Here is a 144,179-nt window from a genome sequence, read left to right on the forward strand (position 1 = left end):
TCATGACAGCACTTATGCGCAGGCTTGCCTTAAGATACACATGCACTGGCAGAAAATGGGGCCCACTGGCTTTCATGAGGAGTTATGAAAATATTTTATAATGACTAAAAATTGTAGGAGCAAAATTGGTTTGGCCTAGCCTGACTTCTTGCTACATTTTTAGCCCACCTCTATGACCTTAAACTGTATAGAACTTCCTGGAGAAGTAATGCTTAACTGAGGAGAAATTGGCTGAATACCTCAGTATTTGGTATGTTTATAGCATACCTGAATATAATGCCCAGCTGTTTGTTAGGTGGATAATGAATAGCTTGGAGAATGGGTAATTTATGATTTTACATTGGGTTTTGTTCCCCAGTTCACCTAGACAGCATCTCCCAGTTGGGGCTATGAGGAAACAGGATTAGAGGGGAAGGAGGCTCTGGGCTTTACCCCACATCTTTCTGATGTTGTCGCTACCCAATAGCATTTTGATTTTTTGAACTACCTGAGGGTACCTGATGTGTTATGGATCATTGGGAATCAATTGAGTGAGATCAATAGAAGAGGGAGTCCTGCTGGCAATGCATAGGAGCATGTGGTGGCTGCTGGGGGCTCAGAGGCTGGATTGTGCTGTAGGGCGTTGCAAGCATCTGCAGTGCCGTCCATCATGCAGCATGGTGGCTGTTAACAATCATAATGTTGTTTACACGGTGCCCAAAGGGTGCCAGGTGCAACAAATGTAACTTCCCAGAGACCTCAAGGCGAATCTATTGGAGTGAAGTGTTGGGGGAGTGGAGGAAGAGAGAGAAAGAAGGAGAAGGAAAGAGAAACAAGCCAGAAGCCACAAAAATGACATAGAAAAAAAAAATTGCTTTTATTTCTCATGTGCGCAAAAAGAGAAAAGAAAAGAGTCAAACAAAACTGAAGTGATGAGGAAAAGCCAAGAGGGGCTGCACAAACCCAGAATGGATGTGACCCTGCACTGGAGCCCTCCCTCCCTGGTTTCATGTCTAGCTTAGCCTGGAGATCATCAGCAGAGCTGCTCTACGGTTACATTTGTTATCAGTTCTGTAATTGTTGGTTTGGTCCCTCCTTCCTGCTTTGCAAGTTTGCCACCATCCTGGGCTCAGCCAAGGAGCACTCTGTGGTATTTGTGGGTCCCTCAGAAGCCCTCACTCTGTCAGTGCCAAAGGGGGCAGCTCAGCTATGATTCTTATTTCTTTTTTCCAGAGGGGTGCTTTTCCTTGGGGACAAAAGGGTAGAGTTTTTCCAACAAAAACAAAATTTCCTTTAGGAAAATGTTAATAAGCATATATAAATTTATAGTCAAGAGAAGAAAGAGGTGCAGGGCTTTTTGCTTTCCTTTTCTTGTTTAACATCCTCACAATTATGTTGTGATTAATTCCAAAGTCTTACTCTGAGTTTGATTCATCACTACTGATGGGTCAGACAGCATGCAAACTTCTCCCTGTTTCCACAGAGGGCTCATTGCCACCAACTCTCCCCAACAGATTTACAGGCCACAAGTGTCACCTTTACTGCATCCACCTCATACAATCCTCCCCACACCCCTTTGGACCAAAAGGATGAGAGCTTCAGGGAGCAGGACTCAAAGGTACTGCCTGGTTTTGAATGCCATGGTCCCTGTTGTTTCCAGCCAAGCACAGCAGTTGAGATTTTGTGAGATTCTTCCCTCATGATTGAGTGGAGACAGAGGAGACTCAGTCTCACAACATTTCTGCTTGGTCCATTAGATAAAGCAAACATAGCAACAGAACTAAGAATGACCTGGGAAAAAAGAAGGGAGAGCTAAGGAAGAAGAATAAAAAAAACAAAGAATGATTTGTGTGAAAAAGGAAAACAGAGAAATGTCATGGAAACATTAATTATTATTCACAATAATGCTTAAAATTTTGATAGAATTTTCTATCCAGAATCTCAAAGCACTGAGCTGGTGCTAATTAATTCAGCTGTGCAATCCCCCTGTGAACAAGAAACTGTTGTTATTCCCATTTTACAGTGTTGGAATTGAGGTGTTTGGGGAAGCTGGAATTGACAAAGGTTTTCTAGAGCCACAAGGAGAACTAGGGTGTTTGAGATCCCAGAAACCTGTTCTCATATCAGTAATGCTCTTCTCTCCCTGGATAGAAAAGCGTATTGGGAATGAGAAATAGTAAAAGAGAGGGATAGAAATTGAATGGAAAGAGAGTATGAGAAAGAAATGTGAGAAAGGTAAGAGACAGCAGAAGGGAGGAGAGGTTTGTGTTATAGACTTCACTGGATTTTGCATAATGATTGCTTCCTCCAATCCTTGTTCTTTTTCCTGTAACACTTTTAAAAGGAAAATAATTAAAACCCCCCACCTATAGCAAAGCAGCTGTTGGCCTGTTGGGAAAAGGGTCCTTACAAGGTTTGGCTGTTCCCTCAAGTTCTGGATTTGTGCTGTGCTTTATTGAACACATTGTTTTGTTTTCAGTGAGCACAACGAGACTTGCACAGTACACACAGCGTGTTCCTTATCTACAGGATGAGACGAGGCTGTTTTAATAACTACCATGATGAAGATGGAGATGAACTTATATACAAGAGGAATTGCCTTCACATTACACACATTATCTTCCTACAAAGCAGCAATTGTTTTTTGCAAATAACATAATATTAAATAATTGGTAGAATTTTTGCGTTTCCTGCATAGTCCAGTCTAATGGAATCTAGATGAATATTGATGGTTTTCTTCTGCATAATATCACCACATAAATCCCCATGTCAGCTACTAGACTTGGGCTATAATACTGCTTTACAATGCATCCACTGACTGTAAATCAAAACAACCAACACAAGAAACTCTTTGGCAAATGTAATTCAGTACATTCGCATGAGGGTCTACAGATGGTGGTGGAAGAGGATTAGACTGCCCAGTCCTTTGCATAATTCTGATTTCCTTTGTATTTTCCTGGTCAGACTACATGCTGTACTTATGATCTTTCCAGACCAATCCAATGCCTGGTGGAAATCCTCTTTTACCAGTGGAGTTAAACCAACAATAGATTTGGCCTTCCAAGGGTCAAATCAAGCCAGCCGTGAGTGAGACAACTAAGTCCTGTGTTCAGACTCTAGCTCATGTCCTCAAGTTTAGTGAAACACCATTAGAAAAACAAGCATTTCTGAGCTTCTGGCTTCTCTCAACCTGGGCCCTGGGCTGCAGGTGGCCAAGTGTGAGTTGTGACACTCTCCTTTTCTCTAGCTTCCTCAGGAGCTTCTCTTTGCTGGTCCTGGGATTTCTTGCCTGTGCGCTACCTGCTGAGTGAATCTGTGTGGTGTGCAAGTAGAGCAGAGGTTGTACTGAGAGACTAAAAGAGAGACCATTCTAACAGGGTTCAGCATCTCTCTGGTGTCTGTGAAGGAAAACAGGAGTGGTGAAAGCATTTGTTTAGAAATTGAACAGAATTTTCTTCTCTCACAAAGTAAAATCAGACAACAGGCCAAATTCTGGTTGTGGTGATAGTGTAACCACTCCGCTATTTGAAGCAGGTTACTCAGAGGTAAGATGTGCAGAATGACACTTTTAATAGATCAGAAGTAACCTCTTGGATTTTATTCTGTACAGGAACAGATTTTAGCTCTATATCTTCTATGTAAATGTCCCCCCAAACACCCTTATCATTTGGGCACCCCATTAAAGAAGACACAGACCTATAATCAGCTAAAGCCATGCAAAGGCTGAAAAAGTTAAGTGAAAGGGGCCTTTGGGATCAACACAGCTGTTTACTGATGGTGGATTTCATACATACAAGTTAAACTTGGAGACAGAGTACCAAGTCCACTACCACATCTCCTCAGAGGCTTGGAACTTTGGATTTTATACATGATGTTGGCTGTAGAGATTGCTTCACTGTTCACTTTTATGCCCTTCAGGGGTTTTATTCTCAATTCTGTCTTTTGTCCATGGACAATAGCCCACGAGTTTTATCTGAAACCTCTCTAAAACAACAAGGATCTACTTTGGCAGACTTGGTGCCCTGGGGACAGGCTATAGCTGCCTTCATGTTTTCTTTGAGTAATTTTGAGGAAGTGTCAGTGCAAGGAACAGTTTATGAGTTTGCTGACAATACAGGATAATAAGCATTTCTATTGACATTTAGCCTTTTGCAGAACAGTGTTTGTTTGTCACTTGGGAACCAAAATGAGCAGAGAATCCCTTGAGAATCATCAGGTGAGCATTTGGGATAAGGGGTAAATATTAGGGTGCACAATACAGGATTGAAGATGAAAAGATGGGACTGTATATTGGGTCTGGCTGGTAGGATGCAAGCATATGGATTTGAATGGAGGCCTATAAATTAGTAGGTGTATGAGCAGATGGGTGGGGAATCAAAGGGGGGGCCCATATAGCAGGGCTATAAATGGTTAGGAAATTAGGTGTTGGGCACAGATAATGAGGTGGCTGTCACCAGCAGTGGAGATCTGGAGAATGGGTGTTGGGCATATCTAAAATTGCAAAAGTTGGGATGCAGGTGAATTGAAGTCATCACAGGTACAGAGTTTAAGGTAAAAGGACTGAAGGCTAAGGACTAGGGAACCAAGCAATTATCCCAGCCAATCCTGAATTTGTCCATCTCAGTCTCAGCTGTCCAGAGGGCAATCAGATGGGCCCACATGAAGCCCCACACTTTCCACCACACAGCGCAGTGAGAGCGCAGCTGGGCTTGTTTTCTTTGTTTGCCAACCAGTGACATGGAAAACGTTTGTTGCCTCAGAGTGCTTTTTTTTTTTTTGTCGACTGATGTATTTGGTAACTTTGTCAGATGTGACTTGTCCATACTGCTCCCCAGAGACAGGATTTGGGAAAGGAGGGGGAGGAGGAGGCGACCGGGTGGAGCTGGCATCCAATCCTCTCCAATACCATCGTCCCATTGTAGTGCAAAACAGAAAGGAAACAAAACCCTAGAGTGAAAGAGGAGCATCAAACGTCAGAGGAACTCTGTCTGCCATTCAGGTGGTGGGGAGAGATGGGACTTGGAGTTTTATTTTTGTAGGGTTTTTTAATTATTATTTTGGTTTTTTTGTTGGTTTTGTTTGCTTGGGTTTTTTAGAAAATTGGGGATTTTTTTGTTCCTTTTTACAGACCTTCATGACAAAGCATAAAAACACAGTTATATTTATATATCTATTTATATATTTCTTCATTTCGTCGGTTTGTTTGTAAATGTTGCTCCATCCTCCTGTCTGAGCTGATTGTGTGTCACAGAAATTGTGGGTGTATGTGTGAGGTTCCTCCCAACTCTGGCCTGCAAAGTCACCACCCGTGAGGTGCAGCCAACTCTGGGGGAATCCATGCTGGAAAGCGGGGATGAGGTGCACAGAGAACCCCTCATGGGGTGCAGATCTTTACTTGGTCCTTTCTTCATTTGCCAGATGGGCCAGGTGCTGCCATCTCTGCTCTAGCCAGACAGTTCCCTCTGTCCAGGGAAACAGGGTGAGCATCACAGGTCACACACACTCAAGAGTCCACCACAGAAGAGTAAATCTTTGGGGAACAGTGTTTCACAAACAGCGTTCTCCCCTGCTTCCCTGGCCCTTACTGCTCCCAGAAAGGGGTCCTGTAGGCAATGGTTTCCAGCTGCATTGCTTCCCAGTCCCCCTGGAGTCCTGGAAGCCGAGGGGACTTTGCATGGCTGAGCTGTACCCAGGGGTGTTGGAGGGCTCCTGCAGGGGAAGCCACTTGGCCGCAGGCTGTTTCTGGTGGGGGCGGAGGGCAGGGGGAACGAGGGGGTCTCAGTCTCATGTGGTGAGCGCTTGGTCCGGCGCCTTCGTGGCGAAGAGGAAGGAACTGGACTGTGGGGAGGAACGGAGAAGGTCTCTTCACCCTTCCCAGGGATGGAGGGAGGTGATCAGACAGGTACAATGTGGAGGCCTAAGCTGTCGCCCTGCAGTTTCATGTGGTTTCCATGGTAACTAGTGGCGGTCATAGGCAGCGGCAGCAGTGGGAGGTGCGGAGCCCCGGGATGTGGCACTATAATAATAAGGGGAACCTGAAAGTTAACACAGGAGAAGAATGGACTGGTTGAAAGGACAAACAGTAAACAAAAAAAAAAAAAAAACCAAAACAAAAAAACAGAAACAATCAAACTCAGAAAAGAAATTAAGGACAACTGAAAACAAAAAGAAAGGTAGAAAGAAAGAAAGAAAGAAAAGCAAAAGAACCAAAAGAAGAACTTGGAGACTGAGCTCCTAATTGGATTAGTGAAAGGCAATCAGTGGAAGCCAACTGAGGGCCATACTTCAGTCGACAGATGCTATGGTGGCCTCTGGACAGGACTCCCCTCTACAGGAAGGAGATCTTTTCGCACCCTCTGGCAATCAATAAGTACGCCCGTGAGCATTTGTGCAGGTTTTGGCTGGGGTAGAGTTAGTTTTCTTCACAGTGGCTGGTAAGGGGCTGTGTTTTGGATTTGTGCTGAGCACAGGATTGATAATACAGATATGTTTTTGTTATTGCTGAGCAGGGCTTACACAGAGCCAAGGCTTTTTTGCTTCTCATGCTGCCACACCAGTGAGGAGTTTGGGGGTGCATGACAGGCTGGAAGGAGACACAGCTGGGGCAGATGACCTGAACTGGCCAAAGGGATATTCCAGACCAGAAAATATCCTGGTCACTTTGTGAAAGCAGGGAAGGAAGGAGGAAGGAGAGATGTTTGGAGTGACACTGTTTTTCTTCCCAAGTAACTACTGCGCATATTGGGGCTCTGCTCTCCTGGGGATGGCAGAACGCCTGCCTGCCCATGGGAAGGAGTGAATTAATTCCTTGTTTCGCTTTGCGCGTGTGTCTGTACCTTTTTATTTTAAACTGTCTTTATCTCAGCCCAGGAGTACTCCAGTTTTTAGCCTTCCAATTCTCTCCCTGATGCTCCTGGTGGGAGAATGAACAAGTGGCTGCATGGGGCTTGGCTAATGCCTGGAGCTAAACCACAACAAACATTGCAGCATGATATGCCACACCTGATCTGTAGCCACAAAGAAAGTGTCAGGGCCAGATGTTCTGAGTGCACCTGATAAAGTGATTTTAAAACCAGTTGGGGAGAAATGAAACAAAATTACGGTGTTGTATTAATTGGGATTTGGGTCACAATTGGCATGAAAGCTCTTTAGATGGTTATCGAATGTGTGTTAAATAGTGATTGATTATTAAAATCACATTTACTGAAGTTTAACAGCTCTGGAATAAAATGTGCATCTATTATCCAGTTGTTAAACCTCAGTAAATACATAGGTAATAATCACAACTGATTTATTTTACATATAGTAAATCTCTTCCTGTTCCACTGCAAAGAAATGTTGTATTAGAAGCTAAAGTCTCATAGGATTTTTTCCCCCTCTGAAAAAAAACCCTGAGTATTTCTGAGCATATCAGTGACTGGAGATGGATATATATCCCTGCAAGAGAACTCTACTGGCTATTATAAATCTTGTGATGCAGCCTGTCTCCCACTCTAGACATTAGTCCAAGTGGTCCAGTAGGAAGAAATTCTATGGGATTTAAAGATTTCCCAGGAATTGACTCTGGATTTAGCCTGGGAGAGGAGTGAAACCTTATCTGAATTTTTAACCAGGCCTTAAAAGTATGCTGGTTGTGGCCTAAGAGTAGCACAAGCTAAATTTAACTTTTGATATAATTTGTTGATATAATTGTGGATGCAGCCCATGGAGAAGCCAGAGCCAGAACTTGAGTTCTGAACTGTCTCATGAAAGAGGAATCTGCTTCAGAACTGGTACAAAATATATCTGAGGTATATACCCATGTCAAACTGGACTGGAGAGTGAGGAAAAGGGCCTCTCACCTGCCCAAACACTTGAAACCCCTTTTCAGAAACAAAAGAAAACAAAGAAAAAACCCAAAGAGAACAAAGAAAAGAAAACAAAGAGACAAACAGAAGGAGCGCGAGGCTGGGGGTGTGCTGTGGGAAAGAGGTACTCACTTAGTAATGCAGGGTTGCTGAACCGCCAGGCCTCGTTGTAGGTCGTGTACTGAGGGTGGCTGTAGGGATTCCCTGAGAACTCGCTCCCTGGAAGAAACCAAGGAAGGTGTGAAATACAGTAAGGAATAAAGATTAATGTCTGCTGTTCTATCAGACCCGTGTTCATGCTGAATCCATTTGCCAGCAGGAAAACTGGAATATGTAGCTTCCTTCAAGTCACTGCTGTGCCTGTTCAGTGCAGTTACTTACCCATACTATTAAGCATCACAAGATTGACATCTTCACAATCAAGAAATCAGTTCAAATTCAATAATACAAATAAAATATTTAAGTGGGGTGGGTTTTTTCCTTTTTTTTTTTCATTGCCTTCTGTCTTCCAATTCTCAAGCTGCAGTAGGACTGCATATGCAAGTTTGTATGCACTTAATTATCAACTTTCTTATTAATAGCATCAGAGGTTCTCCAGTAGTGTCAAGACAGCAGGCAAGGAAGGTTAATGGGACAAGCTCACAAGAAACTCTTTGGACCTAGCAGTGCTGTTGATAGCAATATATATTGCTATTTTTTTTTTATTAGGGTACTGAGGGTGATGGCATATTTGTGGAGAAGAGTATCATTCATTTTTGGAAATGTTCTGAGTTGGCTGTGCTTAAATACAAAACAAAATGGAAAACACATGAATCACTTTATTTCTTACTCTGGATGATGGTATTAGTCAGAAAAGTGATTCATACATGATAACCTCTCTTTTATGCTTAGTTACTGAATTATAGAGAAAGCTTCCTGCATTCTATCTCTGGAAAATGTTTTTCTAATGATTAGTACTTTGGATACTGAATCTGAAAGACAAGTTGTGCTACAGCTCCCCTTTCCCCCCCAGCTCCCCATTTAGAAAATGGGCCCAAACCAAAATACTTCCAAATTTTGTGACCTAGTAAGACTCTGAACCAAGATCTGAATGGTGCAGAGTCTTCTAAAACATTCAGTTTTATTGTGCAGAAGAAGTTGAGTCTCCTTGTTTCTTAGAAGGCTGTGCCGGTTATTTGGTAACTGAAGGGGTTCAAAATAAACAAATCTCCCCAAACTTAAACATGTATGCTTCTATTATGGAAAATCATTACATGATCTGATCATAAGCTCAATTTAATGTAGTATCAAGAAACTGTGAACAGTTAAGGCCACCTGAAAGGCCTTATGTGCTTAAAAGGCAGTGGAAGAATAGTGTAGGTATTAGCTTCTGGTCTGCCCAAAGACAGAGGAGGAATTGTTAGAACAGAAGTGTTTGAGAAGCACCTGACAGTTCCTGCTAGATACCGTGGAACTGGAAAAGAAGGTAATGCAAGATGGGATGGATGCCTGTGATACAATTACCAAAGAATGTCAATTAATTATGGCATAATCTCTGCGAATCTCCTCTCACTGGAGTATTAAAGCCAAAACCACAGATTCTCAGAGGGTGGAAATGAAGTCTGTTCAAGTTAGGGGATTTGTACTGCTTTAAACTTGAGGAGAATCTTTCCAGCAAGGCTTTTAGAGGTACTCAGGGTGATAACCAAAGTAGTCAGTGCAAAAATGAGTATGAATCAAACCATATAATCATCCAAAGGTATTTTAGTCACAGTAGCTTTTAGCTTCAGTATAAAACCTCATTTTATGTAAGAGATCTTGCTAACTACTGTTTTAATTATGATAACACCGCATAATTCCATAGCTAGAAATATCCTGCATGGAAAATCTGACAACTAGCTGTGAAAGAATAGGTGAAAGCTGTGAAGATGACCATGCAATGCACAGTCCAGATTTTTCTCTACTGAATTAACTTATCTGTGGAATATACTGGAATTGGTTTGCTTCCCAAAGAAGGAGAAAAAAACCTATTCCTATGAGAATTTCTGCTTTTGAAGTGCTTCATACGACATAACTTTACTGTATGGAGAGAAATTGTTCTGGTATTTCAACACTTTTCTCTCACTCCCTGCTGAGTTGACACCCTAAACTGTTTATAGTGTTGCTAAAGCATGGGTTAAGCACAGGAGAAAGAGCCACAGCTATGGAGCGCGGGGAGGAGGGAGGGCAGCCACTGGAAACAGTGTTTATTGACGAGGAGTGAAAGCATGCATGCAGCAGGATAATGAGCTTTTGAGCTCAACTGTGACCAAGAGGAACTGAGCTATCGCCTTCCCCGATCACTAATGAAACAAGTGTAATTTCCTCATCAACATTGGATTCTGTTTAACGACTCCCTGCCGCTGCCGTCCCCAGCCCTCTGCAGGCTCTGCGCTGCTCTGTGTAAACTCAGTTCCTTCCGTGGATGCTGACTTCACTAAAACAGCTTGCAGAAACTTGACGTCCTTTCTGGGAAAGAGGAAGAATTGAGACAGGGATCAAAGGTATTCTGTTACCTTTGTGGGTAACTTCTCTCAGATATGTAGGTTAAGTGTAGCCCAATACCTGATTCATTTGTCTGTGAGTGACTAACCCCTGCTTTTCCAAGTGTGTGCTCAGGACCAATGCCCTTCATCCACGTTTACAGCCTGGGACCTGAAGTTACAGGAAGGGCAAATGCAGGAATATGTATCTTGTCACGTCATCTGCATAAACCTCAGAGATATTTGCATTTGCTGGCCATGTTGCACGAATGTAGTGCTACAGGAGACAAGCTTTTCTCTAGACTATGTGAGTAGAAGTCTAGTGAAAGGTTGTCATGGGTAGAAAATAGTAGCTTTGATTAGCAATGGTTAAGCAATCTTCTCAGAAACGGTTTTCCACTGGAAAATGCTGTCTCATTGAAATGGAAATGTTTTGCTCAAGCTTGTCAGCTTCAATAGAGTTTTGGAAAGAAAAGTTCTGAAGTTATTGCAAATTGAAACAAAGTATTATGGTTCAACTTTCTTGTTTTGTTTCATTTTGCCTTTCTCATTTCATTTAATTTCCTTTCAGTTCTTTCATTATTTTAATATGTCTTGACATCTAGAACATGTTGATGTTATTGAAATGTTTCATCCCAATGTTTGCAAACTGAACTGTTGCAAGGTTCTGACTCCACATACCAATGCAAGATGAAAGCAAATATCAAGGAATCAGAATTCTGAATGGGTTAGAAATCTGATTTCTGAGCAGTTTTGTGTGTTTAGCTCTGCACCTTTGTTAAAAGAAGACAGAGCCCTTTCCCATGTTTTCTCACATCTGAACAATAGGTTTGTTTGCATGTTGGTATGTTTCTTAAAGATACTTCCTGAGTAGTCATCTTGCTGGCTTCTTGTTTCCAGTGTAGTTAAAGCACTGGCCCCTGAACTTTCTTGGCCTGAGAGCACATAACAAACCATTGGCACCATTGTACTTGATTGTTCAAACTGGACTCCTAACAGAGGTTGTAAGTCAGCACAGAGGATTGATCTGAGGAGGCCTATATTCTGTGCAATCTGTGCTCAGGGAATCTTTACTAACACTATTTCTTGGCATCTGTATTTACATCTTATTGGTTTAGTCTTCTAATACAGAAATGATGAGGCATGAAGTGAGCCTAGCAGGTGTCAGGTTCAGAAAAAATAAGGGATATAGTTTTCACAAAATATGTAGTTTAGCTATAGAACTTTTTGCAAAAGGTTTCTGCACATGTTAAAGGCTTATATGGGCTCAGGAGACATTTTGTACATTTGTAGAGGGAAAGCCTATCAAGGCTTTAATATTAAATAGAAAGAAGTCTGGCTTAAAAAATTTCATAGCTGCAACATGGAGGCTGGGAGATCTTTCAAGAAAGTACCAATACATGCTTGCTCTACTCTTACACCCTTCCTCATATTTCCCCTGTTGGCCCTTGACACAAAGTAGTGGCTGCAGAGATCTGCAGAGTGACCCATTAAAACAAAATCTTCTATTTCTTCCCAGGAAGCCTCTTTATCTCCATCTTGTTGGCTTCAGTCAGACTAGAAAACAGGAAGAAAAGGGCTTCCTGGCTGGGTCTGACCAGTGGGGTATGACTGAAACAGCCAGAACCTGATGCTCTGTTGAAAGATGCAGTAACTACTGCAGGATGCCCAAGTAGGCCACTGGAAAAACTCCCTCTGATTAAATGTTGACATCAGATTTAATGTGAAGATATCCATTTGACCAGAATAATTTTTTTTGACTTTGAAGTATAACCTAAATTTTTTTTCTGTATAATTCTGTTCCTTTTCTTTTGGGGAATATTTCTGTGTTGGTTTTTTTTTGGGACACTACTATCTTATATGCAGCCTCCCCATCAAGGAGCTGAAATACCTTATTCTTGGATAAATGACCCCTTATATTAGTGGTCTTCAAATTTTTGTCCCCGTTTAGAAGTCAGAATCATCTTGTCATGAGGACAATAAACTTACATAGCAATCACTGAACAGCTTCTACTCAAAGAGCCAGCTATTTTGACATTATTAATAATTTCCATATGCTGTGACCTCCTATAAGTTTTGACTATAAATGATCTAAATATTTTCATCTGAATTAACCTACTGTTACTGGGGGGAGTTGTATGGGGGTGTTAATTGATTTTATATTGTCTTAGTGCATGTCTAATTCTGGAGCCAAAACACCTTCCTGAATAATTTAGTGTAGGACATGCCCAAAAATTTGTTACTGGGATAGGTTGCCCAGAGTAGTTGTGGGTACCCAATCCCTGAAAGTGTTCAAGGTCAGGCTGGATGGGGCTTTGCGCATCCCATAAAGATGTCCACCCATGACAGGGTGGTTGGAACTTTAGGGTGACCTTTTAGGTCCCTTTTCAACTCAGACAGTTCTATGATTTGTCACTTTAAGATGTTAAGATTTTGACATGGAAACATTTCCTAAGAGTTATATTTTCACAGTCCTCATTGATGTTAATGTTCATTTAGCTGTCTGTTCTGAGATCTGGGTGAGGGTTAAGTTAGGCTTTCCACTCATAAGCCCTGGCAAATGATATGATAGTAATTTAAGAGCTTTCTGTCCACAACTTGTTGCTACCTCAGTTCTGTACTCATCTCTTCAGAAGCAGAGGCTGCAGAATGGGCTGTGTACCTGCCCCTTAATCATCGCAACTCACAACCAAGGGCCATAAAAAGCAGAAATCAGTGGCAGATGAGTTCTGAGTTCTGAGCTACCAAGGCTGAGAAAAGAAAATCCTGCCTCTCTTCATTTATCTACTGGGGACAGCTGTCATCAGAGGAGGGTCGGTAATAGAGCCTGAGGTAATAAACTCTTCAATTGTCCAAGAGTAAATGGTTCTCTCTTCTTCTGAAAGAGTGGGAGAATCCATGTGCTGAGATAAGGTGTTTCTCCAAAGCATTGGGTATCAAAGAGTTTGTCTTTGAATGTAGGATTAGGTTGGTAATTTCTTGGATTGGAGGCACTATTTTAGAAATAGGAGGTGGTTAAGTAGTTGGTTGCTAAGAGTGAATAGTTAGTTTCTTGTAAAATGCTGTTAATAATTTCTGAGTTCTTAGTAAGTTTAGGCTATATAGACAGTAGGTCTTCAAATACTGTAGGTATTAAATTGCCTTTGATAATTTTCAGCTTGATGGCCATAGATTTAGACAGAAGGTGAGTTGTCACCCTTAGTTAGTGGGTAGGTGAGTATCTTGAGCCATGAGCAGTACATAATAATCTGCATGGGTCATTGGAAAATAATTACATTAGTTAATGAATACTAGGGTTAATTAATTACCAATTAATTGCCACAGGTTATAGCTAGCTAGCTGCCCATAGCAGCAGTGAATCAGTTACTAGGGGGAAAGAGATACATTACAAAAAGGGTTGTTAGCTACATTGGTTATAGGCTCCTGATGCTTTCTTTATGGAAAGAATAGCTCTTCATGTCAGCAAAGCAATAGCCAAGCCAGCTGTGAAAGCTCTCACAATGCTGGTAAGCGTTCAGACATGTGTGCACCATTACTGAGGGTTGGCAGCTGACTTACCAGGAACCATTCCTGCAAGAGTTGATGTTGGGTAGCTGCCTTGTCCAGTTGGGGGAACATGGGGCGGGTAGCCAGGCAAGGTGGTGCTTGCCATATCACGACCTGGAAAGGGAGAGAATCAGGACAGGTGATCAATACAGATAAGATCATTCAATATTGATTTGGTATCACCTCTTGTCCCACTGTCACACGACTTGATAGGCAACTACTGCACAAGCCTTCTCTTACATGAGTTCTGTCTACCCACCGAAAATTTTGGGTGAAGATTGGGGCACTTTTGATCTCACACTATAAGGGTGGATGTTAAAACTTAGCTTTGATGAGGCTCAAAAGAATTTGGTTTGATTTTGGATCTATTTTAACTAAATCAAAATGGCCCTGATCTGCACAGAGAATGGCAGCATATTCATTGCCAGAGTAGCTGAGGTCCTGTCTGTATGCCGTGGATGTGGTTCCAAAATTGTGGTGATGTTGCTTTAGGGCATGATCAATGTGCAAGGCACTGGGAAGTGATCCAAGGGTTTTCTATGCCTGTCGCTCTTCCCACCTTTGCCATTCACTTGCATATGGTTTTAGGCAAATCACTTAACCTCTCTGTGCTTCTTTTTGTGCTGCAAACTCTTTGGTGCAAGAGCACACTTTTAGTACATTTGCACAGTGCTTAACATGAGACCAATAATGGTTGGACTCCTTCCAGGTGCTGGTGTGTACTATATGTAATAATAGGATCATGCAAATTAGTTTGAGTCTCACTTCATTTTTATCACAGGTACAAGTTTTTGTTTATAATACTTTAAGTTGTGATAACTTTTCATCACCAAAGAAGTAGAGAGGGGTGGGGATTGGGTGTATGATTGTAGTTTATTTTTCCTCTCTTAGGAAGTGCAGCTGGGGGTTTCTTGGTTGATGCCAGAGGCATTTCCTCATTTGGACTGGTTAGCCTGAAAATGGGCCAGCCAGAAGGGCATTTGCTGTTAGTGCTTATTGCATTTAAATGGACTAAAATAATCTCAGAAGCTGCTGGGAGTTTCAAGCCAAAACAAAACAAAACAAACAAAGAAAAACAAAACAAAACAAAAAACTAAATAAATTAAGATAATCTTTCCCCCACAGCTGCTGAGAGATTTACAGCTCAACCTCCAACACTGCCTACTGAGATGTCAGCCTGTTCCAGGCATCAAAAGCTTTTCACATTCCCTATAGCTCACCAAGAAGTTTGTGCTATTTGCTGTTCTTAGGTTAAATTTTGTCTCTCCTGGCAAGAGTCTGATTCACCTTTAGGAGTGACAGGCTAAGTAAAGCCCATTAACACCACTGGAGTCACAGGAACCATGCTGGGATATGCCAATGAAAGAAGAAGCGTTGGGTTAGCTCTGCTACCAGCAGAATGATAACTGATAAAAGCAGGCCCTGGAACAAGCATGAACCTTGGCTGGGGAATCACAAATAATTAACAGTTACAAGGCAAAGCAAAAACTAATAAGCATGGAACATTAACCTGAAGGGAGGAAGCTTCTCTGGGTTGAGGTAGGCTAAACCAGTGTCATTGCTTTCACAGGTTTTGAGTAAGGATTACTGAAGTGATTTACTCAAGAAAACAGAAATGCAAGTTCATTCTTTCTTCCAGAAGAGGTTTCCTATCAGTGACTGAGGTTCCTTGCTTATGTCCTCTTAGACAACAGCTGAGCCATTTTCCAGCCACTCCCCAATACTGATAAAAATAAATACATAATGTATCAGGGATTAATATTCTACACTCTTTTAACCTCTTATTGCTATAATTCCTTTAGTGACTTGTAGCTGTATGTTAAACCATATGAATAACATCTAGTAGATGTAGTAATTTTTTTTTCACTTTGGTTTAAGGCAAGAAACTTTTATGCTTAAAATTCTTGTTCTTTTAGTTTCATTTATTGACTAACCTGAGAAATAACAAGTGATGAGTGTGAAAACAATGTCACTGAAAAGTTAGAGATAACATTATCTATCTGCAGGCAAAATTAATTCATTTTGACACTTTCATTCAGGTGGGATCACATATACACTGACTCTGCTACTGGATGTGTGCACATATGCCTCTGTGTTTTTATTCAGACATGAGCACACAGAGGTTGATGTTCAAAACTGAGCATGGAAAATGTGTTGGAAAGTGATAATTTGTCAGAATCCCAGTCTTGAAAAAGAAGATAACAAGCAAGTACTGTATCAGTAACATCAGTAAGAGTCTCACAGAGAAACTCTTAAAATGCTGTTACATACAAACAGGCCCCTTCCATAACATTCTCTCATTACAAACATGTAGACAGGATTATTAAATTCTTGTACTGCGGGGCTATGGCAAAGCTAGCTCATAACCTGCTTCCAACTGCAGCCATTCTTCTTCCTGCAAGAACTTTCTGACTGAGGAACAGCACCTGAATCACTGTGACATCGTTTGCGCTTTTGAACACTTTGTCCCGTGTCTAATTCCCTATAAGAGTCTTAAGGCATGTGCCTCTCAAGAAATACAGGGCCTTCTTGGCTAGAAGATGGTCGTATATAACAGTATCCCCAGATATCTGTACTTTGGAGTCACTTCTTGACTTAGGAAGTGCCCAGAACTCAGAGGCTCTTACTAGGACCAAGATGGTCTTAAGACACAGCCTTCTTACTTGCTGTTTTCATACACGGTGGTTTAGAAATGGAAATCTCACATGACAAGACAAAGGAAGGATATTAAGTCAAAAGAGAAAAATAATATAGGAACATGAAGAAGGCAGAAGTAAGATACGTTTCTTGAGTGTTAGGAAGAAGATATGTTTCTTGAGTATTAGTGTGGTCTGCACTGACTTGTCTGTTCTGAAAAAGCCCAGATTACATCCTTTGAAGAATAGTCAGTGGTCACCCAAGATGATACCCACTATTTCACCCAAGTCACCCCTGAGATTCTGCAGCAATATTGCTTCTGTCACCTTACTCAGGAGTTTCCATGAGTACCTACATGAAACTTGACCTTCCTCCTCATCTTTCCCCCCTGCCTGCTGCTTATTAATGCTGCCATCTTCTGCAATCTATTTCTTCACTTCTGCTCTTCCCTTAAGACCTACCTCAACTCTGTATTCCTTTGGCTGTAAAACATAGTCTTTCACACATCCTTCCTGCTCTTGACATTCAGACATGATGCTGGGTCTCTTAACTGCGTGGTCTGCTGTGTGAAGGCACCAGCTCACACTGACACTCCCAAATCAGGTGACTCAAATACTGCTCACAGCACAGCTATGACAGTGCTCACCAACTGCCCATGTCTATCTGACTTAGTAGCTGCAACCCATACTGAGCAACCCAGGCAGGCCTAGAGCTGGCTGGGGTCTTCACGCTGCTGTCATCTACCTTAGGCTAGCACGCTGTGTTCTGTGCCTGCAGGGACATTATGGCTATTGAGTCAACACAGGATTTTGCTGTATGCATGTTTCTATACTAAGTCCCAAACCCAATCCAACTGGGACACCCAGTCACTTCTAGGTAGTTACAGCTTCTTTTCCCCTTTTATTCTAAAAATGAAGGACAGGCATGAAAACTTTTTGATTCTTCATGGAGCTGAGAACATACACTGCAGATGCAGACCTGGAACATGGTTGCTCTGGTTCCCACTTGCACTCAAAGAGCTTGCAGCATTTACTTGCCTCCCCATCAGACGAAACTGAACCCCTTGCCTGCAGCATCCCCGCTCAGTTTGTGGCCAAGGCCGGTTACCTGCTATCAGAGGCTGGCTGCTGGACTGCCCAAAGTGGGCACCATGATGAAGGAAGGCACTGTAGCAAGGCGTGGACGCATCGTCTGAAAGGGCCATGTGGAAGGGCTGAAGATCAGCCTGCCCAGAGCCGACCGGCGTGGTGGGGGTGAAAGGGGTGAGAGAGGCTCCATGAGGCTCTTGCTTTATACTGAGGGGAGAGGAGAGGTTTTCTGTGGTAGGGTAAGGGATGGACACAGACAGACAAAGGGAACAGGGGAAGGAAGAGGAGGGTGGGGAAGGGAGGAGAGGAAGAACAAAATGGGTAAATGAAAATGGAGTGGTTAAAATCTACAGGGAAATTAATTTTAAAACAAAAATAAAAATAAAAAGGCTAGGAGTAGATCAGAGGAGCCAGTGCTGAGACAGCAGCAGTAAATGTGCCTGGGGGCTAGGCTCAGACTCCAGGAATGCCTCTGCAGAGCAGCAGGAGATGAGGGGAATGGAGTGCAGTGGCAGAGGGGAGGAATGGGAGGCAATAAGAGAAGGAAGTGAGGGAGGGAACATGCAGGAGAGGGAGGACAGGAACAAGCATAGGATTGGGAAGAGGAATGCTCTGAAGCTTTTGTGCTCCCTTTTCTGCTGCTTTTTCTTGCTGGCCAAGGGCATATGAAGATGCTACACTTACACAGTTTGGCCCAAGGAATTGCACCACTTTTTCTCTTCAAACCCAAGGTAACCTTCCTCAGGAGAGTAGCCTTGTTATAAACATCTATTAAACAGATTGCTGGGTGTAATGGCCAAAGCTTCTCCACCCAAATTTCATAAAAGCTTGACAAAAATGGTATAGCTGGAGTTTGAGGTTAAAATACAAATGGGACTGTGCAATTAATAGGTGGATAGACAGATGGGTCAATCAATTGATCTTGTTCACAGTGGCACATTTTGGAGATTTAATCATAAAACAGTCAGGGCTGATTCTGATTGTTCCCAGATTGTAGTTTTGCCAGATAGATACCTTGACAGAGAGACATAATGGAAGAGAGGAAATATGGGGGACTTGTAAAAGGTCTAATTTTCATTGTTGTTTGCATTGGGCCTCCATTTCTAATGTGCAGATTTTCACAGGCACAATAGATTGAGCTTTTCCACTGTTCCTAACTTGGCTGCCAAGTAGGATGTTTGGGAATTGGAGAACGCTATGACCTAAAGCATGGGTACTCCAGAACACCCACTGCTGTTGGGTCAGCAGTAATAGAGTCTTGTATTTGAACACCTGAAAGCAAAGCATGGATGATGTGATCAGATCCAATCCAAATTATCTAGCAAACCGTCCATCCTTACGTAAACAAATTCAAGCCAATACATGAAAGCCATCTCTCTGCTGTGATGGCAACTATTGCCAATGGCCTATGAAATAAGTTAGTTCTGGTGGTTTTGATTTATACAGAGAAATAGAAATGTGACATATAATTAGGTCATAAATCTGAGTTCATTAATGTAGAACTGGCTTAATTAACTTTAGGCACCTTGTTGTGAGGCTGTAGTGGTCACCTAGACAATAAAGGGCTGGGCAATTTCTCTCTGTGAATGCTGTTTACCCTGAGATATTTGTTCCCTAAAGATTTGCTACCTGGCAAAAATGATAGTTTGCCATCTGTGTTCTACTCCAAGTACTTCTAACATGGGTGGACAGCAAAGGTCTCTCATCACCAAGACTTCTTTGCAGCAAAGACATACACTCATGTTTCAATTAGTTGGGAAGGATCAGTCCTGGTCAAGAGGGATACACTTCCTCTTCATTTACTGAGTGAAGTCACTGGTATGCTAAGTGAGGATCGTAATTTCTTTTCCCTTTTTGCTACGAAGCTCTGTTTGGCAAGATCTTTTGTGGGGAATGGAACTTGGAGTATCTGGATTATGTTTTACAGTTAATTAAAGTCCCCAGAATAGGCAGCCCATCAGCACCCAGCTTCTGCCTTTTACAACCATACACTGTCCCACTATCCTACTAGCAAGCCTTCATGTGCCAGAGCCAGTCTCTGTAGATCAAGAACCACCCTAATCTATTTTTCTCCTGCATCCTCTGTCCTCTGCAAGGCAAGGAATGCACAGATTTACTTTCGGACCAAACAGGCAGAGTCACCACCAGCATTCTGGGAGTGCTTGAAGCCTTTATCCAAATAATATTGATACAAGATAATTTGGACGAATAGACCAATCTGCAGGCAGAGGCCCAAAAGCTCCCTGGGCTTTCACAGGCTACAAGTGAAGGGATATTTTTCAAGGAAGTAATTTGACAGTGATACATAAATAAACTGGGGACACTTTGGTCCTGGGCATTTTCTATACTCCTATTTCAACTCTCTTTATTATAAAAGAGACAGCATGTGTGGAGAGCTGCTGAGGAGGAAAGGGCAGAGAATAAGGTGGATATGGAAGTGTGGGTGGGCAGAAGCAAGAGGTGCTATGGGCAGGGGTTAATCCTGTTTGCACAGCCCCCAGGCACGTTGGGTTTCCTAGTCCCTCCCCTGCTTTATTTCTCTTTTAAAGCATGGAATTTTCAGCTATAATCCTTCCTAAACCACAGCATTTTTCAGGCGCTCTGTGTAAGTGAAACCATAATCTCTGGTAAAACAGACCGCTTAAGCTGCTGTAGCATTAGGCCAATCTGATCCAGCCCCTGGATTTCCGCTCTGCCCAGCCACCACAGAGAGGATTTCAGCCTGAAAGACTGTGTAAAGCCCTTGCAATGGGAACAACAGTGCTAGGCCTTGCCTTGCAAAGCTGGGAAGGGTTAAGGGACCAGGAGCTATTTGTCCCAATGTTGTGAGGCTGTTAAAACCCCTGTCAGACTCACAGCGGAGATGAGCCCAGCCCTCTCTTGAACACATCAAGGCTTATGAAGAAAAATTCCTTGCACCTTCCAGAGCCATCACCACTTACTCAGTGTGTGGGGGGATAAAGAAGTCAACAGTAACATGGCAAAGAGACTTGAACACAATAATGCTAAACGCTCTTCTCTCTAATAGTGGAAAGGAGGCGAGGATAAGTTCAGACAGTAAATGATTGCACAACCAAAACTCAGACTTATATGTGTCTATTTATCTGTCTATCTTTCCCTCTACACTCTGCAACTGCACAGACATAATTTATATCCCATGTATCTTTACTGATGGATGGCATTTACCATTTTTTACTCCTTTGTTGTCCAACTCTCCACTGACTAAAAGCACCTGAATTCTGTCTCTGGTATAACTCCTGCCACTGCTATGCTGGAATAATTGCCCCAGCAGTGAATTATAGCTCCAAAGCATGTCACTGTATATGAAATCAATTGATTGATCTATCTATCCACCTGTGAATGGCACAGTCTCATTTTTCATTTTAACCACCTCAAACTTCAGCTGCATCTTTTATGTTTTCAATTTTGATTTTCTCCATTCTCTAATTCTTTCATATTTGTGATGGAGAACTTGCCTCTGCCTCTCCCAAGTCCCACTACTGCCAGCAAGCTGTGAAGCAGTGCAATTTTAGCTTGTCTATGTTTTGTTGGGAGTGTTTCTTAGTAAGGCTCCTTCAGAGAATCCCAAGATATATCCTTCTCCTAAGGCTGGAATAACAACCTGAAATCAAATGGGAGGGGAGTGGAGTGGAATGAGTTTGCAGCCCCTTTCCAAAGCAGCAGAAATCTACTCCTGCCTCAGTCTCCTTTATTCTTCTAAAAGGCGAACAGTATCATTGTTTGTAGATGGCAAAAAAAATATCACCCACTGTCATGGTGGGGGAAACTTGAAAGTCAGCAGGGTGGGGATATAGCTGGAAACATAGCAGAGGACAACATTTTGTGAATCACCTACTCCTGTCTTTCTGGCTGTATTTTCTGAGTTATGGCTGTTTTTCTTCCATTCTAACCCTCTCCTCTGTTATTTTGGCGGAGAGCAAGAACTGGTGATCTCTAGCCTAAATTCCTACTGTGAATGAAGGGATTTTGGCCAGACGGAGTGAGAGGAAGATTCACAGCTTTGGGTTCCTATGGAGACTCATCTCAGCTTTTATCATGCTCTCTCCTGCTGAAGGGAAGGGAAGTGGGGTGGGGGTTGGTTGCAGGACTACATAAGCTGCTTGTTTTTCATTGCTGGTTTCCTGGAGGATAAGCTATCTGCATCCAGTGCTCCTTTTCTTTATAGTACACAAAGAATACCAAGATGGCACATCCATGCATGAGGGATGGCTCTCACACATCCACTCAACCTGCTTACCATCTTGACAAGGTTTCCTGGTCTTTGTCTTTTCCTGAGGTCTCTATCAAATATTTGCACAACTCCAGTGTCCCACCCTTTACAACACATATCCTTACAGCATTGCTTAGGGATCACTCTTTTATCTGTGAGGAACTGAGCCCAGAGAAGTATACTCAAATTCGTGTGCCAAAGCTGAATCATATCTCAGGTGTTTTGAATTCTATCCTTGCACCCACCTCTGAAACATCTTTTTTCTGTATTTGTGTTCTCTATTTCTTAGAAAAGTTTAATTGTGGTAAACAAAATGGGACTGGGTCTTCAGAACTCATGGACTGGTGAGTTTACACTATAGGCAGTGGAGTTACATCACTTTCTCCCTTGTGGTGATCTTGCCTCCAATTCCAAAAGCGATATAAAAGACCAGACAGGACTCACACAGCATATTGTTGGCTTTTGCTTACTGTCATATCAGAATAACCCCTCTTTCTATTCTTAGTTTCCTGGGTTTTCTGTTGCGAGAACATTTTTCAAGTTGCACATAAAATAGATGCTGTCCTGTGTTTTTTCTCTTCTCTGATCATAACAGACCTTTGCTAGAAGAACTTACAGGTGTGCTAACATTAACCTGCTTCTCATTATACCTTTCTTTTCTTCCTACTGACTGGAGAACATGCCTTGTGTGTTCAGGTTTTTTTCTGTTTGTGCACACATTCACCCATGTTCCTAACTTTGGGCTGCTTTCCCCTAAGAGTCAATGCTGTTGTGACATCACATCCCATGTCAAATTTTGTAATGTATTTTCTGTATTTTTTTCATTAAACTAAATGTTATAAATCTAGATTTTATGTCTGGTCTGATCTGATCAACTGCTGCTTTCCAAGTAAACTGACCTGCTAACTCTGTATATTACTTCGAAGAGAAAATTTTATTCCCTTCATATAGGATAAAACATGGAGCTTCCAGTAGACCTGTGATCTGGACTTACTCTTTGAAGCTACTTGAATACTAATTATTCACTTGGGAACTCTACTGGGGCCTATTTCATGTGGCTCTCAGTACATTTGTTTAAAGATGGAGTTGAAGAGGGAACATATGCTTTGAAGTCCTGGGTGGAGGGGAGAAAGACATGCATGCAACTTGTGCACTTGACAAACAGAGAAGTTCAGTGGAGTTTATATTGTCCCCTTTCTTCAGTCCCAGCCCATTGGATTTGGCAAGTTCTGCCTGTCTGGAAATGAGGCATGTGCTTATTCCTTGTTGTTTTGTGACTTGAGTGTTGCCTCTTAAACAAAATGCTTTTGAAATATATACTGGGCAATGCAAAAACCTGTTAGTTTTTCATGCAGTCATCATTACAGGTAACTCCAAGCTTTCATCATAATGGTATTTTGCTCATCATGAGATAGGATAGATCTTCCTTGGTAGCCCACAGCAGTGGTAAATTTGGAAAGATGGGACAAAGATTACTCTAAGCTCTCAATTTCTCTGAAGGACAGCAGTGGACAATTGTGGTTGTAGAAAAAGTGGGCCTGATTAAATCCCGTACAGTTGACGGACACCAAAAATTATTAATGTCTGCTTAACTCAGGTATAAAGCACAGTCTTTGCTACACTGGGCAAATGTATACATTGTAAGAATTTTTATCAAAATTGTACTCATTGGATCCTTAATTTAACCTCAGAAGAAAAGGCAAAACTTGAATTGCTGAAAAGACAATATAATACAATTATTTTCTCTAAAAAAGTCTCCCTTTGTCCAGCAGCATAGAGTGTGGCAGCCTGCAATGCTGCCTCTTGCTGAAGAAAATTGAACTGGGAATGCCAATTCACTGCTATTGTCATTATATGACATTATTTTCACTCACTGCTATTGTCCACTTAAATGCTAATTTAAGGAAAGCAAAGATATTATTTCTTTTAGGCCCATCCATTTCTGTGTTTAAAGTTGAATATGCCTTTAAAGCCCATCAGCTGCTTTCTTCAGCATCATAAAGTTAGTGTCAGTGAAAATTCCACTGAATGCATATAAATAGTTTATGTGATTCCTTTCCCTTCACCCCCATTCCTGTCTGTTTCAGGGATCATTCATCTGACCATCTATCACTCTCAGCCATTTGGTCCCAGAGGAGAATAGTAACACCTTTTGCTTTTACAAATTCTTTGACTAGATAAGAAGATGCTATCTCTTCTTAAAGAGGGGAAACGGTTGATTAAACTTGGAGGTCCTGTGGACTTCTGCTTTTGCCAGTTCCTCATCTTCAATATGAGAGGCCTCCTCACAGAAAATACTACCTTCATTTTAGTGAGGCAGGGTAGTAACAACCTTGTAGCAGATGCATGAATGACTATCATATTCCATTTTCAGGGCATTGGAGCACCCAGAGCTGTGCCCAAGAGGCTGAGTGCTGCTGACTGCAGCCCGGCTGCTCGCGGGGTCAGCATCGGGGATCTGCCATCACCAGAGCCAACTTGGGCCCCCCAGCAGTTTGCTACACAGGCTTTTTTAAGTCAGATGAATCAAGCCCTGACCAGGGCCATTGCTTGCTGGTATCAGAGGCTAAAGTAGACTGGAGTAAGACAGGAATTTTTCACCAGTACAAACAAGGAAAAGGGGAAGGAAATACTTCCCCTCTCACTGTAACGTCATAAGTACAATTGAATGTAATGGTCAGTTTTAGTCATGACTTAAAACAGCAAGCTGGATCAACTTGTTTTAGATTTCCACTGAGTGACTGTTTTCTACAGGCTTGAATTTTATGGGAGGTAACAAATATTTTGACAAATACAAAATTCACCCTAAACATAGTTATTTCAGTTTTGCTAAGTAGATGAACTGCATCATGTGCACATTTATTTATGCAATTATGTTGTTTAATATAATTTGTCTTCACGTATTATTACATGGCAAAATAGTGAATGATGAGTCCATATTATTATTTTATTAGATTATTAACTTTTTACTTGTTATCTGTGTCAAGTTATATTTGGATGGAAATTAGAATTACATTAAAAACAGTATTTGTAATTATTCATGCTAATTAAATAAAATGGCCATAAGTTCCCTGACTTCCTAAATATATTAGAACAGAAAAATCAAGCTTTTCTAAGCAGGTTTTGCATTAAAAAATTATTTATTAACTGGAGGAATGGATAGCTATAAGGAGGAATTTGGATGGGTTTAAGAATCCTATTTTAAAATGAATAGATTTCATCCTTTCATACCAACTCTAATTCACTTAATTTGAGGAAAACAAATGTTCCTGCTTTTTCAAATCTGAGTTTGTTTCTTCATTTTAAATGATCAGGTTATTGAACTGAACAAAATTCTCTTCGGTTTACTTGCTAATCTGAAAGGAAGGAAGTTGCATCTTTTCACCTTTCAGGAGGCTAAAGTTCTCAAAGAATTGTTTGGCATTTCAGAAAATCTTTCCAAGCGTCCAGCCAGTGATTTCCTCATGATTAGCATGGCTGCTTTCCTGAAAATCAGATTCTGTTTGAATACTACTTTATGTCGTTCAGGTATAGCAAGTATTCTTTTTCGTCAGTAATTCCACCTTTTTTTTGCATATATTCATGTATGAATTAAAAAAGATAAACTGAAAAAAAACCTGATTGTATGCCAGAGAGGGGAGGTCTGGAGGAAAGTAAAATCCATGAACTTTTTTCTCTCTCTCTGAATCTTCACAAGGCAGTTGAAAATTTCTGCATTTTCTGTTTCAAATGAAGGGCAGCAGGGTAGGTTTCCTAGCCTAGTGTTCAGCAAGTCACTAAGTGACAACTCATTCATGGACTTCCTTGAACATACTTAATAGGGAGAGATAAGGATGACCTGTTTGCTCCATAGTAAAAAAATGGTTTTGTTTGCTTGCTTTCAGAGATTTGAGTAATAAATGAGCCATCTAAGATGTGTTAGTAGAATATTGTCTGAAAGGGAGTGTTTAATATTGGCAGTACTAGGCAACGCTGGGCTGTACACAGCTGTGGTGCTAAGCTGTGCCTTTGAATAGACGCCCAGGACTTTGGGGAAGGCTTTCTGGCCCATTGAAGAAGTGGCTATCTGTTTTGTAACATGTCCAGCTCTTCAGTTTCAAGAAGCTCCCAGACAGATAAAGGGACTTCAGCAACATCATTCCTTAACTATCTCACTACATTTCATGATCTTAGTTAGCTACAGATTGTTGAGGGTTTGATGGCTTATGGAGGGGTGAGGTCTCAGAATGGTGTGAGCTGAAAGAGCTTGCTGAGGACAATTAGTCATGAGCCAGAGAGAAGGACTTTCTCTGATGTCTTCAGACAGGAAGACTTTCTGAAGACTGTATGATCTGGTATCATACAGCTATGGTTTGGAAAGACCTGGAGATACGTTTTTCTGTCTAGGAAGACTAAGCTGGGGAGACTTGCCTGTAGACTGAAACTCTAAATCTCACAGTGTGAAGTAACTCCACACAGAATTTGTACCCTGAATGGGTAGGTTTGTTTCACATTTGTGTCAGGTATCACCTGAGTTCACAGACTGCCCTGGGCATTTTGTGAGTTATTTCAAGGACGATACCATAGCAGCGAAAGAGGCAGCCAGGAATTCAATACTCACTATTACTCCCATATCCCTTCCTGGGATCAGGAGCTGGGTGATACCAAAGAAATCGGCATGCCTCTTCCTTAATTTCCTAGCTGGGGTAGATCAGGAGGCAGGACAGAGTTCCTCACATCTCTGGTCCTTCCTGAAAGCATTGCCCAGCCCCATAGCAAACATATAATGAATCATTCATCTTTAATAGATTATGCAAATTGAGAACATCAGATCAATGAAGATCAATACTTGCAACCATTTAATTGCCAGCAAAAACATTTTAAGAATGAGCATTATCTGAAGTCCTTTCTTGGGTAATGGCACCATTAATCCAAACATTGGATCCTGGCCTAAGTGTACAGGAAAAATTCTCCGCCCCTCTTCCCCTGACGCCTTTCACGTTTTTGAGGGGCTTTTTCTTCCCCTTTTCATTTCCAGTTTCTGAGTTTCTCCATCATTACTACCAGTGAACAGCTCCCAGTGCTAATAGTTCTGCTTTTGTTACTCTGCACTGATTGAAATGTCGCATACAGATTGAGATGTTAGTGCTAAATTGCCACCTGGGAATGTCAAGCTGGGTCTGAAATGAACTTTTCTCACTCTTGGATCCAGATGGATCAGATGGGGATGTTCTCAAGCTGAGCTGGGAGTGTGGCAGGGAAGAGAGTAGGGGTAGCAGAGGGTGGGAGGGACATGAAGAAAATTTTTTTCCTCAGCCTATAGTCTCTTCTGTGAGACCAAATCTGCCTCATGCTGTGCCCTTGTGAGAGTCATGTCCAAGGCTTGTTTAGTGTCCTAGCCTTCACATTGATAAGCTAGAATGCACCATCTTCACTTAGGCAAAAGGCTAAAAAGAACTATTTTCATGGCCTCTTTGAATCTTAAACTCTGATTGTAGACACATCACCTTTACATTTAGCTGTGGGGATTTGCCTTGCTCTCCTACTGGCTTTGCCCCTCAAAGACAAGAAGATATTTCCTGTGAGAGATGTGGATCTGCTAAACAGTAGATGAACAACAGCTGAGTTTTGCAAATACAAAGAAAGGTAGAACATTTTTGCCACAGCTAAGCCATTTTTTTTTCTGGTTGGCTAAGAAACTGCATGTCTACAAGGATTCTGAATCAAGCCTGATAGCTGTAAAAGCCATGAAAAAGATCTGGGATGTCATACTTTCTAGACATTTCCTGAATAATATAGTTCATCTCCCATGTTCTCCATGAGATTTTGCAGACACACTGGATGTCCTCTGCGTTTGAGTTAACTGTTACTAATCCTGCCTGGTCCCAAAGTTCTTGGTAGCCAAAAGCTGCATACAACAATATGCCTTGCTCAACGTTTGCTGAACAAGCAATGACTGCCTGCCTCAGCCATGAGCTGCCCTGACATCAGGAGCTATTAGCTGGGGCTTCTGCAAGAAAAAAATGAGAAACATACTCCAGTGGTCTTGATTCTGTGCCATCACAGGACAACTTTTTGGTCAAGGGAGAAGAAGCTTCTTCCCTTACTAACAGGACTTAGACCTTCGTCATGAATTGTTTCTCAACTTCTGCCACGAGGTTTCTAGAGGGGCTACAAAAGTTGTCGAGAAAGGGGAATATTCCAAACAGGGGCAGGTCACTTGAGCCTTGCAGCCACTTTAGCTACTCAGGAGATGTAGTAGCTGTGTGAGCAGCTACCGATGGCAACCAAGGCCTCAAGAAGAAGGGCTGTGACACCAGAATGTTTCCTTCCAGCTCTAGACACACGCAGGACAGGCAGCCTACACCAGTATCAGTGTGTGAGTGACCCGTGGCCTCAGGCCAAACTGTGCTGCTCAGGTTCTGCACATGCCACCAGGAAAAAAGAAGTTTCAGTGAAGCATCTGCTACAGGGGTTGCCTCCTATTACTCTGCATGCCAATTTTTCTGCTTTCATGTGCTTTCTCACAGTTTCTACTCTCCCAGACACACCTGAGTTTAATGTGTCCACACAGGTGGAAAGGCTGTGAACAAATTTTTTTGCCAGCTTTCCTAAGAGACTCATGGACTTAAGGAGGAGAGAGTTTAGCAATTGCAGTTCAGCAGATCTCAGTTTTTAATTTGCAAATGCGCCTTCCAAGTGCCAGGGCTGAATAAAACTTAAACTATTATTTCTCCAAAAGAAAACCAAGTGGAGATCATGGGTAAGCCATGACCCTGTTTTTCTCAGATACAAAGGAAAAAAAAATATCACAGTGCATATTTGGACATATTTGTTCTCCACCAGCATCCCAGCCTTAAGCCCCATCTGGGCACACAATTTTGTGATTCACATCTGGGTTTCCCTATCTTTGAGTCACACCTGGACACATCTAAGTGTACCCCAAACTGCCAACACTCTGAATTTCAAACTTCTATTGAACCCTTATGTTCTCCAGAGTCTTTATGTCTGTTTCCTTGTTTGCCACAGAGGGGTATCTTGCATTAGCAGAAAAAGCAGAAGCTAATGGTGATGAGGGAAATAAATAAAAAGCTTGGTTCTGCTGTTTGGTCAAGCAGCTTACCGGTCACAACAGGGTACGTCTGGGGTCCTGACACATTTGTCCCCAGGTCTGGGTTAGCAGAGGTGGATAGACTTGATTTGACTTCATCGAGACCAGGGGTCAGAGCTGGGAGGGAGTACTCATTACCCTGGGGAAGAGAGGAGAAAGACAGCTCGCTATTGATGTGATGGGAGAAAGGGAAGGGTGTACAGATGGGGGGGAGGAAGAGGAGAGATGCAAACCCTTGCACAGATGGAAGAGGAGGAGGAGGAGGAAATGAAGAAGATAAAGTGACAAGAAGGTTGAGGGGGATGAGGAGGGGGTATCCTAGGACGAACTATCCCACCTGCCTGCTTGATGCTGTGAAGGGGAAGAGAGGTGAGGGATCTGGCCTGTTATCTGTGGTATGGCTGTGGGGATGAGAATGGCTGTCTGTGCCAGCCCATGGGAAAAGAAAGGGGAAACCCCCATCCCCTCCTCTTGGCTGAGTAGAGATGGGAAGTGTTTGCCCTGGTGACAAGGACAGCTGGGGCATAGGACTACAATGACATGACTAGGACAGGCAGGCTGTAGGAAGCAGCCAGTGTTGGCGCACTGTCGCCAGGGTCTCTGCCTGGGTCGCCTGTCTCCCCTCCACTGTTACCTCTGTCCTAGCTTTTTAAAAACAAAGAAGCTTCATCCCCTGCCTCTGTCACTCTGTGCATTGGGGTATGAAATTGGGGAGGGGGGAGCCACATGGCTAACAGAAGGGTGGGAGGGGGAGAGCCATTGAATCTGAAAGGGTGTCCTGTCCGAAAGGCTCTGGTAATTGCCTTTTTATTGTGGCAGCCTCCAGACCAGACGCGGGAGCTGGAGAAACCAGGAAGGCTACAAAACAGCAGGAAAAGTTGCTCTGATTAATATTACGTTAAATTAAAACTGATTTTCTGCTCTTTCTCCTCTGTTTTTTTCCATGCACTTCCCCAGCCCCCTCCCCACATCTTCCCCTCCTCCAGCAGGTTCCACGCATGCTGCCCCCTCCCCGCCCCTGTCCCTGCTTGGCTAGGACTGCCTAGTCATTTCCAATTCCTTCTTGTATTGATCTTCCTGTAGAAATCAGTTTTGTAATTAGCTGCAAATTAGGCCTTCTACTGGGGGTGAGCCTGCCCCCTGATTTATCACCAGAGTAATTCGCTGTGATCGGAGAGAAATTAAAATGAACTCAATTAGGCTTTGGATTTGCTTTATGGGCCCTGCTCAGAGTTTCAGGGGGAAAAATGACTGTGCTGGTGCTTAATAGTCTAATGAAAGTAAATAAAGGTTATTCATTGTAATAAACCCAGGGACTCTGGGATGAAGGGAGTCCACAGCCAACCTCTCCTTCTCTTCCTTTGTTGGTTTATGGCTTGGGGCGGTTTAAAAAGACTTTTGATTTTCATTTTATTAAGACAAACAGCTTTTGGGATAAAAGGCTAGGAGAGCGGGGGAGTAAAGAAAAGGTGGGCAGAGCTGCAGAAGTGTGGAAAACTATGTTGGAGATAGGATTCGAGTTTCAGCTTTGGGCCATGAAGGAAAATGATCCATTTAAACCCATCCCTGTGGCTCGCTGGTCAGCAGTGTGATCTCAGGGTGCAGGAGTTTCTATGCAGTGCTGTCTGCCAGTGAACATGGATGGCGGGTAGGCATGTTCATGGCAAGGTACAGACAGGTCTGTGTGCAGAGGGAAAAGTGGTCATGGGGACGTAGGGGAAAGCACAGCGTGCAGGTATATGGCAAGTTTATCAGAGGAAGTAAAGCTTGTGCATAAGCACAGTGATACAGTTACAAGTAACACTGTAAAAGGTATGTGCAATAACAGGTCAGCATCAGAACAAGGGACAGAGAGGGGAAGAGGGATTTTGGTGAGGGAATCTCCCTGCCATTATCCTCGCAGTGCCTGTGGGTTCCCATTACCAGGCCAGGCCCTCACCTGCTCAGATTTGATGTGCTCTGATGTTTGAAAGACGTCAGGGTAAGAAGGACGCTCAAACACTCGATCTAAAGCTTCCAGCTGCTGCTGGGTGAAAGTGTCGCCACGAAGGTGCTTCCGCAAACTGTCCACGCTGCTCTGGGAATCTCCATTGGGAACTGAGCCCTCGGATACATCTGCAGGGCACAGACAGAGAAAACAGGGAGTTAGCACCACCCTGGCTTGGATTGGTAATGGGTGCAGGACAAGGACAGAGGGGGAAAGAGGGAGGCTCTGTGCCTCCACCCAGTTGGCTGTGCCACTCCTGAGGGAAGAGGAGGCTTCAGGGGTCCAACAAGAGCCCCCTCCTCTCTGATGGAGTGGCCAGGCTGCTCCAGTGGGTTCTGTGGGATTCTCCTGCCCAGGATGAGTGAGGCTGTGGAGAATGGCACTTAGCTCAGAGATGAGTTTCGGTTCCACTGATTTTCAGTGTTAAAAATTGTCAAATCTCCACTGCCGAGCATAAAATGGGAGCAAAGCACAGCGATTAGCATCGCTAGAAGACCACTGGAGAGGCAGTTCACAGAGAAACAAGAGTGCTGAAGATGGGCTGTAGTGGAGAGGACTGAGGGAGCCTGCAATGGGAAAAAGGCTCTCTTACAGTTTGGAGGGGAGGCAGTCTCTCTTGTAGCTCCCCAGTCCTATGAGCAGCTATCACTGTTCTAATTTCATCTGATCATATCCTAGATGAGCCTTTCATTCCCCTTAGATAACAGGGAAATCTGGTTTCTGACTCCATGTTTCACCAGAGACAAATCTCTCCCTGTGGGGCAGCTGTCCCATCCAACATATGTTGGTTTCTGTCCCATTCACCTATGTGTAGCTTGTGATTTATCATGACCCATATCTCTGTTATAAAACTTCCTCCAAAATGAGATGAATCTTTGTCTCTGCCAGTCTCCTTTCTTATCCAAAATAAATTATTGTATTACAAAACCTAGGTGGGAATTACAAAATTCCCACTTGCTCAGTGGGATTCAGCCTTCCTTGTATTACTTTGTTCTTATTAGGAATATAACTGCCTTCTGGTAGAAGCTTCCCTGGAAGTGCATCTCTGTCCCTACAACAGCCCTCTGGCACAGTCCAGTCTCACAGCAGTGCCTCCTGCCATGCTCCAGGGTGTCTCTCTTTCTGTTGTGCCATCCCACATCTCTTACAGCCCACTCATCCCCTCTGCTGTGAGTCCATTATAAATGCCCTGCCCCATCCAAAGTGATTTTTTTCCTGTGATAAACCATCTGATCACCTATCTGGGTTTGAGTTTGGTTTGGTTTTTTTCCTCTGTTATCCCCCAACTCAAATGAGGTGCATTTTTCTCTGTTATAACCCCTTTTTATCTAGAGTAAGTCTCCTACTATTAACATCTGTCATATCCAAGGTGAGTCTGTCTGTTATAACCTCCTGTCCCAGCTGAAGTGAATCTTCCTCTGTCATAATCCCTCATCTCATCTGAGGCAAGTCTTCTCATTATAATCTCCTCCAACTGTGCTGGTATCTTTCTGCTGTCACATCTCAGCCTAACTTTGGTGTGCCTAATAATAATCCCCTTCTTCATCCATGCCGATATGCCTCCATACTCTCCATGCTGAATCCTTACCTACTGTGCTTCATCAGACTCAAGTCTGACTGCCTTATCACCCTGACTAACCTAAGATCAGGTTCTCCCTCTTGTGCTGTAATTATCATCCTGGTTTTTTACTAATATACCTCATACTTAAGCCTTTCTTGGTGGCCTCCAGTCTGTGAATCTCAGAAATCTGCTGTCTGTCAGGAAATCGGTCCAGGGTTCTGTATAGACCTTTTCCTTCCTCCATGCAATCATGAGGTGCTCATGGACACATGATGCTCCCAGGAGCCTGGAGTGGCATTCACTGTGCAGCATCCAGAACAATACCACTCTGTTGCTTCCTCTTTTAGCTCATGGATAGTGCCAAGATGGTATTTTCCTGGCACAGTTAATGCCCAACTGGTGGCCCAGAGTTATGACTGAGCCTGCTGCCTTCTGGCTATGAGATATATCCGTTTATAGGTGATTATACGATATGATATAATCAATAGTACATTATATACAGTAGCGTAGTACAGTACCACTCACAAGACCATAGAAAATATTACATATTGATTTGTCCCTGCCAGCAGCCTTCCCTCAAGCAGCCTCTTCTCTCTTTCTTTTCCACCCCAAGCCAGAGCAAGGCTGTTTACTGGCACTGATCCCTGGAGTTTTCTCCTCTTCCCAGGCTTATTTGCCCAAGAGAAAGTTATCAATTTCCTGAAATCTGGAGTTCATGCAGATTTGACTAAGAAAGCAAAACAAGGATCAAGCTTGGTGGACTGCACACTGTGTGGGTCAGTACAATTTTCATGTTTTATATGACACTGGGCTGTTTCTGCAGGTGGTGAATTTCAGGAGAATAGAACTCTGGTCTTCCCTGCAGAAAGCTGTCACAGAACTCCTGGGTCCAGACTCAGAAAAAAAAAAATGTTTCCGTATCAGCCTCAACCTGTCTGCAGCCTGTGAAGCTGTTTGTCGTTGAGGATTTTTCCACGTGTCAGAGAGTGTGTATGATTGTACACATCATGACACTTATACACATGGGTATTTTTGCAGTAGATAATTATTCTGTTATTCTTTAGATTCTGCATCACAGTATATACTTGACCTGGCATTCATCTGTGGCTGCTGGTTTTGGCTATACCTGATTTTCAAGGATGGCAGCCTTAAATTCTGCATTGTGTCTGGTGTGAGTGGACTGATGTACAGTAAAACTTTCGCTGATTGTCATTAAACTAGATTTTACCCTTAGTGAGTTGTCCTGAGTGGTTACACAGATTTGTGCACACATGCGCAGGTATTTGCAATTCTGTTTGCCTTCAGAGCCCTGTGCACATGTGTCTCCTGCGTGTGCACGGGCCATGCCTTTGTGTGAAGAAGCTGAAATCACAGCTTTCCTGAGTCGCTGTAAGAGTCTCTTTTCCTTCATTTATTCAGGGGCCCTTCAGATCTTGACAAATCTGTCACTCTAAATTTGCGGGAGATTATGGTGCTCTCTGCCTAGCACGGAGAGAGGTGATATATGATATCTGCTGCCCCTATTGATTGCCTGATCTGGTGGCAGAGGGCTGGCGAAATGAACTTGAAATGAACATCATGCCTCAACTCATTGTGCGTATAATACACTACTTAATCCCACATTTTTGAGCCGCTATGGAATTCAATTGATCAATCATGTCCCTCTGATAGTACTGTTTTAGGGGTTATTGCTGCTCTGCTCACTGACCTTTCTATTTATTTATTTATTTATGTCAGAGTGTGTGTGTGTGCATGTGCACACATAAGCGTGTATGTGTACTTGGGAAACCCAGGACCAGCTGATGAGAGAGCATCTGTACAGTCTATGGGAAATGAAAGAGAAGGATGAAGGAAAGAGAAGGGTAAAGAATGGGGTTGACTAAGAAATAAGAATGATCGAAGTAAGCAAATGGATAGAGAAGGGTACAAAAGTTTAAGAGAAAGACAATGCCTTAGTTTAGGTTGAAATTCCTGGAGGGGAGAGGGAGGAAGGAGGGGGATGGGCCACTCTGCCCTAGCCTATGCTTTAAAAATCAGCAAAAGCAAGAAAACTTTGACAGAGGCCTGTAGAGTACCTCAAGGCTGATCTTGTCTAAACACCTTGCAGTAGGATTTGGCTTAGTAATGGTAGAATGCATGAATCCCAAACTTCAAAGAGCAATTATATGAATTGTGCATATATATTTTACTTTCGAAGCAGAGAAGGTTTCACAGAGGTGATCCTGAAAGACAGATTTGCATGTCTTGTGTTGCTAAAGCTGAGACATTCACAGTCACAGATTGTTTTATTTTCTTCAAAACCAAATGACTCTAAGTCCCCTGTGTTTGTCTTCTGATGTCAAAACCTACAGAGGATGTGTTTTCATTTTTTCCCTGAAACTGCAAGGGCCAGACACTCATATCTGGTTTTAGATCAAAGTTGCAATTCTCATCTAAGGATACGATTCTGTAAGCTGGACTATCAGGAGAAGCTTCAAATAGTGTAATACACAAAGTATGAGCGCTGACAGCCACGTCGATATGAGCGAAGGTGGCAGAAAAGACAAGAGAGGACTTTGGAGAAGAGACAGAGTCCATCAGAGGGCTGTGGGTGCTAGTGAAGAATGGGGTTAAGGGGAAAATGTGATTTGGGAAAGACTAGCAGATCCCAGGAGGAATGGCACTGTGGTGGGCAATAGTCTCTTCAGCTGATGAAGAACAATGCTAGAAGCTTATGGAACAGGTATTTGCCAAGAAAGCAGATATTGGAAGGGGTCCTGTTGAAATGAGTAAAGGAAGACTTCAGCTGCAGGATGAGTCTGAGGATGCCACATTTGGGTAACTGTGGTAACTGAACCCAATAGGAAGCAGCATCATCACCTTTCCCAGTTCCCTTTAAGTGGAAGGGAAACCTCTCTTTTAAATCATAAGAATCTTAACAAACAGTTTGAGAGGCAAACCATGGCCTCAGGCACTGTGTCCCCTCACAAAGGCACACATTGCTGTCAGTGTGATCAGGCCTTGCACATGTGACAGGAAATAACTCTCCTCTGAGGGACAGCCAACAGAGTACACACAGTGAATGTTCAGAGTAAACCCTCAACACAAGACACAGAAATGCTCCATGGGTGTCACAGAACTATTCTGACAGATAACAAGGAAATGCTGTGCCAAAGAACAACAGAACAACCTTGACTACATCTGACACAGGGAATATGCCCATTAAGTAATTCCAAAACAAAGAGATATTCTCAGGTCTGGAAGCCACAAAGACACCAAAAAGTTCAAGTAGCACAAAGTAGCATAATTCATTACTTCCCTGGCTACAAGTGACAGAGAACTCTCACTCAGGGTGGGACAGGACCATCTCAACAAATAACTCAGAAGTATTGCTGACATAGGGAGATCTTTGTGGCACAGAAACATCTAGGAAGGTCATGAGAAGCTGTGCAGCTACCACACAAACATGGAGATACCGCTGTCTTTTAGGGAAGGGGCTGTTACCATCCCTATGACACGTCTGCCTGCAGTGTCGTGGGGCCCTGATCTCAGCTGGGCCCTTGCAGCTTTACCAATAAAAATCACAGTCATAACAAAAGCGAATGTGACTGGCATGAGAACTGCCAGCCAGGTGACACAGCAGAACCCATCTAATTGTCAAAGCTCCAAGGGAAGCGCGACTGTTTGATGCAGTGGTGCTGAGCTGGCTGCTGCAATGCTGTCCCTCTGCACCAGCAAGGCGACCCTGTCCTCTCTTGCAGCCTGCCTGCACCATCCCTGCCAGGGTGCTCAACTCAGAGCATCCCTCTCCCACTCCCTGAGCATTTGTGGACACATGTGCTGCCCCTTCCCAAATCACGCTTTTGTGTTAAGACTGCTCTTTCCTTTTTTCCGATTTCTCTTCTCTTTTTCCCCCTCTGATGTGCTCCCTTGTCCCCATGCAGCCTGGGCCTGTCAGGCAGCTTTCCTGTCCATCCCGGGGGGCCTTTCCCCACACTGCCAGTAGTTGCAGTTTCAAACTCAATTGTTCTCCTCGGTACTGAGGCAAATGGAGTCATTAATTACCTTCTATCGGCTGGGCCGAGTTCAGAACGCGATCGATAGCCTGTGCTTGTCATTCACGGCAGCCAGCCCTGCGCAGGCCCTCGCGCTGCCTTCAGTGCAACACGAAGGAGCCCAGCACTAGCAGAGCTGGCCTTCAAACCCTGGTCTCAAGCTCCCGCTGGGAATAGCAGACCTCCTGCATCTGTGTCTGAACTGACCCCCAACCAAGAGAGAGACCAAGGACAAGGACCTTGTCCTGAGGTAGTGGGTCACACATTTTCAGATGGCCAGGATTGTCTGGTACTGATGTCCTGATCCACACAAGCTCGTCCAGTCTAGCTGTCACAATGTTTCTAGAGACACTGTTTGCATCCTCACTAACTATTAAACTAATACTGTACTCCCCCCAGTAAGGATAAGGGCGAGAACTGGCAGTCCTAATCTGGTGATCTTTTTGCCTTTCTTGCCCCACTACTTAGAGGTTTGGAAAAGGTAGGCTGTAAATTTTGGGTTACATTTCCTTCCAGGAGAATTTTTATGGTCTTTCAGACAGTGCGAAAGATGTCATCTCTAGATGGGTCAGCTCTGTGTTTTAGCATGTAGTAGTGTTGCAAGAATTCTGAATGCTTTGATTGTGATAACTGGTGAGGAGAAAGATGAACCTCAAATTCAGATGGGAAGGATCCTAAGTGAGTGCAGAATAGAGTTGATGGAGCATGGAAGGGGCTGGCAAGGTTCAGGAATGCATAGAGAGAAATGTTATGAGGGATATACACTTCGATGGTGAAAGAAGATACAGTACAAATTCAGATTATGTACAGTATCCTGCAGAAATAGGGAGAGTGGGACATAAATACTGGAGGATTATCACCTCAAGGAACACCATCAGCCCTCAAGAACTCCACAGTTGTTCAGATTCCTGTGTCCATTTGCCTCAAGGGAATCCACAAACCTGAATTTCAGCATGCTAATTGATAGTATTATGCTGGCCTATGTGTCTCTGTAGTTTAAGTGTGTCGACAAGACAGAGACTGTGTGTATTTCTTTCTTACATGCTCAGGCTTAAAGCAGAAAGGCTCAGAAACAACGGATTTTACGTTTTGAAATGAAGGTATGGCTCACATGAGGAACTGGTGAGTAAGGAAGGCTGCCCATGCAGGGAAGTGAGTGTGCTTGACTGAGGAAGAGTGAGATGTGTGCTGGTGCCTGACAGCAGTGCTTTTTACACATGGGTTGTGTATGACTGAGTACCCTAGATGGAGCAGAGACGGGCAGTGCAGCTTGAATACAGGGCTTACGTGAGCAAAAAATGGCAGTGCTCAATGAGAATGTAAATGTAATGAATTGTGTGTGCAAATGTGTAATGAAGTGTGTGCTCAGATCTGTCTTGGATTATCATGGGAGCATGTAAAATGCATTTAAGGAAGTGAGTGTGTATATGCATATGAAAATCATATGTATTTACTACTGTACCTAAATGTATGATTGCAAATTTGGACAAGAGCATCTGGGAAATTAAGTCTATGTTGGATAGTAAAAATCAGCACATCCAGCCTTACTGAAAATGCCAGCAAAAGTCTTTCCAGGTGTTAGGATGCAAGCAGCTGTCTCAGATGTGTATACAACATGTACTACAACATGTGTGGGTGTGTAAGGGGTTTTAGCGTAGGTAATAGTTTTCTAGGTCCAGCATCTCTTACTAGTGCTATTAGGTTTGACTGTTAGACAAACAGAAATGCAGCTGCCTCTAGAATCCAGACACTGGCATTGTTTACATTGACAGAGTAGCAACTGGCTTCTCATACAGTGAGCTAGATCCTCTGGTCAGTGTAAGTCTGTAAGTCTCTTGCATTCAGTGGTTATACTGATTTACACATCCTAAAAGTTATCGGAAGGGTTATCCTGATTTATGCTCTTGTGGTGTCCACAACATTGCCTTTAGTGCAGTGTCCTCTGGTACAGCTGCTGCTGCAGGGAAGCAGGGCTCCAGAAGCTGTGCTTTCCCTCTGCCAGAGAAAGTGATGCTCTCAGCATCATTGGCATGGCTTAACTCTCTTCTCTCATCTTCCTAAACATGTTTGTTGGGGGGCTACTTCTCGGCAGGATCCCCCTTGGTGAGCATATAGAAAAGGGTGGCTTTTGCTAGCTCCAAAGGAGAGAAGCAACACAAAAAATTACATTGCATGCAGCCCTAACTATGCTTGTTTAGAGAAACTGCTTGCATTTATGAAGTCTTTGGTGCGGAAAGCAGGGTTGCAAATGACTGCATCAGAGCGACAGTAAAGGCCATTAATTTCCTGTTATGTTTTCCTGTGTTGGGGGCTTTATTAATTTAATTTTACACTGTCGAACAACAGCGAGCACTGACACCGCCACACTTGGAGGGTTTTTTTTTTTTTTCCTCAAGCAGTGCTTTGCCTGACATGGAAATCAACACTGCTATCAGGACTGCTAGACACAAAGCAGGGAGCCCAGAGCTGGACTGTCACCATCCAGTTCCACCTCCCAGTTTGTGGGAATCCCTGAGATTCCAGTGGAGAGCACTGAGACGACACCAGCATATAGACTCAGCAGATCTGGGTTAGACCATGGACAGTCTAGAAAATATTAATTCTCCTTTAGACTGCTTGATCTCCTACTAATATGCTTCTTTTCCTTCTGTTTCCCTCTAGACTTCCCCTTCCTTTCATTCCACCTATTTTCCCCTCATGTACACTTTTACCTTAACCTCATCAGTCAAAGGAGTGTGTACCTGCCCCTGAGCCAGATACTTGTGAATCATGTTATTGGAAGCTCTTCTGAGTCAGCACTAAACCAGTATTCAAGCAGAGTGTTTTTAGAGCTGCCATTTTTGACGTGCCATAAAACAAAGGCTCCAATCACTCAGAGTCATTAAAATTCCCATGGCATTTTTTGCAAGAGTGCAGACATTAACCTGGCTGTCCTGAACAAAATCCAGCCTGAGTGATTACCCACAGCATATCTTAATTCTCCTGTGGTTTCATTTGGACATGGCACAGCAAAATTTCACAGTTGATGCTCTGTATTGTTCAACATCTGCCATGGTCCACCTGAGAGTCAGCCACATTTCAGTAGAAAATGAGATCTTAAGAATGGGAAGGTTAATAAACAACATATGATACAGGATGGATAATTGTGAAATGCCATGCAATAAAAGACAGGCTTGCAATAGGCAGCAATCTGCTTGAAATATCACTATGCAATTTTTTTTTTGAATCCTCATTCCTGTAATAACTGTAAACCATTAGTAGAATAATTTGCCATCTTTCTGCATGAGGTCATATGAAGGCCCTTACAGGTTCATGAAGGAACCTATACTGGATGTGACCTCTCTAAAATGTATATTGCAGATATGTTCCAAATTGTAAGAGGTAGTCTCCAAACAAGAGAGGGCCCAGCCATGGGGAACAATCAATTTCACAAACAAGTGAGGTTTCTGCAGAGAAGAGCCACAAGTATCTTTGAGGATTAGCTAGTGGAGTGTTGTTTCTCATTTGCTGGGATTTAATAAAGTTGTCCCAAACTCTAGAACAGTTCTGATCTTCTTGGAAAGTCAACCCTTCTGTTCAAGGCCTACCTCTTCTCAGACTAGATGCCGAAAGCCAAAGCAAAAGAGCACCAAGTCCTTTGGGAAACCAGGCATGGAAGTATACCTGAGCTTTTTCTAAAGCATTTAATAGAGGAGTAGAAGGCACTCAAGGTTTGATGGACATTTCATAACAACAATCACCTCATTAAGGTTTAATCAGATGGCTACAAATCTGTTCCAATGCAGATCCCCTAGCTTAAAAACAGAATAGCTCCTCTGACCAAAAAAAAAAGGCAGGGCCAAAGAGAGAAAGAAATCCTGACCTGATGCATATCCGAAAGGAAACCGCGATACCCGTGACCTGGCTCCTGTGCTGGCACTGTATTCATATGTGTTTTCTGTAGCTGTTGACCTCTGTGGGAAGAGGCCTTTGTACCTTGAACCTGTTGGGATGTAAGCAGCAGGATGCTTGGATGAATGAAGGAAAAGTAAAAGGAAAATGTGGATCTAGGCATTATTTTTAGACCCCTTAACAAAACTCTGACAATTTAAAGGGCCTTAAGATAGGCAGGAATTGCATTTGACACCTATTTAAAGCATCCTTTATTTTATCTGATTGATTCTTGGAAAAATCATCTTCAAAGAGCTATGGATGGAGACAGAAGACAGAACATGTCTGGTGTGTGTCAATAGATAGACACAAATATGTATCTGTAACTGCTTCTTTCTAGCCATCTATACTAACAGAGTTATCCCGCATATGCAATATCCTAGAGCTTAGAATAGCCTCTGCAGGCCAACACAAAATGCTGTTTTATCAGCAGAGATTGCTGGAGACCAGAAAGTCCTGAAAGCATCATAAAATGTTCACAGACTGCATTTTTTTAAAGCAAAGTCTGGTGACAAAATTAAACACACTGGTTTTTCTTTCTTTCTCCCCTCCAATCAAATTGCCTCCTTGCCCCTCATCTATCCAGTCAAGATTCTCACGGGCTAATCGCTTGGTGAGATCTTGTTGTTCCCCCGGGATCCAGTGAAACAAGGCTAGAGGATCTGATACTATCACTTAGGAAAGTAAAGAGCTTCTGCTTTCCTTCCAAACAGCAGGAGCAGCAGCTCCCATTTTGGGAGGAGGGGTTTCGTGGCCCTGACTGAGAACAAGGTGCTTAGTGTTTTCCTTTAGCACAAGAAGACACTCCTCTATAGGAATGATTTACATCTATGAACAGCAAGCGATGCTTAACGTTGCACTGATGTAGACTTGGGAGTGCAGAGATAGCCAAATTAGGAGCTAATTGGTGCACTGGGGACTGACTGTTGGGCCCCCATGGCTGCTGGATGTGATCACTAAGAGAAAGGAAGAAAGAAAGAAAGGGAGAGAGCAGGAGCCATCCTCCAGCCAATGCCTCTCTAAAGGTTGGGATTCCTGAGGCCGCTTCTGTCTAGTGCTGTCAAGGTCAGCAGGTTCAGGTTCACTGAACGGTCAGGATGGTTTGAATTACTGGCACTGCCTGCCGATTCCTCCGCTGATCGTGATCCGTCTTCCAGCACCAGCTGCGGGATGATGCTCCCCAGCCATGTGCTGTGCACGGTGTGGGGCACAGGGAATGTCAGAGAGGCAGATGCTCTTGTTAAAAGGATAAGTTTTTAGGAAGATTTAAGGACCAAGGCAATGCTGAAGAAGGACACATGCTCCAACCACTGAGCATGTGGAAACTAGGTTTCTAGAAACAGCCATTCTGGTCCATTTTTCTTTTACCTGCACATTAGTATGTGCAAGTCTTTATTTAAACAACACTGCTTGGACATTTTCTCCCCAAACACACATTATAGCTGTATGATCAGGCTAAAAGGCAGGGCAGCCAGCAGGTTCCTACAAGGCAGTCTGCAGAGAATGCCAGAAGGTGCTCAGAAAGCTGACTGCCAGTGTGCCCACAGCAGGTAGTCTTGGAGCCACTGAAGAGACCTCACCAGAGCAGGTGGGGAGAAGCTGTGTCTGCAGAGGTATGAGTTTGCATAGCCAGGCTGGCAGTGTGACACATGTGTGCCTGTGGCGGCACCAGTGTGTGGCTGAGTGCCTATGTGTGTGTGTGCCATCCAAGCAGCCACAGCAGCAGTGATGGCAGAAGTATGTGAGAAAGACAGTGGCAGGAAAGAGCAACAAGAGGGATTTAGTAAGACAACAGGGTTATGTAGAAGTAGTGTCTAGTGTTTGTCTTGGATGAGAACATCTCTATAGGCATCCTTTACTTGCTTTCAATAGAGTTGCACTACAGAGAAATCTGGCCCTCTCAGTCTGTAAACTGAAGTGCTTACTCTTGCCTCTTATTCTGAGCTCTGTTGTGTTCCTCTGTGAGTCAGTCACTCGTGTGCAATAGCTATGGACGCACAGCTTTTGTACTCTGTGTCTGCTTGCCACACACATTTCTACACCTGTTGAAAACTCTTTGTAGAGCTCATAATGCAAGGGTCTGCCCATACCTGGTGCCCATGCACAAGGCCTCTTGCATAGCACCCTGGCTGCTCACCAAGACGTGGAAGGGATCAGGGTTAATGTCATGCAATCTGCTCCACAGAAGGGAAGCCCCCATCTCCTCTAAGCTTAGCACAGGTATTCTAATGAGCTCTGTGTGTAGCCTGCTCTAGGAAGTATGTTGTGCCTACTGTCACCTCTCTTCAACTCCTCTCCCAGCTCCCACTTCCACTGCAGAGCAAGGGGCTATGGCAAGAAGGGTCAGAAACAGTGCCCAGTATCATGCTGGTTTACATTAATGAGATACACACAGTGTAATCCAGCAATGGAATCAGCTCTACAAAAGGAGGTAATAGCAGGCTGCCATGAGCAGAGCAGCTCAGGTAATTGGTTTATCTATCTAGAAGCAGTAGTAGCAATCTCTGCACAGACAGAGTAGCAGTAAAGTCTCTTCCTTAAGGCTATTTCCTTTGTCTTTTCAATTGCTTGCACATCCATGTGAGATAGAGAGAGAGAGAGAGAGAGAGAAAGAGCTAGAGAGAGAGAGAGAGAGGGAGAAATGTTAATTTGTGAATTAATGGCTTTTCTCTGCGGAATTGTAAATTCAAATGTCACCTCACAGGGTGACACTACGCTGGGCTGCTGAGGAAGCAATGATAAGATCCCCCCATCCCCATGCCGACATATACCCATGCCCCTCCCCTCCCTGAAAGATAGCTACGAAGTGGAACATGCTACTTTTAATTTGCAGTAACACCACAGCAGAGGGATGCAAGAATGACTGCTTTCCAACCCTCCCTTCCACAACAAGCTGGGCCACATCTTTCCCTCTCTACCTCCTTCCACCCCCTCTTCAACCCCTCCCATTTTAAACTGTGTCCAAGACAACACATTATCTCAACTCCCCCCACCCTGAACTAATCAAAGGATGAGCTAAGGGAGGGCTCTTTAGAATGGATGCCTCTGCAACCCTCTCCTCTCCTGCAATAATCAGGTGAATTAATGACCCTGAAGTTAAAGTGAGCGCTGATACTCAGGCGTTGTGCAGCGTAGGGGAGAAAGCCTTCATTGTTTTCGAGCAGGAGGCGGGCAGCAGCAAGGGAGATTCATGGATGGAGATTGAATATGCAATTTTCTTTCACCTTGCCAAGAGCTGCCCCTGGGCTGTGCCTGGCCTAAATTTTTTTTTTCCTCTTGCCATCTCTGCCTTATCCAGCCCTCCCACCTCCCTTCCATTCTTTCCAGAAAATTACCTTCAAAATTGATTTCCACTTTTACAAACAAATATAATGGGAACATGAGGGGGGAAAAAATCTTGGGCTGTGATGAATTAGGGCTGTCAGGTGCTTCCAAGTCTCCTTTGTTTTTGTTTTACTGCCTGTTAGGTTCTTTGTTTTTCCAGCAACTGGGAATAATGCCCCTGCCCACACAGTCCCCATGGTCCATGGCTACCTTCACAGGATATGGCCACCACCTGATGTCATCACTGTGTTATCCCTGCTCTCCATCACTGTGAGCAAACAGCCACTGCTAACAGGCTGCCCTGGCCCTTCACACCACGACACAACTGTTCCTCTGGAGACACTGCATGTCCCAAACTGCTGGCAATCTGGGTCCTACAGTCCAGGTACAGGTCTGTTGATTTGCCTCTGATCTTCTTCACCCTCCTCCTCCTGTTTTTCCTTGCCTTATTCAGCTGATGGACAGATTCCAGCTCTCCCTGTTCTGACAGATCAGCCTGGGTCGTTGGCATGTCACTGTGACCCATGTTTTGTCTCAGGGCCATGTCACCTTTATTCCACAGTAGTATTGCCCTTATGTCTCATTGCCATGTCACTTGACCCCAAGCCAGTGTCTCTCACTGGTCATGGCATCCTCATCTGCTGTTATACCAACAGCCCTCTAAAACACCATTTGCCTGCACATTGCCAGTTATTTCTGATTCCTTTGCAGTTGATTCTATCATCCACTGCACATTAACCTGAGACCCTCATGGATTCAGACACCATGCTCCCTCAGACTCCCATACTCTTTACATCCATGACAACATATCACAGCCTCCTCCATGATTGCAGGCAGACCCAATGTAAAACTCATCTAAGAAGATCCAGAGAACCAGGCATCTAACAAAACTGGGGAGCAGCCTTTGCACATTGAGAGTCATTGAGGAGGCAGAGACACTAGGAGGAGTTGTAGCTGCCTGATTCCTGTTGACACATTAGCTGCAACAACCACTCCCAAGAATGAGTCAAAAAGTGGAAAAATATCTAACCACAAACTAAATACCCATAACAAGCAGTCAGAAAAGCACACACTTATGGTACTCACACAAATAAATGTAAAGAAAAGTTCTATGCATAAGTAGCTCCCACAAAACATAGCAAATTAACATTAAAGACACAAGAATGCAAACTGAGACACACAGAGGTACTAATGTAGATGCATGTCAATTAAATGTAATTTCTGATTAAACAAATAACTTACAAAAGTATATGTATACTAACTAAATGAAAACCTGTAACTCAAAGTAATTTCCTTAAATTAACATGTACAGAATCAAATAATGTAAACAAATACAAAATATTTACATAAATAAACAGCCTTTATACAGGCAAGAACAACCAATATTTGTATATATAAATATATATATAACAAACACACAAATACATAACCTCAATGCAAATACACATCTGTACAAACTATATACAGAAGTGCACAGCACTAGCAGGCTACATATTCACATCCAGCAACCACAAAGATACATTGATATGCCAAGTATGTAACAACACATACACTCAGAATATACATACAAATATACAACATTCTCATATATGCTCAAAATGTGAATACAAATACCTCGCATTCATAAAAATACATAGCACTAATACTGAGCCATACATGCCCAGACATCCATATGTCTGTGTCATCCATATGTCCACAGTATCCATTCTCCTACTAGGCAATATTATACACAGCTTAACATACACATTTTCTAGGTCTCCACAGGCATGCACAAAAATACGGGTCCAACCTGCCACTCACCCCAGTACATAAGCACAGATAAGTAGAGACCAGTGATCCTAACACAGAAATGCAAAAAACAACCAAGCGTGCATTCCTAGAGACACAAATACACAATCAGAGATGCACACAAATACAACTGAAGCCAGACCAGCTTGTCTTCAGAGAATACCAGCCCCTGCCAAACTAAGCAGCACTATAAGCTTTGGAAGCAGGGCATTCTGTCCAAACTGCTTTTTGTGATGTAAGCTGTTAACTCTCCCTTACCTGACTTCTTCCTGAGCAATGTGTACTCCCCAAACTCCCAGCGTGTGTGCAGACACCTCACACAAATACATGTATCCTGTTTCTCCTGCTTACAGACTGACCTCCAGATTCCTGGTGCAGCAGCCCACATTTCTGTCAGTGCTGTGCTGCTTATTCATTGTCTTCTGCTTCATCCACTTTCCCCCTCCTCTGTTTTCCTATACATACTCTCCCTTTTCTGACATCCTCCTGCAGTTTATTTATAGAGGTGCAGGATGAGTAGCAGGTGCTTTTCTTATGTCCTTCCAGGGGTCTCGCTAGCCAAAGACCTTCAGGAGGGAGAAGTGGGTGATCACTTAGAATAAACTCCCTCTTCAATTTGTATTTTCATCTAGAATGGCGGGAATACCTAGACTTGTGTGTATAAACACAGTGAGCCTGGTCCCCTGTGACTGCTTCTGTTTGCAGAGATACACCATTGCTGCAAGCTGCCAGCCACTGGAAACTCAGCTGTGCTGCATAAAACAACAGTCCCAGGGAAAGTAGGAGAAAAACATTGTGAGAATTTGAAAGACTCCAGAATCTGCTCAGCCCATCTGCACATCCATAAACTGCTGTGTGTACACCCCACAACTCTGTGTGATGGTTGGAACATGGGGTTAGCACCTGAGGCAATATAACTGCATGTGTCTCCAGTGTCATTAAGACTATTTCTGACCTGCAATAAAGCAGTCATATAGAATAACACAAACAAGTCAGCTGTGGTGACAAAAAATCACACTGTGAAACAATGCAGGTTCACCACAGACAGTAGTGCTGTTCCATCACCTGCAGGGGTCCAAACACACCCTGTTGTCTTCAACAATTATTAGGGTTTGAGGAGAACAGAAATATACCTAATATGCCCAGAGATGAACATACATCAGGCCATGACACAGTCAAATGGAATGACTCATTCATATTCTTAGCAAACATATGCAGGCAGCATAGAAAAATGAATGAATGCATTTCCCCACAGGACAGTTCTGGGCAAGACCTCTGCTCTGGTACAACTCCAGCCTAAGCAAAGCATCACTATACTGCAGATGACAGCATAAGCACACTGTATGTTCTGAAATGACCCCAGCATGCTGTGGAACACTAATATCACATTTCATGAAAACACACCATTCTGAACATGGTGCTGCAGTGACATAGCTGTATTGACTTCATTGTCATGGCCAGTCTGTTTTCAACCAACACATTATATCAGCTGCAGTAACAACTCTATGAATTGCAGTGACAGCACAGTAGAAACTGCACCAGTGAACCAACAATTACCATGTTGAAACACCCTTCCATGCCTGATGCAAACATACCACAAGAAACAATTCACAGCTGCTCCTGTGAGGAGTGTAATGGGGCAGCAGAGTAAGTAGTGATACAGTTAGTCTCATCATTAGCATCACAAACCCACAACCTATAGTGATAGTTACAGCAACAGGATAACCACAACCAAACTGCCTGCAAACACATACTGTGTGCCACTGACATGGACACAGTAATCTGAAATGTCACAGCCACGTCTCTCAAACTGTATTATCCCTGCCACTCTGAACAACACAAATGGGGTCATATTTGCAGTGGCAAACTCAACTGCCATATATCTGCTCAAAAACTTAGACACATTACACACCTCTCTGCTCTGTGTTACTTTCCACTTGAAGAAAATTTTGAACTCAAGTCTTTAAAACAGTCTATGTCCTGGGGCAGTTTTTAAAAAACTTTCAGTACTGGGACTGTCACAGATATCCCTACCTCACACTCCACCAGAAGGAGTAATTTTTAATTTCCCAATATGAAAATCAGATCACAGCAAGGTAGGAAAAGTCCCAAGCTAAACACTGTCAAGACCCTGCTCTGCACTCGGAGTCCTCCCATTTGGAGTGAGGAAAGAGAAAACCACCTGTAACAAAAGCACTGATTTTCAGTAGAGGATGTTGTGGCAATAACAGTCAGAAAATTATATGAACAGTACCAAAGAGAAGAGCAGTGATGGAGCCTATCCTATAGCTCCAGGATTAACAGTGCAGATGCTCCTACAAATAGTGGACAGCACCCTGTTTAGCACAGCCCAATCCCATTTGAGGAGTATGGTGAAACATCTGCACTGATACAGCTAACACTTCTTGGAAAACACCACCAGATCTGTAGAAATCTTGGTGACTCTTCATTGTCCCCCTGCACTGACACAGCCCTGCATTACTAGGCATCAGTGTCACTCACTCTAATCATCAAAATGACAAGTGAAGAATGGGAAGGAGAGACTTCTGCCTTTTCAGGCTTGTACCCCATCTCTGCTGGGGATTCCTTCACTGCAAACACCATGAGTATTATTGCCATTTACAGTAGCAATCACTCCATCCCCTCCTCTCCCACAAACCTAGTGCTGATATTAGCACTGATCACACTAAGAAGCCTTTGGGTTTTATTACTACTGATACTAATAATACTGGACACATTACGTCTGCTCCCACCAATAACAGACTGCAGATATGATCCCTGCTAATGTCGATAATACTGGGGGATATTATCTCTGCCATTGTCAGCGCTGCAGATATTATTGCCAGTAATGCTGTCAAATACTACAGATACTGTCACGGACTAAGATTAATAATGCTGAGAATGTTACAGCACCAACCTCACTGGAAGCTGAATCCCAAATGAGAATTTAGGTTTAGACAGGAAATCTGTTTGCAGCCTATTATGGAAAGAAAGGGCCATGTCTCATAAGAATAGTTTTGTAAAAATTGCTGAAGTTTCACCCAGCTGAAGATGCTGTGGTATGCTGGCTTGATATACTCTTTTCCTGGTATCTAATTATTCATCTATATCTATCTATCTACCTATCTTTCTATCTATTTATCTGTCTTTCACTTTCTCTGCATTTCTCCTTTTTTTCTCCTTGTACAGTGCTCAAGCCTACAATATGAGTGATACTAAGTTTTTGTTAGTGCTTCTGGGTCACCCCTGTTCTCATTCTTTTAGCTGTCAATTAAGGGGTTTTGAAAAAGCAGAAGTAGTTGCATATTTTCCCCCTTTGTCCTTCTGGATATTGGATTGCTGCTTCTTAGTCTGGCAATGACCCTGCTGAACATGGTAGGCCTGCCATGTGACAGAGTACTACAACACTCAAATCAAAAAGAGACAGGAATTCATCTTTTCTGATGCAACTTGATAGTGTAAGACCCTCACTGGTCTTGAGAAAATCATCACAAGCTGCAGGGTGGCTTCTGCCTTTGGAAGATGGCAAGAGAATACCAGAAAGGTATACCTGCAGGTCTTTCCATCTGCAGGTGGGTGTAAGTGATGGTGGGTATAAGGTCAGAGGGAAGTTACAGCTCCACTGGCAATACCCACAGACCACAAGAAATGGCACACAATGTGCTACACAAATGGTGGTGAACTTTTTTAGTCAAATGATTTTCAAAATCACAGGATACCAACTCTGTCACAGGAGTCAGAAGTTTTGCAATTACTGGTTATAAACTGAAGCAAAAGTGTAATTTGATCTTAACAAGGCAAATCCTGACCATCCGTTGGCATTCACCTGAGGAAGACATACTGAGTGTTGGGGAAAGACTCATGGCCAACAGTTCGTTGTTGTGACTAGTGGACACTCAGAGCTGCTTCCCAGCTAGCTCTCTCTCAATGTCATACATCACTCAGGCAACCCTTGCACTTGCAACCAGTGTATTTGGTAGGTTGGGATTCCCACTCTTCCCTCTAACTCCCTGTGGGGAGCACACCTGGCTGTCAGCGTCCATCTCTGAGCCCACCTCATGCATCTGTCTGGCTCCTTCTCTCCAGCTCGGGAGTTCTGCTACATCATCTTGACACATAATTATCTCTCCTCTTCTTAATCATCTGTGCTACTGTCTAATGTAGACACCAGCTGCAGCAAGGAGGACCTGGGGGAGGGGGTGTGCTCAAATAGAAGCTTTTCTGTCTTTCTCCTGCCCTGTTCCCCCCAGCCATCACAGAGGTTGCTAACAAGGTTTTCAGAACTAGTGGTTCAGGAACAGCTTGGTACTTCCCCTTTCTGCTGAACTGCATTCCTCACAGAGGAATCCTTGCAGCAGAGCTGGTCCAACAGAGCGGAAAGAGAGAGCAGTGCTGCTTCTTCTGCCTCCTTTAGGGAAGAACCACTCCCTGAATGCTTGGAAAGTAGATGTGCAAAGCTCACAAGGGCTTTTCAATGTGAGAATAAAACCTGAAGTTAAGAAAGAAACTGCAAAAAAGTGTTCAGAAGCTCTGGGAAATACTGAGGTGTATGCATCCAGCATGAATATGAAAGAAATACTCACGTTATATCTCTTGACAAACTTTTCCTACTCCCCGTCTCAACTGGAAATAATCAGAATGCTCAGAGCTACAGAGGAGACTGCCCAGGAATCAGTGCAGATCACTGGCTTTGCAAAACTTCCCCTTGCACCCTTCTAACCTTAGGACTCAGCCCCGCAAAGGGACAATATTTTTCAGCATTTCTGGAGGCCAGTGTGAGCCCAGATAACGCAACTCATTGTTAGAGATGTTGAGCAGCGAGCTGGGGGTCCCATGTGAGCTTTCTCTGGAGACGAGGAGCACAACGTGTCCCTGCAGCAGATATCTGGGATGGCAGGATTAAGGCTGTCATCTAAGGCAGTTACAACCATGTCATGTAACTGCCACCTAAAACTCTGAGACCTAAAGACAAGCAACATCTGCAGGATTGTCTGGTTGGTACCCTTTTGATTCCTAGTGGGATATGTGGGCGCTTGGCCAACAGCAAGGAGCTGCATATTGTCACTTGCCTAAATCAAATCTGGAATGAATCAAGGACAGACACAAAGAATAGTTCTTACTATCAATATATCATTGTCAAGCGTCACAGTCTTAGATGGCTGCTGTGTTGTTTCTATATTTAATTGTACTGCTCCAAAGAAAGCTCAGGTTCTGAGGCTGGAAGTGACTGTGTGGCTGCATCTAAAGTGGGATGATCTTTCCAGGTATAGCCTGAATAGTAGCTGAAGCCAGATTGAAGCGCTTAATTTCTAATGAGATGTGGAGGCACCATGTTGAGAGATGGTGATCACCACATTGGATTGTATGAGAACAGGGATTCACAAAACCCTCAAATAACTGCAAGGAGATCTGCACAACTGTTAGAGAAACGTGTCATTCAGTTTGAAATGTCACTATTTTCTTTATATGTAATGATGGCAAATGATGGAAAGGTTTGCAATACTTGTCTCTTGCTCCTGACATTTTTTGACTTTGAGGCATTGACTCAGCCCTTCCATCACTACATTTTTTTTCTAAGCTGGGCCCTACTGCCATCTAGCTGGGAAATGGATCTTCCTCTGGGGCCCTGATCCAATTTCCAATGACATCAGCAAAAATCTTCCCATTTAACAGAAGCTGGATTGGGTCCTTGCATCTAGTTTTACTTTGTATAAGGGAGAAAGGGAACGTGATGATTGCCTTTTGTTCTTAGGATTACTGTGTTTATTTGGATCAAAAACTTACAGATGTGAACCTCACCAGAACCAATACTAAGAAAATTACTAGCAAAACCTCAAAATGCAGCATCTGTCTCAGGAGAGTTTTCTCTTCTCGCCACATATCACAGAGAAATCTCATGTTCTCTTGAACTGCACAGCATTGGGATTACAGCACACACAGCACACTGAGCCACCTGTCCTAAGAGGTCTTTCCATGCAACAAGCAACACAACATACTGAAGTCAGAGCTGAACCCAACAAACTGGTCAGTCAATATTCTTTAAAAAGTTCACTTCCTGGCCCTCAGTTTTAGAACAAATCAAATTTTCAAAGACAGATTTAAAGAAAAGTGTTTGAAAGCCACCATAAGAGCACCAAGACCTTACCCACCCCTCCTGACTCAGTCTATTTAGACCTGAGGCTCCAGCTTTTTTTTAATTTCAGGATCTTTGCCCTGAATATTTCACAGCAGGTAGGATGCAAATGGAGAGAGCTTAATACTATTTCATTACAGCCTAAGTGAAAGGCTGAGAGACAACCTTGGGATCACAGAACTCAGAAGACCTCCTGTTCTGCTTTCAGACTGTTGCAAGCATGACAGTTCTGCTGTGGTAGATGCTACTCATTGAAAACTGGGCCCTTGTGATCACCAGCTAATGTAGCTTGTGGCACATCACAGGGCAGGAACTTGTTTGCAAGGGGAATGAAAGACAACTCCCACATTGCTGGTGCTTCTCCAAGATGGCATTTAGTTTGAAATCAAGTGAGTCAGGGAAACCATGTTTACCCACAGTTCAAAGTCCGGGCACCTGCTGGCTCCTGGGGAGCTCAGTTCCAGCCGTTTCCAGCAGTGAATGGACTTGGGATCAGCTCCAGCAATGGAGACGGCTCTCTGCCTGCTGAGCAGATGTCTGGAGATGCAGCCTGTCATGAAAGGCCTCAGAAGAAGAGCATTCCAAGCCAGCAGGGCAGTGGCGGGGAACTGGTCTCTTGCTAAAACTGATCTAGCCCCTGGAGCAGCTGCAAACCTTGGCCTGAAATTGGAGCCTGTACATGGGGACAAAGAATATAAAAGGGAGGATGAGCTTCTCCCCTCCCCCTACCTTCATCACGTTTCCTCTTCTCGCCATTCGACCGAGGAATCCCCAGGATCCCGTTAATGGAGTAAGAGCCCACTGGATCATTGGAGGCACTGGAGACAGGAGGGGATGCTGTGCTGGGCACTGGATGAAAGGAAAAGGGAGAAAGGGCCATCAGGAGAGCAGCACAGCACTCAGGGATCCCCAGCTGAAAGCTATGCATGCCACCAGTCTAATAGGAAAGCCTGGGCACTAAGCTGATTCCTGGTCCCTCATGCTGAAAGACTTACTCTACTGTATCCCAGCAAAGCTGCATCCCAGCTTTGCTTGTCCACTGCTATACTCTAGCTTTACAGCCTTCCAATACAGGGCCATTGAAAACAAGTAAGTGTATTTCATCAAGAAGCTAAATGCTGTTACATCCCAGTTCAGAGCAGGCTTTCAAGGTAATCAAGTGAAATGCTGCATAGGCCACATTCTCTAGTGACTTCATAGTCCATCCATACTTTACCAGATTATTTCCTCTCAGTATTTTTTCTCCAGGAGTGCACATGCTCTGTCTTAGGCAGACTAGCCTCTTACATGCCCACTTGAAACACTCAGTGAAAAAATTACCGTCTTAGCATAGGTTAGAAGCACTTCAGTGCTGGCCTATTAAAATCAGTTCCCTACTGGAATGACTGGGTGATGCATACTACCACCCAGATTGATGAAAATCTAGTGCCTTCCTTTTGTACTAAGCAGTATCAATAGGCAGAATGCTCTGGCCACGTGGCTGTGCAATATTGCTCATGAATTTCCAGTATATCAAAGGTATCAAGTAATCCAAATTAGAAATGATCCTTTCATGATAATCAGGCCTCTAGAAAATAGAACATGTAGACCTATGCATCCAGCAGGCATACCTATTGTGTCCCAGTGTGTCCCAGTACTGGAAAGAATATCCCAGTTTTCTTACAGGCCACTGTTCATCATTCAGCTCATAAAGCACTGACCTGAAGCAATCAATACATCCAACAGAAGCCTTTCAGGATGGAGCAGAACCTTTCAACACTCTCCAATGTAGACTGACTTCCTAGAACATCCCAGAGCAATGAGAGACTCCACTAGAAGCACTCACAATCACTATCCCAGCTCAACCATTGCATTCCCTAGACATTGCACTACTGTTCCAAGAAGGAATCTGCCAGCTCCATCTGTTGTGATCAGTCCAGTGAGCAAGTCCATATTAAAAGGGCATCCAGAAATGTTCTTCCATATTTTCTCATTCTAATCCTGAATACAGTTTGTGTACAGGACATCTACCAGCTCTGTCCCATGCAGATGAGCATTTTCTGGTAAATCCTTGTGTAGCAGCAGATTCTCAATAACCAACAGAATCTAAGAAAGTCTTAGGCCACAAATGAGCCCCTGTATTTCACAATATCCCAGAATACTGCATGTTTTTTCTGCTCTAGTTTGTCACTAGATAAAGTTATGCTAGCAAGAGCAGACATATCCACCCCACAGAAAGTATCTCATCACACATCTAACACAGTACCTCTAAACAGACTAAGGAGGCATTTGGTCACTGTATTACAGCCTCCATCTTCTGTTCACCTCAACAAACCAGCAAAACATCTCCCGCAGCAAAAAAAATGCGCTTTCTCAGTGAAATACACCCATGGGATACCTGACTGCAGAGCTAGAACAATGAAGAACTTAGTTATGAGGCAGCTGGAATATCTTACCCATGTTTTTTTTAATGGTCCATTAAAAAATGGACCATTTCCATCAAAAAAAAAGGAGAAATGATAAATTGGTAGGGAGGAAAAAGAGAGTCAGAATAAGGACAAAGGAAAAGGTGAAGACTGATGCTTAGACAGGACAGCAGTAAATACTTCTCTATAAGGAGATGAAGGAGAGAGCATGAACGGGAAATGGACATTAAGGCAGAATCACTTGGGCAAACCCCTACTTTGGGCTAGTTTCTCTGTGATTCATCTCTCTGCAATGCAACAGGGGAGACAAAGAATAGAAAACTCTGATTTTCATGGAGGCTTCTTTCCCCTCACCCCTCCTCCCTTTTGCTCTGTTTAGCATCTGCTTGTCAGACTTTGTTTCCTCAACTAGGCTTCATCCCCATTTCCACTTGACCTGTCACCACCCCTCATGCCAGTCTACTTACCAATAGTATGTCCTGGTGCAGTCACACCTGTCCCACTCCCATCTGGTGTTGGGTGAAAAGGTTGCTGAACTTTGGTTCTGATGATCCTGGAAAAGAATGAAACACATTCAGAACTCAAATGCATCTTCTCTGTGCCTTTGCAGACCCACAGCCCCAGATATCAGAACCTGAAGGCTCGATCTGAGCTCTCGGTGCAGCAAGTGGCTTCATTTGCCTTGTGGTTCTGATTTTACTGCTTTAATAGTCCAGCTTTCCGAGAATCATCCTATTTCTGCACTGTCTTCTTCATCCCAGACTTGGGTGTTCACTGCATAAGGATGGTGTTCAGTGAGCAAGCTAGGATCTTCCGTGCGTTAACAGCTGCATTGTCATTTATGGTCTGAGCTGTGAGCATAATAACAGTGCAGTCTTCACAGCTATTAGAGACATTGCTGAATTTACAAATGGAGTAGCTTTAATTTTGTTGTCTACCTGAAGAATACCCTTCTTACTGACTAAATGTTTTGTACTGTGGAAGGTTTGCCTAAAGCCCTTGCCCTTCATAAATGAGGTGAAAGCAGAAGGCATCTGTAGGGACTGGTGATGGCATATAGATCACCAGGAAAAAAGGTCCATCAAACAGGGCAAAAATTGGTGTTTGTCAGGTGGTGAATGAACACAGCATGGGAACTCAAAAAGGCATCACAAAGGTTATAATGTAGCTCAGAATGACAATAAACTGAACTGTAATTGTCAGTGCTCTGTTTCTTGTTACATGAAATCTTTCACCTCTAGGTCACTGGTTTAAATCCAGCTGAGGTCAGTGGTGAAAGAAAATCACTAGTACCTAGTACCTGACTGCAAAGTCCCTGACTACTGGCAGATATTGGGTATCTGTGAGTTAGGAACAGCTGTTCCACCAAGGAACTTAGTGAATAAGCCATGACCTGTGATGGCCATGGAAACCAAACTCCTTTCTGAGATTAGAACAAGCCTCTTCTCTCTTCAGCCACCCCAGCTGGGGTGTAGGCTGCAGATTCTCTTCAGACTGAGCTTCTGGAACTCTTAGTCCTGCATTATATTAGCTTCATTTTCTAGGCAAAAATCTCTCCAGAAAGTGAAAGCAAATAGAAGATTTGTCCTGCCCACTTGAGAGCTTCCATTAAAAAATTGTTCTAAAGAATAAGTTGGCAAAACTTCAAAGAGCAAATGTGTGGCTAGTGGGTGATACGGCATGGATAGGGATAGGCAGAGACATTGTGGGGGCAATTTTTAAAAACCACTACTTCTGAGAATGAAGCCTTCTTAGGAAAAGAAAGAGAAAATTCCATCTCAGCATGTTAGAAAACTCTGCTACAAGCTTGATGAAGCCTGACACGTAGCTGGAGTGCCTGGGACATAGCTGGAGACAGAGAATATCAAGGTTCTAGCTGAGGATGGAGATCCGGATAGATCAGTGGTACCAGATGCCCTAATCTATAGTTGCTGAGAACCTATACAAAAAGTGTCTGAAGGCCTCAGGGCCAGATTCTGAGGTCATATGATTCATACTAGGTGAAGAGCTGATCGAAAAAGTGTGCTACAGCAAATAATATAACTTTTTTCTTCTTTCCTGTTTTTTTTCTTTTTTCCCCTCTTATCTCACATTCCCCCTAAAACCCCCTGAAGTGCCACTCTGGTTGTGTGAGTTTATTGATTTCCCCCAGCCCAGAGAAACAGAAAAAGGGGATGGGGTGCAGGCAAAGGGATGGAAATAGAAAGCTATAAATTATTTGTGACAGGAAAGCAATAGTGCCAGAGTGCTGAGCACAAGTCCCGTGTCACTATTAGATTCCTTTTAGCCTGATGACACTGTAAAAGAGGTTAAGTGTCTGATGGAATCGTACACCTTGGGGGCAGGGGCAGTCCAGGAGCAGAACAAGCCACAGAGAGCGGGTATATCAATTCTCCACGCCAATAATATTCCCCTCATTGATCGCAACACAAAGTTCAAAAATCTCATTATGGCTAGGCAGTCCTGGAACTTTTTTAAAATCAATAGAGTGATATAATATATGTATACTTTGTATAAATGTTTCTATCCATCCATCTATCCATCTATCCAAAATCTGCCTGAGGGTGTCTAAGTTAACCTACACATTATACTGTGTTATGTTCTATTGTAGTGTAGCACAGTGAATGGATTAGAAGATTTCCCCTGCAGCCTTAGATGACATATTATAAAACGTCCTGTTAGCACTGATGTGACATCAGATGGTTCCATTCATACTGAGATATGACATCAGATTTACCATTTGTACTGGGAGATGGCACCAGACAGCTCAGCTTCTCATGAGGGGAACCATAAGATGAGTCTAATTATACTGAGATGGCAGATCAGGCTGTGCTGAATCATGCTGCATGAAAATTGCAAAGTTTCAAAAACCCATTTAGAGTAAAAACAGCCTGTGAAACGCTGCAGGTATAAAATGCCTGTCCATAATATTCCAAAACCCAGGCAGGGGATGAAGAGGAAGGTTCAATTTCCTCTCCCATGCAGTTCGAGGTCTCTTGGCTGAGAACCCCAGTTAGTGCCAGTTGTGACTGTGTTTACTGAGATGTGTCCATTAGGAACTGGAATGAGACTCACCAGCTCATTGCACCAAGTAGCTGTCAGCTGGTAATGATTTTCGGTCACTACCAAGCAGGGCCAGATTTCTGCTAGTGACCCAGAGGTGAAAGGCTCTGTTCAGAAACATTCCATTCCTAAGAATGAAACCAGTCTATGTCAAAAGAAAGTGTCTGGAATCCATGAGCAGAGGAGAGCAGTTCTGGTTGTGCTGCCTCCAGTGGCTTGGGTCAAATAATTTTTGGCATCAAATGCACAGTGGTAATGAGGTATCTGGTAGAACATATTTTCTGTGGCTAAAAGAAGAGGCAGGTCTTGAAAAGACTCTCCTCAGCAGTGTTCCTTTGCCCTAAAGTCATGACTCAACTCCAGTGTTTTAAGGAAAGAGGGGAAATTTCAGGACTTTAATGCTCAGTACAGAACACGGCAGTGCATCCCCCTGGGTCGATTCACTTAGGGACAGTGATAAACAGCAGAATAGCCAGGCAGCACTGCTGCTGCTTTGAGAGGCTTCAAGTGAGTCTGTCCTACAAAAGACCACCTAATGAAACAGCAGATGAAAGATGAACAGAGCTGACCTGGCCCTGTAGCAACAAATGCAGCATAATAATGCTGTCTTTAAACTTCAGTGTTGCTGAAAGCTTCTCACCCTTACCAGGGATTGAAATACGCACTAAGCCAGCTCTGCTGCCTCAAATCTAGGATTTCTGGATTACTGCTGTGTAAGAGGTCACAAAACCTCAATCACCTCTTGCTGTCTTTGATGGGTTGTTCTTGCCTTCAGACACTGGAGAAAGAAAAGTCTTGCAGATTACATCCTCAGCCCTTCCCAAATGCAGAAGGGACACAAGTCCTGGCATATCAGTTATCAGTGCTGATTTCTTGAGATAAATGCCAGTATTTTCAAACATCTTTTTGCAAGAGAAATTGACCCTTTGGACTAAATTCATCCCTGCTCTAATTCCATCACAATCAGTAACTCAAATGACAGCATTTGTATTTAATTAGGAACATAAACTGGTATTTACTGTAAATTCCCATTTTTCATTTTCCACTGGGAAATTTTTGTACAAGTTGACTACTTTGAGTTTTGGGTACTATAAACAGATTTAATACATAGCCTTCTGAAGTTTCAGTAACAGGACATTTATAGATCTTTGATTGCAGTAAAGCAACTGAACTTCATTTCACAATCTGAATTTAATATGCAATATTATGTTAAGTGATGGCATATAATGTCATTACAGTAAATAGTATCATACTGTGAATTATACATCCATCCTGGAATTCATGAGTTGCTATAGTTGGCTTGTAGTAACTCCTTCTAGACTTAATATTGCATACAGCATCAGCTGAAAGCAACAGCTTATTTCCAAACGCCTTTGACTTTCTTAGATGTTCAACATTAGATCATGAATTTCCAATGTTTGATTTTTATTTCATTTTTTTTTTGTCAGTTTTAATGGAATTCCTTCTCCTGATTCTGAATACATATGGACAGACAAAAATCTCTTCTAGTATTACAATTGCGAGAAGCTCTGATCAAGAGATGTAACAAGAAATATTAGAAGTTAAAATTAGCTGAGCCAGAGTGCTTTCTGAGAAGAACTTTCACTCCTTGCAAATAAGCAAGTAGAAAAGCACTTCTAAACTTGTCCAGAAATTACTCACTAAAGGAACATAGAAAAGATGGCAAAAAACTCACCTTGCTTCTCTGACATTTCTATCCAAACTCTCTTAAAGCCTAACATACTTGGTGGTTTCTTCTCTCTTACTATGTCTGGCAGAGTGTTTTGACAGTATCTCAAATTTTAAAAAAATCATACTAGGGCTGATCAGAGGGAGATAAGGTAGAACAGAAAAATCTGGAGTCACAATCTAGCAATTGTCTTAATCCTGGAAGAACACAGTGAAGTTCAACCGAAGGAAAGATTGGTGTGTCCTGCTGCCTCAAGAAGACCCTGACAGATTTCAGAAAACATTGGTATCCTCACTTTGATCAGATTCCATTGTCGTGGATTATTTTTGAGGGTGGAAGGATACACTCAGCAGAGCACCAAACTCCTTGTAATTGTTTTGGAGTATTCATATTTTAAATGCTCCATATTAGAAGCACATTACAAGACCCCAGGGTGTGCATTACTGGGCAATTAAAGCGGTTCTTGGAAGGCTAACATTGTGAAGCTTCAGCCTTTTCTCTGCACCGTGTCCAGGGGAGGCTGTGATGGCCAAGGCACACACACCCTGCTGTGCCGCGCCGCTTAATTAGCGCTGGGCTGTACCGCTGAGCCGCGGGCCGTGGCGGCGCCACGCACAAGGCAGCCCGCGGGGCACACGGGGCAGGGCTGGGCGAGACAGAAGCCTTCTCTGTATCAGACGGCTTCCTACAAAAGGGCTTGTGGCCATCCCAGTAATGCTGGCAAAGAGGGACAACATGGGATGAGAAGAGGCAGCTTTGGGGTCTTTGGTGAAAGCCCCCATGGAGCCAACAATATCCCGCCTGCAGACTGGCGCTGCAGAGGCATAAAGAGCTCTGAATGGGGCTTCGGCTCTAACGGGAGACACTCTTATGTTACTGTGCATAGGTTGAAACACAGCTGAATTCGCGGTTGAGCAAAAGAAGAGGGGAGGGAAAATCTTGTTTGCCCAAAGTTCAAAATGGAAAGCAAGCTTTGTAGCGTGGTGAGGAAAAACAGCCGAGGGATTTGGGGGTGAAGGAAGGGAAATAGAAAGTCTGATAGTTAGAGCCTAATCCGATTTAGGGAAGGGCTTCAGTTCGTGCTCTGTCATGGACCTCTCTCATCAAGAGTTTGGACAAATGGCATTTCTCTCTGTGCTCTGTTTCCTGCCTGAAGTGTGAAGATAGGAGCATTGCCGTGCCACCTGGGGCACAGTGAGGACAGCTGGAAGGAGGAGTGAAGGGCTCAGACTCTCTAATAAACAGGGGCCAAGTAAGTGCTTCAGCGAGCTGTAGCACAGTATTGGCTTCGTTCTCCTGCTTGAAGCAGAAGTGACATGTACCCTGCTGACAGTGGCTCTTTGTGAAGGGAAATGGGCAAAGGCAACAGGAATTGTATTTCAGCTGCACAGGCTTTGGTGGTGGTGTTTGAATTTGCAGCAGCAGATGTAATTGGGAAAATCAGAGCTGCAATTGCTACGTAAAGCCAACCAATAATTTCTCATAGGAAGTAGGATGAGAGCAGTAGAAGCTACTGCTCTCAAAATCTACTGCAACACTTAGAACCTTCAGAAAAACAGCTGACATTGGCAGGAGAAGCTTCCTCGCTAGCTGGCCTGGGGCTCTGGCACTCCCTGCCAAGACAACAGAATGCCTTCAAACCCTGCCATATTCAGGGGCCACAAGCAATATTCACACATTCAAACTTGCTTCTATCACGAAAATTGCATTTCTTTCTCCCTACCTTTTGGAAAAGGAGAGAGAAGATGAGTGATCATGTACTATGTTAGCTTATAAGCACAAGTATGAAACATTAATTAGATTGATTAGATTGATGGTCCAAGTAGGTACATGAAGAGGGATTATCTGTTTTCCCAAAGCTTCCAAATAGATCAGAGGTCAAAATGGAGATGCCTTACATATCTCAAAAAACAATCCCAGCCCTCTCTGAGGAGAATTGACTCTGTATGTGATGTTAATCTGTGTAGGTCCATCAATTTCACTGGGGCTAGACTGACATCGTGTGCCTGCAGACATGGGGGGAAAAGTGTCACTTTGTTCCAGGTTAGCCTGCTCAGTACGAACATGAGAGAAAGCTCAATCCTGCCCATTTCTCTCACTGCATTTCTTGACTGCACTGTAAGAAGACACAATTCGCAGCATCAGTTTTACTATCTGAAGGGCTTAGAGTGGAGCTAGGATTTTTTTGTTGTTTTAAATCAGTGACCCATGATGACACCATATGGTTTTATTTCATTTAATTTGAGCAGAGCATTAACGTTCAGCTTCTAGCAGATCTCTACTCATTCCAGTTCTGCTGTGCTGCATGGTACAAGTGCAGACATAAGGAAGAGGGGTAGAAAGAAAGAAAGAAGAAGATGTCTGCCTCCTGAGAGTAGATGTGCCAGGCAGGAGGCTGGCCTGCCACCTCATTCTGCTGAGCAATAGTATGCAACTTCATGGCCCTGGTCCTGATGATTGACAGTGGTCAGCCCCACGTGGATAGGTTGCCTAGCCTGACCCCCTAGAATGAATTGCTGCATGAAGCTGTGAGAACCATTTGCCCACTTGGGAAACAGGTGTACTTGAATATTTGCTGTGCTATGCAAAGCTGTGGCTCTAGAGCCATCAGGACCCAGGCTGGCTGGCTTAAATGTCTACAAGAGCTGCACTCAAGGAGTGACTGCAGGATAGAAATGTCCTCAGGCAGGTGTTTCTACTTTCATTATACTCAGTTCATGTCTGAAGGCTTTCTTCCAGAAATTCATTAAAATCCAAACATTTAGAGGATATCATACAGGTACCAAAATATTGTAAGTAAACTTGATCCTGGGTTTTTGACATCCTGGGTTTAAGGTGAATTAAGGAACTCTTATATGACAAAAAGAGTACTACTGGTCTTGAATGTAGAAACACAGGCCTAGGAGGAACCACCTGGATCATTGAGTCCAAATTTTAATACCATAGGCAACCATGGAGCAGACATTCAACTCAGAGCATCCATCAAAGTATCCATCAAAGCAGATACAGATCTACCTTTTCCCCTCAACAAATTCATAATCTCTGCAATAGAAGACCAAAAGCTGTAAAACTAACAAGCCACAGGAAGAGAACAGGGGAAAAGCATCACTAGTAGCTAAAGTCCCTTTCACTAGCAAGAAATTTCTGCCATGAAAAGGCCCAGAAATTTTTGACCTCTTAGGAATTAAGAATTGTTTTCTGATTACACCTACACTGCAATGATGTGTAGTTCAGAGTGCCAACTCTGCAGTTCAGAGTGTCATCTTCTGTTACCTGTAGACTGGGCAGCTTGAGTCCTGCCAGCAGTGCTGCTGCAGCAGCATGGAGCTGGCATAGGGCACAGCCCCACGAGCTGCCAGCACACGGTGAGTGCCACGCAGTGCGGGCTGGAGCTGGCAGAGCAGCGGCTGTGCCAGCGGGTGAGTTAAGAAGAGCTACAGAAACACACGGGCTTGCCAAGGTTAAATATCTTAATCTGGAGTAGGGGAACTTTTAATTGAAAGCTTTGCTTTGAGCCCGTTTCCAGTTATTAAAATTCAGGAGTCTGTGCTGAATTCCTTGTGGACATTCATTTTGATTAACAGAAGACATGTGTGTACTAGGAAGGGAGTCTTGAACTGGGAGGAATCAGATAAATGTAGATAACATTCTCAGCCCTCTTGCAAGTTATGCCATAGCTGGTATTTTGTGAAAAGCCTCAGATCTTGAAGATAAACAATTAGTTCAGCTTTCATTTAATACCAAGGTATTTCTGGCTTTCATAACTGCAAGAACCAGGTGGAAGTGGGACCTGGCTGACTCCCAAGGGGCCACAACTGGAGGCAAAGGAAAAAAAAAAATTCTTATTTACAGCATTGAGAATTTTATGCCAGTCTCTTCATTTTGGAGGGTACTGACTCAGGACTTTTTAACTTTTGGTTTTGGCAGCATTGTGTATTAGCTGTGTATTATCTCTGTATCCTGCAGAGTGCTGCACTGCAGTGCATGCTTGAATGTGTTGGATAAGTAAATGTTTCCTTTTACAGGGATGTCATTTTGTGTGCCTACGTTACACTCCTCAGAAGTGGGGAAAATTTTCACAGTGGACCCTTTACCATTAGAAGATTTTTTGCCAAAATAAATTTAGAAAAAAAAATGCTGAGGATGTGTTTATTAAATCTAATGTTCTTTTTAACCCAGCTTGTAAAAAAAATCAACAAAATTGTAAGAAAAATGTAAATATTATTAGAGAGGAAAAATTTGGGGGTTTCCTTTAAAATTACCTTTTTCAGATGAATTGTTGACTATGCTAAAAATAAAAATATTATGTTTAGATTTTATTGAAAAATTAGGTTCCAACTACTCTGAAATGTAGAATTTTAATAAAGTTCTGATTCAAAAACACATCAAAAATATTCACAGAGAACCAGAATCTTTCCCTTCCAGTTCTCATCCTTGTTGTTCTTGGTGTCATTTATTCCTTGCTTCATCATGTTACCCGAAGCAGTTAAGGACAAGTGAGCACTTCAGGTTGTGCGTGCTACATAGACTCCCAGCATCAAGTTGGTGCCTGTCTCTGTAGAAGATTGTCTAGTTTTCATATTTATAAGAGAAAGACAGTTTTATATAGTGAAAAGATAAATCTGTAACCAGTCTGTTTGGCTCATGTAAGTCACTGTCAGGTCAAGTGCTTAGAGATACAAGCTGTAGGTTTATGTGTCCATATTGTGTTGGAAATGCATTAGCATTTGTTTCTTGGTATGTTTTAATTCCCCACACAGCCAGCATACCTGTTTATCTTTACCAACAGGTCTGCATTTATAACTGTGGGTACATGGAGTTAGGCATTTGGGTCACATATTAAATATTCAGGTCCCATGAAGAATAATAAATATTTTTCAACCATTTCAAGTTTTAACAGAGTTTTACGGGAAAATATACAGATGTGTGGCTTGAAACCATCATCAGCTATCTATATGGATGTTTTTGTACAGCACATACTTATTAAAAATTATAAGTCACAATCACCTAGCACTAGTCTTTAACAAGGCTCTAATATCTATGATGTAATAGCTAACATATCTGAATACTGATCAATAATTTATGTGGAACCTTGCTGTATTATAAGGTCCATCCATACCTGTGTGTACATTTGCATAATTGTGTGAGTTTGTGACTGCAGAACTGCTCTATTCCTAAAAAAACATATCTGGCTTCCATGTGATTAACTACAGAACTGTGGGTTTCTGTGAGCCTTCACCAGCCTATTATATCCATCCTTTTCTGTTACAGTTGCAGTGGCTGTTGGAGTACCCTGAATCTCTGGGTCCCCTTTTTCTGGCTCCTGTATAAGTACAGTCTCTGTCCATAGGAGTAAGCAGATTAAGGGTTTATCTACATAAGGCTCTGCAAAATAATTTGAATTAACTGAATATGTGAAATTAAAGCGGTCTAGTTAAACTGCATTACACCTCTGACTCCCTTGTTTAGAATTAAGGCAGCTTTAATTTAGTTTAGCTTAATTCACTTTGGAAATGAAGTGAACTTAATTCAATTTAGGACACTCAAATTTTGAATGAGCACCTGAACAATGTTTTAATGCTTTTAACCAATGTAGTTGCAAAGTTAATTCAGATTAATTTTCCCATTTACCCCTGTGTAAACAAGCCTGCTTTCTATTCCCTCTCAATGAAACCATCTCAGCTGAGACTCCTCCAACAACTCCGAATTGACAACCAGCCTCCCAAGAGGAGCAGTTTAAATGATCCTCCCACAAACACAAGTGTTTCCTTATCCCTACATCCCCATGCAGGCAACTTTTCTCCCAGTGAGCTTTAGTGATCTCTAAGACTGATTTGTCTGGAGCTTGACTTTCTGAACCAGGCACTAGCTGGGGTAAACACAGAAGAGATGCAGCAATTGTTTAGCACTGAATTGTTATCTGAAGACCTGAGTTATCAATATTGAATTATTCAAATTTTGCAGTTTACGATTTTGCAGTGGAATACAATATTGCAAATTATGATATATTATTTCTGCAAGTCATGATATCCTAAAGAATTTTAGTTATTTTATTCAGTTCCATTATTTTAAAACATGGTCCCCTTAATCTGAATTAAGTACTTGTTCACCTAATGAATCAGAATGCCTCCAGCTGTAAATCAGCATGTATTTAATTTTTTTTAAATCTAAATTAAGTTCAACAAGATCAGATGCAATCAGGATTCATAGGCAGAGGAATATAGAGGGATGTAGGCAAGGGTATTTAAGAAATTACAGTCCCTTGACATTTTTTCTTGAATGTATTGTAGTCTAAGAAGACAGGAGGCAGCATAAGGTAAACCAGAGATTCCATCATGTAATTTCGAAAAGGCAGTTCCAAAATCAATCATGAACAAAATAACCTTAGAAGTAGGACAGAAGTATATTTTAATGCAGGAATATTGATATTTTTAGAGCATCATTATGGAAATTTTAAAATGTTCATTACCTTCCTTTATTTTAAAACACACTGTGTATTTAGTCAAAAGATACCTTAGGAAGGAAATTCTATCAAATGTCTTTATCACAATGCAAAAAAGCCCTTGAAAAAATTGCCTGTTGGAAAATCTCATCTCAGAAAGCAGCTGCCCTAAGATTTTGCTAAAAAGTCAACCAGACCAAAAAAAACCCCAAAAATCCCAAAGAAATCAAAGAAAGCCACTTAAATGTCCCAAGCCATCCAGTGCTCTTTGATTAGATGGTTAGGCAATATTTTGTGTGCTGTTTTTTATGGAGTTATTGCTTATGAATAGTGTTATTTGATGGCTACAGCAGTCTCAGATCTTTGAGTGGTAGAAAATTAGCATGGTTTCACTGAAACAGTCACAGTATAATGCAATAAGGAGACAGGCCTATATATTAATATGCTTGTGCAGAATGCACTTCAGTGTACGTGGGCATCCATTTATGTGCAGCGAGCTAAGAGGATGCCCCTGTGAGTAAAACCTAGGTTTGTGGAAGCAGTGACTTTCAGAGTGGCTGTGCTGCTCTGTGGGGTGGTACTGCTGTACCAGTGTGTGTATGTGTGTGCTCATGGGTTTGTACACACAGGCCATTGCAGGTCTGTCTGTCTGCAGGTGTGCTCCCACTTCTGTGTGTGTGATCTGGCTGTGCTGCATTCTGAATGTCAATGAGCTTAGTAAAAGCATGTATGTATTTGTATCTCTGTGTGCATCTATCTGCATATGGATGGGCTTGTATGGTGTCTACAGACCCATTTCTTTGTGAGGTTTGTGTGTCCCTCCTGTGAGATGGGGGCCTTCTTTAGGCCTCATCTCAGTCAATGTGAGCGCTTTCATTCTCGTAAAAGGCACCATCATTCAACTGCAAAAACACAAACTGGACACCAGGAGACCTGGATCTCTGTTGATGAGCTCTGTGAGTGAGCTTAATCCGCTCTGTGCCTCAGTTTCCCCTCCCAGCCTTTTTTTGAACTGACACTGTGGACACACACTCCCTGCTACTATATGGGCATAGTATAATTCCCTGTGTGAATGGCTCTATCTGGTTCAGTCAAGATACTGAGTCCTGAGAGGCCCTTCTGATGCTGTGCCACTGCCTCCCAGTAACATTCATCCCTGCACGTACCTGCCTTTGTGTGTTCGTGTTTGGGGTGTCCATCTGTGTACTTTGTGCCTGGCTATTTGGAGTTTTTATCTCCCCCATGTACAAACAGAGCAGGGGAAGATGGAAAGGAAGGAGTTATTAAATGCCAAGCGGATATGCAATAAATCCCATTGATTTTACAAACTCCTGCTTGTCTTCAATCTCTTTCCATTCTTTATCCTGGGGGCATTGCAACAAAACCCTATTTTAAATACCTTTTCTTTCCATTCCCCCTTCCCCCTCCTCTCACTCCCAAAAAAGTGTCAATATTTTATTTGGATTTTTAACTTCGCTCCATAACAGTTGTTTGACCTCCTGACTCATGTGAGTCACATAAATTCTGGGACTTTATTCAGGAGCCATGTTCCTTCTATTGAATAAGCAATTTGGGAGGGTGAATTAATGACTTGTGCTGTTGCTGGAAAGTCCCTGAAGAAATATTAAAATTGCTTGCAGACCAAATCAATACTCACTGAACACCCAGCATGAGGACCTGGGCTTTTTAATGGCTACAAGCAGCAGCACTGGGTAGAGGAAGGGGAATTCCTGTACACACAACACACGCAGGCACACACAACCGTCGGTAGCCTTCCCCCACCCTTGCTGGCTGTTTCAGTAACAGCACATTCTTGTGCACGCAACCTGGTACGAGCTGCTGCCTGCTGTGCCAGGGAAAGGACTTACAGTCTGGTTCCCCCATCTCCCTCCCAAGAAGATCATGCAGGATTTGCAAAAGCTGGCTGTTTGGGCTGTGTGTTAAGCACTTGGGTTAGCATGGTCTGGCAATCTGCAAGGCGCAAGGAAGGTTGATTATTTGTGGCGTTATGAGCCTGTTCTGTGTCACTTTGCTTTTTTCCTCTCTGAAAAGGAAAGACACTAGAGCTGTGTTAGGTTTGGAGGTGCTGCTGTGGTTTGAGAAAAGGATTTGGCTGTGTTACAGAGGCACATCTGTGAGATGGTTCTGTAGCTTTGGGTGCTCAACAGTAATTTGATCTATCCACAGTGTGAATTTGTTTTGTTTGCAATATTCTGTAGGATTTCCTTTCTTATAATGGCTTGTGTTTTGGTGAGGCTTGAATGTCATGCACCCCTTCTTGTGTTAAGAGTGCCTACATGATGCTTTTGGTCACTGAGCAGGTGTCACTTCACTAGATCACTCTATTTCAATGCTATGGGTGCAATCCTGAATGGTTCTGAGCGCCCTGGGAGTCCACCAGCCTCACTAGAATATGAATGTGCTCAGTTGTGCTGCTCAACAAGGCTTTTACTATTTGCTGCTCACTAGACTGACAACTGCCAGATTTTGCCCATACCCTAAGACCCCACTAGCAAGGGTGGGTTTTGTTACCAGAGTTTTCAAGTCTCTCTTGAGAATGTGGCCCCATGTTTTGGTGTTTTGCCCTGTGCTCGTGAATGGCTGTTTTGTATTTGCTTGTTGGGCGGCTGTTATTGTGTATTAACACCAGGCTGGGTGTGCTTTGTATGTCTGCATGTCTGTCTCATTGATTCCATCAGTATTATTTTGTAATCGTGTGATTGAGTTAGTGTGCATTTCAGGGCTCCTGTGTATTGAATAATGATGTCAGGGATTGGGTTGTTTGACTGGGTAATGGCCTCTTTTCAGGGTTGTAAGTGAATGTGTCCTTCTCCTGTTTCCCTGTCTCAGTTGGGGCAGGATCATTTACACTAGGTGATTCCTTAAGATGCTCACATGCACTAAAAGAATATCCCTTTTGCTCACGAGCTCTCCCTGCTGCAGGCTGTGCTGAAGGTACGTCTCTCGTGTGTGTGACACGTGGGGTAGCATGTCTGGCTGGTTCTCAGCTGCATGCTTCAAGGTGTGCGTATCTTCTGGTGTACTCAGGGATTTTGCTAAGACCTTTCAGTTATGTTTTTGGATAAGGTTCTTCACTATTACATGCAAGACAATTCTGTGCAGTTTCAAATAGATTTGACTGAGTCTGTGAAAGGATCTATAAATTACTACATGTCTTCAGTGAAGTGCACGCTTGCCTTTGCAAGGGTCTTCTTGTATGACTTTCTACATTAATGCATAGAAGGGCATCTGTGTCAGTTAACAGATGCTTCTGATCTGTGTGTGACTGACTAGCAATGTTCCCAAGTCTGAACTGACCTGGGTCTCTCATATATGTAAGAAAGAATGGGATTCTGTGTCAGCAGCATTTAGCAGTAAATATATGTGTTAAGAAATTTTAAACCTACAATGAATCTCTGGGTTTGTGCAATGGCTTCTGACTTGTGCGGGTATTGTGCAGTAATGCTTTAAGACAGTGTGGCCACATTTGGTCCCTTGGAAATGAACAAGAGAGTTCAGTTATTTTTCAGCTGATGATTATGTGTCATTGCTGCATGAATTTATTTGCTCTGCACAGGCAATGTGTCTGGCATTGGGCCTGTTCTGTCCTTCCTCAGTCCTCATCAGGGTTTAGCCCAGCAGCAGTCGCATCCAGACAAAGTCTATGAAAAAGGCTGTGAAAGATCCAGAAAACTTCCAGACAGAGTTTTCATTTGTACCCTCTCATCAAAACATCAGGGAAAGATCTATGACCTCTCTCAGTCAGGCCATATGTACGGCTGGGATTTAGCAAGCCAGTGAATTTAGCTTGTATTTTTCAGTGAGGTTGCTAACAGGTAACTCCTTACTCATCCTCTCATTAGCTCAAGCCTTGTTACTTCCCTTGCTCTCTTGTTTGTGCTCTCATTTTCTTTTTCATTCTTTCTCCTCCGTATTCTGGCCTGAATTTGACCTTGAACAGATTACATGGTCCTTAGTCCAACCGCTGCTTTACCAGACCCCACCCCTCACACTGGGTAGCAGTATCAGGGTAACAGGGAGAAGAGAAAAAAATGAGGGAGTGAAGAAGGGAGAAAGGGAGGGAAAGAGGGAGAGAGACCTGTTTGAAAAATAATTGGAGGCTGTTAAACAGAGAAGCCCAGCATATCACTCTAGTAATGGAAATAAATTCCATTGTATTTGCATTTTAATTTTCCACATAAACAAAGGCCCGGAGTGAGCTGGCTTCGCCAGAATCACCGGCCAGAATTTAATTAGAAATGAAAAGTTTATAGGGTCCTCTTTAATGCGATTAATGCACAGTTAACATTTATCACATACATATGCTGGAATCGCCTTTTTTAAGCAACCACCGGCCATGAAATGAATTTCTTTTCAACTTTTTTAGCATGCGTGAGGAAGGCTGTCTCTGGTGAGGCGGTCCAGTGAGCACACTCCTGACAGCTTGGTAAACTGCAGCCCACAGAGGCTTAGTAGCCCCCATCCTCACTGAGGAAAGTTCAAGGTGGCTTAGAGGGAAGCATGGTCTAGTGGTTAAAGCCTGAGGTTGGGAGTCAGGGGATCTGGGTTGTATTCCCAACTCTGCCACATGCTCACTGCATGACTGACTTGCTCTCAGCGTCTGTTTCTCTGGGTGTTAAAAATAAAAGAGAAATCAGCTGGAAGAAGATATCTCAGCTCCAGACCCCTCCGTGTCTCAGTCTCTCCAGCAACTTGCCCAGCCCTGTTGTATGGGATCTGGATTGTATCCTGTACTGTGCTGACCCCTCAGCTCATCTCCCTGTGCCTGAGCATTCCTATGCCAGCTGCAGGGATGGGAGAACATCCGCAGAGCTGATGTGAGAGGCTGGGCCTCCTGGAGGGACTTCTTTACAGTGCCCCAGCTGCCTGCACATTCATATGCATCTCACATGGGCACAAGTTCCTGTGGATCTCACATAAGCAATCTAACGTTGCTTCTGTGAGATACGCTTCTTCCTGCCAAAGAACGTGACTCAGGAGAGGAAAGAACTCTTCCTTTGCGGTGTGGGAGACCCTGCAGCCCTGCCACGAGGATTCATTGCTGAGACAGCTTCATGTTTCTTAAGGGGATCCCAAACATGCCGGTTTGGTCCAGAAAACTACTAAGAACAGCTTGTGAGATACTGGGTCCATCAAGCCTGAACTTCAGATACTGACATAAACCTACCAAGGAGCAGCTACCAGCCCTCCTTGTGGAAGGGGTAATTATGCCTCAGTCACCCTGAGGGGCCCTGAGAGGTTGCCCTCTGAGTGCTTATAAAAAGCTTGAGCTTGTCTGCACGTGGATAGTAGGGAAAGCAAGTCTAAATAAAGAAAAATTATCAATATCCTTTCATTGCAGAGCAAGGATGAGATAAAAGGCCAAAGGTGAACACCTCCCTTGTTAATCCGTGCCCTTGCCAGAGCCAGAAGGGTATCAGACTTCTCACCTCCCTGCCTCCTCATGAGTCCCAGAGGAGACCACGGTCCCTTCCTTATGCCCCTTTGCCTGCCCTGGCTGTGTGGCAGACAGGCTACAGCCCCACTCTACTCCCACACTTCCTTTCCAGTCTTGCAGGCAAGCCGAGTAAATAAACCAGGCCCACGGACACAGAGTGTTAACGTGTTAGGGACACAGCAGGAGAAGGAGGAACATGAAACCTCTATTGATCCCTTGAGGAATGATGTCCCTTCCTTATCTTATCAGATTCTCTTCACTCTTCAATTATAGTCTGTTGAAATTGGCCTCTTAACCCAAACAAGATAACCTGGGTAATGAGGAAAAGAGTGCAAGGGGAGGGGAGAGGAGAGAAGGGCAGAGTCCAGTGCATTAAGCTATAGCTATAATTAGAAATATCTCCTCTTGTGTAATCTCCTCTGCCCCCACTATCCCCAGGTATCCTCTTCTTGCATCATGTATCAGGTGAACTACCACACATCCACTCCCTGACAAAGGTATCATGCCATATACACCCCTCATTCCCTCGGTCGCACTTGGTACCCACAACAGGCACATGTCCCTACATTTGTGCATGACATTTTCTTTAATATACATATTTGCCCTGTTGTACACATTTTGTGTCCACACATCTCAGCAGATGCCATACACATGCTTGCACACATATTTGTGTTACTGACACTGCCCATCTCACCAGCTGTGTTTCCTCAGCACACTGGTGGTACAGCTCCCAAAGCACCTTATCCCCACATCTGTCCAAAAGAACTGCTGGCAAGGATATGAGCACTGTTAGGACTCCCCCTGCATCTGCTTAGAGCCATAGCTCATCAGTGCATTTACAAGACTCTCTGGCCCTCGGGAAGCAGTGGCACAGAATCCCGTGCGGAGTCCCAGCTACTGCTGTGCCTTTGCTCACCACTGTGACTCCCTGCATGTAACTGCAGAGTTGCAACGTTGTTTCCATGGATAAGGCTATTCTTAGTTCTTAGACCAATAATACCTACTTGCTAAAAGTCTATACTCCCAGCTGGACATGTTGCCCTAGTGATATGCCCAATGCTCCTCCTTGTACACATGTCGTGGGGTATAGGGCATGTCTCGCCCAAATATCCATTACAGAGAAGATTGTCTAGTGGAACAATAGAGACTCAAAGGTTTATCTGCACAAAGGCACCCAGGTTTCCATGCTCAAATTACTTCACTGTGCACAGAGTGATCCTGGAGCATATTCAAGAGGTGCAGAAAGTGCTTTCATTTTGGAAGGTGGTGCTCTGAGCAGTGCTAAGGCTTCATTTACAGGGCTGGCATCCTCCTCATGCATGCATGCTTCAAAGACTGTGTTCCCCAGGATCACTTTATCCCTTGTCTTTCACTGTGCCAGGGGCATTTCCTTGTATACACATCCACCTGAAATGGACCACACTCCCTTCCATTTCATGTCACCCCCTGCCACCAGCTCTCTCATTTTTTTTCTGTGGGCCGTGAAGAGCAATAGATATCCCATAAAGGTGTAATTTTCTTTAGATATTTGCAAGTCACAAAAACTCATGTAAACTGCAAAGGAGGTTTAGAATCATGGTACTCATCTTTTTACAAATTTGTTTGTGCTTTCTCATGTGCAAGCATACAAACTCCTCCATGCAGTTCCTCCCTGCTCTCCAGCCTGCACCCCTCACAAGAATCTGCAGGCAGCCAGACCCACTTACTCTGTCCCCATCCTGTCTGCCTTCATACTCACAGATCCTAAACTCAGGCACACATGTAGCCTGAAATTGTTAAAGCCGCATAAGGGAGTTGGATGTTAATATTGAATGACTCGGCATCTTCTTTGGCACAGTGGCCCAAACTGCCTTCTGGAAAGCCACGGCAGGTCTGATTTTGACAGTATAAAATTCAAATCTGCTTTAGCCTTTCACTCCATCCTTACCTCTTGCTCTTTCCTTATCCAACCCCACCCAACTGTGCTCTCTTCCTATTCTGGAAACTTCATGTTGTGGCTCATCTGTCAGAAACAGTACTACAAATGTTGTCTCTTTCAAACTCTAAATTTGCTTTTTGTTCCATAGAGAAAGGGAATTTGGGACGTTGCACATTTTCCAGTCTGCCTCCCCTTGCACTGCCTTGGCACGTTTGTACGTAGGGTATCCCTGAAACACACTTCCCCATGCACTCGGTTTGCAAACAAGATATTCTTTTCTTCAGAAATGTTATTCCTCCCTTTTCTCTTCTCTTATACACCGCCTCCATTCACATTGATTTTATAAATGAATATATATTTTTTGTTTATGTGTAATTTATGCATAAAAGTTTAATTTTTCAAGTTCAAATGTCTGCAGTTAAACAACCAAGAAGTGGCCTAAATTTAGGCAAATATTAACAGCAGGCACTAATACCTAGCTACATCATGCTGTGGTCTTTCTTTGTAGAGGCAGATGACCAAAACTTGCTCTTAAAAATTTTTTTAGAGAAACATGGGTATATTGAAAGGCAGTAATCCCTTTAAGAAAAGCTCAAATCTTAGTGGTCAAAGAATCTAATGCAATTTTAAGGTGAGAACTTGAAAGTGGGCAGTGGGGTAATGATGATGCTGTTGTATTTTGGCCCAGCTTGAAACAAATGAGGATTGATTTTGGGAATCAAAGGGCTGTGATATTATTCCTTCCTGACCAATGAAATGAGTGCTCTTTTTGTTGCCAGAACTATGCAAACTACCCTGGAACTAGAGGTGGTACAGGGCATCCTGTCTGACAGATACATGAGGGTTTCTTTTGTGACTTTGTTGTCTGGTTGCAGAGTCTGCTTTTCCTTGTGTGAATTAGCAAGCAGACATCAGTCTGCTTGCAAAACATGGGTACCACCCTTCTCAAATGAAATACAGTGATGGGCATTTTGAGCAGAGCTGATCACTAATCTTGAAGCAATTTGTCTTCCAAGCAGAGATGGCTATTTAACCCTTATGCCTTGGACCCATAAGAGAGGGAAGAATTCTTACCTTGGAAGGAGGAGGATCTGTTGAAAATGGAGCTAAACATAAGAGTAGTAAATTTTCCCCCAGGAGTGAACAATTATTAGTGGCAAACTCCTCCTACCTGTGTATGTGTGCATGTCTTAGGGAATTGCTAGAAGCCTGAGGAACAGTATGCTGTGCAGGTTTTAGAAATGCTACAGGAACTGCAGAGCTAAGGGATGACAAAAGCAAGAAATGTCCTATTTCTATTTTTCATAGAGGCAGAGAAAAGCCACCAGAATCTCCCTTCCTGAATTAACGGTGAGGTTTGGTTAAATGTTTCATATATAGTATTTTCTGGGAAGTGTGTCTGTGTACTCACAGTCTGTGAGCTCAGGCTTTTGGCACATCACTCTTCCTCCTCTCTGTCAAAACTAGTACACACATAAATCCCAAGCCAGACAAAGGACAAAGAATATCCTTTCCTGACTGCACTGAACTCCTGAATATGCTTCCTTTTGCGTAGCAGCATTTTGTATCACCATCTACGTGCCTGCTCAGAGACACGTGCTCTCTACCATATACCAATATGTAGTATCCAACCAACAGGCACGCTTTCCCAAAGGTACCTATCTGCCTTGCACTTACAGTCCCTGTATAAATGTCCTGTACAAAAAATGCAGTATAGTTTGGCTTTTTTGTTCCTTATCCCCACCTCTGAACACATCAGCCTTTCAAATCTGCCTACTATATACTAGTGTACCCTCTACACTCCTTCTATATCATCGCTCCTCCTCAATGTCTGTATGGACAGACATATTCTCTCCATATGTCTCAAGCATTTCATGCATATATCCTGTCATTCTTCATACTCCAACCACAGCTATTCCTCTCCTATGGCTCCAGGATTGAACTATTGTGTTGTCCATTTCCCAGTGACAAGGGGTCTAGTTACAGGGTTATTGATTAGTTTTCATGCAGACAGATGGATCTGCCTTTGGTCTCCCCACCAAAATCCAGCTCTGTATGGGCTGATTGTCACTGCTCCAGGGATAGGATTTCACCAGGAGACCACCCTCCATGCAAACATCCTTCACCCAGGCCACGGATGGTAATAAATGGAGTCAGGCTGAGCCATAATAAAAGCAATTGAGTGGGTTACCTGTGCAGACATGAGATTTATACCTCCTCATATTTGATGTGATTGTTTTATTGAGTTCTCAGTGCAGTTAGGATGCCATTTATTTATTTATTTATATGCCTACTTATCATGGAAGAGGGGGGAGGCTCTTTCAGCCTGGCTGGTGTGCAGCCTCCGTCTTGTCAAATATGAGCCCAGAGAAAAGGACTCTTCAGTTTTGCTCTGCTTTTTACCTAGACTTGGACTTGATGAGTGAGCCCTTCCCACATATCTCATTTCCTATGACAGGCAAAGATGTTTGTTTCAGGACCCCTGAAACCTTGAGGACTGTCTGAATTATGAGCCTGGTAGAAGCTAAGGGGCTGCTGTAAACCAAGACATGTGTGTATGCTGATTTTCTAAAAGTGCCTCTTGAAAGAAATTCCTATTTACGCTGTGCCTGTTTTGGACAATGGTTTGTGATCTATGCACAGAGCCTCTTTATGCTATTGCAATAGAAATAGTAAGCACTGGCATTTCTTCTGACTCTGTGATCACATGTAAGCATTGAGAAATATTAGCAGGTGTAAATTGATTGGAAATGAATATTTGTAAGTGCACCCTGAGGAATTTGGAAACCAAGTGATTATATTTGTGATTTTCAGCTGGGTAGATAGCCATGTAAGTGCTGCAAGATCAGCCCTCAGTTACTAGCAATAGAGAAAATTGGAAGCTAGTGCTGAATATCATAGTATTTAAGTATTTAATCACAACCCTAACCATGGTTTTTTGGGTTTTCCAGTTCCTCTAGTCAAGTGGTAGCATGAGAATTTCAGTTCTCGTTTAATAAAGTATGTTGCCAGTGCTTGTGGGGGCTTGAAAAGGGACCTGTCAGCTCTCAGAAGACTCAAAGGACTGCATTGTTAAGATGTTTTTAAAGATGTTTAATAGGAGTCAGATATCCAAATCCCCTTTAAAATTTAGAGTAGAAAAGAGAAAACAAGTGAAAACAAACCTACATTGTATTACAAGTGCTCATGATTCTTATGCCAATTACACAGTTTAGGCTCTACCTTGGCATTTTTTAACTGTTAGGACTGATAAATATGGCAATGCAGCTATAGGCTCCAATAGGTTAATATGAATTACAGTGAAAAAATCCTCATTCCTGTTAGTCTCAGTTTAAAAAATAATCATTTGGGAGAGGAACTCAAACCTTTCTGATGCTTTCATGAGTAGTAATCATTGTTAAAGCCATCTACACACAGGTGGGATTTCCTAAACCCCCAGTGAGCTATGTGGATGTCAGCCCAATGGCAAATGCTTTTAGAAGTCTCTAGCTTTCCATTTATAGAGACCAACAGCAAAAGTGTGATATCTAAATATTTTGCTGATTTTAAGTGGAGAGCTTAAATTCTATCTGAATTTCATTATGCCTTAATTAAAGACAATGGAATCTGAGTGAAGATCAGCCTTGTTCAACTGTTTTGAAGTCATATACTGTTATTCAAGTAAAATGAAAATCTTTTGTTTGAATAGGCTTTGGGGTTAAAGATTGAAGTTTTCTGATATTTGATATACGTCTGAAAACACAACTTTGTTTTGTATGCACCATGTCATATCATAAAAGGTCCAGATGGCCTGCTAGACCATTATCTGTCTCTTTAGCCAACACAAGATTATTTCTTATTGTATATTTGCTTGTTATTAATGCCACCTACTTATATATATTCCAAGAAATCAGGAATTCCTTTGGGATGCAATTCCACATTTTAATGGACCTCCCTATCAGAGGATACCTTCTGCTACCATTTAAATGTTTCCTTTCTTACTTGCCTCCCTTCATTCCTGCCTATAGTGTATTGTTTAAATGTGAATAATTCCTTTCCTGTTGGAGGGACTGTGCCCTTCAGATCCCTATATTGTTCTCACCCCTTCATCATTTCTTGGCCAAGCCACTTATATTTTCTCCTCTTTTCTCCCAAAGTCAAATGAGTTTTTTCCACATAATACTGATTCTGGTAAGTGAGGTTTAGCTCCATAAGACTCACTCACCCAGCACAGAACTGCAGCTACCTCTATGGCAGAATGCAGCAATATTTCAGTAGTTGCAAAAGCTGGAAAATATTTAACTTCCAGCAAAAATCGAGCGCTTTTTGTACATCTATAGAAAAAAGAAGGGCTGGGATTTTTAGGTGATAAAGGGGCCGATACGGTTCTGAACTTCAAGGTTCACAGAACAGGGAGTTCAAAACTTCCCAGGCACAACCAATTCTACTTGCTGACTGGCTCTGTTGAGCTAATATCTCTGCAATATGAAAATTAGAAAAAATGCAGCTAGCTTATTGTACTTCCCCCCATACAACCTTCCAATGGCCAGATACGATGAATAAGACAAAGAGAAATGCTGTGAGCATTCATTTACTCTTTCAGCTGCAGTAACATTGTCTGTAACCTCTGCTTTATGAGCCTGTCCTTTATTTGCAATGATAAAAAGAAGATAATACCAGGTTTGTGTCTGATGGAAAAGAGTCTGAATTTAAAGGAGTATATTCCCTGTAATGAAGCCCTGTGTGACCCGATTACATTTTTTGCTCAGCTGAAAGCAACTGGCAGGAGAAGTCTTCTATCTTGAGAGTGTGCCTTGATGCAGGAAACCACATAGGAACCTAAAACTCAGCATCAGCTGGGAGAGAGGATTCCTGCTAGAATACCGAGTTTCTTCCGTGCGCGCGAGGAAGTGCCAGTTTACAAGTTCTGGTAACCTCCATTGAGTACCGTCAGACAAGTTTTCTTCACCCCTGCCTTGCACCAAAACAATGTCAGACAGAGGCAAACCCAGTCGAATATTTGGTGTCTATATTGAGAAAACTGACTTGTGCCTACTAAATACCAGCAGTGGTGATAGGTTTGTGTGACACGCACACGCACCCACCCATGCACTTGCGGGTTAAAACTCAGGCAGTTCACCCCAGGTTCACTGCAGACAATGCAGTTGTCACTACTTTTGATCACTATGAATAAGCTGCCATTAGAGATATTCTGAACTCTTCCAGCTTCTCCCTAGACTCAGTACCTATGTTCCAAGAATTCCAGATTTCTTCAGGGGGAAGGAAAAACAAGGAAATTCACAGTGACTTTGGGGGGATGTCCTTTGGGGATTTCTCAAGTGCTCCTGGCTAGTGAGGGTGGCTCAGAAAGCTCTGTTTGGGTAATACTGATTTCTTCCGCATACAACACAGTCCCTGCCCTAATGTGCCTGCTTCTCGGCAGACAATTGTCTTGAAATGTTACATTTACCTCAATTGCATGAGCTAAAGTCTCAGCTGATGTAAAACAACCAAGCTCCAGTTTTGAACTTTTTATCGTTATTATATATAAGTGTTGAATTAAATGGAAATTTTTAGTGAAAGATCATACTGAATTTTACAAAAGTAACTAAAAGCTTTTCTTTTCATTTTACAGATGGCAAAACAGCCTTCTAAGGAGTCCAGATCAGTCAGAAAATTAATGTCAGAACTGGTAAGAGAAATCTGATCTTCGAATATGCCATTCTTTGCTCTGAACTACAGGCCAGCCTGCAGCCACTGAAATTGGCCATATGCTCAATAATATTTCAACGTACAAGCATATTTCTCTGATCCTTATAACGCAAGTCAATGTATGTGTCTTTCCATATGTATTTTTAAAAGCGCATTATTACTGGAGACTTTAACTAGGCATCATTAGCCAATTGCTATATCGTGAAAATGGAAACATCTCCCTAAACCATATGCTTAACACTAGAAATTAATGGATACCCAATACCTAAGAGAAGATCGAAAAGCATCCAGCAGTTTGACTGAGATAATACATGCACTAAACTCTATTCTCTGCCATGGGGTATCAGTTAGTTCTGTTCGCAGGGTCCAAAGTGTATCCCGAAGACTGACTGAACTCCGAAATGCTTTACCTTTGACATGCGTTGGCTAAGAACTAACTGGGAGTTCCCAGTACTGAACCTGGCCATCCAAGAACTGGGATAGAGGTGAAAATCAGGGGGAGGTTGTTTTGCTTTGCCTTTCAGGACCTCATTCATTAATCCAAGATATTTCATTAATTTAAGAGAAGCAGGAAATAGTGCTTAAACAACAATTGCATAATTTAGAGTACTGTGAAAGTATTCCGTGACGTGCTCCCTCCTGTTCCTGCTAACGTACACTGTCTAACTCAGATTTCTCTGGGATGATTATCATCTCATGAAACCTATGTTCTTAGATGAACTATATGTTCTGCTAAACAAAGGAGAAGTTCTTGCTAGCATCTACCTCCAAGTTCATTTTTAGGAGACTGCCACAAGGAGCATGTAAATTTAGCAGTGTCTAAATTCACTTGAAACAGTCTAACCTGAAAGGACCAAAGGTTTATAGTTATATGATAAATGGGAAAGTTTGGGCTGGCAGAGTGCTCAAGAAGCAAGGTGCTCAAACGATTTAAAGCATTAATTGCTTACCGAAGAATTAACACCTTCTGTCATTTGCCTGCTTCTCAATTACATGCACTGTGCATATGTGTGTGAGTTTACCTATATACATGTACATATACACGTTTGTATGTATGTATATGTGTATACTATGCATACACAATTGGTATACACTGCATAGTGCTTAATGTATGAAGTGGGAACAGGAAAGCTGTTGGCGCAGAGATGACTGATCTCCGTCCTGTCGTTTCTGGTGCACTTTGCTTGTTAGCTCATGTACTCTCTAGATTTTTCCCGTAATTCAAAGAAATCTACTGTGTAGCAGAAGACTTTAGTATTTTTTCCTGAATCTTGACAGGGTAGTTAAGTCATGTTTTTTTCACTAGAACTTGTATCTACGCTTTGTCTGTGTGGGTTTGGAATGAAAAAGTTTTTGATAAAACTCAGAACCAAATAACATGTTGTCCCAAAAGTGTCCTGCTATTCTCAGCGCAATAGTGACAGATCACTGCAATGTAGGCACACAGAATTAAAAAAAAATTAAAGTGTTTAAGGGAGAATTTTAAAACTGAATTGAAACTGTTGTTCTGTAGTCTCTCACCCAAAGACCTTTACTAATGTTAGACAAATTCTCAGAAAGAAAAGAAAAGCTAATTAATACATTTTCAAAAAGTCTTATAATAACCAAAGGTAAGTTTTTTTTCTGTCTACAAGGACATCTCCATTTTGAAGCACGGTATTCACAGTCTATCTAGGGATATAGGTAACTTCTTTTTCCGTAAATGCCTTGCTAAGTGCTTTAAGATGTTAAAACACTCCTGGATGTAGTTCTAACTGTTCTAGACACTGGGTAAAACCAGATTTTGCATTGGAAACTCCCCATTTTGCAGAAGGAAGAAGACAGATATTTATTGATGGCTAGGTTTTAAAATTGTCATCTCTCTGAATCTGCTCAGAGACTAAGTGTTAGATTAACTCCAATTTGTGATTCGTGATCAGAGAGATGACAATTTACTGCAGGTAAGGGATTTGCTGTTATGAAGAAACTGTCCAGATTCCGTATGTGAATTTTTACAATGAGGGAGAGAAAAATGTGTATTTAAATTTTGAGCTTCTTTGTGTTTTGTGAGTTCTGTGAGCTGGAGTCATGAAAGTCACTGGAGTGATGAAGCTCATGCTACTCTCCACAGCACTAGGATTGGGTCCTAATATGCTCAATATTTCCTATTTCACTGCAGTTTTTTCCCTGTTCTTGTCCTGTTTTTGTCTAGGACAGACTTGAAAATTTTATGACCTGTGTTATGGACTCACTTCCTCACAGATATGAGTTTTGGGGAGCTTCGTACAAAGGTGAACAGTGGGAAGTTTGGTCTGAATTTTTAAAAGGAATGGGGAAAGACTAAATCTTACGAAGCTAAAATGCTCTTGAGCCTTGGGGACTACACACTCAAGTACCATTGTCATGGTGGGTCACAGCTGAGTCTCTCTAGTATAATAATACTTAGCAGCTACAAAGCACTTGTCCTCAAAGTATTTTATAAGCACAATCTAACTGGCATCTGTTTCCACCTCCTTCTGAGAAAAATTAGTTTTCATTTCCATTGTGGGGAAACTGAGGTACAAAACTCCCAAAATCCCGCCACAGACTGGTAGCATGGTGGGAGCCAAATCTGGTGCTCAGCTTTCTGCCTGGGACAACACAACCCAGACGTGAGGCACTGGGTCCAGCAAGCATGAGACTGAGACTTCAGTGACTTTTGGATGCTGAGACCCCTTAAGCTAGCTGAACTATAAATATATGTTGGGTCTGTACATGCTATTTCTCCAAAGAGCCTATGGCCATTCCTCTGGACTTCCCTACCACCAGCTCAATTCCTTACAGGGATAGCTGTCTGTCCTTCCACAGCTGCCTTTGTAAGGTGTCTGAATGTCAAACTGTTATTATTTCAATACCTGACTGAGAGAGTAACAGAGACCTGGAGGTTTTTTAGGAGGGTGTATAATTAGCCGATCAGTATTATGTTACCCTGTTCATAACTTAATAACCATTTTAATACAGATGGCACACACAGGGATAATTTCCTAGGGTAGCCTAGCAGTATATTACAGAGACAGTGTGTCTGAGGGAATCTTTCTTAGCCAAGGTACATTCCACTAGCTAATTCTACCTGCTGTTTTCAAGATGATTTGGGATAATTCCATATCATTTGCAAAATATTAAAACCCATTTATATAGGATGCCAGATTTAGAAATACACAGTCTGAGTTATTAGACATATTTTGATAAATCTGCCATGAAAAGTGCAAGACAAAAAAATACCACTGTGTTTTCCCTGGTATTTATTTTTGCTTCCCTTGCTATAAATACACCAGGTTTTGGTTTTGGTTTTTTTAATCTGGCTAAATTTGTTATATATCAAAAAGGCCAGTATGCCGATTTGTGCATTTTATCTATGTAGACACTACAGAAGCCTGCGTGCTTATTTACACATACCCTGTGTGTATTTATTTGGCTGGGAAGACGCATACATTTGGAATTGCATCCAAAATTTCATGTATTTTTACTCTGTTGGTGAGATATTTCATGCCTATGTATGTACCTTTTGCAAATATCTTTGCATTACTCTGTTTCTAGAGGTTGTATTTCTGTGGGCACAGTCAGGGTATCTGTACATACATAACACTAAAACGGTGTAATTACTTTTACTGTGTGCACAAGAGTGTTGTGTTGCCAAAGTGTGAAGATCTGATGTACGCTGTGTTTGAACGTGCAGGCATGTGAGCAGTCTGAGTGCTTTGACGTCTGTCAGTACTTGATTACATCTATTCCTTTTTCTTCTGCATCGATCCTGGATTTTTGCCTGTCATATAGTTATTTTTGTCACCTCAAACCTGGGAGCAAATCTGAGTCCCTCCAAGAACAAAATCAACAAAATCTGCACCTTAGTAGCCGGGGGAGAAAATGAGGAAGGCGGAGGGGGGCAAATGGTTCGCTAGTGCGGAATCGATTCTGCTGCTGCCCAGCCTTCTGCGAGATCAGGGATCAGACCGAGTCGGGGCCACAGGGACCGCGGAGAGCGGCGCTCCCCAGCCGGGTAAAGAACCGCCCGGCAAATTTAGCCGTTCCCTCAGGCTATCGCTGGGGAGTGAGCCGGGGGAGTGGGTGCAAGGGAATCCTTCCTCCCGCGCTCAGCGGCTCGCGGCTGTGAGCCCGGCTTGGCAGAAGATGACGGCAGCCTTTCGGCTCAGAGTTCTAATACCCCGGCAAAGCTGGAGGTCATCTACGCCCCGGTAGGGGTGTTCGAGGGACGCGGGAAACCCCGGCTCCGCAGCCCGTCACCGCTCCAGCCTGAAGAGCACCCAAACCTTGCGGCACTGCCGGACTGCTCGGCGGGAGCTCAGCTGCTCTGGCAGCAGCGGTGCCCCGGCCCCCGGCTGCCCCCGGGCCCGGCGGCGGGCACAAGCTGAGGCCCTGCCGCAGCAAGCCCCGGGACGGATCCGCGCACCCGCTGCTCGGGGCGGCTGCTGCGGGAACGGGCAGCTGCTTTCCGTCCCGCTGCCCGGAGCTGGGCTCGGAGGTCACGGCGAAGCCAGAGAGCGCCCGCTGGACCGGGACGGGGACTGGCGGGCTATGCCTAGGGGTCCCGCTGCGGACAGGGGACCCGAGATTGCTGGATCTACCCTGACCGAGGAAGGATTAGGCCGTTCTCGCTGTTGGAAGGGGTTTTATGGGGCCGTAAAGATGCGACTGGGCCGCGAGTGCGGGGTTGCTCTTACCTGTTTATGGAAGAGACGCTGGGGACCGTGTCGTTGTCGCAGATGCCCTCGGCCAATAACCTGTCCCGGATCTCCCAGGCGAACATTGTCGGGTTTTGTCTTTTGTACTCGGCGATTTTATCCACTACTTTGGGGGTGGCCACTTTGGGTTTGGAGCCTCCGATCACGCCGGGCTTGATGCTTCCCGTCTCGTAATACCTGCACAAAAGATGGTCAGTGGCCTGTCGTCCTCGAGCACCCAGAGCCCCACTGACCCTCAGAGCACCCCGCGGACCCCTGCCCCGTGCCCCACCTCGGTTTCGGCCCGCGGGTGCGCGGCCTCGGGCCGTGGCCGCTCGGGCGCTGCATATCACCGCTCTGCGAGGCGTCAGGCGGCATGACCTGGGGCTAAGGCAATAAGGCAATCCCTTCGTCTCTCTAGGGCTCGCTCTTCATTTTTTTTTTGGGGGGGGGGTTTGTTTTGGTTTTTTTCCCTTCCCCCCCCCTTTTTTTTTTTTAATATGTGTGTGTGTGTATGCTAGAAGCGAGGGGCGCTGCCTCCCCCTTCCCCCGCATTACGCGCACACACTTCTTTTAGGCCCTGAGGTCGGGAAATTAAACAGAAACCCTCTCCCCGATGCAGCCGTCCGGAGGTGAAGCCCGCCGAACGCGGGATCGAGCCGTGCGGCCGGGAAGGGGGCGTGGGGAACGGGCAGTGGAGGGCTCGCACTCCCCCGCCTGGATCTCCCGGCCGGCCGCTCGCGAATAGGGGCGCTGGCCGGGCTGCGGATGCAGCAGAGCGGTTTATCCCGGCCCCGGGGTCCCTCTAAAGCGGGTGCTCGTACAGGGCAGCGGCAGCCCACTCCCTGCTGTCCATTAGCTCTGCTGCCCGCGGCGTTCCTGTCCCGGCCTTCGCCGGGCACGGCAGCGCGCGTAGCGCACGCTCCGGCGGCTGGGGCACTGCCGCCTGCTCACACCGCTCCGCATCCGAGCGGCCGGGCCAGGGCCCTGGGTCTCCCTGAGTAGCCCCTAGGGATGTTGCACAGCTCATTTGGCGATGAACGGTTACCGCGGCCATTTATTTATTTATTTATTTGTTTGCCCCGTTGTTTGTTTATTTACCCGTGTATTTGGTAAGCCTGCTTACGGCTTGTTGTGAGTTAGGATTTTTTTTTTTTTTTTGTTCCTGATGGATTGGGGATTTTTGGTCGTTCTTTCGTTTTCTTTCTCCCGTCCCTTCCCTTTCCCGCCCTCCCACCCACTCTTCTCGAATTATTTTGTCTTCCCAGGAGTTTTCAAACACCGCCGGTGAGGGAAGGGGGAGGCGGGGGAGAAACACGCCCTTGCCAGCTGGAGGAGGGGGCCCTGCTCAGCTGCGGGCTCCCACTGTGCGAAGGTGCCGGGGCCGCTCGGGGTCGCGGCGGGGAGAGCCCGGTGCCGCGGGAAGGGCGGAAGGTCATAGTGGAGCGGGGAAGGGATGCAACGTTGCAGTCTCAGGGGAGGGGAAGGAGCTGCCTCTTTCCTTACCTGCCCAAGATCTTGCTGACACAACCGTGGCTGACCCGCAGCTGCCTGGAAATGTCACAGGGTCGCACCCCCTGGTGAGCCAGCTCCACTATCCTTTGTCTCACCACGTCAGGTAGGGGCCTGCCGTTCACAAACACCCCCCCGAGCTGGTTCACACCCCCGTGCCCTGCTGGGGAAAGAGAAATAAAAAAAACACAACAACCCACGCACACCAGAAACACACCGTTAGTCGTGGATTCTTTACCACTCGCACTGCAAATTCTCCAGTCATTACAGATGGATGGAGGTGATGGCGGGGGGTCGAGAGTGGGGAACAGGACATGGGGAAGCGAGAGAAGATAAACAGGGAGAAGGAGAGAAAGGAGCTAAAATCAGGGAGAATGAGAAAATGAGAGAAAGAGATAGAGAAAGAGATAGAGAAAGAAAGAAAGAAAGAAAGAAAGAAAGAAAGAAAGAAAGAAAGAAAGAAAGAAAGAAAGAAAGAAAGAAAGAAAGAAAGAAAGAAAGAAAGAAAGAAAGAAAGAAAGAAAGAAAGAAAGAAAGAAAGAAAGAAAGAAAAGAAAGAAAAGAAAGAAAAGAAAGAAAAGAAAGAAAAGAAAGACGGAAAGGGAAGGCAGAATGAATTTTCCCGAGACGGAGGAAGATTGTTCTCCACCTTCCCGCACGCCGCCCTCCCTCCCCGAGCCGCTCTCCTCCTGCGGTCCCGATCGGGATGCCGGAGCGGTGGATTCTCACGGCCATTGTGATGGGCCGAACATAGAAACAGCGCCCGCGCTCGCTCCTCTCCCCAGAGCAGGGCACCGATGCACTCCCAAACTCCAGAGCTCGACCTCTTAGACGCTTCGGGCGGACTCTGCCGCAGTCCCCCTTCTCTTTACTCCTGGGCTTTTTCTCTCATTTTCTTTCCAGGATTTTCTATCACGTTGTCAATTACAGTTCCTCCCGAACTCCGCCCTCCCTCACCCCGCGGCATGTCCCCCATGCAAGCAGTCCTATCCCGTTATTTTGGGATGCGAGTTGAAAGGAATCACAGAGAAAAAGAGAAAAGGAAATAAATGGAGGGAGGGAGAGAGAAAGAAAATATTTTGAGTCCCGCAGCTGGTGTTCCTTTACAGGCAGACCCTCTCTCTCATTAGCTTTCGATCTTTACAGGAAAAAAAAATTCCAGGAAAAAAAAATAACAGACTCATACTGTTCCGAGTCTTTTTTTTTTCCTTTTTTTTCCTTTTTTTTCCCCTACCATACAAATCTAATTCAGGGAGAATTTAAATTCTCCGTTTACTTCTGTTCTCCCCTTTCCAGGCAGAAACCTGCTCTCTCTCAGATAGGACTGCTAGGATCGCTTTTTCCCCCCGATCTGTCTTCCTCCATTTTTAGAAATAACTTGGGGGGGGAAAAAAGTATGCACCTGCTAAGAGTGGACACGAGAAACGGAGTGACGGGGATAGAGGGAAATATCTCCTTTTGGGACGCAGTAAGACATTTGGTCGTGAATCAAACGTCTACATTCGAGCCGAGAGCAGTTCGCCGTTGCCAGGGCATGGGGAGATGCCCGCTCGCAGGCGGTACAGCTTCGCTGCTACCTGAGCAGCGGAATATCCAGCTGATATAGCTGTGGAGTGCGCTCTGTATTAAAGCTTTCCTTTCACACAACCCTAACCTCCTGTATTTTCCTCGCCAAGAGATCTTAGTTCGTTTTGCAGTTTGCTGAAAAATGATCTGTTTGTATTTTCGTTGAGGTTTTTTTCTCTCCTGCTTCTGACACTGACTTATTGGCTCTGAACTTAGTGGAAACTCTCATTGCCCTGCGATCGATCCAAGTCCTTTCGTACAAATAGAGTTTTTCCCATCTTCCCCACCCCTTCAGTAACACCTTCACACATCCCCTCCCAGCACCATCGGCCGGGGCGCCGGCTGGCTTTCCCGTCGTTCCCCGCTGAACCGGGGTTATGTTTTGCATTCTTTTGTTAGTCTTTTAAAAAGCGTATTTAGGGTTTCAGAGGGGAAGGGGGATATTTATCTTCTTCCACTAAAACCCGCGGGTATATATTGTTGTGTTTTTTCTCCATTTGTTCAGAACCCCTTCTGCACATGTTGCCTCTAAAGTTACAAGATAGCAATTTCTTCGGCAACTCCACGATAAATAATTCAAAGCACCTATTATAACTCGCATTACAAAGTATTAAAGGGCAACAGATGCAAAAAGATTAAAAATTAATAATTCAAATTATTGCAGTCCGGATATTTTTCACACGAGTTTGCTTTGTTCTGCCCCATGGTTTTCTAAGATTCTTTCTATCAGAGCAGTCAGATATTTACGTGAATTTATCTGCATGTGAGTGCCGGCATCTGTATGTGCACAGACTCAGCCGTGCCGCTGTCGTACAGATCGCGTGCGCTGTCTGTATGTCAGGAGCCTGTGCCCACATCTTTTTAAATTGCTTAATAATATCCAGGTCTGTAGCTCTAGAAATACACTTTAGGATACTAATCAAATGTTGGTGGCGTCTTTTTGTTTTGTTTATATTTGGTGTTCTTTTGGGTTTTTTTCCCCTAATCAGAAGCCAAAAATTGGTCAGGAATGTCCCTGGAGTTTTTAAAAAATCAGCGACAGTGAAATGCCTCTTTCGTCTGCTGACATGATTCGGATGGTACTGGAGCCGGAATTACTGACATCGCGTCTGGAAACAGATTGCACTGCTGAAAACTAAAAATAATGTCTAAAGCACGGAGTGTTTGCTGTTAAAGCTCTTTGGAAATCAAACCTCACATTTTAAGCAATGTATTCTGGAAATTAGTTATTAGGTAACAGAAAGGCAGTTACTTACATCCGCGTTTGGGGATTTAATCGTGAGTTTGTATTTCTGCACCTTCCTTCTCAAGGCAAAATCGGGATTTTTTTAAAGTTCAAGCATTTCCATTTTCTATCTTTTCGATTTGTGTTTTATGCAGAGGGCAGGGCGTGTCCTCAAAAGTTTCGGTGTCAAAAGTTACAAATTGCTCTTAATTATTCATTTCCTGACTCAACATACTCTCAATCTCGGTTTTCTATTTGTATTTTTTCTTCTTCAATTTAAATCTTGGAATTATTTTCTCTCCTGCGGTTTAATTAAAATCACTGGAAATTCCTTGTTACAGTCCCTGGTAAAAGAGGCTTTTCACGTTCCTTCGTCCCCCTCTTAAGAAAGCCTTTTAAAATTGAAAATGTAGCACGAATGCCCTTTTCTCTGTACCAGGCATGTATTTAAAATTCACACCGGGTATCTAGTAAATAAACCAGGAGGGATCGTGACTTCTTGGGAGCCTCCAAAGCCACTTCATCTCCCTGCCATACAATTGTCCTATTTTTCCCGCAGTCCAACCTTTCGCCAAACGAAAACGACTCACAGAACAGCCACCGACTAACCCGCCATTAATTCGAAACTGGCGTCTTCCCTCTCTGCCACCAAATCCAAAATCAAAGAAAACAGCATCGCATCGCGGGGAAATTTGGGGAGCGTTAGAGCCGCGGAGCGTTGCGGGGAGTCCCGGCCCGGCTGGGCACGGACAGGGAAAGGGCTGACAGGAGTCAGAAAAAACTCTTGTTGTCTGAGGGGCGATGGAGAAAGTGTATTTGCGGAGCATAGCTCTGGTTCGGAGGGGGCTTTCCTTCGTGCGCTGAGGGCACGCAGCACAGGCACAGCAGCACTCAGACCCCTGCCCTCGGGCTGGGGGTCCTGGCCCCCGCCGCGCTGCCGGCACGGAGCTCTGTTCCCCTCAGCTCGGGGCTGCCCGGCATCCTTGCTCTGCTGCTCGGGCCGGCAGTATCCGTCCTGCCATCCGAACGCCTCTCTAAGCCCGGTATCTGCCAGGGTGACAAGGTGGACCTGGAGGAGGATCAGGTGAGGAAGGATGGCTGGGGAAGGAAGAATGAAAGGATGAGAAAGGGACAGCAGCGGAAGGAGCCGGGCTCCAGTACTCACGGTGCATTGCTGAGAAGGGGTCTGCTTTGCAGTGCATATCCATGGGGAGGCAAAGGAAGGGGAAGAAATCGGCTGAAGCCGCCGTGTCGCCTCTAAAACTCAACTTCAAGACTTAGGGGAGAAAAAAATTGGGGAAAAAAAAAAAAAAGGAAAACAAAACAAAACAAAAAAGCACACGAGGAGAGGAGGGAAGCGACGGGATGCGCTGGGCCCCCGGCCCGGCGGAGCGGGCAGCGAAGTACTTTCCGGGGGGCGGGAGGGCTGCGCCGGCCTTGGGGGAGTCAGCAGAGTCCGTGGGAGCGAGGGACTGGCGGCGCCGGGGGGCAGGTGGGTGTCATGGCTGGGAGGGCTCAGAGCATCCCCGGCGGCGGGGAGGGGGTGCCGGAGCAAGGTGCGGCCGGCGGCCAGGCGGCAGAAGGCGCAGGAGGACGCGGCTCTCCCTCCTCCTCCTCCCGCGGTCCGGGGCTAGTTCATTTAAGTTCAAAGCAGAGTAGCAATCCCCGGGAAAGCGGCGAGCGGCGGGCGGGCGCGACCCCTCCTCTCGGCCGGGCGGCTGATCCGGCGCCCGGCGGACTTTCGCCCGAGGTGGGAAGTGCTTGCGAGAAGCCGGGGCCGGAGACTGGAGCCTCCGCTCCCGGTGTGTGTCTCTCTAAAAGCCGCAGCGCCCTCAGCCCCCCGCCCGCCTCCCCGGAGATGGATGACTTGTCAGACAAAGGCAATAGATTCCGACACTCTCTGATTCGCCAGCGCGCCGAGCCGAGCGCGGCCAGGAGAGGAGAGGGGAGAGGAGAGGAGAGGAGAGAGAGGAGGGCCGGGCCGGCGGCGCTCGGCGCGGGGGGGGCCCTCGCCTGCGGGACCGGCGGCGGGGGAGCCCCGGCCGCGCGCTCCGGAGCGCCCCGGGCCGTGCGTGTGCGGGGCGGCGGCGCCGCTGCCCGGCCCGCGGGAACGGACGTGAGCCCCGCTTTGTTGTCACTCGCGGCCCAGGATCCTTAACTCCCTTATTTAACACAAGCGCACACGCCTTGCTAGTTTCATCTCCCTTCTCACGCTCAGCTTTTTTTACCGGAGACGTTACTCGGTGTAAAGTGGGACAGGAGGGGGATTCGATACACATCAAGGCTTCCGTGGTGTGCGGCTTAGTGTGGGAGAAAGAAAGAAAGGAGGTGAGGGGGAGAGAAGGAGGAAAAGAAAAAGGAGAGAGACAGAAATAGAGGAATGTATAAAGAAGGAAAAGAAAGAAATATAAATAGAAGCCAGACAGAGAGAAAGAAAGAACAAGACATAGAACGAGAGAGCAAGCAAGCTTCTTTCACTTCTTGAAACCAAGAGATTAGGCCCGTTTCACTCATTCACTCATTGCAAAGTTTTCCCTCAGATGCATTTGGGGAAATAACAGCAAATTCAAACTCACACTTTCCACATCTCCGCTGCTTCTCCCTCTCTCTCTCAATTATTATTTTTTTTTAATGTTAGAGTGGGATTTTTAAATTATTTTACAAATTAGTCTACTGCTAAAGTAGACATGGCTTTGACGTAGCGGAGAAATATAGAGCAAGTAAGAAACACCTTCTTAGGGTAATAACCAGGGGCAAAAAGGCAAGACAGAAATTGCTGTGAGCTCAATTTTGATTTTCAGACTTGAGAGTTTACCATCACCTGAAATATACTTCCTTCTCTTTTCTTCCTTCATTCTTCCTCATCCCTCTGCTTATCTGTCACAAAACAGCCCCCCCCCCTTTTTTTTCCCTAACCGCTTTAAGTAAAGAATGTCTGAGAGATCTTTATGAAATATTTTCCACTGTCTCATAAATCATTTTGGCACTTCAGCTGATGTTTTATCTTTCTCTCTCCTCTCTCTCTTTCCCTTGTGTGCAAAAAAAGGGATGATTTGGAAAAGAAAATTTTTTTGTTACACCACGGGGATTACATAGAAGTGAGTCCTCGGTGACTTCGGGGCTGAGCTGCGGACAGGCGCGGCTAAGGCGGCCCTGCCCGCCCCTGCCAGCAGCTCCTACACAGGGGGAATTTTCCACGGGACTGAGGGGCTCTGCGCTGCCCGCTCAGGATCTGCGCTGCCGCCCGCCTGGCGAAGGCAAAGGCGCCGCTCCATCTCTCCTGGGGAACTCCCGCCGCACGCCGAACTGGGGGCGGCAGCCGCTTCCCGCGGGCTGCCCTGCTGCCGGGCGAGGATGTCCTGCTCACCGTGGAGGCGCCGTGGCTCTCACCCGCCGGCCGCAGCTCGCCCAGCCGCCAGGTCCCTCACCAGGGTTCCCGGCCCTGGCCCCGGGCCCGGCCGCGGCGGGACCGCCCCGCGCAGCGGCTGAGGGGGCGGCCGGGCTCAGGTGCGGGGCGGCGGCGCTCCCCACCGCGGCCTCTAGATGGAGCCCTCCGGTCGCTTGGCAGAGCGGAGAGGAGCCGGCGGCGGGCCCGGGCCGCCGCGATCCCGCTGGGATCCCCGGCCCGGCCCGGCCCGGCCCGGCCCGGCACGGCACGGCACGGCCCGTGCACATCTGTCGGTGGGACAACGATGGCTGTCCAGTCCCCCCGGCAGCAGAGTCTCGTGTTCGCGGCGGGGCCGGGAGCCCTGTTATCGCCGGTCCCGAGAACCCGTCCCGCCACTCGGCGCCTCCCGCGCTGCCCGTGGCTGGAAACGGCCCTGTCACAACTCTCCGTCATCGACTGGTCTAGGTCGCTTCTCGTCCTCCAGCAGTCCCCCCCGGCCTTGCTCCTTTCCGCCCCAGGCAGCCCCGATTGCCCCGCGCGCTTGGGGCCGGGCTCAGGCGCTCAGCCGAGCCGAGGGCAGAGCGGGAGGTGCGGGCAGGAGCCCCAGGCAATGCCGGGGGGAAGGGAGCTTCCTACGCCTGCACTAACACTTGGCGAGTTCACGGACCCTCTCTCAGAGATGCTCTGAGCCTTTGTAACTGACGATTGTACGGTGAGGAGGTAACAGCTTGGTGGTGGTCTGGGGCCGGGAAATCCCAAACCTCTTCCCGATAATATATTTTGCCTTAGTTTCTTCACTATTTTCCCATATCACTGAGAAGAAACGCAGGAATAGCAGGCTCGAGAAATACAAAAAATGAGCATTCTGCGACACGATGCCTGAATCCCACACACGGAGATAACCCGAGTAAACCGGGGAGCCCTGAGCCTGGTAGAACAAGACAGCTTTCTCAGGAGAGGGAAGGGAAGGGAAGGGAAGGGAAGGGAAGGGAAGGGAAGGGAAGGGAAGGGAAGGGAAGGGAAGGGAAGGGAAGGGAAGGGAAGGGAAGGGAAGGGAAGGGAAGGGAAGGGAAGGGAAGGGAAGGGAAGGGAAGGGAAGGGAAGGGAAGGGAAGGGAAGGGAAGGGAAGGGAAGGGAAGGGAAGGGAAGGGAAGGGAACTGTCCCCTTCCCCCATCACACATACCACAATATCACCTGGTACCCCTTCCCACACTAGACTTCCTAGAAGTATTGCTTTGTCAACATTTAAATCCACTGAACAATTTCTGCCAACCAAAATTAAAAATACCGGGCTGTCTGTGCGCCCCAGGGCACTGCCATGGGACCAGGCGAGGCCAAGACCACGGGCCTCTTTCCACTCCCATGGCTTCCTATCTATTCCACTTCACAAGCACTGTGAGTTTATTTCCCTCTCTCACTTTAGATTTTTTTCTAATCTCTTTTCTTCTTTTCTTTGCTTTGCCTTGCATTTCCTTTTTTTATCTCCTGCTATTATTTCTTTTTCTCAAAGAGAATCTGAGGATCTCCCCCTTCTTCTCTAACCCAGCCTCCCCCCCCCCCCCCCCCCCCCGCCTTCCCCCAAGCTAGAAACATTTACACTTCAAAAGAGACGGCCGCCTCTCTGCGGAAATTTCAAGAAAAATAAACTTTTGGGGGAGTTACAATGATAGCCATCTTTCGATCTGCTTCATTACCCGGCTTTCTCCATCTGATCAAGTCGAAATCTTCTCCATTGATCCTGTTTCCCACCCTTGGTTCCAATACACATAACCTCGAGGGTCCTGTCAGCTTCCCTTCGAAGTCATTTGAGTTCTCCCGAGCCGCCTTGGCTTCCCTAGCTTGCCGCCTCGCCTCGTCCCTGGGAGCCAGGTTCTACAGACACTGCTCTCAGAAATTGCTCCCACTGCTCCTCTCTCTGCTCGGGAAGGGCGCTGTGCCCAGGAACAATAGGGGTCCGGCGGAGGGGGGAGCCCCTCGGAGGGCTCAGGCCTGGAGCAAACGCTCGTGCCTGCCATTGCAGTTGGCTCCAGAGCCAGGACTTGCGCCCACGTTAGTTCCGTGTTTTCTACGGGTTGTCTGTAGCCAATTATGCAGGAAAACAGCTAAACACGACCTATGGCCATAGGATGAAGGATGGTGTGCTGCAGAGGTAGGAGTTTTGGATTTGTTCACCGTGGAGATGCTGCTAAGTTGTCGGCTCCACACCCTGTCTGTTTTCTTCCTCTTGTCAAGTGCGCAAACACTTACAGCCTAAATGTTGCTAGTTTGGAGGTGATTTAGCTCAACCCTTAATATTCTCAACACCATATTTAAGAATTCACAGAATAAATCTACGCTGACCGTCTAGGTATGTTTTTCTGATACATAGTTTCTGCGTCGACTAACTTAACTTTCACCCTGAGAAAGTTGGTGGTAAAATCCCTGTCTGAGAAAAGATAGAGGAAAAAAATTATAGCACATCCCCCCGCCCAAAGATGTGAGCATTTAAGGGAATGAGTCGGAATGTGTGTGTCAGAGGGATCTTCAAGGAAGGGGACGCTTTGATAAAACATTCCGGGACGACTTTTCGGGTGCTTTGTCTGAGGAGAGGATGATTTCTGGCCTGAGATTTCTCGCGGCCTCTCGCCTACGAGCACCCAGATGAAAGGGGTATCCACATCTTCGCTCTATGGGTGCTGTGGTCTGACCATACTGGAGGGGAGCGGCTGATGGGGCAGGGCGGAGGTGCCGAGCAGTAGCGTGGAGGCATGGAAACAGGACCGAAGCTGCAGGCGATTTCTGAAGGGTGCGTAGGGCCGGGCAGGGCTGGGCAGGGCCGAGCAGGGCTGGGGGAGGCAGCCAGCGTCCAGCTGCTCCTCCCCGTGCCCCCCAGCCGCTCTGCCCAGAAGGCCCGAGATTGCTCTTGGTGGACGAGTTTAGCAAATAAACATAAAGTTAGGTTTTAAACGAACAATTAATAAGAAAGAGGGTGCGAAAAGAATAAAAGACCCCGATCCTTCCCCTCCCCCTGTGTCTCCGAGCCCCTCTTCCCCTCTCCCTCTTTCTCCCCCTCTAAGCACCTCTGGTCACGTTGGAGGATGAGTTTTTGGAGAGCTTCTGGTACAATATGGAGCACCACGGGCTGCAATTTCACACTCCACAGCACATTCCCCCTAAAGCTACTTTCTTTTTTTTCCCATCTAAGACCCCCTCATGTCTCCCCCTCTCTCTTTCTCTAGCTCTTTTGTGAGCCATGGGTGGGTTGCATGTCTGGGGGACGCCGGGGCCGCGAGGAGGCCGGCGGCCGGGCCCTGCCAGCGGGGCGGGTGCGTGTGTGTACCGGGGGGGCTGCGCTCCCCCCTCGCCCTGCCTGCTGCTGGCTTTTCCCTTCTCTGCATTTGTTTGCCCTGAATGGTAATAGCCCACGTGTGCTGCTCTTTATTCAGTCACCGACACTTTAACCTCTCCTCTTTACAAGAGAGCGTTTGCCACAAAAACGAGACAAGCCGAAGACCTTTTGCAGCCTCATTGAGGGGGAAAAAAAAAAGGAATAAAAAGGAAAGGGGGAAAAAAAGAAAAAAAAAAGGAAAAAAAAAGAAAGGGGGGGGGGGGGGAGGAGAGCCAACAATGTGAAGAGACACTTCTGCAACAAAGCCGCCTCTCAGCGCACCGGGACGGCCGGAGCTGGGGCGAGTCTCCAAGCTCCCGGGCCATAGACATATGGAGACTGGGGCGGCCTCAGCACAGCCCGCCCCAGCCTGCCCCTTCCCACCCTAAGCAGGCAGGCAGGGAGCGGGCACACGGCTCCCAGCACCGATATGGGCTCTCGGTCCATCCCTGCCCCCGAACATCGCACCCAGTGCGGGCTGGAGGAGCCCCCGCTGAGCCCCCGCTGCAAGTGGGGTCTCCAGACCTGTTTCCCCTCGAGGCGGCCTCCACGGGCTGGCTTCGCCCGCTCACTACAAAACTCCTGCCACCCATCTCTCCGTTTGTCTGACCCGCAGTCCCAGAGCCCCTCGGGTCGTCTGCCTGCTCATTTCTTTGCCCCGGCGCGGCGGGGCGGGGGTGAGGGCAGGGGATTTCGTGTTGCTCCTCTGACCCAAAAACGAACTGGCCCAGATGTGAACCCTGCCTCTTTCGTGATAGGAGATTGAGCCACTGGCAAGGCCCAGCTGTCTCTTGCCTTTGCCCTGGGCTGCCTCTGGGGTAGAGGCGTGGGAGCCCCCTCTACTGCCTCCTCCCCCCCACGCTGGAGATGTCTTTTTTTTTTGTCCTGTAATTTCTCTATAAAACTCCCGATGAGTGAATTAGACGCTTATTAAAGTCTTCTTTTAATCAGCAGTAGTGGGAGATCCTCCCTCCCTCTATCTGCCCGTCCAAGGTTAGTTTGCCTCAGGGCGATTTGCAAATGTTAGGATTTACAGTTATCACAGGCAAAAACATTTATATAACCCCTAACTATAATACACCCATAAAAACGGGGAGGCAGCGAAAACTGCTGCGGATCAGCGAAAAACCCTATGGCTTGCCCATTAAAGTCCCCGGAAAGGGTAATTCCAGCAGTCAGAGGGGCCAAAGTGTGGTAATGACTGCCTGGGATTAACATCTCCAAAAATGATCGCACAGAAAGACCCGCCGGGGAGAGGGGCGACTGCTTCGCTCCTCTCCCTCCACAGGGCCGGCGGGGGAAGTTGGAAGCAGACTTCTTCACACATGCACAAGAAAGTGATGGATATGCCTCGAGACTGACTTCCTTCCTTCCTTCCTTCCTTCCTTCCTTCCTTCCTTCCTTCCTTCCTTCCTTCCTTCCTTCCTTCCTTCCTTCCTTCCTTCCTTCCTTCCTTCCTTCCTTCCTTCCTTCCTTCCTTCCTTCCTTCCTTCCTTCCTTCCTTCCTTCCTTCCTTCCTTCCTTCCTTCCTTCCTTCCTTCCTTCCTTCCTTCCCTCCTTCCCTCCTTCCCTCCTTCCCTCCTTCCCTCCTTCCCTCCTTCCCTCCTTCCCTCCTTCCCTCCTTCCTTCCCTCCTTCCCTCCTTCCCTCCTTCCCTCCTTCCCTCCTTCCCTCCTTCCCTCCTTCCTCCTTCCCTCCTTCCCTCCTTCCCTCCTTCCTCCTTCCCTCCTTCCCTCCTTCCTTCCTTCCCTCCTTCCTTCCTTCCTTCCTTCCTTCCTTCTTCCTTCCTTCCTTCCTTCCTTCCTTCCTTCCTTCCTTCCTTCCTTCCTTCCTTCCTTCCTTCCTTCCTTCCTTCCTTCCTTCCTTCCTTCTTCCTTCCTTCCTTCCTTCCTTCCTTCCTTCCTTCCTTCCTTCCTTCCTTCCTTTCCTTCCTTCCTTCCTTCCTTCCTTCCTTCCTCCCTCCCTCCCTCCCTCCCTTCCGTCCCTTCCTTCCTCCTTCCTTCCTCCCGTCCTCCCGTCCTCCCGTCCTCCCGTCCTCCCTTCCTCCCGTCCTTCCTCCCTTCCCTCCTTCTCTTTATCCCCTTTTTCCTTTCCTTTTCCTTTCCTTTCCTTTTCCTTTCCTTTCCTTTCCTTTCCTTTCCTTTCCTTTCCTTTCCTTTCCTTTTCCTTTCCTTTCCTTTCCTTTCCTTTCCTTTCCTTTCCTTTCCTTTCCTTTCCTTTCCTTTCCTTTCCTTTCCCTTCCTTTCCTTTCCTTTTCCTTTCCTTTCCTTTCCTTTCCTTTCCTTTCCTTTCCTTTCCTTCCTTTCCTTTCCTTTCCTTTCCTTTCCTTTCCTTTTCCTTTCCTTTCCTTTCCTTTCCTTTCCTTTCCTTTCCTTTTCCTTTCCTTTCCTTTCCTTTCCTTTCCTTTCCTTTCCTTTCCTTTCCTTCTTCCTTCTTCCTTCCCTTTCCTTCTTCCTTCTTCCTTCTTTCCTGCCAAGCTGAGCCCGAACAATTTCTGTACATACACAAATCCACCTCCCCAGAGAAAGTTGCCGCGGTTGCGTTTCTGGCAGTGGTTCCCAAGCCCTGTTGTGAGCCCTGCTTCTGCCCCCGCTTCCCTCCGCCACGGACGGCTCTCCGGTCGGATGGGATGCGCCGGGAGCTGGGTCGGGGAAGGCAGGCTCGTTTCCACCGCTAAACAAAGGCTGGAAACGCACCAACAAAGGACCTGGCGCGGCCCCTCCGCCCCGTGCGAGAGCCGCAGGTGAGGGCTGGGGCTTGCCCGGCCGGGCGTGGGGAGTCCTGCTTGCGGAGCAGTGCTTGAATCGGCGGCGGGGGGGAAGATGCGAGTCTGCAGGGCTTCAGGAGAAACTGGTCGTAAGTTGGTGGGGAAACTTTCTTACCCCTTCCCCTCTTTGTGGGAAAGCCGGGAAAACGGGCGAATTTAGCTCTCTCTCCTCTTGTGCCATTGGCAAAGACGGGCTCGCTTCTTCCCTTCCCCTCGAGCCGCCAAAGATCAAGTTAGGCGCCTAATTAAAAAAGTGGCAGGAAGACTCATGCCTCTTTAACATCAGCTGTTAATGGCCTCGGAGTTTACTGCCTCTGAGGAGGAAGACACAGAGGGAGAGGCAGAGAGATGAAGTGTGCGAGGAAACAGAGGGGCTGAAAGAAGTGTGTGTGTGTGGGGGGGGTCTCTCAGCGTAGTGGAGGAAGAGAAAGAGAGATTAAAGGAAGGGAAATAGAGAATTCTAACTTATAAAAAGGAACTGGAAGGTGGAGGGGGCGGGGAAGGACTGAACTGTGAGCCGACACCAAATCCCTCCAGTTTCCCTGGCTGCCCCTCATCTGGGCAGCTCGTGCGGGATGAGGAGTCAGGGAGCAACTCTGCGGGAGCGGGAGACTGGCACGCAGAGAGCAGAGAGGACGAGCGGATCGGGGATGGAGGGACGGACAGAGGGAGGGAGGGAGGTTTTCCTAGAGCGGAGCGTTGTTCCCGGGTGCCTGCCTTTCCTTCTCCTCACTCGGACCCTGGTACTTTCCTTCTTCCTCTCCTCTCTGAGGTTTGCAAACCAAACGTCACCAATCAATACGAACCCCGGCTCTGTGGGTGCGTGTGTGCGTGCGTGTGCGTGTGTGAGCGTGGTTGTTTATCCTGACCTGCTGGACTTCAAAAATCTGCCTCTTCTGACTCCCTCCTAGCCTGTAAGTTCAGAAATACAAGCTTCTACATCTATGCAAACTTTTATTTGTTGGAGAATTCCTTTCTTTAGGAAAAAGAGAAATTGTCACCATGTGAACGGCTGATTTCTGACACATGGGGCTTTCCCCCTCCCCCAGCGTGGGGAAAAATATCTCCCGTGGATGTCTTTAAACTGTGCACAATCCATAACTTTGGCAATGTATATGTAGTGTTATTTCTGCAAGGCAGTTTTCCAGGGTTAGGGGAGGTGGTTGCATTCTGCTAAATGGATCCTTTGTGGTGAGTGCAGATTTATGCCCAGTTTTGATTTATAATTAAATTAGCTTCTAATTTGCAATATGTGCGTCTGTGTTTAAAATGTATCTAATCTGTGAAATTGAGGACTGGGGCACTTTAAATGAAAATCTACCTTTCGCCTCAAGGGTTTCTTTATGAAGGGATAGCCGGGAGGGCAGCGTGCAGCAGGAAAGTGAGGCTGTTATTTCCATTAGGAGATGTCAATCAATCTTTCTTTTCAATACATCAATTAATAAATCCGATTGGTGCTGCGGGCTGCTCCCCCCCTTCCCCCCCCCCCCCCCCCCCTTCCCCCCCCTCCCGTCCCCGAGGCGCTCTTTTTTGGCCGGATGGGGAAGTGTGAGGGGAAGGCAAACTTTGGCAGGGAAGTCCCCGCAGGCAGAGCCCGACCCGACCCGCCCTCCCCCCTCCCCTTCTCCCCCGCTCCGGCCCTGCGCGGGGCTCCGGGACCGGCTCCGGCCTCGGCGCGGCGCTGGGGGCGGCAGACGAAGCCGGCGGGACTCCCTCCGTCGGCTCTCGGGGTTTGGCAGAACTAAATTGACACAACTTGGTGAGATACGGTCCGGTTTTTTCGCCCCGATAGTGGGGGTGTGCACACGCGGTTAGATCTGGGCCCGGGACCCCCCGTCTTACTTGATTTATATTTAGGCTTCACTTATTTAAGCGACCCTCCCCCACCGTCCCACCCCACGCAGCTCTAACCCAGGCAATAGAATCATCGGTTTCATTGGTTATTTTTCAATGGAACCGCAGCCCCTAGCTTTAATTTTTCACAATTAAAAAGCGGCCGGGATGGCGGGGAACTCCTCCAGCCTGACAGCTCGCCCTAGCTCTCCCTGCTGTTAGCGTATGCTCCACACCTACGATAACCGCGGAAATGGGGGAAAGAGGGTATTTATACTTTTTTTTTTTTTTTTTTTTTTTTTTTACGGGCAAATGCAGTAATGCCTCTAATTTAGCAATTACACCGATTCTCCTTTATTTTCAAGTGGCGCTGGTCGTTCAGCAGAATGTCACCGTGGTGGGCAGGCGGGTAGAAGCCCGAGGACAGCCGGGCGCAGGAATGCCCAGTGCCCACTTGGGGACAGTTGGCCGGGCAGGGACAGGGCAGGTGTGGGGAAGGGGGACAGCGCGGCAGGGCGGCACCGAGGGCCTCCCGTTGGGTCTCTGCTCTGAGAGCTTCGCAGTCAGGAAAACCGGACAAACAAAACTAATTCAATGTGTCACCTCTCCTTGACAGAACACACACAGTATTTTATAGAAATCCAGCTACAGAAAGGGCTGACTTTCCTGAACCCACGACCAATGTAAATAAGATGCTCAGAAGGAGGAGAACATCCTCAAACTACTCCGTTGTCATCGTCATCATCATCATGTCCGTTTGATTTAAAAACAGCACGATAGGGAGCACGCTCTCACTGAACGCTGTCTCCTCAGCTTTCTTTTTTCCTCCCAATCACACGGCTTTGTACCCTCAGATTTGCGGGCTACTGCTGCCGGTTTGGGTTGCTCGACACAAGCAGCGTTTTGTGTCTCCAGCGAGAGGGGGAACTCTGGGTGAACAGAGGGCTGCGAGCGGGAACATGGGGGCTACGGGGCTGAACTTCGGGAAGGAATGAAGTAAAAAGAAGAGAGAGAGAATGAGAGAGTCTCCCAGGCAGCTCGATCCCATTAGCTCCGTCCTTGGGTTGCATATTTATACGGTCTAGGAGGTGAACAGATGGACTATCAATTTAATTCCATCTTCAACACCATCAGAGATTGATTTTCTACTCGCTTTTAATTTTGCCATAATTAATTAGATCATTACAACTGTTTTCTATTGATCTCCCTATTTAAACCTCAGATGCAAAGGGACTTCGGCAGATCCTTTAAAAACACAGAAGGGAAAAGGAACAGAGGGGTTTGCAAACTTTCTGAAGGTTTTTTTCAGTTTTAACTTAGAAGATTTTCGGTGCAGAATAGCAAAGAACTGCCTCTGTGGCCTTTTCTTTTAGGAGGCCTTTGTAATTTTCTTTCGTGTTTGGTGAATCTTTGTCATATTTATATATAGTATACAGCATATATAATAGATTTAATTGGTTCGATTAGGAAAACATAAGCTTGCACGTGTATATGCATATATATATATTCACACACAACGTGTTTAAAATTGAGATTTACAGAGGTGGTGCACACACATTTATATATGGGGAAACTATCGATTGAAGAGATGTGGTTTTCTGAAGGACGAATATTTTTATTTGCCTCCCGTACGTGTCTCTCTGTTTGTGCACTTGAATCCCTCTCTAGGTGGGGGAAATTTCACCCTGCGACTCCATCAGAAATGACAAAAGAAAACCAGCGCTGTTAGCTCCGCTTCCTAGCCTCGGTTCCCTGCGCTCGCTGCAGCCTTTCTTTTCCAAGCCTCCCCTGCAGCAAACGACTGGCAGCCGGGGCAACAACTCGGCTCTGTGCTGACAGTCGGTGAGGTTTGTATTTTAAACCTCTATGTTCTTTTCCCCCTCAAAAAAAATTCCTTAATTAAAAGCTCTGTTTATATACTTAATTTGAGGGAACCAAACCGCGTAATTGTGCTTTTACCGCGAGCGGCAGCGCCGAGGAAAACCTCTCCGGCGGGGTTTGTTTGAAGCTTTGTTTGCAAATCATAAAATTGCTGACTGGGAGACGGGGGCGATCCGGAGACGCGTCCGTCGGCGGAGCAGGTTTGGGGGGCTCAGAGGCAGCTCCCGCTCGGGGGCGAGGCAGTGCCGGCCCCCGCCCGCCTCAACCCCGCGCTTCGCCCCCGCAGAACCCGGGCAAGGCGCTGGGCTGCCCGCGGGGCCCGAGGCGGGGACAACGCAGATCCAGAACCAGCACGGCGAGCAAAGTTTCCCGAGGTGGGGAGGGAGTCGATGGAGGAAGAGTTTAAGCAATGCCCTGAACTTTCTGCGGACGGGAGACACCTCCGGGACTGGGACAAACAGACAAAGGCCGGCGGAGGGTGCTGCTCGGCCGCCCGGGGCGCCTGAAGGGCGGCGAGGCAAAGCGCCCGGGGCCGCTGGCGGTCGGACCGGGTCGGGAGGGAAGGGACCGGGGCTCGGCCCCGCACTCGCTCGCGTCTGGGGGCTCCGCTGCGGGTCCTTGCCAAGCTGCCACGGTAAACACGGTGGGAGCCCAGCCTTTCAAGGGGTGCTGGAGCGGACACCCGTAAGGAAAAGGGGTATTTTTCAGGTGAGATAGCGAGTGTTAGAGGGAGATCTGGCGAGGTGAGGAGGGTGTGCATGGAGGAGAGCAGAAGCTGGCTGCCTCCTGCCAAAGGAGGGAGTTGGGGGTGATAGTCTCATCCCTCCCTGCTGAATATTCAGCGCCCCCCCCGCCTTACCTGCTCTCCCTGAGCTCTGAGCCATGGCTCCTCTGCCTAATGGCCCGTCTCCCCGGGACGGCTGCAAGCCAGTAGATCCGCCGCGGCCTTTTCTTCGCTTCTCTCCTCCCCGCTTGGGTGTCTTGCTTTCCCCCGCTGACTTTCGAGATCTAGGCGCAACCACCCAAAACTAAACGGTTTAGATAACAACACACACACACCAGAGCACCACCACCACCAAAAAAAAAAAAAAATAGCCAGCCACAGAGAAAGAAACGCCGCTCTACTGAGCCGGGACAGGCTAAAAGGAGGGGAAAATAAATAACAATCAAAGCAAATGCAGCACTGCTGCTTATAAAATTGGAGAGGGGCTCACCTGCTCCAGTCTACCAGGGCTGTGCAGCCAGGGAGGAAAGGGGCTTGGGGGGGTGGTCCCGCGGGGATCCTGCGGGAGGGGGGGACAACGCCTGGACTTTGAATCTGCTTCCCCCCTCCTTCAAGCTGGCTACCTGTAGGGAAGTCTTGTTGCAACAGCAGATTAATTTGTTGTCTTATTACCATAAAAATGTGCTCGGAGAGGGGCTGGCAAGGGAGAGGGGGACGCGGGACAGAGGAGGAACTTCCTCCAAGTTGAAAAGGGAGGCGGTGGGCTCAGGCTGAGGGGGGGAGCGCGTCGGGGACGGGCGGGGAATTGGTCTGGATGGTGGCGCAGCCCACCCGGGAGCCGGTAACTCTCAGCTCGGGGTCCGGGCAGACTCCAGTTGGGGTGGCGGGGGATGGGGATTCCGCCGGTTAGTTTGGAGGTGACAGAAGGCAATCCTGTGAAGTCTACCTTTGTGTACGCCTAGCTTTTTGCTTCCGAGAGATTATTTATCCGTCCATCCATCCCTCCATCCATCCATCCATCCATCCATCCATCCATCCATCCATCCCTCCATTTATCCGTCCACTCGTCTCTTGTCTTGCTCGTATGACCACGTTTTGGTAAAGGCTTTGCGACTGAAAATAAATAAATAATAAATAGAACAAAGCTCTAAAGAAAAGAAGAAAAATTCCCAGTGCTAAAGACATCACTGAACGAATATTTTTCTTTCTCTCTTTCTACTCCCCCCCCCCCCGCTTCTATCTCCCCATTGATTGAAAGTCTCTCTCAGCTCCAACAAGGAGTCCAAGGAAAAATGAACCATTCTGCTATCGATTCTTCATTAAAATTACATTTCTGCATTTGCTAAATTGGTTTTAAAAAGCTTCCCCTGTTATTATTGTCTTGTCAGAGCCGGCGGTGCTGGGCAAACAGTATTTAAAAGCTTGGGACCTCTCCAAGATGAGGCTGTTGGGGGTTATGTGTGTGCATGTGTTTCTTTTTCTGAAGTGTTTAGGAAAATGTTAACAACGCGGACTGGCGAAAAGCACGCCCCAGACAAGTGGAGAATTGTAAAAATAAGGAAGGCGGAGGGAACGCTTTCTTTCATATCACCAAAAAATCATCGATTGCCTCTTCAAGCAAAGAAAAAAAAGTTTCATTTTAAATATTAAAATGGAACACCAAAAGTCAATAATTGCAGCAACGAATATTTGCCTCAGACGCCGTATCCAGCCCGGTCTGCAGCAGCCGCTGGATCTGTCTGGAGTGGTTCCTCACCTCCCTGCAGCCCGAGCCCAGCTCGCAGCCGCGCTGAAATGCTTCCTCGGTGAGATGTTTAAATAAGTCCAGCTAACCCTGACACATGCACCAGATTCCTCCGACCTTACCCCAACAAACCCCACGGAATCCCCGTCCTCCCTCCCCAGACTGGTGTGGGAGAAACCCAGAAGGGACTCTGGGAGATTTACTCTGAATTCTGCAAATCTCTCTCGAAAGAGCAGGGAAGCAGAAATGTCTTCCTGATGTGTTTATCCCCTAATCAGTTCATTAGTTATAAACAACATGACATTAGAAGTTAGGAGGCAGTTGATATTAATTTTTATTTAACTAGTTGATGTTTAATCCGTCACGCCAGACTGCTTAGAGAGAGCTGCCTGACACAAACCAGTTAGAACTTCATACACCGCGATGATCGGCCGGGCATTGGGACAAACAAACGCCGGCGGGGGGGCGAGGGGCAAGGAAACAGAAGGGAAGGGAGCAAGGGGGAGAGGGGTAAACCCGGGAAAGAGGGGGAAAAGCAGCAAAAGAGACTGGAAAATTCCCCCTTCCCTGTATAAAATGTTTGTGTGAATCGGCAGAGAAGGGAAAGGGGGGAGGGGGAGCGAAGCATGAAAAATACCGTCAGGAGGCTGAGCCGAGTGGGCCGAGAAGGGCAGGTGCCCATGCCAGCCACCTCTGTGGGCCGTGGGGCGGGTCGGCGGGCGGCCCGGGGGCTTGGGGCGGGCTGGGCGACAGGGCTGGGGCTGTCCGGGGGTTCAGCCCCTGGGGGGCGGCAGGGGCGACGTGCGGCTGCGCGCCTTCGGGCAGAGCGGGGGGCACCGCCAAGAGAGTCCTCGCTTAATTAAAAGGGGCACAGGTTAATTAGCACGAGGCTAGCCGAGGGAGAACAACAACACATGGTGGCGTCGGGATAAACGGGAACCGGACTTTTCCCGGTTTCCCGGTGAGTAACAATCCTTTTCGGTGTCAGACTGCGACCCTTAACCAAGGAGCGCAGGTGCTGCTACAGTTAAAAGGACTGAACGATTATGGGTACCTTAACGGACACACGACTCTTCCTGTGCTTTAGCTGTGCTAAAGTATAATCTAACGAGAGCCTAGAATTACAGACTTCCCTGTTAAAATTTGTTTCTCCCATTGCAGCAAACTGGTGCCCCACGGATGGTTATAGCGTACCTGTTTGGCTCTACACCATCTCTATATACGTGAATATCTGCTCTTTACCCTGCCGACACTTTGGACACCCACCCTCGCCTTTGCTCCCGAAGGGAACGCCAAGCATTTCCCCAACACTTTCCTCTTCTGTGGCGGGACTCCCGGCGTTTCTTCCCCCTCGTGAGTCCTGCTGTGCGCCTTCAGTGTGCCCTTTCGCTCAGCACTGTTCAGATGTATTAATGCGAGCTATTATAACTATATCTGCATGTATTTCACAATTAAAACATTTCTTGCCGAACCAAGAAAACCCTCGGCAGCAGCTCCGAGCGTTGCTTGCCCTGGACGCCTGTTCCTCCATGCGGCAGTAGCCGTGAGACTGTGACTACAGGGAAAGTGTTCTACGACACATATTTTAATATCAGTTTCCATATTAATCAATCACCTCAAACATCTATCTGCTGGATAAAGGAAATAGTTCGCATTCCGAAGAAAATTGCCTTCTTTCCTGCAGTTAATAGTTAACTCCGTAATAGAAAGTTCCCAGGGAAATGCGGAGGCAGAGGGAGCGCGGCTCTCCCTGCTCCCAGCCAGCACCGGCCGCCGCTTCCCCCTGGCCGCGGCCGCTTGCAGCACTCGGGAAAATCCCCCCGCTCCTCCGCTGCGGGCTCCACTGCCTGCACCTTTTAGCAAGGAAACCAGGACGGAGTGTTTCAAGGAATAAACTCCCGACGGGGCTGTGGGCTGTAAAAGGGAGGCTGACAGGCTCTTTCCCCATAGTCCGAGACAGAAAGTAGTGCAACAGGTAATAGGGCAGACACTAGCGACTCGGGGAGCAGGGACGATTTCGAATGGCGGGGGGAAATTCACATTGCTTGGTTGTTTGGCTTGAGAGCATTGTAAAGAAATGGGCGCCTTTCCCTTCGTCCAACGTCTCCTCTCCCTTTCTCTGAGGCAGGGTGTGCTTTGAAGGGTGGAGAAGATGTTAAAAAGGTGACCTGCGGAGGAACGGGCAAAGGAGACGCAAGGACAGAGGCGAGGCTGGACCCCGGCTGGGGTCTCTTCGGCAGTCGGATGCCTCTCCCTGCGGTTCGTCCGGCCGGCAACCGTGCACGGGCAGATACAGCCCTTTCCGAGAGTTTCGGGGTGACTTCAGGGGTGCGGGGTCTCCGTGCCGCTGCCGCTCTACCCCGTACTATTGCCTTAGTGTTGGGCTGACCGCCTGGTGCTTTTTCATGGTGATGGCGGAACGGGGGAGGACAAAGGGAGAGGTGAGAGGAGCAGGGCAAGGAGTGAGCCTCTCCCCTGTTCCGGGACTGTCCGTAGAGGCCGTGAGATGAGCAGGAGTACTTTGAGCTACCAAAGTTGCAGGGATGCTGCTGGCACGGGAAAAGGCTGCCTTTCCCATGCCTGAGCGGGTGTCAGAGCAGCGGTGTGGGAAAGGGTTTGCGACAACTTTGGGGTGGGTGGGGTGAATGCCTGGGGGCGGTGGGTTGGGGGTGCCGTAGGATAGAACCCTCCGGGCCGCCCGCGGGACGCAGCCGCAGGGGCTATCGCTGCCTTTCGGGTCTCTCCGCCGGGGTGCCTGGGTGCTGGCGGGGGTGGGAGGTGGGCGGGAGGGTTGGAGCCAGGGCAGCTGCGCCAGGCGACGTCGGTGCAGGGGCCTTGGCGTGAAGTTGCCGACCGGGACGTGGCGCAGGGACGAGCGGGCTGGGCGGGCGTGCCGGTGGCGCCCCGGGGCACGGAACCAGGCCGGCTGCGGAAAGATCCCCGCCAAGATCAGCCGGGAGCTCCTGCACCGGCTCGGAGGCAATCGGGAGGAGGGTGCAACAGCAGGGCGGCCTCGGGCCGGTTCCCTGCAGGGCGGCCGGGCCGCGCGTCCCGCCAGAGGGGGCAGTGCAGATCGGCGGCGCCGGGCACGGGGCCCCGGCCTCGGCCCAGCCAGGGGGTGCTGCCCCAGCCCCGAAGCCGGGCAGTGTTTATCCCTCGCTGCCCTGTGGTGACGTTTAGATTCAAAAGCTCTTCCCAGAATGTTTCTACGGCCTCGGCTTGGTGGTCCCCGTTGGAGGGAGTGGCTGCCAAAACCCGGCGAAGTCTCCCGGGGTCGAGGCTACCGCACCCCTGTGCGGGGCTGTGGGGTGGCAATGCTCTCCCGAGAGCTGGGGAGACGTCGCTATGAATCTCTTAGTCCTTCTCCAGGTAGTTCAACACAAGTTTCTATGTCAAGGAAGGAGACCCGGCAGCCAGACGGCCTACGGGCTCCCGGCGCTTAGGGATAGCCTGGGTCCGCAGGGCCAGGGGAATTTGGACGGGCAGGGAATCTGGAGAGTCCCAGCGTGGATTAGGATAGGAATGAGGGGTGTGGACACATAGGCGGGGGGCTTCTGCTCGCCCTTGCCAGAATTTGAGAAAAGGAAAGGAAAAATGGAAGATCACGTAAAAACCACGAGAGGCTGCAGCAGCAGAGCACGCCCAATGTGCAATGTGCAAAAGAAGGTGAAAATAAAAGAAGCATGGAACTAAGTGAGAAGATGGAAATCAGGATGAATGGGTAGACAGAAAGACATGCATTGATCTTTAAGAATATTAGGGAAAAAGGTCTGAATAAAGAAGGGAACATTTAATTTGACAATGAAAGGGGGATGGATGGATGGATGGATGGATGGATGGATGGATGGATGGATGGATGGATAAATGAACAGAATGGGTGAGAAAATAAAAAATATGAGAAGAGGAAAACAACCCCCCTTTCTAGCCTTTGTGGATGGAAAGAAGTGAATGAGGGGACAGAGGGAGAGAAAGGATAAGAGAGGAAAGGATAAAAGGAAAATAAGTAAAGAGTAAAGAGATTTTTAAGAGCCGTCAAACACTTGGTAGACATGAGAATTAGAACAGAAAAGCTGAAACATTTATGGCAGCCTGTGCCGAGGTGATTTCCCCATTGGCATTTTATGGAGCTCCTAAATCTCAGCTTTACGCTGTTTTGAGCTGTAAGAACTATTTTCTGCCGCACTTTTCTTTTTTAGGTTCACTTCCAGTTTCCATTGCGAGTGCCCCAGAGCAGGCGGAGCAGCTGCCCCCCAAACAAGTGCCTCCCGTCGGGCCGACGGGCAGCGGGCAGCGGGCGCTGCCCCTCCGCACCGTGGGGGACGCGGCAGCTCCCGGCTCTCCAGCCCTGGCCACCCTCGGTAGCCCGGGATTCCCGGGGGTAACAGCAGGAGCGGCTCGCAGCTGCCTCGGAGGCGCCGGTGTGGGCCGGTGAGAAGAAGCAACAGTTCCCCGGCACGTCGAGGGAAGGGAAGCCTGCTTTTCCCCCGGGCAGGGCTTTCTCCGGGATGGGGAGGGAGCAAGCGGCGGCACGGCTGGGCTGCCTTACTCCGCGGCTCTTGCCGGGCGCGGGGGCGAGTGTTAGGGAACGGCTACGGGAACAACAAAAAATAGACCTCAAGGCGCAAGAAGTGAGGAAGCGGTGGTTCTCCCTTCCCAGTCAGCCTGTCCTTACACGCCGTCTCCACGTCGGTGGAAAACTCCAAACCTCGGTGGAAAACTCCAACACTCCAGGCAGTAGTAATGATAAGAGGAGCAATAATGACAACAATGATAATATGTTTCCGTATATTAAAGCATAGAAAATAAATATCCTCCTACATCCGCTGCCTCCCTGCTCCCCGGATCTCTTGAACGCGCTGAGTTTTCAGCATTTTGGAGTCTGGAGTAGGTTTGAGAGAGGAACATTGAGTGGAAGAGTAAAATCCGGGGGAGACGTAACTCGTGTGCCTTTCACCTTTCCCCGGAACACAACCATTGTCCTTGTGACAAGAATCTCTGTTATGGTCTGGGAGCTGTAGAGAAAAGGGAACTTTGCAGGTCAGTCTCCTAACTGCTGCAGGCAGCTCCCTCCGCCTGCCCCCCTTGCCCCGCAACCCCGGCAGCCTCCGGGCTCTGAACCGGTTGATATAAAAGTGTGTGTGAGGGGGATAAAAGTTCCAGTCTCTCATGAGGGGAGAAGGCTGCAGGGGCAGAAGCAAGTTAATTTCCAGCCGATTTCTCATTACTCTTCTTAACGCCTGTAAGGGAGAGAAAATTAGGCACACAGCACACGTTTTGGCCACTTCATAAAAAATGCAGATTTGAGAGATGATGTGAAATGTGCCCTCGAGTCAATGATTAAAGATAGCTGACTACATTTTTTTTTTCTATTTGGAGTTGAGATGAGAAATGCCCCTGAGCTCTGTAGGTCCAGGAAGGGTCCTTTAATAACTGATAAATTGGCCCAAGAACTCTCTCTTCCCCTCTCTCCTTCCGCCCCCTCCACCCCCCCCAGTCCCCTCCCCGCCCTATACCCTCCACCGTCACACGTCGTCGACTGTCAGGGAGAGATGCAATCCGCTGCTCTTCACCCGGCGATCAATAGGAATCGCTCTCGGGGGATTACTTCCCGAGCGGTCCATGTGCCTGGGCAGGGCCAGGCGTGACACCCCAGTGAGTGCGGAGGGGTGCGGCCACTCCTGCCTTGTCCCACTCACTCGTGTCAGTAACTTTCGCTCCCCACCATCCCCTTAGCTTGTCAACTTTGTCTGCGAACCGGCCAAGAGACAGAGGTTGTGATTCAACAGCATTAAAGATTTGCACAAGATGGGCATTCTGAAAAGAGGCGTTTTCCCATCGGTTTTGAAAGGAGAGAAAGTTAAAGCTAATGGCCACGGGCATCTCTGGCAGTTGTCATCTCTACCCTATTGTCAGAAGCTGAGTCTTCCTCCAAGTTTCCTAAGAAAGTTTTGGCATCGACGGATGTCCATGTAAAGAGGAAGAACTCGCCTCCCCCTGCTACGGCCACTCCTAAGCGTACAAAGAAGCGTTTGCCGAGCCCTGCCAGGGGAAGGTTGAAAAGCACAATGAAGGGAAACTGTCAGGGAGATCCCTGATCTGTCTTTTCCCTGCCTGTCGTCGGAGGTTACAGAACGCCCGAGCTGCTGGCTTCCAGGCTGGCATTGTCGGTAAAAACAGGAGTTAGGAATGCTGAGGGTGGGGCGAAGGAAAGCAGTGCCCTCCAAAAAGGTGCTTCAATTTCTTTCTCAAAAGCATCCTTCCCTGCGGTCCCCATCACAAACTTGAGAGGAAGAAAAAATAGAAAGGGAAGGAAAGATGAGAGAGAGGGGATGGGGGGGATAAAAATCAAAGCTTTCCAGCCCGCTGGAAGAAGAAATGTGTATTTCTTTTTTCTAAACACTTCTAATTTTTCAAACCAATTGGAAATAATAAAATGTATAAAGAAAGCAGGGATGCAGTTTTCCAGAGCTCAGCTGCTGAATAACTCCTCATCAGCCGCACCGATTTCTTTGATTAATCCCGAGGTCTGAAGTGGAAGCAGTTCCAGTGTGATACCTTACACGCCAATATGCTTCTGCTTCCCTACTTTGTTAGACTCGTTTATGCGCATTTTTTAACAATAATTTCGACTCCTTTCCCCCTTAATAAATCCATTTTTTGAAGCGGTACCTGCTTTCTAATTGCCCTGAATAAATACCTTTCCCCATCTTCGGTTTCCTAAGTCCGATGGCACCCCAGTGGGAAGGAGGTCGAAGGCACCAGGCCGGGGGACCGGACCACCCCAGCTTCTGACAATTTCCTCGTGCTCTTTAGTCAGGAACTTGTAATTGTAATTTCGTGTGCGAAACGGCGCGGACCGACATTCACTGTCTTAATGGGACTTAATGTAACTGTACACGATCCTTTATGCAACCGTATATATAACGAGTGCTCTCGCTGCTAGACGTATTGCCAACTCTCAGATTCCCTGTGTAACTATAAGTATATATGTTATGTTCACAACTACGCACATATACCCAAAACAGATTCATCTGTGGTGGGGAATACGTGCAATATATAAGAAATGTATAATATAAACCCGGATCTTTATATCAAAATGAAGAGATTTTAATTTATATATATTTTATTGCATATAGCTATTTCTTTTGCAGACAGCTAGGGAGCATTTAGTACGTGGAGAGATGCACCTGTGTGGGGATCTGAACGGGAATGTTCCCTTGTGCTTGCATAGCTTGTGCTCATGAACATATATCACATGTATCTCTCTCCCCCCCTCTTCTCGATTTATAAAATATCAGTGTGATGCTTTAGAAAAGCTGAGAGCTCTGCGCAGTTCTTTACCCTTTTGCCAGATGATGCCGTTGTTTATAAAATCGCACTTCTCTGCCAGGCGGCTTGCACCCTCCGTACTAATTCACACTACCGAGTCATTTATCCAGCTTTCATTTCTCTCTGAATTACCCGTCTCGGAGTCAACCAGAAGCACCAAATTCCTGCCTTTCTGATGAATGGACAATATTGTCTGCTCTTTTCAGGGCGAGAGAAAAATAGCTCGGGCAAACGAGAGCGAAGCCGGGGGCTTCTCGGCGGCTGCCCCACAGGGAGCCGGGTGGGGCCGGTCCCCGCTTCTCGGCCGAGCCTCTCCGCGCCGCGCGTGGGCGAGCGGAGGTGCGGCTGCGGCCGCGGGTGGGAGACGCACCGAGGAAGGCTCGGACGGGAGCCAGGCTGCCCCCGGCACGGAGAGTCACAGCCCGCCTGCCTCCGCTCCCCGGCGTGCGGTGCCTGTGTGCGGTTTTCCTGGGCTGGCTTTGGGCTGCTTCGCAGGAGGCGCTAATTAGAGTGTAACTGCCAGGTCATTGATTTCATGTTACCAGAGTAGTTGTTGTTGTTGTTTGGGGTTTTTTTTTCTTCTTCTCTTTTTTTTTTTTTCTTCTTCTTCCCCCCCCCCCCCCCCATCCTCACACATGAAATATCAGCCCAGCTCAGAAGCAGTAAGAGCTGGGTTGGGGACAGTCTCAGACATCCCCCAGATCCACAAAACCCAATTAACCTAATACACGCACACTGCTGGCTTGGGAGTTTCAAGCTCCGGACCCGCGGATCTGTCTGTTTTCCCTTTGTTGCTTTGTTGTAAGTCTCCTTCTGAAGACAATATCTGAATGCAGGGAACATTATCAATGACTTTTAAATAATAACAAAAGGGAAAAAATAAAAAATAATCAGCCCCGCCTCTTCCAGTTTCAATTACTCTAATTAAAAACCCGAAAGGCAATTCCTAGGCAATACCTAATAATAGAATTAGCAATCGGATCCATCATTTCACACGGGGATTTACTTGCAGGGGTTCTCTGCGAGCTCTATTAATAATAATAAAAAATCCTGCTAACCCTCTTTTTAAAATTAATAACTCTGTAATTATAATAATTTTATGTGCCTTTTTATAAGAAGAGGTTAATGTTGCCACAGTCTGGGGATGGGAAGGATGAAGTGAAGCGAAATACTGCTGCTTAAACTGACACCTTCCTATTTTATTAGGAGACATTATTATTATCAGACATCTGCAGGTAGAGAATTAAAATTAAAATCGCTTTCAACAATTCAATACACTTTTTATCAGCCATCTATCTGAAAATCATGAACATTCATCATCGGAGGCATTCTCCCTGAAAACAAGAACCCATTCAAATTTTATACAAATTATCATATTTATCATAGTCTGAAACTCTGGAGTAACATCTCCACAAACTGTCTGCTAACTCCCCAGGGAACTGAATTCCACTCCGCAGTCGCTCAGAGCAATTCTCGCTCCCTCTCTCTCTCTCCCGGCCCTTTCACACTATCTGCTTCTCGCGACTCCGCAGCCCCAGAACAGAGGGAGCGAGGACGCAGAGGGAACGGGGTGGGGGGAGAAGGATGCGGCGACAAACAACATTAAAATAACACACAACAGGGGGAAATGCGTACCTACGTCTTGCAAGAGAAATAAGTTTCGCCTGATGTAGGAGACTCTAAAGATTAAAACTCTCTCCGCCGATTTTGGGAGAATGGCATCTGTTTATCTTTGAAGTTGATGTTTTTGCATGAGACCGTTATTAGGAGCAGAATATTAGTAATAATAATAATAGTATTAATCGCAATAGTAATCGCAATAATAATATCTGATCCTCATCAGTTTGGTGGGGCTTGTTTTTTTATTTTTTTGGGCTTTGATTGTTTGGGGTTTTGTAGGAGGTTTTGTGGTTTTGGGGGTTTTTTGGTATGGTTGGTGGGGTTTTTTTTTGTTTGGCTTTTTTTTGTTTGTTTGTTTTGTTTGGGTTTTTTGGGGGTCTTTTTCCCCCTTGAATTCCATCAGCGCAGGGAAAGACATTGGCTGTTATTCGTGTGGGCACTAGGTGCTGGTGACAAATGACACGAATCCGTGCTTCCTGTTTGCGGGTTTGGATGAGACAAATCACTTCCCACGCTTTGCTAATGACATAAAGTTCATCAGTGCTGAATCAGGGGCTGGAGCCGCGCCGGCTCCACGCCTTCATGCATCCCCTCCGCAGATGCGCTGCTCGCGCCGAGGGAGCGGCAGCGCGGAGCGGCTCTGCCCCGGCCCCGGGCCCCCGGCCCCGCCGGCCCCGGCCCCGCGCACCTCGGCACCGCGGAAAAAAAGTAGTTCCAATACAATGTTTGTTAACTAGGTTATCTAGGCTGTAGAAGATTTTAATGTTGAATTTTATAGCTTTACCACGCTCTACCGTCCTTGTGAATATTGTAATATTGCATTTTTTACAAGTTACTCTTCTGTTAATGTTCCAGCTAGTAACTTTTATAATCCTCCTCAATGAAATTTTTTTGTATTCTTCCGCACCGTTAACCTCAATGGCGGCACCTCAGCCCCTGGCAGGAGGCAAAGATGAAATGAATTCCTCTTTAATCAGAAATAATAATAATAAAAACACACACAAGGCTCCCTCTGCCTTTTATTTCAGTTTCCCTTTTCGGGGAGGGGTGATGCCTTGGGAGTCTCCAGCCCCTGCCCCCTGCTGTGCTCCTTGGGTGTGCCTCTGGCAGGGCTGGAGGTTGGCAGGGATGGGGATCGCCCAGCCCTGGCCACTTCTTTGGGGATGGGGGCTATAACCTGTCCAGCTCTATTCCCTCTGCCCCCTACCCCCTCTTTGCTGCCTGTGCTGCTGACAGCCTGGAAGCTGCCTGTGCTGCAGGTGTGAGCAGGAGGCCTTCTCAGAGCTGCCCACAAGAAGGGAAAGTTAGGCACTTATTTTCCCTCTTCTTCTGTATTTCTGTCTGTGGGTTGATTGAGATGCTCCACAGAGCAGCAGCAGCTTTAGAGCAAGTCCTGCTGGTGTCAGTCAGTCGAGCTCGACTGGCTCTCTGGTTTCTGTTGACCTCAGCTGGGCTGGAGGTGCCCAAGTCCTAGCTGTTTGTTTTGCTGAGTAGTCTGAGATGCATCTATAAGAAGTACGTGTTCAGAAAATGCACTCGGACTCCTAATGAAATAAATCCCTTTGGATGTAAATAAAGCTGCAAATCACCCTCCCTCCTCCCCACCCCACAAGCTCCCCAACTTCTAGATGCCCTTAAAAATTAATCAGACTTGAAAGCAGAAATGATCATCAACCAGCAGAAAAAAGAATCATGCAGTAGCAATGAACTGAGTGCATGTTAGCTAAGGGCTGCATTTTGAACAAGGATTGGATGCTGTTATTTCCCTTGGTTGCCCAGATTTTAAGAACTTTGTCTCAGGCTCAGCCTGAGTCTTGTGTCAATTAAATACTGGAGGGGTTTCTGTGTTCATTGCAGGGCATATGTGAGGGCTGCCTCTCAGCCTTACCTACCAGCTACCTTCAGAAGCTGCTCTGAGAGCTCTTGGAATGCTGTCCCCAAGATTACCCTAACAGCAGCTTGTCTCAGTCCCATCTCCTGGAGTCAAGTGATTAAATGCAACTCTCGGCTTTAATGTATTTTCAACTAGTATAGCTGTGAGGAAAAGCCTAGCTCAAGCCTTAGCAATAAAATAAGAAGGATATAAAGTTTGTAAATTTGTTTGTATCTCAAGCTATAATGACTCATGACTGATACAGGGTTTGGGGATGACAATGGGAATCTTGTGTATTTAATGAATCAAAACATTTTTCTTCTTTAAAAACACACAACAAGATTACTAGTAATTTCTGAATGTAATTTTTCTCTTAGAAGTCTACAGCTGGCTAATCACATAAATTCATATGTTACTGTTGAAGAATAACCTGAAACCAAAACACACAAATAAAAGACAATTTTAAAAAATTATATTCCAAGTGATAGTATTCCTTTTAAAATATATTTGTTTAAAGCTGAACAAGTCCAACAGATGCAAGTTTGTCTTAAAAAAAAAAATGGTGCCAGTAGGCTAGATTATTTTAACAGAAATGTCATTATTTAGCTAGTAAGTACTCTGGTGTCACCTTGGAAGGCAAAGATACAGAGTTTTTGCTCAAAAGTCTTCATTTAGGAAAGAATTTTTCTTCAAAGCACCTATCTGAGAACCTTATGGGATGCCTTTCAGAAATGGTTTTTGAAGTTAGCACAGAACAGATAAATAGGAAAAACAGATACAGTGTTTCTGTGTTATTGGTGAGAAGCAAAGGCAAAAGAAGGAAGGCGCAGAGAAGAGTAGCAGATCTGGGAACCAGGTTGTTGCTAATATTATAAAAAACTACTAAACAAATTTTTTAAGTTGCCTCCTCAGGCTTGGACAAAATCAAGAGCAGGTTTGATCTTCTCTTTTCTAGAGAAGCAGGTCACACCATGTTTCCTGAATCCCACAGAGAAGCAGCTCCTCTTAGCAGAAGCATCCTGGCAGTTCTTGGGCGCTCTTTCTTGGGATGTCCATGAAGTGGCATGGGCTATTGAGCACACTGTTCTGAGCAGGGCTGGCATGTAAGGCTGCTTGCATCCTGCTAGGACAAAGTACCTTCTCCTGAGAAATGGTGTCAAATGTCCCAGCGGACTTTAATGCTCTGACCAGCCTCACCTGTAGCCTCCACATGCCACACAGCCTCTGGCCCATGGGCTGGGGCCCAGGAGGATGGTTTAAGCTCAGACCTGAGCCTTGGTTTGTTTATGCAGTAGGTGGATCTGTTTTCCTGACCTTTTGGATAGATTGTGGCCTTGCATTGTAAGTAACTTGTTTCCTGGCTGCCCCCCTTACACACATCTTACTGTTTACCTCCAGTCATGTCTGTTAGCTGTGACTTTTGCATGGTCTTTAGGCCCATGTTGCAGTGTTTTTTCTAGTCCTGTCTGACCCTGTTGATGGAGCCTGCTGGCAGCTCCTGGCTGTGCCTGCTGTGCTCAGGCACTGTGCAATCCTGCCCCACCACTGTGTGCCTGTGCTGGGGCTGCCCTTGGCCCCTGGCTTGTTCTCCCTGAGTGCACAGCTGGCCCGTGTTCTTCCCTCACAGATGTCTTTGCTTATTCCACAGAGCTACTGCAGCCCTCTATGCTTCCTCTTGATGTTTGCTTTTTTTTTGTTTTTGAGAGTTGATGTTGCAAACAGAGGCCTGAAGGCTCCAGCAAGGGATTACTTGAGGTTCTTGATACTGTTTGTTTTTATCCTGGCAGCAGTCAAGAATTAGAAAGATTACCTAAAAGCCTATACTCCTCAGTTCTTTTCACCATGAGAGCTCAATAAATACTTGCAAGGTAAGAGAGTAATAGTTTGTGAAGTGTTGGCACTTAAGATCTGTCCCTCTTCTGTTGTCTGTGAAATCAATATTCAAAACCCTTTCCTAGGATCAGAGCGGGATTCTTGGTCAGACAAAATTTGATGGGGATATTAAGAACATTCCATTTCCCCTTGTCCTTCCCTTTACAGTTTGGATACTTTTTCAGATCAAAACCTTTGTAGTCTCTGATTATTCCTTATAGAATCTTTAAACTTCTTTTTACTACCTCTTCTCCTACTTAACATCTGTGTAAGGATGTTTTAGTGCCAGTACCTTTTTTTCCTGAAGCTTTTGATAATAATACAAGAATGCATTGCTAGATGCTTTTCTAATATGACCATGTTTGCTTTTGTATAAGCCTTTATGGCCAAAAACCATATGAAAATTTGCAATCCTTGACTTAAATTTGGTGTTCTCTTAGTGTGGGACAGTAGCACCCATGTGTTTGCTTTGGCATTTGAAACAAAGTAAACTTGAATTTCTTCATTTTAACAACAAAATTACAGCAGAGTTATTCCTCATAATTATTTTCGTTTTCCTTAAACTCACTGCTTCTCTTCTGTGAAAAAATTATATGCAGTTTGAAGCTAGCTTATGACTGCTGAAGTGATTTGGAGACAGATCTACTGAAGTGTTCTCTGTGTAAGTGCTAGCAGTTTTAGACTTAGCACCTCATACTTCTTGGGGCAGAGTCAGGGAAAAGAGAAGAGAAGACATAATTCTGAAACAAGTAAGTTCATACGTGTAACTTTTCTGTTACTAGCAGATCGCTGACTGGTGAAGAATAGATACTTTCAAAAAAGTATGAAAAATTCCCATTGGAAAGATCAATGATGAACTAGCACCTTTGGAGAGAGGAAAATATTCCTCTATGCAAGTGAGGATTCAAATTCACATGAGTGATTGTGTTGATGATGTAAATGTGTGTGTCAGAGACCATTATGCCTTCACCCTGTCCCAGCCGCCTGTGTCAGCGCTCACACAGATCCGCGCCGTCCCTCTGCGGAGGCTGGCGAGAGCTGGGTGAGTCCAGAGAGGAAAGCTGTGGGTGTCTGCTGGGAAGCTGGAGGCACAGAGCTGTGCAGTGGGAAAGGGAGAGAGTGCAAGCAGGTGCTGCTCACCCAGGCACAGCAGGCCCTACTGCTGTCATCATCTATTGTGCTGCATGGGAGGGAATTCAGATACTGGCTGTAAGGTCACTCTGTACAGCTCACTGTGGGCTCCTGACCCTCACCTGGCACCTGGTACTGCTGTACTACAAGCAGCAGTGGTGTGCACAGGGAATAGGGTTGGATTTTTTTCTCTTAAACTGGTTTGTGAGGAATCTTTAATGTTACTTATGGTAGCAAACATCTGCAGTTTAGGACTGCTCTGTGTTTCTACCCTGATGATGAACTGCAAAGAGAAAAATACCTTAATTGTTAGTAAAGAGCAACTCTCTCCCTTACAGAAGTGTCAGCAATTCATTTCTCAGTGAGGTTGTTTTGCACATACATAAATGAACGTGACTTAAAAGTGTTTCTCTCTGTAGGTTTGCAGTGTAATTGCAGTCTCTGCAAGCATGTTCAAATATGCATGGTGTATGCATGTCTTGTGTGTGAGTATTAATTTGTCTTATGTCTAAAGGGTATGGGCTTTGCATATGGAATCTGTGCTGTGGTGCCTGTGAATGCTTAGGTGGTGAATGAATAGGAGATGGAGTGTATCTCTGCAGGTGAAGGCACCATCACACATGCACACACATTGATATGGACACAGTTATGCCTGAGGGTGAGGTGAGAAGGTGTGTGTGCCTATGTGATAATGTATGTTCCCCTGTGTATCCTCAAACGCAGGGTGGATGCCCATATGCAGGCAGCCTGGCGATTCTTTTATGTGAACACATGTGCAGGTGTCTGAGTATGAGTGGGAACTTGTGGGGCACGTGTGAATGTGAGTCTGCACATGGGTGAGCAGGATGTGTGGGTAAAAGAGCACAAGCAAGCTGCACATCTCCTTTTGAGTACAGGCAGAAAACTACAGTATGGGGAGGACCTTGGCTGACAGTCTGGCAGAACCAGGCATGTTTGCAGAAGATGAAGCAGAATAGACAACATGAAAGTTATTTTTGTCTATCAGCTGAAGCTTTATAGAGACATCAACAAGCTCTTGTCTCATGCCAGCTTAATTCCTAGTTAATCAGCAGTCTGCTTGGGCAAAGGAAGGAACTCGCATCAGGGGCTGATGATGAGCCAAACTTCCCAATACCATTTTGGGAGCCTGCAAGGAGCCCTCAGTATTGCTCTGCCTGCACTTGGCTGCGCTGCTAACCACTGGGTAATGCTCTGGGACAGCTGAATACTTCACCAGTCATGTTCTGGTGGAAACCACTCCTGCACAGGGAGCATGGGTTGGTCCTTTGGGTATCCCTCCTCAAGTGGTGAGCAGAAGTTTTTCTTTGCTGTGTGTGATTAGATGCCTTATCCAGGAAAGTTTCAAGTGGCCTAAATAATCCCAGGGCATTCATCCTCTCACTTGGGGTACTTCCATGTAACACGCAAGTTGACTTTTGCTTGCTTCATTTCTGTTACGTTTAGTGAGTTCTTCCTCTGTTGTGGCATTCTATAGAAATACTGCTTCTACCCTCATTAATACTCCTCTTTTGCTCATGAGCTTTGTATATTGCAGCTGAGGGCTGGCCCACTGTCTCTTCTAACAGGACTTTCCCATCTACTTTGCTGAAAACCCACCTTTCTCATTTTCTTTCTAGATGGTTTCTCTAATGCTGCCGAAGTGGTGTGGGAGGGTATCTGCCTACTCTGTGACTGGTGTATGTTTACCACAGACCTATAGCCAAACTAATTAAAGTGCTGATTGCACAGATTCTGGCCACCAGCCTGATGGTTACTTTCTGGGAGCTACTGCCATGGTGTTCAAATGTCCTCAGAGAGAAACAGGAAACAGGAAATTCTCATCTGTGGCTGGTTGAGATTCAGCCAAACTGGTTACCATGGGGTCAAATGACCTTGGGAATGCCTTGAACATTAGTTATTTCAGCAGGTTCTGTGCATGTCCTTGTCCTGCAACACTCCATATGAGGGCAAAGTCATTCAGGGCAAACATTCCTCATTTCTTAATACTTCCCACAGGAAAAAAAAAAAGAAAAATAATGAAAAAAACCAAAAGACTAAGCTACTATGAATTTCCTAGGTCTTGAAAAGCACCCATGGGTAGTTGTTTTATATAGCTGGTGTTCATGTCTTTTCTGTTTTCATATTGGGTTTTTATCATGATGAAGTGTAGTGTGATTCAAGCATTCAGGTAACCCCCAGCACACCAGCTTGCCTCCAGCTTTGCTAGGATGACTGATCTCTTTTCCTTTTGGATGCTGAGCAGGATGGGGTTTATTTCATTCTTACAAGGGAAGTGATCATCACAGAGTGGGTGTTGTGGCCCTACTTGTGGCACAAGAACTTGTGTTAGGCATAAAACGAGAGTATTTACTTGGCCATGTCCTCATTCCTGAGCTGACAAAGGAGAAAATTTGGTATCATCTACTGGAGTGTTTGATATCCTTTGCTCTATGTCACTAATAAATCTGAGAATTGGCCTGACTGATACTCAGCTATTCCCTTCCCCATGCTGATCATTACTATGTAACCTTACCTTTGTTTTGTGGGCCATTAGCCTGGCTTGAGTCCACAGGATGGTGTTCTGTGCAAGCCCATCTGCTGCTACCTTCCTACTAGGGTTTTGCCAGGCCTGTTTTTCAAGGCTATGACAATACTGCTGGACTTCCAATTCTACTTTCCTGTACTGATACAAGGTCACTGGCATCCCAGATCTTTCCCAACTTCCCCAGTAGGCTGTCTGCCAATGGAGTTTGTCACTGTTAGCACTGTAAGGCCAAGAGCTCTGTGAAAGGTGCTGTAGAGACAGAGTAGATATGTCTAAAAGCACTGAGATAAGTGTGGTTGGAGAGGGAAAGTTGAGAAGAGATGAAAACAGGCACTGAGAATGGAAGTGGCTTGTATTGCTTCCCCTAACACACTGATTAAGAGTTCTTTATCTCTGTTTGCTAGAAGGCCAGGTTAAATACTTCTCAAGATTTCCCTACCTTCTTTTTAATCAAGTACTCCAGAATCAAATACCTCCATTGCTTCTGACAACTGCTCCATTGCTCTTTAACAATATGTTTTCTACTCTAGGATCTTCCTATGTAACTTCAGCTGCTTTGGCCCAGGGGAAAACAGATTGTGAGAATACTTTGATGGAAAGCACCTGGCCAAAGCCTGACAATAGGGGAACAGCTGATGTTGACAGGAGGAATGGAAGAAATTATCTGGAAATGGGCTCCTATTCTCTTGAATGGAGCAGTATTCCTGCTGGGTTGCTGGCCTTGGGCAGGTATTCCTCCTGAAGGAGCCAGGCTAGCCAAGTTGTTTCCATGGCAGTCATCTGGACTGCCTGTCCAAGCAATCTCCTGAAGTCTCTGTCTCTCCTTGCAGTTCACAGTGCAGACTGCTCTGTGAGTATTATTTGGCAGTGTGCTGAGAGGGGACTGCATTATTTCACATCGTCTTGTAGTGTGCTAGAGGGGAGTGTAGAGATGCACAGACCTGCAAGTCTGAAGGACTCCAGTTATCTCCCAGTATTGAACAGGATGTGACATACTTTCCAGTTTGGCTTGGGGAGACTGATGGCAGTACAGATGAAGCCTCAGCACTGTGACCAGTGTGTGTCAGTTACTGACTCTGAAGTGTGGCAGTACTTCATTTTCACCTCTCCTGCATCATCATTTATCCCTCTAAGTACAGTGCCTTGATGTTCTGCAGCACTTATTCCTGCTCCTTTTTTATTCTCCCTGCCCATCTGGAGCTCTTTGCCCTGCCCTGGCAAAATGTCTTGTTGGATCTTTTCACCTGGAATGCTGGATATTTGAGGCTCTTTCTATTGCTAGCAGAGCCAGAGCTGTAATCAGGGAACCTAAGATGTGACCTAGGATTCAAGTTACATTCTGGAGCAGTTCTTGTTCTTACAGACTGACCGTGGGCCTGTGAAATGCCTAGGCTGGATGAGTGGAAGGGCTGGGGAAGACTTAAGGGAGACATGTCAGTGAGTCAGACAAAGTTGTAGAAGGGAGGTGGGGAGGACAGAGGATGGGTAATGAGATGGCTTTAATAGAAACTCCTCAATGCTCTCCCTGTTAATTCCACGATGGTCAGTGCTGAGCAAGTTTGTATCCCATCTCTGTTCTGTCTTGCCTGGGGTCTCCAATATTAAACGATGCCATGCAGAGAAGTTTGCCACAGAGGAAATAGGCTGTGGCCATAACCACTGGAGAAGGAGTTGACACTGATGGGGAGGGTGCTGTGTTTCTGTCTCTCTAGCCTATTATCCGGACTTGGCAAATGCTCCATGTATTGCTGTTTGCTCATCTCTTCTTAAACCCATCATCTTCATTATAAATGACCTAGGGAGATGTTCATCACCAAGAAGTGGGTGGGGAAGGCAGAAGAGACATTTCTTGATCAAAGTGACAGGTGGAAAGTGCCCTGGTATGTCTACTTTGGCCCTGTCCATCTTTATGTCAGATTGAAGAGAACCTGTAAACGTATTCCAGCTTCTCTGATTGCATCTGAGTAATTATGGGCTCTGCCTCTGGGGCCTTGTTTACTGTTTGGGAAGTGGTCTTTCCAGTTCTCCTTCCTGTATCCAGATATGGTCCAGGACTTGCTTCCTCCGTGTCAGCTCTAACAGTGATTAATAAGGACACACATTTCCTGGGTTTTTCACCAATTTTTCTTAAAAACTTTCCTGCCAGTGGTAAGGAGACTGAGATGGCATGTGCAGGGCCTGAGGGAAGCAAGTCTTGGAGAAGCTGTGGTGCAGTTCCAAGCATATAGAGAACACAGGGCAGCTTACAGAGAGAAATTCTGCTGTCAGCTGTAGGTTTCTTGTAGCTGAAGTGAAACACTGGAATCTGTGGTTCATAGTTATCCACACTGACACCTTCTTGGAGGTGACAATCCCAGCAATAGCTGTTGTGGTACTTCAGGCTCTTGTAAAGCATTTCTTTCTTGTCTCAAAGATCAAGAAAAGCCAAGTGAGCATCCTGGTAGATTTCTCATTGGACTTGAGATTTTTGCCTCTCGTATGGTTTATGTGAGATGCAATGTGTCATGAATCTAAGTGTTTAAGTGGATGTTCTTTTGCTCACCTTTCTCAAAGGGATCATGGTCAAGTCTTCCCTTGTAATCAGTTAGTCTGACCTAAGTACAAAGCTCAAGACCAGCCCCCCTGTAAAAAAAATATAAGTACTGACAGATGAGCGGCAGGGAGGTTTCCTGGGACTGCTGTACTGCCTGCCTGCAATAATGTCATGTTGCCTGAGCTCTTATCACCCAGTTCTATTTTAAAAGCCATGTCTGGAAAACATATGTTTTGCAGTCAATCCTTTCTTCCCTGTTCTATCTTAGAGGGGAGTAATTGCCAGCAGTTTCCTTTCACTCCCATCTTTAATGACTCCTTTAAGCAATTTGGTCACATATTTAATATTTAGACCTAAATCAAATCTAGGATAGGATCCAAACCTCCTGCATATTTCTATTTGTGGCTTCACTGAGTGTTGTAGAAGATACTGGCTGAATTTATTCTGTGTTTTTACCCTGTCTTTAAGACAGCAATAACTGTCCTGGAGACCCTGTGTAAGGATCTCCAAAATGTCTTGGCTGCTGAAATACTAGAAAAATCCATAAAACTGATTCAGGAAAAAATATTGTAAAGCTTCTAGACAAACACAGCCCTCTCCTGAAGAGAGAGTGGCACAGCACTACATGGATGTAGTTAGCAGTTAGCCCCCCTTTGGGGCATTGAACTAGAAGATTCAATCTTTGTAGTACCACAGCCAAACTAGAAAGACAGTCTCATTGAAGCCAGAAATATAGCCTGGAGAATCATCTCTGGCCAAATTACTAGAACCAAGTTTGAATGGACATTAGAGCTCTCACAGCTGCCAAGTGTTAAGTTTTTCTTGACTGCAAGGATGGACTGTCCATTATAATTCAAGTGAAGCTTTAGGTTGAGGAAGTCAAAATAAATGTGTTCTTTAGGGTTGTCATCCTTAGGGAGATGTTTGGTTCTCATCAGGACTTTGTTCTTTCTTACTACAGGATGGCAGTTCTGGCTATAGTTTGTTTAATTGGACACTCTTTTTTTTTTTTTAATCAGAGTCTGCTGGGCCTTTACAACAAGGAAGGGATCTGGTGCTTTTGGACTTCTGTGTCCTTCATTCTACTTTACTGTAGAGATGGGTGACTTGACCCCAAAGCTTGGGATTTGGGCTAGGGTTAAGACCAGGTCTTGGTAAATATGAGCACCAAGAGAGCGAAGTTGAATGCTCTCTTAGACAGAAGCTTAGAGTAATATGAGAGGGAGTAATTTGTTTTCTTGGTATAATGCTGAGTTGTTCTAATGGCATATTACAATGATATTGAGGATTATGGCTAATAGGAACAGTGTCTCTGGAAGTAACCCCACCCTGAGAAATCTGAAACAAATTAATGCATTTAAAATCAGGCACTGAAAACTTTCTTATGATATTTTTTTTCCTAATTGCTTCATTCAAAGAGAAAGAAGAGAGATGATTCTGTACCTGATTTTCAGTTGTCTGAAGTACTGTGAAAATTCCCAAGTTCTGGGTTTCAATCTGTCACACTTTGAGAGCGCCTGGGGACCTGGCACTGGGAGGGGAGTGCAGCCCCTTCCCATCAGCAGTGTTCACTCCTGCCTTCCTCCTCTTCCTCACCCGACACAGCTGTACCTTCAGCTTAAACACCCATCAGCTGCATGCCGTGCTAAAATGCCTTGATGAACCAGAGCTCCCTGGTGCTGCCCCAGGTCCTGAAAGACACTGTTTTCAAGAGCAGTCAGTGCCCAGCTTTTGGATGAATTTAATTCCAGCTGCCATGGGGTAAACTCAGTCTGGTGCAGGGAGGCAGGAGAGAAGGATCACTGTGTGACTACTGCAGCCTACACGTACAGGAAAGAAAAATGGAGGGAAAAAATAAGTGAAGGCAGAAAGTGGAGAGGATACCATTTAGTAACCTCTGAAACTGGGGTTAACCGTATTGCTTCCAGTGAGGGCCACATCCTGCTTAGAGCCAGACTTCTGTGAAGCTGGTGATAGCAGCCAGAATGCACCAGCTCACGAACAAACAAGCAGAGAGAGAAATAAAGGAAGGCAGGAAGACAGATGCCCCTTGGGCAAACACTTGTTAAATTGACAAACTTGTAGAAAATGATTAAGGCTCTGGCTGTTCCTAGTCCAGAGGGGCCCTGAGCTGCTGCCTCGAGCTAAGATACAAAGGTAGTTCCTTGGGAGCCTACAGTGGACAGGGCACACAGGGAGGTGAAACAATTACTGCCTGTCTCTACGGTGCAGTCTCTTGTCAACTGTTATTTATGTTTCCCCAAATGTTGCAGTCTTCTTACAGGGAAAGCAGGCCCTGCCAATCTATGGCAAAATAATTGCAGCAACGTTTTCCTCCCTTCCTCCCTCCCTCCTTTCTTGCCACATCTTACTCTCTCCAGCTCCGATTTACCTTGGACTCCTTTAATAATGAATTGTGATTTAACCTCCACTGAGATTTCAGATCTCTCACAGACTAGTAGGGTTGAGTGCTCACTTGTGCTGGGGACCCTGCTGTGAGCTCTGCTGGAAGCCACCCTAAGACAAGAGACCCAGGCCAGCACAGCAGATTGTGCTGAAAGCATTTATGCTGTATTTTGTCTTTTCTCCATAAGCTTGCAACTGAGGCAATCTAAAAGTTCTTCCTTGTCCTTCACAGCTGAAACGTACTTCTAGGAAGGGTGAACCTACTCTTTACCCCTCTGCTTCTATATCTATTCTATATCTGCCTGTTGTCCTTGCACTTGGTTTTCTTTAGACATCTCTCTTGGGGCAGCAAAGAATCAAACCAAGGACCTCAGACTGGGACCTCAGTTTGTGCTAATAAACAACTTGAAGCAGCCAGGGCTGAGCCTGTAGTTGGTTAGTATGAAAGTGTGGTGCAAGGTTATAGTTGTGGCGAGCAGATCCTTTACCAGCAATCTCAAGTCTTCAAGCAGCCCATGAGGTTCATTTAACAGAGGAGCCTGTGTTCCCCTCTGTCAGTGGCACCAGACGGTCCTGATGGAAGGTAAATGGAAACAAGCAGAGACCTTTGCCATCTATTTTGGACTCTCTTAGAGCTGGGGTGTTCTCAGAGAAAGCCACCAGCACTAGGACACAGTTTCAAACTTTGGGCTTCCTCTTGCTTACTGTTCTGTCCAACATCCCCCCTTCCCTTCATTCCAGATATGTATAAAGCCTGTCAGGAAGGGGTTAAGTGCTGCTTACCCCAGCCAGCTTTGCGTATTTAAAGTGAGTAAAGGTTTAATTACCAAATGATGACAGTGTCATATGGTTTTGGTGATGGCGCGTGGCATTCGATGAATGCAGAAGAGGGGAGGATGTGAGAAAGACACTGAGTGGCAGTGGGGAAGCGAGGAAGCTAAAAATGCCAAAGACAGTAAAACATCTGTAATTTGCAATTCGCTAGTGTTCGCTGATTGCTCATGGATTAAAGATTAAAATCTATTCTCTGGCAGATGGGGGAGAGAGAGAGAGGAAATTCTTACGAGCATGTTTTGCATCTGCATTTCATTCTGCTCCTCTTTACAATAATCACGGATGAGGAAATAAACCCAGATCTGGGCTGGCAGGAGGTGGGGAAAGCGCACAATATAGGCAGGACTCAGCATGCTTCTCCTGTTTGAGAAATGCCAAGCACAGAGAAGGAGCTGACATCAGGATTGCTCTTCTTGATGCCTGGGACTCTGTTTTGGCTGCGTGAGGATGAATGTTCCCATGAGGCTCGGAAGTGCCAAGAGCCAGAGCAAAGTCTTTCTTCTGGTCACCCCAATTCTGCATTCTGGGGTTTCTTTGATAGGAAGGGGACGTTAGCCATCTGTCCCGTCTCAAGGGATGACTGAGCCTGGCTACAGTGTCCATGACGTGATGTTAACGCTTGCAGGCAAACAATACAAGTAGAAATAATGTTTGCAAGTATAAATCATTTTTATAACTTCAGCTAATCAGAATCTGTCCCTTTTATGGGCATGATGAGCTCTCTCTCTTTCTCCCTCTCTCATTCTGACTCTCACACAGGGTTTCTCAAGTGTGCAGGACATTAAAAGAAAAATGGATAATAAAACTGCAAATACAAGGCCTGCTCCTTAGAGGGGCTGGGTACTCATGACTCTGGTTGGCTTCACTGGAGCCAGCTTTTGTGGCAAAGCCCACAAATTGAAAAGTATGAGGCAGCCTTGCACACCCTGGCAGCCTTGTGGAGGTTAGGGCACTCTCCCCCTGTGATGGAACAAAGCTGGTGATCTCCTGCTGGCAGATGGGCCTGGTCTGCAGAAATTCTGTTCTCTGGGAGGAATAGGGGTTACATCAAATGACCAGGATAGCACAAAGGGGCAGGGCACAGTTCAAATGTTATTTGCAGTGATTGTGGAAAAGGGCACTGGCCTAAGTGTCCTTGGAGTCCCTCCCCTCATATCTCTATTATGTTTCCATGTCCCTACCTTAGCTGCAATCTCCCCATGCCATGTTGGTGCCTGGGCTTAGTGTGCCCTTGAAATAGCCCCATGTCAACCCACAGTAAGCAGATTGTTTCACAGCCAATACCCAGGTCTTTGTAAAGTGTGAAGACACACTGGGGGGGGGGGGGCGGGCAGAGGGAAGGGGATGCTCATGGATGCTGTTCTGGCAGTCCTGTCTAGATATTGTGAAACTGCACTCTAACTGGTGAGTGCTGCTGCTGCTCAGCCACCTCTGGGTCTTAGTATATATTCTGTCATGGAACAGCCCTACTCTTCCTGCTCCTTGATGCTTTTCCACCCATTCTGACTGGAATGCTGGGTTTGTGCTTTCTACAGGTGGTAACAGTGTTAGCTGGAGCTAACTGGAAAAGTTAAGTGGAAGATATGCTTTTTCTGAGTGCCTGGTACAGCTTGCCTACAGTTTAAGAGGAAACTGGGCTCAGCTTAGAGTTGAGAGAATAAAAGAGCTGAGCTGTAATAGGAGTGGGCTGGAAAGATTCTGATGAAGGGAAATGGATTGTCCCAAGATACGTAATCTGGTATTTTTTTCCTTTTTTTTCTTCTCTTTTTTTAAATTTTTTTGTCTGGGGAACCACTGGTAAGAGTTGGGATGTTATTTAAATTTTTATTTAGAACAATTAATTTAGCATTTGCATTTGATAAGTGGGAAGGAAACTGTCAGAGAGAGAAAAGAATGTGTACAGGAGGAGGAAAAAACCCAGATGTGTGGGCAAAAAAAGAGTCCAACATTTGATTAAGAAGAGGAAAGTGATCTCTTTGAATTGGGTCGCTGCTGTTGGACCACTGGGAAAGCTGTGTCTCTGTTTGCAAGTGATCTGTTTCACCAAGCGAAAAAGATGAGGCAGAGCAGAAGAAAAGCTGAAGAAAGATCAATTGGAGGAGGGGGACAGCATGGCAGATTTAATTAATTACTGCATATTAAAATGTTTGTTTACAGTAACAAACAGCTACAAGAGGTCTGATGTTAATTAATTTACAGCATTTTTCACCAGTCCCTTTGCCGTTGCTGGCAGTCAAGGAGGTAACACTGTGGCAGGTAAGATAATCTCTCTTTGGATTTACAGCAGCATCTTGGAGGTGAACTGAGGAGACAGTGCAGTTCTGACTGGCTGCCTCTGCACAGCACAGGACTGAGGGGATCTTGCCCAGCCAGGGAAAGGGAGATTGTTTGGTAGCCTGAGCAAATGGGGCTCCAGTATAATTTGGGACCTGGGCAGTGTAAGGGCAGGTGGAAGGCTTGGGTAAGAATGCCAGGCTTTTTGGGATGGGGTGTTGGTGTCATCTCTGTTATGCTGCTGAGACAGGTGTGCTGTTGGATTGCAGTTAACTTCAGTGTGGGTTCTGCAGCTGCAAAGAAATCTGTGCAGCTTCTGTGGTATTTAGGACTGTGTAATTTGGTCTTTCTAGGACTGGCATGCAGAGAATCACTGTGTCCTCCATGTGTGAAAGATTCTGGAGTGATGTGTTCTGCCCCAAAGGTGGACGTGGTCAGTCTCTGTGGGCACTAAGCAATTTTGTTCCAAGTTGGGATCATTGAGCTATGGGTGGGTTGATACAAGGGGAGAGCAAACCTGGATGAGAGTTTGCAATTAGAATATGCCTGAACAAGGGCATCTTTCTTTGAACAAATCAAAGTTCAGGTTCTGGGGAAATCTACAAATATGTTCCTCCAGCCCAGTGTGGCTATTCTACCTGCCCACCTTAAGCTCTGGCTTCAGTCCTCACCTAGATGGCTTTGGAGGGCAAAAGAGAGATGGCACTCTTATACCCCTGTCCTGATTGTGCAATAGCTATGTCTAGATGCCTTCAAAGGGGGTGAAAATGCCTATGTGAGCTTAGAAAATGAGTCAGGTCCTAAGTGCAATGTGAGCATTCTGCAAACAGAGGAAAAATTCTCTAAAGTTATTCATAAAGCTCTGTCTGTTGCTCTGAAATGACTGGGATGCTCAGCAGAGGTCCGAGGAGCCTTTTCACACACTGCTTGATGTGCTTATGGATGGACAGCTACTTAAGCCCAGAAAGAACAAGTCTGAGTTAAAAACCTCTGATGCCAGGTTCACTGGTGTCAACATTAGCAAGAGGCAATACAGGAACCCTGGCTGGTTCCTCAGGCTGATAGAGCTGCGCTCTTTTTCCACCGAGTCCTTTGTAACAACATCTGTCTCCTGCCCCTCTTGGTAGGTCTTTTACAACATAAGAAAAGTTATATCTCATTCCTACCACCAGTAAAGCCCTCACAGCTGAAACCCCAGCTGGAGTAAAGCAGCATTGTTTTCTGAACTTCCCTGAACCTCAGTTGTGCCAGCTGTAAGAGACTGGGCCTCTGTATTTCAGCTGCCAGAAGGCAAAAATAGTCTTCTCCCACTTTTGGAAGCTCCTCATCGGAGTTTCTTCGCATGGCTGCAGGTGGGCTTTGTTCTTATGTACTTGTAGACCTTTGCTGTAATCCCATAATTGATCCTTGTAGTGGCCCTAATATTGGCCCTGTCATTTTAATTGGCAGTTAACACTTGTAATTTGTCCTGACTGTATCCTGCTGGCAATTAGCTCTTGTCACTGTGGTTCGCTTTCAAGGCCTTGATACTTGGTGTTAAGGGGTCCTAACTCTGGCCTTCTTAAACTGCCCTTTGCTGGTTGTAATTTGACTGGCTGTAACTTTGGACATGAGCCACTCTGCTCCACCCTGATCTCCACCATATCCTAATCCCAACATTAACACTCCTTGTAATCTTCCTTTCACTGACCTCTGCAATCAGTCCCTGTAACAGAGAATCATAACAGTAATTGAATGATTATCAGCAGAAGAAAGCACTCTAGCAGGGAGACATGCTGAAGCACAGAATTCAGAAAAACTGGGTCAACTTTTTAAATGCATGAAACATTTGGATTAACCTTTGTGAGTGCCTGCAGGTAGTCTTTACTGGGTGGGTGCCTCTTCACATCTCTGTCCATCCAGGCACCAAATAATTTCTACAACCCTAAGAGAGAATAGAGAGTGTGGTGAGTTAAGAAATGACAAGGGGTTTTTAGGTGCTAAGTGTGGCAGGGTGAGAATGAGTTTTTCTGTAAGTACCATATTGTTTCAGAGATAAGCCTGCAAGGCAGCAAAACCTTTGCTGACGAATGATTTCTCAAACTGTTAACCGACTGAACATAGCTGAACATCTGGGGAAGGCACCGGAGCAGCTGTTGCTGCTCTTTAACTTTCCCTCAGCTTTGCCTTTAACCAGAAAAGTGCTGGCAGAAGGCAACAAATGCGAAAAGTGGAACTTCTCAGAGAGGCTGTCTCCCTGCCCCGGACAGAGAGGTGGCACAGCCCTACAATGAGATCACAGGCCGTAGGGGATATGTGTTTGCACCTGGTGGTTTTAATGAGAAGATGAGCTATGGCCTTCTAAGGGGCCTGTAGACATATGTGGCTCTTGGTCCATGAGAAAATTCCTGCTTTGTGGGTATTTGCTCTTTCCATGGTTAATCCATGTTGCAGTAGTAAGGGTAGATATCTTTAGTGACCTCAGATGTCTTACATAGGAATGAAAGTTCTTCTGAAGGGGAATTGCTGCAATTGAGATTTGAGCATGTTTGTTATGTATGGAATACTCAAACAAGGAACTGTCTTCTAGAAAGCCTTTTTTGGATCTATGAACAGGAAAAGGTAATGGCTAAACTTGCAACAGCTTGTACTTACTATGGAAAATGTCACCAGTGTTGGTGGCGAAGCAGAACATAAATGCTTCAATGTGGATATGTAAGCATGGTTCTCCTGATGCTGCAAAGTGAACAGAGGATTCAGAGACCCTGAATTTAGTCCTGCCTATTGAATGAGCTGAGCTGAACCATGCCACTTCTCTATATCCTGTTTCTTCTCTCTTTCTGTGTCTGGTCTGTTCATCGTGTGACAGATGTAACATATGGGCTCCTGAGCTCCAGCTGGGCTCCAAGTGTTATTGCAGTAGGTTTCTTACACTACTGTAACATGCTGACTAGGGACAGTGGAGTTATTTTATTTAATTTCTGACACATGGTGAACAAATCAGGTTAAGAGATGGCTGAATATCTCCACATGTGAGCCATGTACCAATAATTGCTATAGGGAGGTCAAACACTAGAATAGGTTTCATAGAGAGCTTGTGGGGTTCAGGCACACTGAAAATTCCGTTTGGAAAGTTCATGTTAGTTTTGACTCACAAGGGTTGTAGTGGCATTTGTTAACCATTCTTTCTTTCTTTCCCATTGTTTTGTTCTTTGGACTTCTCGTTCCTTCTAGACTGATTAAGTATAGATAGAATTGAGAGCCAACTCACCCATACACTGAAGATGCAGCTGGAAATCAGAAATGGGCAGAAAGGCTAGCCTGGAAGTCTGAGTTGTGAGGCTTCTCTAGGTGAAAAAGTAGCCTTTTTCACCAAGATCTCATCAGCTCACTAGACTGGGAGCTGAGACTTGAAGAAAAATTGTGACTTGTATGGGCTCACCATGTAATTGCAAGACTTGGCAGTATTTTTATCATCTGAGAATGTATCCAGAATATACCTGGTTTCTGTCTCCTTTCATTGCAAATTGTTGAAGCAGGTGCTGTATGTCATTACTGATCAGTGCAGAATGTAGTAGAGGGGACTTTGGCCTTCCTAGGAGCCCCTAGGCACTGAGATCATACTTTGTAATGAATAACAGCATATGGACACGGGGTGATCTCGGACAGGGTCTGATTGCGCTCTCTCCCTGTCTAATGTCTGCAGGGTTTTTATATGAGATCAGTGAACTGCACTGATGTGTATTAGTGGAGTGTCTGGAGCATTACTCCTGATTTACACCACTACAAAAGTGATCATAGCCTACGTAGGTGCAAATGTACATATTTGATGTAGACCTCTGCCTTCTTGGAGTGCTTTTGGAGTAACTTGCCAGTATAATTTTGCCTGTAAAGCCTCTAATTCTTCTGTGAAGAGTAAAGCAAATGTTATTTCACAAGGAGAGTACAACGTCTCTCCATAGAGAGATCATGATAGAGATATACATCTGTAGTAATAATACCAATAATAATAATTATTATTATTGGGTAATCTCCTGTTCAGGATTCTGACTGTGCAGGCAGTTACTCTGCATTTTGACAGCCTTGTGGCCAGTAAGAAAGCATTAAAAATGATGCAAGCATTTAGCATTTGTGAACTTAACTCTATAAACTCGATGGAGTGAAGAGAATCTTTTCGTTCTGTGCTGAGCTGAGAAATACTCTGGCACTCTGGACACCTGCCATCTTCCCCCTACTGCCTTTTTATGTCCTGCTGTGAATCTGCAGTATCTTCTGCAGTGGCAGCAGCTGGCAGGACTCCGGTGCCTTCACCCCCCTGACAGCTCTCTGTTTTGTACATCACCTTGCGTTACATGGCCCAAGTTCCCGTGCAGGGCTCCTTAGGGCTCCTGGAGTGAGTGTGATAAATAATGACAATAAAATATGTCAACAGTGAACAACGTGACCCTGTAAATCATTGGCAGCTAGAGCAAGTGTTTCCTCTTTGGAAAATAGTCACCCTCATGTCTGTATTATTCTTTCATCTCTTTATTGTCTTTCCCAAGCTAACATTGGGCAACAGCCATACAAATCCACAGGGTAAATATGCCAGAGCATATCTACAGCTGAGTTGGGGTGTTGGTAGATGCCATTGTGCAGCCCCCTTGTCCCTAGGACAGCCTCCTGTAACACTAAACTGGGTGTATTATTCCTGTAATCACTCAGTAGGCATATTTCTGAGAATGAGATCTGAGCCAAGAGCAGAAATCTAATTCAGGATCTCAGACAATCTTTCTTTCTTCTAACTGGTGGCCTTGGGCTCAGAGTGACTGACTCACACAAGGAAATGAGTGTGACCTGTACGTTGCTACTGCTGTGTGTGCACGTAAGGGCAATTGAGTTGGTTGATATCTGATGAAATCACTGATGACTTTTTGGTGACCTCTGATGGAAAGGTCACGTTTGAGACCAGGAGAATTTTTCTGCACAGTGGTCTGTCATAAACAACAGCACCTCATTTCCACATGCTAGCTCTGCAGGAAACAGCAGCAGTCCAGCATTTTCAAACTGTCCTGTATAGAACTTAAGGTCTGAACATTTAGTCAGCTTGAATCAGTGTAGCTCCCTGGGAATCAAGGGAGTTGTACTTGTCTCCCCAAGTTGGTTCTTAAACAGGATGCACTGAATACTGTGGGGTGCCCAGGTTTCTTATCCCATCCCCTGAATGGGTGTGCTACTTCCTCTAACTTTTGAGCAGCAGAATATTCTTAGTAGTAGAGAATGTACAACTAAGAATCAAATCTTTATTTTCAAGGCTTGAAAATGTTGGTCAGAGAACAACACACGTGATCTCTTGTAGGTCCCTGGAACTAGCACACGTCTGGTTTGTCTGCAGTTTGGTAGCAAGTGAAGAGAGACCTGGGTGGCATACTATCTGGTTCATATACAACCACTGATGTTTAGCTATAAAGTCAGGGAGTAGTCAGAGGGATGGGTTAGGGGAAGACTGAAACCTCTCCCTGCTGTCTGCCCTGAAGAGGGATGGTGTGGAAACTTGAAGGCTGTGGATTGCATAATGCAGAAAATGGGTGATGGTTAGGAATGTCAGCCTTCTGAACTGTGGGGCTGACCAGGAGGCGGGGAGCCCGACAGACCAGACATATCTGCAGCCTATGGCCCTGTGCTGTCTTTCTTCAACAGTGAGCAGTCCTGCCCCCTGTGTTTGCTTGTCATAGAGCTGGCCTGCTTTCACTTGGAAACTTTGTACTGACAGTTTGGATGTATAAATATGTATCTCTTTTTTTGGAGATGCCCTACCAGTAGTGTTTTCCACTCATCTCACTGGAGTCTAATCCCCACTTTCCCTCTGCTCTGCTGTCAGCCAGGATCCAGTTCTCCATACTGCTTTGTAGTATGTGATTATTGAGCTGGGGCTATTTGTCATATCTCAGGCTGCTCTCTGGTCCTCACTGTGGCTTCTGTCTGCATGCACTTCAGTTAAGGAAGAGGTAAGGAAGAATACTGCTATCTTGATGATGACAAGGGATGAGCCTAAGGTAGAGGGAAAGGTTTAGGCTCAACTGGTTTCACAGCTGCTGTGGTCATTGGTGTCAGCAGAGAGCTTGCTTAATTTCCTTACATGTTTTGAGCTGCATCATCATATCTTAGAAGCTAATTGAAGCAGCATATGACTTTCTACCAAGTAAGAATTGGCCCTCACCTCATGCTGCTCCTCTGTACAACTCTGCTGCCATCATATATTCTTCTACTTGTCTACACCTTCCTTTGCTGCCTAGGACAGATTGGCAAGATTGAGTGCATCTCCCTTTCCTACTTGGACACTAGGTAGAGTGAGCAATCACAAACCTCCAGTGGTGAAATGTGCTTTGAAGAGTCAGTGAATGGCTCTGGAAGGCCCCTTTTGCATCCTGCACTAACAAATAAAGCTCCTTGTGCTTTCAAAGTAAGATTGATAACTCCTCTGACATTTCATATTCAATATTCTGAATATTGAGAGTTGTGGGTTTCCCTTGAGATACCAATCTTTCTGCTTCTCTCCCCCTTTATCTCCAGAGAGCCTGCTGGGAGACTGAGGGGGTAGAGAGGGGGGAAGACATAAAAAAGACTTGGGGTGGAGAAAAGGAGAAAAATGACACAGAAGGAGCATTTTCCTTTTTTGACTTCATCAGCAGTGTCTCTCATTTCAGACCCTGGCAAATGGAATTGTACTGCTCAGCCACGATGAATGATCCTGTTTCCTTACCCACTCCCCCACCCCCAGCACGGTCATTGAAATAGGCTTCAAAACAAAAATAAAAATGTTCCTGTTTTTATGGACACTGGAATCTGTGATCTGTTTCAATTGAGAACTTTGGAGAGGTCAGAGTTGGGGGAGATGAGAGAGAGAGAGAAATAAAGGGAGGTCAACAGTCTGAAGCATACTTTTTGTATTTAATTTGCCATGAGTGGGCAGCCCAGGTCTCTTTGTCTATCCAGGTACTCAAGGGTTGCTTAAAGAATGAGAAATGGAAAAAAAGTAGTTTGATTGCAATTCTCCCATCTCTACTCCTTCTTATTACTTGAGGTTGTGAAAGGAAAAAGTAGCGGCACCTGGAGCAATTGTGAATACCCTTAAACGTGGGTCTGGACATATCTTTTCCAGGTGGGATTTGTCCTAGCTTGGTTCACTCTAAAAGAGTTGGCCCAGACTTTCTGATCCAGCTTGTTAGATGATGAATGGAAGACTTTAGATGCAGCTTTGTAATACTGTTTCTGTCTTATTATGCCTGGAAAGGAAATAGTCTGCAGTTCCTGCTGCAGCACATTAATGTCTCAACTGATGTCTCCCTTTGTGACCTCTGTGTCTCATCAAATCCACTTCAGCCAGAACACAGATGAAAAAGCTTTGCGTTACCTTGCTCTGTCTCATCTGCTTCCTCAGCCAGTCAGATGAGGTGGTCTAAATTCCAGCTAGTTAAGCTGGAACAGGTGGACAGGTGTTAATTTTTTTTTATTTCCCAAAGGAAATGTGTGTGTAGCAATGAAATTTTGGTCTGACTGCATCTGGCTGTGGTACTGTTTTGGCCCATGTTTTGAATGGATTCACAGCATGTTAGTAAAGGGACCCTGTGCCATCGAAGTCTATGAGGGGCTTGTCTCCAGGTTGCTGCCTCTCCTCCACTATTCCCTGAAGACTCTTCACAGTGCACATGCTGGCAGTCCAGAGGGCAAACCTGTGAGCAGAGAAACAGGCAGCCATGGCAGTGACATCCTGGGGCAAGAAGTGTTCTGTTGGCAGCTCAGCTTTCCTGGTGAGAGCTTCCTGTGCCACAGTTGCCAAGTATGTCTCCTATATATATGCATCTCCTATGCTGCTGAGAGGTGTCCTACAGATGTGGTACTACTGGCTTGCCTTGCAGAAGCTTGGGGGTGGCCTATTCCCTGTAGAATAAAAGAAATACATTGTCCGGTGAAATGGGGTGGATTGCAGCCTCTTGAGTAAGAAAAACTCTCTCTGCAGGCTATAGCCCAGGGCAGACATTCTTTGCTCACTCACAGTAATTCACCATCTCTCAAGGGACCCATTGAGCTTATTTAACAAAGGTCAGCTAAATTTTCTAGTATCCTGCTATGAAAGCAGGATTAGCAGAAATCTTATTTATCCTTGGTATCCAGCTACTTGACTGTTTCACTTCAAACTGCCATGCTGGCACAGTCTGAATTTGGTGTGGTTGTGGCGGATAGAATCTTAAAGCACCTACTGCTGACTTGCAAGAGGTTGCAGCTGTATCAGGAGGGCTTGATTTTCTTTCTCACTTTCCCTGCCCTGATTGTCCATGGCTGAGACTCCCTAGGTTTTGAGTCACTCAGGCTTTTCACCAGTTTGTGCAATTATAGGTGATTTGGGCCAATTCTGGCCTTAAAGAGGACTTGCTTTCAGATTCACTAGAAGCATTTGTGCCTCACTGTGTGTGCTTTCTGCTTGAGGGATGTTCCATGAACTGAGTTTGTCTGTTCTATTTTCATTGCTGCTCTTCATGGCCTGGTAGCCCTATCTCAGCTGGGGTTTGTGGTGGTGGGTGCTGTGTAAAGCATGATGGGAGGCAATAGGTGTTCTGAAGGCTGTTTAGTCTAAAATAACGTGGCTGCCAGGTTCCCAAGAAGGGTTCTGGTTTTCTGAAGTGGGGGCCTGTTACAGCCTCTTCCTGCTTGCTCCTATGAGATGTCTAATTTGCCCCTCCCTTTATCTTTCTTTCATTGAGCTGTTGAATCTGTGTATCCTGCTTCTGGGATTCCCCTCATCACACCAGCAGACGCCATGTGTTTCTAGCCTGTGGTGTGTAACATCCTCCCCTTGTCCCTCCTGCCCCAGATTTCACCACTGCCCCTGTTAGCAGTTGCTGGAGCACTCAGCCAGTCTGCAGTGCCACACACCACCTGCCTCACCAGCCAGGTTAAGGCAGCTTCTCTGGCTAGCTGAGGGGAAATAACCACCAAAAGCTGTGGCATGAGCTTTTGCAACTTCCCTGATCACTTCCAAACTTCCAAATTTCAGTCTTCTCTTCAACTCTGGGACCAGTTCCTGCTTTAAATAGACACTGATGATGTTCCTACCGGACAGGAAGGAGTAAAGCTTTTTATTCTGAATTTCTGCCTGGGTCAGGAGTTAAGAATAAATCAATCATCTGTGTGTCTTGGACTCATGGACCCAGTGTCATCTAGGATACAAAATAATGCATGGTTTCTGAGCCAGATGAGCTTTGTCTTTTAAAGGAAAAGGCTTTATGGTGGATAACACCCTGCTAGTGATATCGCCCTCTGTCACAAATGGTGCCTGGGCTAAATGTAAAATCCTGACTTGCTGTGACATTCAGTAATCAAGTATGTTCTGTGTGTTTTTGCTCTCATCACCCGCTCTATTTCTCCTCCAGTGCTATAGAGGTGACTTGTGTCATGTAAGGTCTTATTTTCAAGCTGGACTCTTCCAAGGGTGTGTATTTTCTGAAGGTGCAGTTTGTATGAGGATATGATAATCTGGTTCTGTCATGGTGGAAGTTAGTTCTGTGTAATACATACTGTTGTTTCTTGGCCTTAGGCACATCAGAGCAGTGGCTTCTCCTTCCTATCATCTCACGTATCTCCTTCAAAAGATCACCTGTTCTGAAAAACCTATTCCTCAGTGGGAGAGGGAGATGGGGAAAATGCAGCTCTGAAGATACAACACAGATTCCAGTGTCTATAACTCTCACTGATCTAATGTTTGGCTAGGAGGGTGGGTGTTGTCTGAAAAGGTAGGCATCATACTGTGTACTTGCCTCTCCCTAGACATTTAGACAGGATGACTTTTGCTTAGTGAAGGACATCAGAACTCCAGGATGGGCAGGAACTACCTGGGTCTCAGAGTCCAGTCTCCTTAGTGACAGTGTCAGTCTGTGAGTCAGATGCATAACTCAGAAGGGGCGGCAGAAATCTCTGTCTGTATGCCTTGACTTCTCACAGACCCCCAATATCCTTTGAAACCTACTGTGCATCAGGCTTGAAGCCACAGTGATGAGAGAAGGAAGGATCAAAGACAGAGCCACTCATCTAGTGGGTAAAAACACACTGATGGTTCCAGGCCACACTTAACTCTGCAAAATAAAATGAATGAAAGCATCCCCTCAGCCCCAGCAAAAGTGACCTAAAAAATGTAAATATTATGCATATATAAATCATCGCCAGCCTCATCTTCTCTACTGACGTTCCTTACATGTTCCAAGCCTCCCTGCCAGTGTGGGCAACCAGGACAGGAAACCAGCATGCTGCAGGTGCTGTGGGAGCTTTAAACTAAGAGGTTTAATCTACCCATCTCTATGTAGTCTTTCCTCTGGGATGAGTTAGTCTCTTTTATGGCTCAAGTTGGGATGCCTTCTGCGGCCCATGGACTGTCTTCATCTGTCCAGCAGCAGACAAAGGAAAGGACACACACAGTGCAAGGAAAAAGGGGCAGCCAAAGGAAAAACACAGGGGAGAATATGAGGCAGATGGAATTATCTTTTTTTTTTTTCCCTTTCCCTTTTTTTTATTCTTCCTGTGCTCTGCCTGTTCCTGTCAGAGCTGCTGGAAATTGTTACCGACAGATCGAGTGTCTTCCAGTTTCTGTGTCAGGGAGTTTTGCCGATTCTATGAACCATGCAAAAGAGGGGTCAGGCAGGAGAAGGAGAGAGCAAGAGAATGACCAATTCAGCAGAGCTCTGGCTTTATCACTGATCTGGTCGGGTTCACTGGGTTTTAACTCCATGAGCCAGTCAGGCTTAGAAACTCACACCTTTGTTATCACCTTTCAAGTGCAGGGAGCAGGGCGGTGTGAATTCTCTGGGGTCATCAAGAAAGGCAGGCCAGAGATCATCTCCTGTAGCAGAAGCTGCGTTGCCCTCACCCTCCACAGCATGCCAGACACTTGGATGCTCTCTGTCAAGATTTATCACTATTTATTACTTCACAGATCCAGAGTGGGGACAAAGGCAGGTTGGAGGACGTTTTGGATTCTGCTTGGCCCAACTGTCATAGCTTAGAGCAGGGAGGACCATGAATGGATCAAAACTTGTCAGCACCAGGTACGATTGCTGTTTGGGCACAGGTCAGAACAGGGCTCTCAGATCATGGGTCTACTTTTGGTTCTGTGTTCTCATGATGAGAATAGAGGTTGTATCTGTGCAAGTCTAAAACGACAGACCACCTCCTGACTCTGCCTCTAAATGCCTTGTGTTTGGGTTGCACATAGCTTGTCTTGCTCTGCTTGGCCATGAGCTCCTGTGCCGGGTGCTCTTGGGTACCCTATGCTCAAAAAGATGTGATGCAGACTATGCACTTTCAAGGAGTGATCTGGGCATCTTGTACCTCACTGCACAAATATATCCAAGGATTTTAATGCTCACCATTGCTCTACCTGCACTTGAAGATTGTGTTGGACCTGACAGTATTGTCAGCCATGATACAGGTGGCAACTGGAAGGTGAATGACAGTCACTGGGAGGATCAGGATAAACAGACATGCCAGATGCCTGTAAGAAACTGGGAAAGTATCATTGAAAATTTTGCCAAATCCTTTTCTGGGAACAAAAATCGGGAACAGGAAGCCTTACAGCAGTGAGATGCTTTGGCATTTTTTTCTGCTAGAAGCTGGAACCTGGTAGCAATGACAAATGGAGTGTCTTGTGGGAAATATATTACTGTGATGGAAAGTCACTTTTCTGGAAGCTTAGGACTGACTGAGCTTGAGTGGAGGTTTTGGAGGTCTTTACTCAGTTGTAATAAAGTCTCTGTTGGTCTAGATTAGTTCATCAAATCTGGATATCTTGCTTCTTCTCACTGCTAAAGTTTTGTTCTGACATGTTACCAGTAACATTGGTGTTGGATGTGCAGGCCCTGAAAAGAGACCTCTGCCTGCAGAAGCAGATTCTGTATTGTCACAGCTGCCTGCAGAGTGGAGGCATAGAAACTGAAATAGCATTGCTCAGTGGAAGGCAGCAGCTGTAAGCCAATGGGTCTTTGGGATTTTGTTCTTTTCCTGGTTGACTGAGACCATTAAGCTGTTTGGGTGCCTCTTTTTCTCTTTCCAGAAAGAGTCTGTGGTGACTCTTCTGCTCCAGAAAGGCTACAAGAGTTGTTCTCGTGCTGCAGCCAAGCTGGGCTACCAGCTCAGGAAGGATGTCCACAAGGGGACCTCCAAAGCATGTGCCAAAGGCCTGGGATCCCCCCAGCACTGCAGTGCTCTGCATAACTATTTAGCTGTCCAAGCAACCAGGCAGAACACGCAGCCAGTGCCAGCTCTGGGGACAGTGAGGTTAGGGAATGATGTGCACATTTTTGTGGTGGCTTTGGCAAGAACAGTGCTGAATGTGGAGATTCCAGAGGACGTGTACAAATAGCAGTGGGGCTGGTGCTCCTCTGCAGGCCAGCGGGAACTGGCTTTCCTGCTGATCACTGGCCTGTGCTATTCCATCACCTTGCAGAGAGTGCAGGATCTTGGCTGGGTGTAAGTCAGTAAACCCCCCCCCCCCCATGTTGTTTCAGCAAGAGGCTTCTAGAATTTGGGAAGTGGAAGGAGACTGAGAGTAATGTCAGCTGACTTTGCTTCCACCACCCACAGAAGGCACAGAGGGATGTCTGGCATCTCTGTGAGTGTGCTGGACGTGTATAGGCTGCTGCTGCTGCTTCCTGTGGGGGTATAAATGCCTGGGCACATGGTAGACTTTGTACAAAGCTTTCCCTTGCCCAAAAAACCAACAGTCTGAGGTGGCATGGGATTGCTGACACAGGTGTCATTGAATGAGTAGGAGAATGGTGAGTTTATGCCTCCTGGGCTCTAAATAGTTAATTGACAAAACTGAGCACCTAGAGACCCCCTCCAGCAAAGGGTTATCTCTAGGTCTCCAAGCTCCCTCCCTTAGGGCAGCACAATACCTGTGAAGGATATGGGAATCAAGGGAATGATGGTGCTGGTGCTCACAAAAGGTTCAAATGGATCTGAGCTGCACTGCAGAGGGGAAGTGATAATCTGATAGCTGGTGGTTTTGCTTTCCCTGAGTAACTTTGGTTTATGGCTTCTGACACATTGACAACAAGGCAGGAATATGCTGGGTGCTGGTAGATAGAGATTTTTGGAAATGTTATTGCTGAGGCAGATTATAGTTTCAGCTCAGGGTGGGTTGTTGTTGCTGTAGTTACTGTACAACTGAACAGCAGCCTGGATCCTGTACTGCAGAGTTCCTGAGCAGAAAAGGGGAAAGGAAAAGATACAGCAGAGAGTGGGTGTGATTTGGTCCAGGTCAGTAATAGAGTTTGGAAACAGTCCCAGAACTCCTGACTTTAAGCTTCTCATCTTTCTTCAGGTTCATCTCCCTTGGTGATTAGTCACTCAGCTGTGGCTGGTGAGAGTATCCTGTACTGGGATCCCCGCTGAGGAGCTGTAGCTCTGAGTGTTCTTAGGTTGTGTCATCTCAATAGCAGTTAACTGCATTTTTTGTGAGAGGGGTGGCCTAAAATATCAGCAAGTAGTATAATAGTGATGGGCTGTCTCCCCATCTGAACCTTTTTTCTTCAGTTCTGTTTCTTTTGCCTTCACATTCCTTAAGCCATGGCAGAAGGTGATGAGCTAATATTTCTTGCTAAAGGAAAGAATACAGGGTTTTTGGAAGAGGTCTTTGTCTTGTCTCTGGCATTGCCTAGGCTGGCCATTGACAGCAGGAGAAAAGAGCTGGGTTCACTACTTGGAAGGGAAAGAAGCAAGTATTTGAGTAGGTTGTTAAATCCTCAGGGGATTTGTGACCCAGGCTTAGAGAAATTTCAGGCAGTTTGCCCCCCTCCCTGCAGCGATGTCACCCTTGCTGTGTACTGTTTTCTGATGGCTTCTGGGGTGCACTGCTGATTCCCAACTGTACTGCAAAGTTTCAGAGGTGTCCAACATCCTGACTACAGAATATGCAGAAACTGAGGAGCCAGCTCCTGAATTTGGGTAGTTGTGGGCAGCACCAAAAGTAATTTGATATGCAAAGGGTCCTTTAAGATTGGTGTTTGTTTCAGAACAATTTGCATTGTACCTTCCAGCATTTTCTTTACCATGAGAAGAGTACAAAGTGAAAGCTGAGGTTTTAGTTTATTCACTTGTCTCCAATGCTCTTCATGGTGACTGCATGTGAGATTTGGTAACTCCACAGAGCAAAAGAGACCGTGTCAGCAAACATCCCAAACCAGATAAACCTTAAGCACTTGAGATTCAGTGCAAAGCACATAGATACCAGTTCAATTCCATTGTGATCAGCTTTGTATTTCATGTGCTTTCTTCTCGTGTGCTGATGCTCTGTTTTCACAGGGTTGCTCAAAAAATTTCAGCTGGACTGGATTTTAGAAATGCAGGCTTTGGATTTCAGGAGGTACTGGTGAGGAATACAGGGATGAAGGAGACAAGCAGCCTTTTGTGGGAGTCACCCAAGTATGGGCACAGAAGATGACTCTCAAGGGTGGTCTTTTGAGTGTGAGATCATGAGCAACAGTGACAGTATATGTAGGTGCATGTGGATGCCCTGGAGCACCTACAGTCTGAACCAGCTCTTAAAGGTCTGGAAGGAGTGTGTGCTGAGCAGTCATGAAGAGGAGAAGGAGAGACCTACAGATCTGTACTTACAAGCTGGGGGAACTTCTGTTATATGGGCATTACAATTAGCAGAGGGGGTGTTTGTCCGGAAAGTGTGTGCGAGAGGAGTGGGGGAGTCAGGGAGGGGAGAGAGCTGGCGGGGATGGGAAGGAAGGGAGGGTGCCCTGACCTCTCCTCATAGCCCTGACTGTGTCCCCATCTGAAGGTCTGGCATATCCACTCTCACTACTTAATGATAGTGACATTACCCATCCGCCCAGCATCGCGGGGCTTTTGTCTTCATTCAGGCAGAAATGAAGTTCTCCTGGGCGCACTTATCAATCACTGCAAAGCTCCAGCTGTTCCGGAGCCTTTGGATCGACTTCAACAGCCGTGCTTACAAATTGTCTCTGAATAGCACCGAGCTGAGACCCCCTTTTTTGTCATTGTCTTCCGACAAATGTTTTTTTTCGGCAGCCTTTCGCAGACGTTGCCGGCTGCCTTCTGCCGCGGTGATTGAAAACAGGCCTGTTTTGCATTCTCCTGTCGGAGTCCTGGGTTCAGGGAGCTGTCCCCGAGTGCCACTCCAGCGAGTGCTGTGCCAAAGACAATTACATGCATAGTTTTGCTGATTGCATTAAAATCATTAGAATGAAAGATTCTGAAATCGTACATTAAGGGGGGAAATTAGAAAAAGCTTCAGAGACAGACAGCAACGTCCCTAAAGTGAGGGCAATACAATTAGCTCAAATTGTGTTACATACACACAGACTAGGAGTAGCTCCTGTAACAAATGACCTTATTATTGCTGCTCCCTCTCTCCCTCCATTCCTTTTTCTCTCCTTCACTATCTTCTCATTCCATTTTCCTTCTTCTCTCCCCTGAAACTTCTTTGGCCTGCACCACTGTTCTTCCATTCACCTTTCTCTTTCTTTTGTCTTGAGGAGTGCCTGGAAAAAGGCAGTCGTGGGATCCTGGGAATGTAGTATTTGGCTTTCAGAGCTGCTTTGCAAGCCATTTAAGAGGAAGTGAGCAAGTACAAACTCCAGAAGTTAATTTTCAGCTGAGCAAGAAACTTTGCTCTCCTGGGGAACAAGGAAGTACATGACTCCAAAAGCTTTGTATGTGCACCAGCCATCAGGAAGATCAAAGAATTCAGCTGTCTAGCTATACTCCATATCCAGTGCCAAGAAGGAGACTAGTAACTATGCCTGGGGTGGGAAATGTTCCTGCATACCACAAGTACCAGCGTGGCAGGAGGTGCAGAAAGGTTAATTCTTGAGGGGAGTATGATACTTATCCAGTATGAATTCTGAGTTGCTGAAAAAAATCACATTATGCCAGGGCTCATGGGCTATCACTGTTGTTATCCTGTAAATAAGCAAACAGAGAGAAGATGGCCAACTTAGAGTGCCTTACCTGTGTCAGTCAGTGACTGAAATCCATACTCCTCAGCTGGTAGTCAATGTCTTAACTGAAAAAGCAGCTATGTGTCACTGTGCTGTGACACTATACAGCTTCTCTGCTGGGGCTTGGGGTAGTTATGGTACAGGCTGTTTCCAGTGTACCAGCCGGCAGCAACCTCTGTCAGCTATGCCTGTGGATCAGCTTGCCCTGCTTTGCTGCTGGTACTGAAACATTTCTCACTGTAGACCTTATCTTTGCATCCACTTGCTGCTTCCTAAGAGCTTGGACATATTATGCAGGTTCTGTTGAAATGCACATCAAGGCACAAAGCACAATGGCATATATGAGGCAGTGAAGCAGCACCACTGGTCCAGGCTTTGCCTCCTGCTTCACTATTTTCACTTCTCAGTGGCATCCAGGGCTGTATTCAGCTGGTCTAAATTCTGCCCACATTTCTGTGCCAAGCTCCTATCAACTGGCTTTGGGTCTTCAGAGGAGCTGATGTCAGTAGGTGCCTCTACACTACGGGATTTGAAGGCATCTCTGCAATCTCCTGGGTATTTATTGTCATCAGGGTGGATTTTCCTGCTAACCCTGGCTACATCTTACTTTAGGCTCCAGCTCTGCTCTCTGGGAAGTAGGGTATTGTCTTTCCTCTCAGTTTACACTCTAGCCCAGGATCTTGTTCCTGACTAGAACTGCTGGGGCAGACTTAGGGGAAAATGGTAACAAAGGGG

General features: G+C 45.5%; 1 protein-coding gene across 2 annotated transcripts; it reads right to left on the bottom strand.

Annotated features, from left to right (window-relative positions):
* Positions 1 to 5,873: 5,873 nt before the first annotated feature.
* On the bottom strand, positions 5,874 to 88,967 carry PAX2 (paired box 2; the record flags this gene model as incomplete). 2 transcript variants are annotated; one of them, XM_084209876.1, is made up of 10 exons in its annotated part: positions 88,509 to 88,967; positions 84,547 to 84,715; positions 83,041 to 83,238; positions 54,549 to 54,634; positions 52,406 to 52,525; positions 30,859 to 31,034; positions 28,932 to 29,058; positions 13,886 to 13,987; positions 7,959 to 8,045; positions 5,874 to 5,995 (listed from the first exon to the last, which is right to left on the bottom strand). In XM_084209876.1, exons 1-10 carry the CDS (start codon positions 88,549 to 88,551, stop codon positions 5,874 to 5,876), a joined length of 1,230 nt encoding a protein of 409 aa, XP_084066002.1. In that variant the 5' UTR covers positions 88,552 to 88,967. The 2 variants fall into 2 exon arrangements, with proteins under 2 accessions (XP_084066002.1, XP_084066003.1); XM_084209877.1 differs by having other exon boundaries at positions 5,938 to 6,014.
* Between the last annotated feature and the right edge of the window lie 55,212 nt (positions 88,968 to 144,179).

The sequence above is a fragment of the Fringilla coelebs genome (genome assembly GCF_963513975.1).
Source record: "Fringilla coelebs genome assembly, chromosome: 8".
Taxonomy (NCBI): domain Eukaryota; kingdom Metazoa; phylum Chordata; class Aves; order Passeriformes; family Fringillidae; genus Fringilla; species Fringilla coelebs.